The following is a 144,179-nucleotide window of genomic DNA, read 5'->3' on the forward strand; positions in this document are numbered from 1 at the left end:
TGAGTTCATAATTATTTTAGAATGTAATAATCAATTTTATTTAACAAATATCCAAACACACCACATATTATAATGCAATTAAAAGTCATATGTTCTGATGATAAATATTAGTGCGAAAAATATAGAATTGAATATAAATGTGCGCGCTCGTGTAAGACTGTTTGTAATTAAATAGATAAAACGATATGGTTGGTGGCTCATGAAGCACGAGGATGAGCAAAACAGATCCATCGTTATGTGTTAAGTTGACATTTGACAATCTCACAACGTCACCCACCAGCTTTGCTTTTGATAGATACAGGGTTAACGTACTTTAAAATTTTTTGGAAAAAGCACTAAACACTTTATATTAATCAGTAAAATAATTTTATTTTTAAATCATTATTTTTAAAAATAAAAAATTTCTTTTATTAAATAATCATTAACTTTGCCTTTTTTTTAAATGCTACGTACAACAAACAATTAACACTTTAATTAAATTTTTTGGTACTAACTTGTCTTTAATTTTTTTTAAGAGTGCTTGGCATTTTAAATTTTTTTTTAAAGCAATGGATACCTTATTGAATTTAAAATATTAAATATTTTAATATTTAATAATTTAAATATTATTATTTATAAATATTTATAAAAAAATTATAAATTATTTTTTTAAATATTAACAACTAAAACTTTTTTTTTAATTTAAAGGTAACTTGTAATATTTTATGTATCAATTATATTTTAAATATTAATGGAGTTCTTTAAATTTTGTCCTTTCATCTTTTCATCATTCTTTTATTAAATAATTTTTTTTTGTAGCATATTAATGGAATAGGCGATATCTTTCAAATAAATATTTTTATTGGCATATTATTGATTCTGATTAATCATATTTCTAATTTTACTCCTAACACTGCAGCGTACAAAAGAATATTAAATTTGGGTGATGCAATATTTTGAAAGAATATTGTTAGTTGATAAAAACATTATAAAGAATGATCTAAAAATTTAAAAAACTCAACCAATGTTAAAAATATAGGTAAGTTTCGATCCGCAAAAAAAAATATAATGATCTAAGTATTGTCTCAAAGAGAGACTCAGAGATTGATATATTAAAAATAACAAGTCATCCATAAATTTATGAAAAACACTAGTTTGAGCTATTAATATTTAAAAAATAATTTATAAATTTTGGATTAATATTTATAAATAATAATATTTAAATTATTAAATATAAATATTAATATTTAACAATATTTGTTAAATTTTATTTTAATAAAACTTTAGGGTATTTAGAGCTCGTAGAAAAAGATTTTAAGGTAGCTAGTGTTTTTAAAAAAAGTTCAGAGATAAATTAGTATAAAATAATGTGGTTAGAATCTTACCTGTTGCTACATGTGGGCTCCACGCACATGCTATGTAACAAAAAATGGCAAAATTAATGGCTAACTAACGGAAATAGTTTTTTACTCATTAAAAAAATAGTTCAAAAAAAAATTATTTCACTTATCAGTATAAGATACTTAGAGCTCTTCCAAAAAAAAAAGTTCATGAGTAAAAATATATCTTAACCCATGAATGTACTATGCTGCTGTTCATTCTATAAAAAGTATCCGTTCAAACTTAATTTAATTTATAATTATTAAAAAATACTTTTCCTGGTTCTATACATACATATAAGTGTTCAAATATGAACTCTTAATTATTTGTTTAAATAATAAGAAACTCTGTTATTTCTATCAAGCCATTAATTTTAGTTAATGAAAATTGTGATTATATATACTTTATCATTTCGGATTAAAAAAACCATGTTCAAATCTGAATATAATTAGAAACAACAGGTACTTTAATTTATGCATGTTTTTTTGAAACTTTTACTAAAAAGAATAGTATTGTTGATTTATACACTCTTTTTTTCAAAGAAAAAAAAGAAAACATAGAGAATATTAGTTCATTAATGAGTAAAAATAACAAGATCGCTTTGTACCAAAAAGTGGGGAAAAAGATAGCAAGATTGCTTTGTACCAAAAAGTGGGGAAAAAAGATAGCAAAGGTTGCTTTCATGATTAAACTTTCTTATTTCAGGCTCACAAAAAAAAAAAAAAAAAGGTTCTTATTTCAGTGCTTTCGCAATATGAAAGAACAAGTGCTTTTTGCATAAAACTGTAAAAGCAATTTCAGCCTTTACTTTTTTTTGCCCCTTATAATATATATATATTTTTTTAGATGTACTCTAAAAAAAATTATCTTCGTAGACTTTGGCGCTACTTGCTAGTTGCTAGCCCGTCCTTGTATGGTTGACCTTGGGACACAATGATGCAGAATATATATTTCTAGGTATACCTAATACTTCTAATAACTTTGAATTATCTACACCAATTTCCACTGATTACATGTTTATTAAAAATTAATCGTGAAAGGTGCATTAAAAATAAATAAGTGGCTCAATTTTTTTTAAATAAAAGTAGCTTATAATTTTATCAGCACCTTTTTTTTTTTTGTCAGCACTAGCCAAATTGAAAAATCGCTCATGAACTCTGAAGAAGATGGTATCTAAAATCGGATCAACCTATTGAACTGACCAGTAAATTATTAAACTCATTTTTTCACATGTTGAATGAAATGTTTCGTTCATATAATCAATGACCAATTAATCATCTACAGTTTTGTATATGTGTAATATATATCCTTCATTCCAAGCTAGAACCAATTACGACATAGTCCTTCCTTCATCTTCTTTCGCCATTCAGTTTCAGAAAACCTTTTCAGCCATGAGTAACCTCAACTTCCAGATATTACTCTGTCCTGTTCTTCGTCAAGCTGTGTTCTTTCATTCTGAATGTTCATCACCAATGCCCAGATAAGAAGTCTGTCACCAAAAAAAAAAAAAAAGGAGTTATAACAAGAGGAAGAAGAATCAGAATCATTATCCTTGATCAGCATGGCGGCGGAAGTATTGATGGCAGAGAATGTTGTGAGGTCAATGAGTGAAGGAAGAAAGAGGACATCTTCGAGTCTGTTTGATCTGATGGGAGAACAGAGGATGTGTTTCAGAGAAGCAGGAAGGAAGAGGATGATGATGAGGAAGAACTCAAGTGGGCTTCAATAGAGAGACTTCCAACATATAGATGAGAATGAGAAAAGGGATTCTGAAGCAAGTTCTTGACAATGGAAGAATTAACTATGAAGAGGTTGACATCACCAAGCTTGGCATGCAGGAGAAGAAGATTCTGTTGGGAGAGCATACTGAAAACTGTTGAAGAAGACAATGACAATTCCTCCACAGGCTGAGGGACAGAATTGATAGGTGACTTTTCTCAGTTTATCTCTTCGTTTTTCTGCAGGATTTGACTACCAAGTTTCACCTCAACTTCCAGATATTACTCTGTTCTGTTCTTCGTCAAGCTGTGTTCTTTCATTCTGAATGTTCATCACCAATGCCCAGATAAGAAGTCTGTCACCAAAAAAAAAAAAAAAAAGAGTTATAACAAGAGGAAGAAGAATCAGAATCATTATCCTTGATCAGCATGGCGGCGGAAGTATTGATGGCAGAGAATGTTTTGAGGTCAATGAGTGAAGGAGAAGAGAGGACATCTTCGAGTCTGTTTGATCTGATGGGGGGAGAACAGAGGGATGTGTTTCAGAGAAGCAGGAAGGAAGAGGATGATGATGAGGAAGAACTCAAGTGGGCTTCAATAGAGAGACTTCCAACATATGATAGGATGAGAAAGGATTCTGAAGCAAGTTCTTGACAATGGAAGAATTAACTATGAAGAGGTTGACATCACCAAGCTTGGCATGCAGGAGAAGAAGATTCTGTTGGAGAGGCATACTGAAAACTGTTGAAGAAGACAATGACAAATTCCTCCACAGGCTGAGGGACAGAATTGATAGGTGACTTTTCTCAGTTTATCTCTTCGGTTTTCTGCAGGATTTGACTACCAAGTTTCACGTTTTGTTTTGTTTTGTTGTCCAGGGTTTCAATAGAGATTCCCAAGATCGAAGTCAGATTTGAGAATCTTCAGTAGAAGGAGATGCATATCTTGGTACAAGAGCGCTGCCAACACTGCTGAATTCTACTATGAATGCAGTAGAGGGTATTTCCACTTGAAAGGAACTTATCTTAACAATCCAAATTCTAAGATACTGAAAACCAAACCGATCATTGAATTGGTTTAAGGCATAGTTCAATGCTTAATGGTCAAAATTATTATTCAAACTATGGTTAGACCGGTTATCAAAAAGGATTTCATTGAATCGGTTTAGTTCAGCAGTTTTATCATTTCAACTGGTCATGGGTTGACTCAGTTTTCATACTTTGTCAAATTCAAATGGGCATTTTTTCCTATTGCTATCTTAGTTTGGAACTTCGTCATTTTTTTTTCTGTTTCCCTGATCATGGACGATAGGGGTTTTTGGGAGCAATGAAGATTTTTCCATCTAAGAAACGGGTTGTGAAGATCCTAAGAGATGTTAGTGGAATTGTAAAACCATCAAGGTACATTGATTGGCAACTTCATCATTCATGGGTTTTGATTTAGTAAACAATGAATTATATTATTAGCTGTCTGTTTCTCTCTCTAGAATGACTTTACTTCTGGGGCCTCCAGGATCAGGGAAGACCACATTACTGCAAGCACTTGCTGCAAAGCTGGAACAAGAGATAGGGTATGACATTGACACTTGTTTGTGTTGACATAAAACATTTACCACTGTTTTAGCCACCGCGTCTGTAAAGTGAAAGTCAAATAATGAAAGTACGCATCGTGATTTCAAATACGTTTACCATGTCTTTGTTTTTGTTTTTGTTTTTGTTTTTTTGGTGAAAACGTTTATCATGTCTTTATGTCATATTCAAAGTCTCCTTTATAAAGTTACATTACAAAGCAGCACGCGCAGCCTTCAAAAGTAAATTGTACATAACACATGTCTTACTCATTGGACAAGTGTTTCCTTACTACAAAGCACTAATACTTAAATTGCTTAACGTATTTGCATCAATATATTGTACCCAATATTGATATACCCAATACTTTTTTCGTTACGTATACGTAAAGTATTAGAATATTAGTTTTAATTAAAATTACATTTTTTTGATATGCATATGGCACTTTTAGGTTGAGAGTCAATACTTCACAGAATTTGTAAAAAAAAAAAATTTTGCTAATGATTGTGATATTAATCTTTTTATTTTTCCTAATTAAAATTAGATTAGATTTGATGAATAGGATAGCTTTGATGGTGGTGGAATTTTGGAAAATGCGAACTTGTCTCTCCATAGACCAGATATAAAAGCTATGATTTTTGCAAAGGATGATTGAGGGGGCGGAAGTAGTACTATACCTGTTAACAGGTATTAGGTAGTTGAAAATTAGATATAAATAGAGTAAAAGTACAGTTGATGATTATATTTTGCTTGGCATTACTATTAAATGACTATATAGTATGTTAATTTAGATATTTGCTGAATTAAAATTATATTTTTGGTGTGTTTTATGAATATATATACACACATTCATGTATTTTCTAAAATAAAAGTATCGACATAACGGATATGTAAGGTGCCATGTGAATGTTGTTACAACTATTTACTCTCCCATTCTTCTCCTCTTATGCTCATCAAAATCATGATTATGATTGTCATTCTGATTCTGATACCCCTACCCTTTGGAATATGAGCCAAGCCAGTAAGATTACAGTTTAAATCAGTTCTAACATTTAACTCTACATGATACAATTTATCAACAGGTATCTGGAGAGTCACTTATTGTGTGGTCATGAGTTGTCAGAATTTGTTCCAGAAAGAACATGTGCTTACATTAGCCAACATGATCTTCATCATGGAGAGATGACAGTGAGAGAGACCTTGGACTTCTCAGGACGTTGCTTGGGGGTCGGAACAAGGTATGATCTTCTGTCGGAATTGTCAAGGAGAGAAAGAGAAGCAGGAATCAAGCCAGACCCTGAGATAGATGCTTTCATGAAAGCCACAGCAATGGCAGGTCAAGAAACAAGTCTTATCACGGATTACATTCTCAAGGTTTGAAGTGTGTGTGTGGTTGTGTGTAAATTCTATTCAATTATAGCTGTTTTAGTCAGTAGACCAATTTCCTTTGCTTAAAACTATATAATTCAATGTGGTAGATTCTTGGATTGGAAATATGTGCTGATATTTTGGTGGAGATGAGATGAGAAGGGGCATATCAGGTGGACAAAAGAAGCGTTTAACTACTGGTATGTATTTGATGTAATATTAGTTATATATTTCCTATCACAACCTTCAATTGTCATGCTAACACAAGAATCTTAAATAGCTAGATATCTCATAACTTGATATCTTGTACCATGAATTTACTTTCGACATTTTTTATCAGAATCAAGAAAGCCTTAAAACTCTTTGACTCTATCAAAAATTTAATAAGTTTTCAACTTTGTCCTTGTGAAATATACATACTTTAATAACATGATTTTTTTCACCAGCATTTTATAGAAGGTAAAGGGAAAATTATGATAAAAATTCAATGACATACCTTATAAATAGGATCATAAAAATTATTATTTCTCTCTGCCTTATAAATAGGATAGGAGAGAGGATATTGATAAATGTCATATAAAAGCGCACCAAATGGCTGTTAAAGTGTGTTGCCTTTGTGTTTATCTGGCTACATATTATTGTTTTCCTACACTAATGTAGGTGAGATGCTAGTTGGACCAGCCAAAGCACTTTTCATGGATGAAATTTCAACCGGTTTGGATAGTTCCACCACCTTCCAAATTGTCAAGTTCATGAGGCAGCTAGTCCATATCATGGATGTTACAATGATAGTTTCTCTTCTGCAACCTGCACCAGAACCTTTGAACTTTTTGATGATATAATATTACTTTCAGAAGGCCAAATAGTATATCAAGGCCCACGTGAGAATATTCTTGATTTCTTTGAGAATGTTGGCTTCAAATGCCCAGAAGAAAAGGAGCTGCAGATTTCGTACAAGAAGTCACTTCAAGAAAAGATCAGCAACAATACTGGTTTAGGAGGGACATACCTTATCAGTATATTAGTGTGCCTGACTTTGCAAATCTCTTCAAAAGCTATTCATTGGTCAAAGGCTTTATGATGAGCTTGGAACTCCTTTGATCGTAACAAAACCCATCCTGCTGCATTAGTGAAGGACAAGTATGGAATCTCTCAAGGGAACTCTTCAAGGCATGCTTTTCAGGGAATGGCTATTGATGAAGAGAAACTCTTTTATATACATATCAAGACTTCTCAGATAATAATATGTCTCTGATAACTATGACAGTGTTCTAAGAACAGAAATGAAGCATGGACATCTTGAGGATGGAGGCAAATATTTGGGTGCCCTGTTCTTCAGTCTCATCAATGTGATGTTTCAATGGAATGGCAGAACTTGCAATGACTATTATGAGACTTCCAATTTTCTTCAGCAGAGAGACTTCATGTTTTATCCAGCATGGGCCTTTGCATTGCCTATTTGGGTCCTAGGATCCTCTCTCTCTTGATGGAGTCAGGATTATGGATCATTCTTACCTATTATACCATAGGGTTTGCTCCTGCAGCTAGCGGTAGTTATGAGACTAAAATTATGTGTCTTTTCTTAGACAAGTCATTTCTTCAAAATCACAATTTATTTCTTAGACGAAGATTCTTTAGTTTTATTGATTTATAAAGTTTGTTATTCTTGTAATCAATAAAAAAAAACATTTGCTACAGGTTTTTCTTTCAATTATTGGCATTCTTCAGTGTGCATCAATGGCTCTCTCTCTGTTTCGCTTCATTGCAGCCGTTGGAAGAACAAGGTTGTAGCAAATACTCTTGGTACCTTCACATTACTAATTGTTTTTGTACTGGGTGGATTCATCGTTTTCTAGAGGTAATATGCTCTTCATTTTTTTCTGTTAGTATCTCAAAAAATCTAAGAAGACTAAAAAAATAAAAACAATCATAATTCAAACATGTTTGGTCACATATGGTCAAGTATCATAACAAGCTGTCAGGTGAAAACTCATGAATATTTTATAATCCTCTCTAACATTATGATCCAAGAATGAGATCTTCAATGTTTTAAGTGTCATTTGATGCTTTTTATGAAACTCAGTTTTCTTTTATTTTTCTTCTCTTTTTTCAGATGACCTTGAACCATGGATGATATGGGGATATTATGTTCACACCTATGATGTATGGACAAAATGCCATAGCCATCAATGAGTTTCTAGATAAAAGATGGAGCACTGTAAGATGTTAACTAAAGGAGACAAATCTTGTTCTGGCTTATGACATTCCGTTAAGCATTGTTTGGTACATAGAAAAGTTTTTTTTTTCAGAAAAAAAATGAGAAATATACTTAGAAAGAAACAGGATAGGTGCGTTTCTCATTTTCCTTTCTAGAAAAAACTTTTTCTACCTCCAAAAATTGCATCGTATAGTTTTAGTGCCAAATACTAATTCATGCTTCTTCTTCTTGTTTTTTTTTTTTCTCACAGCCCAATAATGATACAAGAATTTCTGAGCCTACAGTTGGGAAAGCTCTCCTCAAGTCAAGAGGCTTGTTCACGGAAGAGTCCTGGTATTGGATATCTGTTGGTGCCCTCTTAAGCTTTTCTCTACTTTTCAACGTATTGTTCATTTGGCTTTGACATATCTAAATCGTAAGTTTCCATACTACTTCCTCCTATCTTTCATGCAAATCATCTTATAGAAAAGTTTTATGGTTCAAAATATAATTATTTTAGTGTTAAAGGACAAATTTATCTTGGGGATTTTTCACCAGGTGCAATTGATATACTAAACTTTCGATTGGGCAATGTTCCTTTGGAAATTAAAAAAATGGTGTGCTTAACATTTGTTTTAAAATTAAATTTCAGCTTTGGGAAATTCTAAATCTTATTATTGTGGAAGAAGAAGATAACAATGCAAGCATGATTTCGTCATCCTCTATGGAAACAAAAAAGGGCAACAAAAAACTGCTAAATTTGAAGGTATAGAATTCACTTTGTGCTCTCGTATATATTTTAGGACAAATACATTAATTCGTTCTCTCCTTCAATGGATCAATGCCAACTTCATAAGCATATATGTCTACTTTATCCATTCACATTTAATACAATGATATGCTTCTTGAACCTTTGTGTTATATTGTCTTATAAATGGCTCAATTTAGCTGCAAGTAATAAAGTTATTACTCTTATCACAGGCAAGAAATCTGGCAGCAGGAAACACCTTGATAGTAATGCAAGAACCAAGAAGGGAATGGTGTTGCCCTTCCAACCCTTGTCTCTTGCTTTTAGTCATGTCAATTACTACATCAACATGCCCCTGTATATCTCAATGCCCTCTTTCCTTGTTTAATTTATATTGTATCTTCTTCATCATATTACTCAAATAAATGCAATTTGATATTGTCAATGTTAACTCATGGTGGTTAGGTTTCTCCTATGCTAAAGCAAACATTTCAAATGATAGCTCAAGTTTATAAGTTTTTTTTTATATGAAAGCTCCCCAAATTGAAGAGACAGAGTGATGATTTTTATCAGGAAATGAAGAAGCAAGGAATTGAATGAGAGTAGCTCCAACTATTAAGAGACACAAGTGGTGCTTTTAGGCCTGGAGTTCTAACAGCATTAGTTGTTGTACGTGGTGCTGGAAAAACAACCTTAATGGATGTGCTTGCTGGTAGAAAAACTGGTGGTTATATTGAAGGAAGCATCACCTATCTGGTTACCCAAAGAACCAAGCCACTTTTGCTAGGATTAGTGGTTACTGTGAACAAAATGACTTCATTCTCCAAATGTTACAGTCTATGAATCTCTTGCATTTTTTGCTTGGCTACGCCTTGGTAAAGAAGTTGACAAAGAAACAAGAAAGGTATTTCTCCTTTGGCCATTGGATGTGTAATTCAATTTTTGGTTGTTAGAACTTGCCATTTGTAATACTTGTTTAGTTTAGGTGGTTATGGTAAACAAGTTTCTTATTCTGTCTATGAAAGTAAAAAGAATAAGAATCATACATACATCATTCAAATGGCTTAAAGCCATATGGAAGTAATATGACAAGCAAACGACTTTCAAAATTAGATAATTCAGTGTAGGTTGACCACTTGACTTGAAAAAATCAAAATTATTATATCTTTATTCCCATTACTGATTGTTTCATTTCTATGTTATAGACGTTTATGGAGGAAGTTATGGAACTTGTGGAATTACAAACCAATAAGGAATTTTCTAGTAGGCCTTCCAGGAATAGATGGCTTATCAACTGAGCAGAGGAAGAGACTAACCATAGCTGTAGAATTGGTTGCCAATCCTTCCATATCTTCATGGAGAACCAACATCAGGTCTTGATGCTCGAGCTGCAGCAATTGTTATGCGTACGGTTAGAAATACGGTTGATACTGGAAGAACTGTCGTCTGCACAATTCATCAGCCTAGTATTGACATATTTGAAGCTTTGATGAGGTACAATATCAATATCCATAGCAAAATTTGTCAGATGACACTGTTTTTTCTATGATTGCTTTGAAAATAATATTTCTTACCGTCTTAAAATCATATTTCCTTTAGCTACTTTTAATGAAGAGAGGAGGTCAGATCATATATGGTGGTTCCTCTTGGTCAACATTCTCAGAACCTTATACAGTACTTTGAAGTGAGTCGCACTCCTTAATTAATCTGCTCGTAAAAAATTCTCAAATCTGTAAAAAGTTGTTAGCAATCTTACATATGTGCAACATTTTTCAGGCCATTCCAGGAGTTCCTACGATTAGAGATGGGTATAATCCTGCCACGTGGATGTTGGAGATAAGCGCGCCAACAGTTGAGTTCAACTTAGTGTAGACTTTGCTGAATATACACAAAATCAGAATTATATCAGTAAGGGACACTAAGTGCCCTTATTTTGAAAAAAGAATTTAAATTCTCATAACTATTTTACAGCATAATGAAGAAATCAAGAGCTAAGCACACCAGTGGCTGGAACTAAGGACCTTTTCCCAACCAACTATCACAATCCTCACACTCAATGCAAGCTTGCTTCTGGAAACAGTACTGGTCCTACTGGAGAAATCCACAGTACAATGTTGTCAGGTTCTTCATGACAATAATTGTAGGTGTCATGTTTGGACTTATATTTTGGAACAAAGGAGACAAAACGTAAGTCCACAAGTTATGTTTCAGTCTTCCACAAACTTTTTAATACATTGTCGGATCATCCAAAGAGAATCATTTTATTTTGTCATAATGATAAAGAGTATTGGAACAAATGGGAATCTTGTCGACATTAATTGATATCATCTAATGAGTTTGCAAGTTGCAAGATTAAGAAATAAAAATGAAGCCTGATTGGATGCATGTCTAAGTCATCATGCTTTTTATTTGCAGGCATAAGCAACAGGATCTGTTAATCTCTTGGAGCTATGTATTCAGCTGTTATCTTCCTGGAGCCACAACACCAACTCAGTACAGCCAGTTTAGCATAGAGAGAACAGTCTTCTATCGTGAAAGAGCAGCCGGAATGTATTCAGAGTTGCCTTATGCAATAGCTCAGGTAAAAGAAGCCGATCTAACCTAAAGCTAGTCCAGGTAGTACGGATGTGATGAGTTTGGGTAGAGTTTCATGGTTCAGACCCTCCTGATGTAACAAAAAGAAAACTGATCTTGAGGATGACAATTAGGTCCGAGAAGATTGATTAAAACAGTTAGGTCCCTAACAAGTTTTTCCAAAAAAAAAAAAAGTTGCAAGTATGGATTTTGACAATTACAAACAGAAATTTCAGTTGCAAGCTAAAAATTACATTTAAAACTTCAGTGTCTGTATGCAACTGGATTTCTGATTTGGAATTATTTCAATCAACATTTACGATTCATATTTCAAAAAATTTTGTTAGGACCTAAATGTTATTAAATCCATTTTTGGGCCTATTGTTATTCTCCCCGATCTTTTAGATTTAACCCAAAACTTAAGAAGCAAACTTTGACAAGCTAATGGCAAAGAAAATTCACACAACTGCTCTATTGTTTGTTTCCCTGCAGGTAGCAATAGAGATATTATGTTGCCATCCAAACGTTGGCCTATTCTGCTATCCTCTACTGATGATTGGATTCCAACCTCAAGCAGACAAGTTCTTCTGGTTCTACTATTTTATTTTCACGTGCTTTGTCTACTTCACCTGTATGGCATGATGACTGTAGCTCTCACACCAAACCACCAATTGCTGCAATTGTTATGTCATTCTTCATTAGTTTCTGGAACCTCTTCTCTGGATTTCTCATCCCAAGAACAGTAAGTCCATCAAAACTAAAAGCTACTTCGTATTACACTGCAAAAGTTCATCTAGATTCTGAAATTACTTTGTCTCAAGCAAAATATTGTTGCTCAAGCTCATCCATTATACAAAAATAGTTTGAGTACTAGGTTAGATTCACCACAAGCTTCTATATCCTTTTATCATTTTCAAGAAAATTAATCATTCGTCCTATAGCTTGACTCAGTTAAATCAATCCTTATATTTTATCTATTAACATTGGTCCTTCCTTTTAAAAAATAAAATTATAATAATAAAGTTATTATTAAAGCTTAAGAATAATGTTTTCATTAGCTAAATTATAAAGATTGAGTTACATCGAGTTTAAAGTTTAGAGACTAAGTTGCAATCTAGTTAAAAGTAAAGGACTAAATGATTAATTTCTCTTTTTGATAACTACTTTCCAATGCGGATTTCTCACCATACTCTATTGAACTGAAACTTTGGTTGATTGAACTTGTGCAGCAAATACCAATATGGTGGAGGTGGTATTACTGGGCATCCCCAGTGGCTTGGACTATATATGGGTTGGTGACTTCTCAAGTGGGAGACAGAGATTCTTTAGTAGAGATACCTGGAGGGAAACCCATATCAGTTAAAGCATACCTTGAGGAGCAAATGGGGTTTCAATATGACTTCCTTGGACAAGTTGCTTGGTTCATATTGCTTTTGTTGTTATCTTCCTCTTAGTGTTTGCCTATGCATCAGGTTCCTCAATTTCCAGAAAGATAAAGCATCATGTCATATAAAGCATGAATATAGTTGAGTTTGACTCTGTATATAGTTTTTTGAAATCAATTGTGAGATTTTGATTTGCAAGAGTTGTAGTAGCTACCTGTATGAACAAAGTCAGAGAGTTTTCTTTCTTGCCAAACGATTGAGGATGAGATTCATATTTTCTATGATTATAAAATGTATTTATGAGTAATTAGTTTCAACGATAAACTAAAAATGTCAAATAGGTTTTTACTTGACAGTGTGAATATCCATCTATTTCTATGAACAATTTGACTTACTTTTTAAACCAAAAATTAACCCCACGTACAGGGTAAGATTTATGTTATTTAATTTTATCTAATCACGTCATAATTTTGAATTTATCATCAATAAGAATTCAATACTAATCATGTTTTGAAAATAATATGGGGTCATAGAGAAGGAAAAGAAAATTGATATAATGCAGTGAAGATGGGATTATACAGCACTGTACAACCACAATAGTGTAAAGACATTATCTTTTTTTTTTTTTTTGTTTTTTTTTTATGCATAAGATTTTGCATAAACTTCTAAGTGTTTGGATCGGCCACGTAAATTATAAGCTTGAAGGCCTCCATTCTTATTGATGGTATGATTGGAATTGGGCCGACCCATCTATTTTATGCCATAGCCCCATGCTTTTTCAGCCATAGGCCACTTCTCACGATATTGGTTTCTTCGTCAAAGCGATTTTCTTTTAAACAGATTAATCCAAAAAAAAAAAACCACAACAGAGGGAGAATATTGACCTTTATCGTATGGTCCATTCTAATTTTTTTTATATTTTCTTAAATTGGAAGTAAAGTGGAGTTAATACTGTGAAAAAAGATTAACTTTCTGAAAAATTAAAACTTTCGGGTTATTATTTGAATCTCGCACTGTCACAAACACACAAAATATGATTTGATCTTGTAAATCAAAGCAAGAAGAAACCTTGAAATTTATTACATTTTTAGATAGAAGGTTTAAATTCCTTGATTTTAAATGTTTAAGTTAAACAGATTCTAAAATTTTTAATTATTTATGAACATAAAGTTATTATCAAATTTTATTTTTCTAAAAATTTATACTCCCTCTATTAAAAAATATAAAAAATTTTAATTGAATTTCGCCCCTAATAAAATAGTTAATTGTCTTTAAAATAATTTTTTTTATATTTATCCTTATTTAATAGGATATTTATTTTAAAATGAATATAAAGTGATTAATTTATCATGGATACTTTTGAAAAAAATTACATTAATTACAACTTAAAATATTAAAAATATTTTACATTTTTTAACATCCAACCTTTTAAAAAAATGCTTTACATTTTTGGATGGAAGTAATAAACTTTAAGAAGTTATAATTTTAAGCAACTTAGCAGTAACATCTTGAAGTATTATAGTTATAAAAACCAGTAACAACGTTAATATTTAAAAATAATTGTGAATTTTTTTATTTTTTTTCAAGATTTAGAATTTTTCCCATGTAGTGAAAAGGTGGACTAATGAGAATATAAATGTTTATGCCATGTGCTGGTTTTGTCACTTCACGTTTAATTTCAAGATTGAGCATTAATTCCTAAATATGGGTATGTTGGTTTCCTAATGGTTTCCTAATCACCATCAAAGAGAGTTCTTTACGTTTGTTTTTCTTGTTAAAAAAAGGTAATTCTTTTATTTGTGGTAATTGAATCTATATAATAAAATTTATAAATTATATAGAAAACAACACTGTTTACAAGTCATTGCATCTCATCTTAAATTCTATGTCAAGCATGGGACCTAAAATTTAGTAGCTCACTTTCAAGTTTCAAACTACAAGTAAACACAAAGCCCACATTTTATTATTTTTTTTATTTAAAAAGCATGAGACACACAAAGTAGCTGACCAATTTTAATATAAGAACCGTACACACACACACACACACACACACACACACACGATTTGGGTCGGAATATATTCATATCGGTAATCATCATTCAAGTGCTTTTTGGAAAGTAAGTTACAAAAATAAAATTTATCGTACACGTAAAGCAAACTCTAATCTAACACGTTAAGAGATGATAATGTTTAAAAAATTGGACAACTTTCTTGTCTATAAATAGGATTACATGCGTTCCTATTTTAGTCAATTGATGCAATCTTTGGCAAAAATATGGTCAATTGTTGTAATGTGTTAAAATTTTTCTTTCACGACACCCATTACATTTTTTTTATTATGTAGTCAAGTTTAAGTGAATTAAATCTCATGAGTTCATTAAAGGAAAAGCATGGCTCCAAACTTATAAAAAAAAAACACTTACAAAGATATTTATATATTATTATTAATAAAATATTCACATTGATAACAAGATTTAATACCACAATTTTATAAATTATGATTCAAATATTTTATTAATAATAACTTGACATTTTAATCGCGTGATACTATATGCAGGATTTTTGGATTGTAATAGCACTCTATCAACAACTATAACTCTCTAAATTTATTATTTGCCAATAAATCATCTGTCTTTGTCAGGAATGAGAGTGATCGTCCGAAAATAAGAGAAAGTACCAATATTATGTATTAACTCAACTTTAAAGTTTAAGTTCATATGTCACTTCCTTTCATTATGTATTAATTATTAAACAATATGATGTGTGGCTTATTACATTGGCTTAGCTCCCCCCTTTTTTTTTTTGAATAATAGCAAAGCAATCAGAGAACTTCGAAGACATTGTCATATTCAGATTAAAATGTCCTCATCATGTTGCGGCTTAGCTCCTATAATTGGACAGTGTCACTTGTTTATGTAATTCAAATGAGGCCTGGCTAAACAACAAATGGAACTACAGCCACCACAAGCACCGATGAGAGCCTCGAGAGTGAAGTAAATCCAATTCATTCATTTTCACACATGGACAGTGATGAAATATAATAAAATGTATGAAGGTAAATTAGTCCAGAAATTTGGCTCCTTTCCACACACGAAAAAAAAAGGGGGGGGGGGCTCAGTTTGAGCGACACCAAAATAAGGGAAGGTTTCCAACAAAATTTGTTAACCAAATGAAGAAAAGGAGGCATTTTCCCTCCCTTCCAATACTCCCAATCAAACACATCTTAAAAAGACACGCGTGTATGTAACTGAAAACAGAAAAATGTAAATTTTATTTAGTTTTATAACTTTAATATACTTTTTATAGGTCATAGAATTAAAATAAAAATTTATCATTTCTAAAATACAAATTAATTCTGCCTTATTTCCAAGTCTTGATAGTCATCAAGTTATATGCTTATACTCCTCCTATCCCTATATATAAGATATTTCTAGAGTTAGAAGCAGACCACCCATTTAAGTATTTCCTCTATTAAAAAATATAAAACATTTTTTGAGAGGTTTAATGTTAAAAAATATGAAGTATTTTTGGTCTTTTAAGGTGTAATTATTGCCTTTTTTTTTCAAAAGTGCTTTTATTGAATAAATCACTTTACATTTATTTTAGGATAAAATACCAAGAGCGTATGTCACCTACACTCCAAAATAGCTAAGTTAACACTAATATAGTATTAGTGGTAATCTAGGTCATTTTTCACTAAGGAAGCTAAGGTTAACTAAGGCTAAACTAGTGGACTAAACTAATTAAAAGTTGATTGATTTTAGTTAATTAAACTAAATGGATAGGTTTAATTAAAAACTTAATTAACTAGTGAAATGAAAATAGGAGTATTTTAACCCTTTCTAAAATAGAGTTTTAAAAGTTGTGGGATGTTAGATTCCATATCCACTCTTTTTAACTGGGCTTAAGTTAATTTTCACTCTCTTGATCAAATTAAACCCCTTACATAATTTTATATGAGTGTGATTTCCTAACTAACTAAATTAATTAAATCCTTGCACAATTTTGTACAAGTTCCTAATCAATTTTTTAGTTAAGTGCAAAGTGATCAAAATTTTCCTTAGATTTCCTTTATGTGCAGCTTGATATATGGTAAGTCCAATACATACTTTTACACACAAGACATTTTATTAAACACTAATCAAATATATTTATGCATAGCCAATGTAAGACACATTTAACACACATAAAACATATATTTATATGAATTACAATGTATTAGAAAAAATTTTCAACAACTATATAAAGGAGAATCAAGTGAAAAAAATACTAAACCAACAAGTTAAATATCAATTTTGGTCAATAAAAATAAGATATAATAATACTCCTAATTTTAAGAACAAGATTACACCAACTTAGGTTTAATAAAAATGGTGGAGTCGGATTAGGATTTTGATAGTTGGATCATGAGATATAGAAGAGAGAAGATGAGATGGAGATGAAGAACATGAAGAACAATGGAGAGAGAATGGAGAATGGTGGAGGTTGAAAAAACGACAGTCAATAGAAGAATGATTATTAAAAATGAAATTAGAATAGTTTAATTCAAGTTTAGGATGAATGAACACAACTCTAATGTTAAGAAAATGGGTGAAAAATGAGTTAAGTAACTTTATTATTTATCATGGTAAAATGGATAAAAATTCAAATGAAAATGGCTTGAAAATTGAATTAAATGAAGCTAAAGATAATGAAAAATTGAGAGAGAGTGAGTGGATTCAAAGTGTGGTATAATATGTGCAAAACCATCAAGACATGTACTTTCACTTCAAAACTCAAGTGTTTTATCTTTTGACTCATCTATTATTCCAATTCAATGATCCTCATGTGTTAAATCCAAGGTGGGTAACCCTATATAAATAAATGTGACACAGAAGATCAAAGTTCAAAGCATATGAATGATAATTATATTTTTAATTAAAATTAATTTTTAAATATGTGACATAATGCAATTAAATAATAAAACTTAATTATGACATTATAAAAGAGCTTTTGGGGCACGCCAAATAGCCTAAAAATTGTAAGCCTATATATGCACAAAAATAACCTAGTCTAAACGCAAGAAAATAAGTTAATCAAAAACTTTGACTCTCCAAAATTATCAACTTGTAAAATTAATTACTCTTAATCTAAAAGGAGTTTGAGAAATCTAATTAAACCATTATTTTTCTAGACTAAAAATGTATTTTGACTAATTTTTCTCAAATATTTTCTCAAAATTTTAATTTTATGATTAAAATACCCTTAATGCACAAAATCCTATACTTGGGTAATTTCTCACAATTAATGTAATAAGTATGTAATTTGGATAAATATAACATAATTTTTAGTCAATAACAATAAAAAAAAGTGTATATGTGAGCTATCAAATGCCCTATTAAATAGGGATAAATATAGAAATATAGAGTTAATTTAAAAATAAGTAACTACATTATTACGAGTAAAATTTAATTAAAAATACTTTATATTTTTAAATGAAGAGGGTATGTTTTTATAAAAGTTTGAACTTGAAAAATGATTTTTTTAAAAAAATTAAGCATTGAAGCCTGCCCTTATATGCCCTGAAAAACAAGTTCGAACAACCTATTTAAGCCCTTCTTTACCCCTTAAAAATAATTTTTTTAATTTTAAATTAAATTTAAATTTTAAAATATACGTCTATACTTTAAAATTAAAATTTTTATTATTTAGTTTTAATTTTTAAGCATTATAATTTGTGTTTTAAAAAAGAATATGAAATATAAATTGAAGATTTTAATTTAAAAAATAAAAAAAATAAAAAAATGATCTTTTGTAGAAATAAGGATCAGACTTTAGAAATAATATTTTTAAATAATTAAATAATTTTATCATTATATTAAAAAATGGAGCCATTGTTAATTACATGTTTTACCCACCACCATAATGATATTAAACGTGACATTCTTATGGGCAAGACCAAAAATTATTACAAAATTATATAATTTTAACTAAATAATAAATTTTTATTAGTATACTAGATTTGGTTAAAAATATCTTGTTATTGAATAACAAATGAGCTAATATTTACATTAATTGCTTAAGGGTTAAAAGTTAATTTTATTCCTAAACTATACATCTATAAGCATACAAAATTTTAAATTTATTTTTAATATAATATTCTATTTTAACTTTTGAAGATAATGCAACGTCATTTATATCATTAACAAAAGTAAATTTTAAAAGTTAATCAATTAGGAAATTACAAAAAATAACTTTAAAAATTACATAGAAAGATAAAAATTTAAAAAATGACTTAAAATTATAAAAAATGATATAAAAATTTTTCTTAATTATTTTTTAAATTTTGAAGTTTTTTTAAATTTTTTATGTAATTAACAGTTAAAATTAGCATTTATTAATAATATAAATAATATTATACTATTTTTTAAAATTAAAAAAATTATATAAAGTAAGTTGAAGATCCAGAGAGACGTACATCTTCATTGACGTGTGTTGGTGGATACGCTATGTGTGTTCTTTGAATTCGACGTATGCTCCACTTAACATTGTTTTCCTCTCCTCCAATAAAAATGTATCCCCCTTGATCGAATATAACGACTCGAATAGTAAGTCAAAGCATCTGCAAATTGTAGTACAGTATGAAGTCTAGCTTCATCACTAGAAAAGACGAGAGATCGGACATTACCCTATGATCATCGATAATAGATACTTCTCTCATATCACTTTCAATATATTTTATTATAATAAAAAAATTTTAAATTTTATTAATTTTATTTTAAAATTTTATTTATTTTTATTTTTATTTTTAATAAATATTTTTAAATTTTATTATTAGTATTTTTATTCAACAAAAATATAAAAATAAACATTAAAAATTAACAAATATTTTATAAATAGAATTAAATTTTTTCTTTTCTCTTTACTGTATAAATAGGATTAGAAGAGTATTTACAAAGAAAAAAATGCTGAAATTCTACCACAGGTTTTGTGACAAATTTTAAAAATTCTCGAAAATTACTCCTTCTACTTGTATACAAGTGATCTTTATAATGAATTAATGGTCCTTTTTTTATAAATCATTTTGTATAAAAGAAATGGATTATTAATAATTTTCTTCTAATTTTATGCTTTCTTATATCCGGCAAGGTAATTAGAAATGAACTGTATATAACTATAGGATCGAAGGGCATATTCTGCAACCCCTTTATTTAGAATGAAATAATCCACCACAAAAATACTCCCCTCAGTTTTATTTATGTTGTTAGTTTAAATCGTTAATATTTAAAAAATAATTTATAAATTTTAAATAAATATTTATAAATAATAATATTTAAATTATTAAATATTAAAATATTATTAATTATTTATTAAATTTTATTTTTTATAAAATTTTAGAATATCTAACGCTTTTAAAAAGAGTTGAAAGAAAACTAACACAAAAAAATATAGTTAAAGTCACATCCATCGCTATGAGTGGGCACCACATACTTCCCACATTAATGAAAGGGTTTTTTTGTTTTTTGAAAAAATAATTTAAAAAGAAAATTACTCTACATTAATGGTTAATATTTAATAATTAAAATTAATAGTGTTAGGTTAAAGTTAACAGTTTAATTATTTTTACATTCATCCATGTAACGTTATGAGTATTTTTTTTTATTTTAAAATATTAAATGTTTATCACTAATTATTTTATGAATATTTTTATCTCTTTATTTTTATTTTATTTGGATGGTGATAGAGCGGATTTAAAGCAACATGAGGCAGTAAATGATGGGTAAGACGTTGGTGGAGTTCGGTGAGAAGTAGGTAGTTAGGGGAGGATTGAAATCAAGTCTGTTGAATAGAACCATCAACAACTAAATGGAGGAATCCAAATTTAATAATTGATGAGTCTGGCCGCAGCACAAACAGTTGTGGTGCCTTCAATGCTCTCTCATGTATTATTTAATGCATCTCTACTTCTGATCTGACACTACCACTTCCACACCACACCTATGCCACCTTCTGCTCTCTCTCTCTCCAATCAATTATACACTGAAAAACCACATCTTGGGGGTTTACCCATTCCCAGCTCCTCTTCTTTTTCGGAAAAATGGAGTATAAATTTCATATAAAAAATTACTAGATCTCAACAACTTAGCTGTATTTTTATAAATTCACAAGATTTATTTATAAAGTAACCTCTTATTCTCCGTGATTTTTCCTTGGGAGTATGAAATGAGAAAATGATGATTAGAGATATCATAAGAACATTAATGATAATTATAGATATTTATATATTAAAATTTTAATAATAAATTATAATCTTTATTTATAATAAATTATTTTTCTTTGATTAGTTTACGATTCACAACCGACTCTAAAAAATTTACAGTTGACGTTTACAAATAATCCAAATGTATTTAATAGATTTTACTAGTGATTTATTTATATATTGACAGAAAAAATTATAAATGATTAGCTTGTGATGTAAAACTAACTCTTATAAATTTTTAATTGATATTACAAATAATTTTAAATATATTTGCTTAATTTTTAAGTAGTTTATCTATATATTGACAGCAAAAATTCAGATTTATCACTAATTCTTTTAAATTTTTAACTGACATTCTAAATAATTTTAATTATATTTAATAGGTTTTTTAACTAACTATTTGCATTTTTTTAATTATTGAAATTTTAATAATTCATAATCTTTAATTGCCATTAATATTCATGCAAGTCCCTGGTTGTCATTTTCTCTAAATGATAGATAAGCATTTGTCTTCTAGAACGAAGATTAATATCCTTTTAAAGATCGGGAAAGGAAATCCTTGAGTTCTCACAATTAAATTTGTTCAACGCACAAGGTCAAGAGTCAAAGTTTCAACTCTTTGCTGGGGATGGGATTGCCCATCACTCTTTTATCAGTCCGAGTTGGTATTTTTTATTTTATTTAAATTGGAATTAGCCAAAAAAATATTGAATTCATAACATATAACTTATAAAATATTAATTAAAGTAATAATATTTAGAAAATTGCAAACTCTAGAATTTTAATGGTATATAATACATTTAAGATTCAAATGTAATTCTCGTATTGTAAATGAAATTCATGTTTATAATTATAAGAATTGATATTTGCAATTCAATTAAGAAATTTATTAAAAATCTAACTATCATTAATTTAATTTGTCGGGACCTAGTTGTCATTATCCTTACAAATTCCAACTCCTGATCTTTCTTTTAAACTTTTAGGACAATATTAGAACAAAGACTAATCTCCTTTAGAAATAACGAAATTAAAGAGTAATTAAATTCCTCCAAAGTAAATTTGCTCGACATACAAGGTCTAGATTCTAGAATCAAATTCAACTCATGTTTATGTTTGTATTTGGAGTAGTAAATTACAAACAAATGAAAGTCCTTATATTATACTCCATTTGTCTCAAATTATAAAATATTTTTAGACAAAATCTTACATATCAATAAACCTCATTAAATATACTTAACAATCTTATCTTTTTAAAATAAAATATAAAATTTTTAAAATATCAATCATTTAATATATTCAAAAGAAAAGTGATAAAATTAATTATAGGAAGAGAACGAGTAATATTAGAATTGATGCATTTAATAAAACTTTAATTTATTTAAAGTGTTTTATATTTTAAAAAGAAAAAACTTATTTAAAAGTGTTCTATGATTTGAGATGGAAAGAATAGCTCACGGTAGCCTAAATTGGTTCTCGTCTATATTTATAATAGAGAAACTTGCTATTTATGGAATCATCAAAAAATAACTGCAAAAAAAAAAAAAAACAAACAAACAAAGAAAGTTGCAACTCCACCTAATATGCAATATGTAAGCACCCGTTTGAATTTTAGATGAATATAATAGATTATAAAAATAATTAATTAAGTAGTAAATTTTAATTATAATTGATTATATTATAACGTAATCTATTTAAATATTATTTTTTTAAAATTAATTTTAACATAACTGAAGATGTTTGGATAATTTAATCAGAATTAATTTTAATTATATAAATTATAATATAATTTAATTCTTAAATACCAAACATTAATTTTTTGAGAATATAAAGTTTAAATTTTATTAAGAAAAGAAAGAAAGGGAAGAGAGTTTGGTTTTTTTTATTAAATTATGTGTCTTTTCTTGTAATTTTTTCTTGGCACTTTCTTTATAATTTTTCCCAAGATTTTGGCAAGTGTTTTTGCAAACGTTCGGATTTTCAGCTTCGTGAAAAAAATCAATTTTTTTTGAAAAGTTTTCATTTGGATAATTTCATACAAAATTGATTTTTTTACAGAAAAAATCGATTAATATGCAATTCAAACACACGCTAAGAAATGTCACTTAATTTTAGTCGTATTGCTACCAAGAAAAGAAAAGGATAGAGTTGTGTAGCTTGCAAGAAATAAAACTAAACGCAAAAAAAATTAAAAAAATTATAACAATTTAATTAGAAGTCTAAAATTTAAGTTTTAGAAATACAGTAAGTAATATTGGTGATAATGGTAGCTCGGAACCAGCTTAATGTAAATTAATATAGATTTTATTAAAGTTGCTTTAACGTGACATGAAACAGACATAGAATCGTGAGTGCTTAGGGGAGGGGGAAAAAAAGGTTAAAGAGAGAGATGAAAGAGGTAGGGTTGTACAAAAGTCTTTCAGTTTTGTCTGGTTCAATTCAATTTAAGATGGTCTCAATTTTGTTCGGTCTATATAGTCACTGGTCTTTCAGGATCAAAAAGACTAAAAGGACCAAACTATTTTTTCGGGTTGGACTAGACAAGAGACCGGACATCCGAATCACTTGATCCAGTCCAGTCTTATTAATTTTTTTATTATAATTATAATTAATTTATTTTTGACAAATGTTTGAAGTGTAATTGATGCTAAGAAGATTATTGTATGAAGATTTGTTAAGTTTGTTTCTAAATTATTGTTGTAATATAGTGTTGTTGAATTTTGTTGAGTACTGTTTTTGTTAAAGTTATAAATTTAAATAATTTAGATTATAACAAAAGTTTTTTTTTTCTTATTGTTGAAAATTATTATGAATTTATTATTATTATAAGTGTTTTTACTATCTTAATTGAGTTTATTATGTTAGAATGGATTATTGGCTCTCATAGAATAAAAGAGAGAAAAAAAGCTAAGTGAGTACTGGATTGACAGGACTAGTCTCCCAATCCCATGGACCAAGTCTGATCTTGTTAATCTTTGAATTATCATTAAATAAGACTGAATTATGGGTTGTCTAATTCAATTTTTTTTATAAAAGAGACTGAATTTTAAATTAGGATGAAATTCAGTACGTCCTATCTTTTATACAGTCCTAGAAATAGGTCAGCATCGGAATGGAAAGAAAGAGAAACGTCGTGTAGGGGGTGTATCCATCAGCAACAGAGGGCTTCGTATAGAATTGAGCGTAATGAAGGCGACACGTTGGTGGGTTACAACTACAATTAATCAAATTGGACCCTTTTTCCCTTCATTGCTTGCCGCCTTGCCCCCACTGGTTCACAAATGACGCTTGGTTTACGCAGGCTTGATTGAGTGTCTAATTTCTTATCGTCATTTCCAAAATATAGTTGCCATTGCTGATTGGTCCGTGAAGAAAACAAGATGAGATTTTTTTTTGTCAGGAACCCCAAAAATGGACAAAAGAAAAGGGGAGAGTTGCACTTCCAGAACCAACAAAATTGCAGATGAAGCCTAACAGAACCTAAAATTATTTTGAGAATCCAAAGACTTTATTTACAATTATATTTTTAAGTAAAATGACCCATTTTTCTCTCCCAAAATCAACCAATGTTCATGTTCAACTTTGATCTCTTCTTCTTCTGCACTCTTCCTTTTCTCCCTTTGGCTGAAATCTTTGGAGCTTTTGGAGTGTGGAGTATTCACAATATTCTTAAGCTTTCACTATATCCAGGGACATATCTACATTAGAGATAGAGGGGGCAATTGACCCCACTAGAAAAATAAAAATTTTGTCTCAATTTTAGCTAAAACTACACTTGCCCTCCCTCTAAAATTATTTTGCCCCCCATAAAAAATTAATTGTTCCACACTCTCTTTAAAGTTATCAAGCATTCATATTTAAAAACATTATTTACTCACATTTATTATAAAAATAAATTTATGTTGCAAATGACATTAATGTATATTTTAAAATTATCATACATTTTATTTATATATTATTTTTATTAATATTTATAATTATATTTTCTTCAAAATAATTAATATTTATATTTACTATAAATTTTGCTCCCTCTCATAAATTTTTCTGAATCCATCATTGACTATATCCATGGAATTGTAGGAGGTAAGTTTGGAAAATTTGATTGTAAGGAATCTTCTAGCCGTCAAAGGAGCACATATTTGGAAGGATTAGAGTTCAGATGATTATATTCAACAAGCTCCTTTAGAATAAGCGTCTTTTACATATTCTAGAGATTCTCTTTTTGGGTTTAGATTAAAGAAACCAAAATTAAAAAAGTGCAAATGGATTGAAAAAAATCCTATATCATGTTAAATACATTGATTCATGCTATAATATAAAATTTGCAATCTATAAGTAGTGAATTTTTTTTGGATCTGAATATGCCCATGAGCCCAAATAGACTTTGTGATGTGAAAAATGTAATGTAGTATTGTCAAAACATGAAGATTGTCTTGTTAATACAAGTGTTCAATTATATATATATATGTAATAGTGAGATTGTTTTCTAGACTCTGTAGTTGTGATTTGATTGCTGATATAACCTAACTTGGTTGTTGATATAATTTAACTTGATAAATGATATAATCTGACTTGTTTGTTAAACTCTAAATTGATAATAGATTATTTGTTGTGAAATCATGATAGTTTATTTGTTCATATTGAAACTTCACATGTAAATTGAGAAATTCATAACATGTCTATTATCGTGAAAATGCTCTATCAAAAACATCGGATTGTATTGTGAAAACATAAACGGTGTTTTGTCTATATTGAATGTTTAGTTGTGAAAAATAAAAATTGAGTTTTTGTATTTGGACATTTACTTGTAAATATTTAAACTTGGACTTATTAATATGCAAACTTTTTGTTGTTAGCATGTGAACTTGTAGTTGGTAATATATGAGCAGTTATTTTATGCAATTTAATAGTTATCTATATTGATTGCATTGCTAATTTGTGCAGGAGTATAAAATGATTTTAGAGAAACAACCAAAAAGGATCTATCTTTTTATAAGATGGCGTGAGTTTAAAAAAGAATTCTTTGAAAAGAATAAAAGAGTATACAAAAAATTAATAGACTTAAATGATGCATTGGCTAAAATTCGAAACAAAATGAGTAAAGAGGAGAGGGAGCCTTATAGCAACTGTCAAAGGAAAACAAAAACGGTAGGATGACTTGACTAATGAAAGCATCAGAATATAAATACAGTTAGGATTACTCCAAGATTATATTTGTGCTATTTTAAGTTTCTTTTTTTTAAATTATATAATTTTTTTTTTGTAAATGGATGCAAGAAAAATACTATAATAATATTTGAAGAATATTTGCTGTGGTGTGATAGTTAAATTATTTTCAATGAAATGTACAAATTACCTAAGCTGATTTTTCAACAAAACGTTTGTAAATAATATTATAAGATTCATATATTAACAACATAAGGTCTATTCATGTGGCACACTTGAATATTTGTACAAGTTAATTGTAAAATTTATACAACTTAAATTTCATAAATAACAATATGTTTTCATTGGATTAACAAGAATAGGTACATTAGGTTTGGATAATCTCACATCTGGAATTACATAAATTCCACAAGGCCTTTGGGCCCTCAAAACAATATCAAATTTTATTAGGACTTATCTGCAATTTTGTTTCTTTGGGGGGCTGTGAGTGCAATTCTCCCAAAGAAAACACTTGCTTAAACTCCGACAGTGAATCTGCCTATGGAACTCAAGATGTGCACCAAAAGTTTGCTTGTTATCGCCGTTGCATTATCCCACCAACTCTGTGCTGCAGATGAATGGGATATTTCAAGGTAAAATTTTTAATCAACAATATAAAAAAATAAAAAAAAATCTGGTCAAATTTAACCATCAAACGTTGGTTTAGTTAGCAGTGGGGCCCAATTGTATCATTTTTTAAAATTCTGTGGAGACAATGTTCTATAAAAAAAAAATTAAGATAGCAAGTGTCCTTCACAAAAAAATTCTGAGATATTTTTACTCGGTAACCCTATTTTTTTTTTTACTTTGAACAAAATTTCATTAACTATATTTGTTAAAATATTATCCTTCCCTTCTTACTATATCTTCTCCAAGTATTTAATGTTTTATAAAAAAGAACATATTAAGTGAAATGTGTAACATCCCAATTTAAATTTTAATAATTAATTTAGGTTAATAAAAATTTTGAAAAATATTTAGAGGTAAGCAAATTAGTAGGAGATGATTATTAAATCTAACTTAGGATATAATCATAAATTAAAATTAAAAAAATTAAAAAAATTAAAAAATATTATTAAATTATTATTATTATTATAAAAAAAGAGAAAAGGTAAAAAAAAACAAACAAAATGAGAAGAACAAGAAAACTTTCGGCCGTGCGCGTGTAATCATTATATTTATATAATAATAATAATAATAAATAGAAAGAAGAGAGAGGAAAGAGGAAAATAATAAAAAAATTTATGGGACCCACATTCATTTTTTAAAAAACCACCGTTCTCTTCTCAATTTTCCTTCATTTCTCTTCTCTTTCGTGTGCGATTAGAGAGAGCGTCTGTGAGTCAGGTCGCCGGTGCGAAAGATCTAAATTTTTAAGGTAAGAGTTTTTGATAGGATATTTAGGGTGTGATTTCAAGCTTTTCAAGACTAAATATGTGTTCTAAAATTTTTTCTTAGTCATCCTTTCTCTTTAGTTTCTGATTTTGTGGTGGTAGAAAATTTAAGATCTGGAAAAGGGATGAATTTATGTTGAATAAATATGGTTTATGAGGTTGTTAGTAGTATAATAAATGTCCTAGAGTATAAATTTATTGATGATCTTTGAATTTGTGGCTTATGGATCAAATTCTAGACTAGATTTAAAATACATGTTGATTTATTGAGGTTTAGATGATTATTTGGGATGAGAAATGAATTATTATGGCTATAGGATTATGATTCTAAGTTAAAGACTTAATTTTTAATTTTTGGGTATTTTAGGCGCGAATTTATAAAATAAAAAAAAATTTTGATAATAGAAATTAGTCTAAAATTTGATTTTTAGATTATTAATGTTTATTGATGAGTAAAAGAGGAGTTAAAAATTTTACTTAATAGTATTAACTCTAGATTTGTATTAAGATTGAGATTAGGAATTATGTTATATTTTTAATTATATTATTAGAATTATTTTATTAGTTTCAAAAATTAAAACTAAACTAATATTTATAAATAATATATTATTTGTAAATTGTATTATTGGTGAAGATTGTAGTGGGAGAGAAATTGTAAGGAATAATTTATTGAAAAAGCCACAAGGTAAACATGCTTTTAATTTGTGATTAGTGTTATTTCATGTTAATTGGGTGATTATTGAGAAAATTATGAATTTTGTAATATTGTATAATTGTGCAATATTATTATGAATTTGTTTGATTACTGTAGGAGGTGTTGGGAGACTTGCTATTGTTGTTGTATTTATGTGCCACGTGGTACGCCCCTATTGGAGCTCAATAGGTGGCTTGTAAGGGCTCGGGCTAATTTACCTTTGGCCGGGTAATTTAGCATCGAGTGAGGGCTACAGCTCGAGGTTAATGGAGGGATATAAGGATGGTTGTTTGTATGTATTGTAATATTTCTTATAATTGTTGGAATTATATTATTTTCAATTTTCACTTAATAAGCACACACTTAACTGTTTGTATACACTATCATAAATTGGCTTTGGTTACTAGGACTTTTGAGTCTCATTATGTGGTTAAAAATTTTCAGGAGAAAAGCCACGAGTGACACGTGGAGGAGTCCCAGAGGCTTCTGTCTCTTTTGGGTATTTGATTTATGATTTAAAATGTGTTATATTGCCAATATTAGGGCTTTTTATTTATTGTCAATTACATGAATATATAAATGTAATCATGCCTTTCAAACTATTTCTATTTTTGGTACAATTTGGATGACTGTAATTTTAATATTTCGTTTATTTTGGATTGGTTAAAATGGCATGATTATAAAGACAAATAACTGGCTTGTGTTGAAAATTAACTAAATTGCTTATTTTACTTGTTGGGAGTATAAGGATGGACAAATGTGGTTTAGTTTTTTTGTTGGGAGTATAAGGATGGACAAATGTGATTTAGCCTAATGGCATGTGGGAGGTAAAAATTTATCTGAAATGTTATATTGTGTGAGTTGAAGCCAATTATAAAATATTTTATATTGAAATTATTGATATAAAAATGTGTTGGGTGGCTGTAACCCAACTATGGTTAAGTTAAATTATTTAAAAAAAAAAAATTTGGTGTGTTACAAAATGTCTTTTTGAAAATATAAGATTTTAAAGTGTGTTTAATAAACTTTTGCATGGTTTTGGATTTAAATTTGGTGGGTGACTTAAGTACACTTACTCAATAATTGTTTCATATGGCATGACCCCATAATAATAACAGTTTGATTGAATTAAATAGCTGTCAAAGATTTTTCCATATAATACTTAAAAAGTATTAATTTTAAATTTTTGCAAAGTATAATACAAATAAGGAGTTTTTTGATTCTAGTGATTGTTTTAAGTTTTTGAAAAAAAATAATATCTTAATAATATTTAAGTATTGATGAAATTCAAAAGCTATAATTAAAACAATTATTGAATAAGTATACTTAAGATTCCTGCCAAATCCAAATCTGATTGGTATACATAATTTTGTTGAAGGTATCTTATATATTGGGAATGATATTTTAGTAATTGAATTGCACTTTTATTTTAAATTTTATTAAAGTCCATTGGGACTTAAATGAGATCTCACTAATTCAAGGGACTTGACAGAAATAAATTACTCCCTCTATTCCAAATTATAAAATAATTTTAAATAAAATTTTACATACTAATAAACTTTATTAAATACACTTAACAACCTTATCTTTTTAAAACAAAAATATAAAATTTTAAAAATATTTATAATTTAATATATTGAAAAGAGAAGAGACGAATTATAAGAAAAATGATAATATTAAAATTGATGCATTTAGTAAATTTTAATTTATCCAAAGTATCTTATATTTTGAAACGGAGAAACTCCTTTAAAAGTGTCTTATAATTTGAGATAGAAAGAGTATCTTATAAGAGTCTAAAGTTACAATGTCATTCTTTTTTAATGAAGATTTGAGTTTAGATTTCAGTTAAATCATTCACTTGGATATGCAAAAAATTATGAATTTAGATTTTGGTTAAAATCTAAATTCATTTCAAATTATATTTCCTTTGTAGTTTCAAATTCTCTCTACACCTAGTCATTTAAAATTTTAATCACTTTAAATATCTTGTTTTCTTTTTATTTTTATTATTGATATCTTTATAACTCTCATATTTTTTCTCATATCTTGTCAATTAAAAAATAAATAAACTCATTATTTCTAATCTTTATTTTCATTTCAAATTCTCTCTACACCTAGTTATTTAAAATTTTAATCACTTTAAATATCTTGTTCTCTATTTATTTTTATTATTGATACTTTTATGACTCTTATATTTTTTCTCATGTCTTGTTGATTAAAAAATAAATAAATTCATCATTTCTAATCTTTTATTTTCGTTTCAAATCTCAATTTGCCTCTCCTTTTCGTTTAAAAATATTAAACTACTCAAATAAATAATTTTAAATACATGAATTTAAAATTTGAAATGCAAAATTCAAATCTAAATCCATCAATCAAAATGCTACTTTAAAAAAAAAAAAAGGATTGTAATGTCATTGTAGAGTTAAAGTAGTAGTTAAGAAACCAATTTAAATTAGTATGAGTAGTAAGAGACCTAATCACTCAAACAAATAGTTGAGAATTTAAATTTTAATTCTTATTTATATGGCAATTTAATTGAAAAAAAGTCTCCCATTTGTCCTCATTATCCTATAGGATAAAATCTCTATTAGTGGCCCCTTTGGTTGCAACTCTTTGAATTAAATTGTACATACTTCGAGAGATGGTAAGAAATCAAAAGAAGTTTGGTTAAAATTATTAAAACAATTCAAAATTAACACATTCTTTTCTCTTCCTTTACACGATTGGTTATTTTGGAATGTCGAGAATGATGTAGAAAATGCTCAAGCAAGGAAGACTTCTTGGCAAAGACTCTTTGGCCATGTGTGTTGGAATATCTGAAAAGAAAGATGCAAAAATGTCTATTTTAAAGAAGACAATCATAACAGAGACATTGCTTTCACCAGTATCTAGGATATTATCAATGATCAATACCTTTAATCCAAAATCAAATTTCTCACTCAAAAAGATGATAGAACTAAAGCTAAATGGCTCCCCCTTAAGGAAGGATGGGTTAGGTTAGACAGAGATGGCTCCATTAACTCTCTTGGTGCAGCTTCTTGTGGCAATCTCATATAGAACAAACAAGACAACTAGATTAAAGGTTTCTCTAAATATCTTGGATATTATCCAAGTACAGTTACTAAACTTATGGGTATCTTGAAAGGACTTAATATCTGTTGGGTTGAAAAATTTAACAAAGTCAATGTATATTCTAACTCAATTGAAGCTTTCTCGTTAATTTGCAATAAGTTCTCTATTAATCATCCTATTTCTATTACTGTCAATGAAATTAAAGATCTCATCATGTGAGACTGAACCATCACCTTTAATCACGTTTTTAGAGAAGCGAACACATGTGTTGATTAGTTGACTCATCAAGTCTCGATCGATAATTTTAATGTATTTATTTTTGAAACTGTACCTCTTAATTGTAGAAATTTTTTTTACGTTGACATGACTTAGCATGTCAGTTAGCGTGGTCTTTTCGTGGCCTCCCATCCAAAAAAAAAAAAGAATTTCTGTTAACAGTGTCTACTTTTTGTACTTAAAAAAGTCATTAAGATGTAAGATACTAAAATAGAATAAATGAATAGTTTTGATAAAATATTATTGCATTTTATTAGAAGTGAAGTTATTTAATAGTTTTTTTTCATCCACGAGTGTAACTCTAAATTGACTTTTTTTTTTGCCAAACTAAATTGATTATTATTTGAAAATGAATGGAGTGATGTGGTATACTCTCTCCTTTTAAAAATGTAAAGTATTTTTAACCAAATTTCACTCTCAAATAAAGTAATTATTTACTTTTAAATTAATCTTATCTTTTCATATTTACTCATATTAAATACTCTACAATAAATATAAAGTAATTATCAATAAGAAAACTTTTAAAAAAAGATAATGATTATATCTCAAAAGACTAAAAATATTTTATATTTTTAAATATTCAATTCTTCAAAAAATGTTTTATATTTTTAAACAGAAGGGATACCTTTCAATTAAAAAAATACACAAGTCATATTTCAAAAATAAAAAGTACTCATTCCCTTTAATAGTTTAAAATAATTTTAAGTGAATTACATTTTTATTGAGATAATTAATTATCTTTAACATTATACACTCCTTCTATATTTATTTTTATTTAATAAGGTGTCTTCCTTAAAAATTCTTATTAATTGTACCCTTTAATTAAAAGTATTTTTTTAAAAATATCATTCATCTTGAAAGATCTAAAATAACTTATAGTTTTAATATCTTATGTAAAAAAATGTCTATATTTTTCAATGGAAGGATTATCTTGTTTCAAAATTACTCCAAAGGCGATGCTCAGGCGCTGCTCGGTGTATTGATTTGATGATTTTTTTTTTTATTATTCTACCTTCAATTAAGAAAAACGATGTAACGTTATGTTACGATTTAATGCAATAAATATGGCGGTATTGAAAATAAATATAATGTTTTACTAATTTATGACACACACATATATTCAGTGTTTATCTATTTGTGTTCCACTTAACTCTTTGTCATTTTAATTTTTGACCATATCACCATGGCATAAAAATATAATTTAGTTAGAGAAATTCCTGCCTGGTGCACCATGTTATCAATATTTTTATCTTATAAAATTACACAAATTCAATCAAATGAAATCTTATCTTTCATTAATTTTAATGACTTTATTTTTATAATAGGATGTTTATTTAATTTCTTGTCTTTCTCTCTTTACCATGATTAATGGTAGAATAAATTTATATTTAATATTATCTAAATGTTTTATTTTTATTAGAAGGAACAAGAATGATATGATATATCATATTCATACAAGAATTCCTCATTTTAGTTAAATACTTTATAGCTGAAAAAATAGATTAAATCCAATCCACTAACCCACTAAAAAGTGAGCCGCTGAATTGGAATTTCAAACTCATTTATTTTATAGATGGACCAATTTAACCTGCCTCACTGGTCACTAGAAAACAAGTTCAACCTCCATGTGCAAGTGAAACTTTTGTTATTTTGCATGGATTTGATATGTCACATTGATCTATTCAATAAAATTACACTAACTCAATAAAAAATAAAAAATTATATGCCTTTATTTTTAATAATTTTATTTGTTAATAAATTATTTATTTATTTTTTTGCTTTTTTCTCTTTATTATTGTCGATGGAAAAATTAATTTATATTTATAACTATCTTAATGACATATTTTTATCAGATAAGTATGGGTGATGTGGTATGTCCGGCTCCATGCAAAAATTTCTCACATAGACAAAGACATCTTTCTTGAATTCAATGTTCTGAATTCTGATAATTAAAAAACGTTTTTAAGAACCTTATGGGACAGTCATTTTTCTATTTGTGTTTATTTTTAATTTAAATTTATTTCACTTTTCACAACATAATTTTTTTGACCAACCTTCGTACAACACAATTGGTGTCTACGAAAATGACATTCAAGACTCCCGCAGGAGAATTCCACAAGATCAGTTAAAACTTAAATTGACATCATATCTGAAAAATTAATTTTAATGTAATTTATAACCCATCTTGAAATTTCTACACGTGCTACGTTGCCATTAAGTAAGATATGTTCGTTCATCAGTTTTATTTATTTTTTACAATCAAGAATATCAGGTCTTTTGTATCAGTTTTCTAATCGGTACGCAAATTTGTGAAATAAGATAGAGAAAATATAACTTTTAATTTATATATTTTACTCATATTTTGTTTTTTATTATTATATTTTTTTAATATTTTAGATCCTATACTTTTATTTTTTATTATGTTAAATTCTTTCAAGCAGTGGCGGAGCCAAGACCTGAAATCAGGAGGTGCAGAATAATTTAATAAAAAATTAATATTTTTTTAAAAATAAGTATATAATAGGAGTAAAATTACAGTAACATAAATTGATTAATTATCATTTTTCTTTTTAAAAATTATAATGACCAAGTTGATATGATCTTTTATATAAATATGCTCTTTATATTTTATATAAATCATTAAACTATTTTATATCTAATAAGTTTTTGAGCCCAAAAACTTTTATTTAGTCTAAAAGGGGTAAAGAATTAAGAATAAGGGGTATAAAGTTGTAAAATTTTTATACTATATTTATAATATTTCCTAAAGTGAGGGGGTGCATTTGCTCCCCTCACTGACATGCGGCTCCGCCACTACTTTCAAGATCCACATGCTTTATTTATAGAGAAATTAAAAATAATAAAAAATAAAAATATAGAGATTTAAAAAAATTCTGAACTTCTTTTTTGTTAATTAAATTGCACTATAAGGTTTTTTTCTATCAACATTAAATACCAACTAATTTGAAAGCAACTATTATGACTTGACAAAGACTTTAGGCTCGTTATCAAATTAATACTACTAAGGAAAGCATTTCAAAACGAAATTGTTTTCTGATATTAATAAATGATTCGGGCTCAAGTCCAATCACAGAGTAACAATTGAATTACTTGTTCTATCTTTTTCGCTAGATTTTTCTGGAGAATCAAGACCTTAAGGTTTAAATAAACATTTGTAAAAATATTATTTGTTGCTTAAGAGTATACAGTCCTGATGGTGACATTCAAGCCGGTACGAGTCCTTGCAATCTGTGAGATATTCCCTTAGTTTTTTCACAAAATGATTTCTTTTGCAAGGTTTTGATTATTTTTATCTATAAAATGCTTTGTAAAATCTCAAAAATTTTCACCAGGGTTGGAATTACCCAAAGAGTTTAGTCATTTATAATGCAGTGAGCCAAAATTTGAATCATTGTTATGAGAGTTGCTCGTATTAAGTGCATGATCATTCTTCAAATACGATTATCTTTAATAAAAAGATGCATGTATATTGTCAAAAAAAACTGAAAAGTAATTAATATTTCATCTGATTTCAATTATAAGCAAAAACTATCCAATTTTCATAATTTAAATTGCATCCAGTCCATATTTTTTTAAATAAAATTAATGTATAATGGATGTTTCTAGTTTTGCCTCTTATTTATAACTAGAAGAGATGATTAATTATATTTATCGCAATAAATGACTGTCATTATTAACAAAGACATTTGAGGAAAAAAATCAATTTTAAATGTAATTGATAATACTTTCTTTGTTCCTATTTATTTGTCCAATAAAGTACAGATTAATGAGCATAAAAAATCTATGCAGAGTGTGAGATTTATTTTTGGATAAATATAATTTTGGTTCATATATTTTACTTGTATTTTGCTTTTAATTTTTATTTTTTTATATTTTAGATCCCTATATTTTATTTTTTATTATTTTTAATCCCTTTATAAGCAAAACATAGGAACCTTAAAATGACTTAAAATAATAAAAAATAAAAGTATAGAAATTTAAAATATTAAAAAAATATAGAGATAAAAAATAAAATGCGAGTAAAATTCATGGATTAAAAATTATATTTATCCTTTATTTTTTTTTGTTTTTCACCTGCAGAAGTTATTATTGAAAAAAGTCATCATTGTACCTGGAAATTTGAAACAAAGACAAGTATTTATCAACAAAGTAAGAAAACAGGTAAATAGACACAAAGAAAAAACAGCTTTTGTTAAATGAATTTATTTGTTTATAATTGAGATTGGGAAAATGATTTTTTTTTAAAGAAGAAAGTTACTAAAAATGAATAAGAAAAATATAATTTTAGATCCACACTTTGTTTGCATCTTATTGTATGTTCTTGCATTTTTTTTTTTATGTTTTAGATTCTTACATTTTTATTTTTCAGTGTTCTCAGTTCCTAAATATTCAAAGTGTAGGGACTTCAGAGGAACCTAAAATACCAAAACAGTAAAAGTGTAGGGATCTAAAATACTGAAAAAAAGTATAAAGATCTATATTAAAATATAAGTAAAGTGCAGGGATCTAAATTATATTTTTGTAAATGAATATTCTAGGAAGAATTTCAATTAAGAATTATGGATGAAACTTAATCATTAGTGGGCTAAAAAAAAATATGAAACTTCAGTTTAGTCCAGAAGGATTGAAAATGAAATAATTTCAATGATGAAAATACTAAAGTACCTTTCACTTATTATATAGAATCATTAATTTTTAATTTTCTTACTTCATTTATTAATTTATTAGTATGAGTTGTGAATTACATAAATTTGACATATCAATAATCATATAAAACTTGACATCAGTTATTTAATCATAAATAATAAAATTAATTATTAAATTACTAACTTTACTTGTTAATTTATTGACATCAACTATAAATATTGTAATTTAAAATTAATGTTAATAAATTAATAATAAAGTTAAAAAATTAACAATTAATGTTGCTTCTTGTTTGATAAATAAATATAATTTAAAATTTATATTAATAAATTAAAAATTAATAATTTTATATAACGAGTGAATGATACTTTAATATATTTTTTTTTACCATTGAATGTTTTTTTATTTTAGTCCTCCAGCATTCAACTGCAATTTTAATTTTTTTTTAAACCCATACATAATTAAGTCCCATTCATGATCTGAAACTCTCCCGGTATTTTAATTAATTATGAGAGAGAGAAAAGGAGAAAGATTTAATGAAAGATATGATGAGAAGTAATCTGTGACTAATTAATGTGTTAATAGGGGCAGCCACTTAGGCTCAACCGTTTACAATTAAGAGGGTGGACACCTGCTCTGTCATTAAACTGACACCTGCTCATCCTTTCCAACCACATCAATTTATGTTTTTCTCAAACTCACGACAATTTTAATATATATAAAAAATCAACATACTTCCAAAAAGTGGGTCATTAATTATTAATTGTTTTTTTTAATTGGACCTTTTTAGAATATTCGATGGATGGAGAGTAAAAGATTAGAGAATGTGATTTTAAAGATGATGTATAATCCCTTCATTTTCAAGTATTGTCAAGTTTAACCAACTTACATAATTTAAGAAATTTGTCTAATTCTAATAATTATGTTTAACAAATTGAAACGTTTGAATTAAAATACAGTTGTAATTAATTTTTACTTTTTTTCTTTAATTTAATGATATTATTCATTTATGATGAGAAATTCGGGAACAATGTAATGCATATTTCTTAAAATTTGCAATTTTATTCATAAAAAAATAATAAAACATATAATAGTTTAGACAAAGTATTTAATAAGAGTAAACTGAATAAAAGTTTCATTTTCTTTTTAAACACATCAGTAATTCAACTATCTCTATTTAGTTTTAATAAAGTAGTTAGAAATTACTCATAAATGAAACCGAAAAAAATATTTATTAATTTAATGCTGGGCAAGAAAATATTTGATAGTTAATCGATCCTAAGCCTACGCCTATCATACCCAGCTCAGGCTGGATTTTCATAATTAGGCCGAATTGGTATAAATTTAGATCCCCACCACATATCCATCAAGGACGCAAGTATACATATTAGGAAGGAGTGAATTTGTTATTAAAAAAAAAATTAGCATGGTTATTTTAAATTTCACGTTACTCTTAATAACCATTGCAGCGGATTAATTGGTTTTTGGCATGGATTACTGGAAAGTAATTATTAAGCCAAAAATGGTGTGTTTTCTTGCGTTTGGATTGGTAGAATGAGCAATGCATGCATCATTTTGTTGACTTGTTTTGAGCTCAAATGGATAGAGATCATGGTTAGTCAGATCAGATCACGGTTGATACAGATCATCATTGTGAAATCACATCAACACAAACCACGACCCTTTCCTTTCAATTTCAGTTCACCATAACGTGTGTTTGGCTACCGGTTAGTCTGGTTAGCATTTAATATCCAACTTAATTTTAATATTTTACTCCACCTATCTCAAATTATAAAATATATTTAAAATTTTTTTATTTAAAATATAAAAGATTTTAAATAAATTAATATTTTATTAAATGTTTTTAATTTTAATATTACTTTTTTTTATAATTAATTTTTATTCTTTTCAAACGTATTAAATGATCGATATTTTTAAAAATTTATATTTTATTTTTAAAAATAAAATTATTAAATAATTTTAATAAAAATTTATTGATATATAAAATTTAATTTAAAAATATTTATAATTTAAAAATAAAAAAAGTACTGTTTATAGGCAGAGTCGGACCTAAAGGGGCAAGCAGGCCCGATGAATTACACAGCTTTTGGTAGAAGCTTCATTTTCTCTTTGCAAAATAGTTTAAACTCAATTTTAGCCCTCCCATTTCTTGTTTATTTTCAATTTGGCCCCCCAATCATGAAAGTCTAGATCCGTCCTTGTTATATAGGACATAAAAAGATGGAGTATTTTTTAATTTTATTTATAAAACACCTCAATAATTTTTAAATTTATCTTTATCCTTTTATCCATGTTAAATACTAAATATTTTATTTTAATATATATATATATATATTTAATAAAAATAAAATTATAAACTTATTAAATTTTAAAATAGGGTTAATGAGATTTAAATTTTTTTATACTAATAAAATATGATAAAAATGATGTATAAATAAAAAATAAAGAGGGGTACATTCTCATTTGGGCGGCTTAAAAGTTAAAACTGACTTTTGTAAAATTAAATATTAACCGAGGACCAAGTATTACAATGGAAACAAAACTTTTTTTTTTTTTTAAAGAAAAACTGGGTTTTAGGAACAAAATTATGTTTTGGAAACTGGTAGCTAAATACACATAGATACGTTAGATAAGCCTTTTATTTAATGGGACAAGACTTGACTCAGCGTCTCTCGCTGTCCTTATCTTATTCATCTCCATATTTCTGTTATTTATGTAATAAGGATCATTTAGTAAAACCTTTTAATATACTTTTTCGAGAAAAATATAACTATGTGTTCATATAGTTTTTCGTATTTTGATACAGGTCTGTATTGTTTTTTTCAGCGCTTCAAATTTCTCTAATTTATTTCGTCTATAACATCAATTATTATATGTTTTTAATATGCCTGTGAGGATACTAAGATACTATAACGGTATCAAATATGTTGAACTATGATTAATGTTATTAATATGTGTTGAGGTGGAATTATAATTTAACATATTAACAACGTTGCCCACCCTATTTTATTTCATGTCTCAATTTATGAAATCATAATTTTACTTGAGCACAAAGATTGACTTCATTAATCATATGTTAATATATTTAATATTGTTAATGGTACTTCATCATTCTTTTGAGCATTAAAATATAGTAGGATAATGTTTCAAATGGGATAAACTAGAGAATCTTAAGGCAATGAAATAATGGACTTATATTAAAACATGTTAAAAATATAGAGATTTGTTTAGTTTATTTTTTATAAATAAAGTGTATGTGAGTTGGGTCTTGTGAACTCATTAAAACTACATTATATCCCAACAGTATTTATAAATTATTTATTAATGAATAAATTATTTATTAATAATGTTTTCATTAATGATAAATTGAATCTATAACCTCGTAAATAATGAACCAAGTCATTATTAAATAGACCGTATTTTAATCTACTGGTCATGATTTCACCCGGCATGCTCATGTCCATTGACCCATGAATCTCTCTCTTTTTTGGCAATGCGGGCCTTTAATTTGTTTCAAAATTGAGACAGTACTAGTACTGATATTAGCCGTCCCAGAGTCGGTTAATTTATTATACTCGGTTCAAACCGGATAAATCTTAAACCTCTATCTTGCCTTTCCTTTCAATATTGACAAGCATAACGATATCTTCTGGGAAACACCCCTGGCAAGTACTTTCATGTTTTCTTCTGTCCTCTCTCTCTCTCTCTCTCTCTCTCTCTCATAACCTCACATTTTCTCACCATTTTCCCAGGTCCACAATACACCTTCTTTGTTCAAATCTGAAAGGTAGTAAGCATTTTCTTTCTTGGTTGCTTAGAAAATCCTTGTTTGGTAGATATTAGAATCAACTGTATGTATATGTGTGATCTGTCTGATGTTCCTTAGCTTCTCGCAATTCAGACACTGTGTTTTTGTTTGGTATGTCAGATTACATAAACTTCTTTCTTAAGCTATGTAACAACCTTTGATCGTCTTCTTGCTTCTTCTGAGATTCGGTAATCTGAAACTGCATGAAGGATTATAATTTTTTTTCCTTAATTTAGAACCAAACCCGTCAGTATCTTTTGGTTTGTTCCGTCAAATTCTGAAACCACCCTTGTTCATTATATAAGGATTTTCATTGCCTTCCTAATTTTGCTCGTCAGAAAATTGCATTCCTCACATAAGGATTTTCATTCCCTTCTTACTTTCTCAGAATATGATGATGAAATCTCAGAAACTTCCATTGCTCTCGTAAGAACTTTCATTTCTTTCTTTTGGTTGCTCTTCGGAATCTGATGAAATCTCAGAAGCTTGAATTTCTGACACAAGAACTTTCATTTCCTTCTCTTAGTTGCTCATCAGAATCTGATGAAATCCCAGAAACTTCCATATATAGCTGACATAAAAGAACTTCCATTTCCTTCTCTTAGTTGCTCATCAGAATCTGATGAAATCTTAGAAACTTCTATAGCTGACATAAAAGAACTTTCATTTCCTTCTCTTAGTTGCTCATCAGAATCTGATGAAATCTCAGAAACTTCGATTTTGCTGACATGAGGATTTTTCATTAGTTTGACAGAAGGTGCAGATATGGAGGAAGAAAAGGAAGGAGACAACAATGGAGGGAGAGTGAACAGCAGCTTGAGGATGAGCATAGGATCAGTGAGCAGCAGCAGAAGGAGCTGGGTATCTGCAAGCATGAGGGACACGTGGAGTGGACATGGAGGAGTGTTTGAGAGGAGCTTGAGAAGAGAAGATGAAGACGAACAAGAACTGAAATGGGCTGCCATTGAAAGGCTTCCAACATTTGAGAGGATAAAAACAGGCATGATGAAGAAGATGAAGCAGCAGCTTCAGGTTCTGGATTTTGGGACTGTTGATTATGAACAGGTTGATGTCACCAAGCTTGGGATTCAAGAAAGGAGGAACCTCCTGGACTGTATTCTGAAGAATCTTGAAGAAGATAATCTCAAGTTCTTGCAAAGAATCAGAAACAGGATTGATAAGTAAGTTTAATTACCTCTCCATTACAAGTTATTCAAAATTGGATTGATTATTAAATCAATTAAAATACTAGTTCAATGTTTGATAGTTAAAAATATGATTAAACTGAACATAAAGAAAACATTTTATTAAACTAGTTAAAACATTGGTTTAATAATTTACTAATTTAATTGGCTAGGTTGACTCGAGAGTTTGATTCTTGTATAAGAATAATTGGCAAAAAATATTAAATGAATAAGAGTTTTCTATTAAGTCAGGGGTCTTATGATTTTGAATATGTTTCAATTAAAAAATATGAAGCCAAGAGGAAATGAAATTTCAAATTTTGATGTTATTATTATTTAAAGGTTAAAGGTACATTTTGTACTTAAAATATTTTTTAAATAGTACCCAACATCTTAAGTTATTGGTTAGAGCAATTTTATTATTAAAGTTTTTGAAATTATTGGCTAGCACTAGCAACTAGTACCCTAAATCTAGTATTTTTTGAGTTTAACAGTAAGGGCAAAAATATTTTATTTTAATTACTTTAAAGATAAAATTGTTTCAATCAATAATTTAAAGTGTATGGTATTTCTCAAATAATACTAAGGAAAAAAATGTATATTTACCCTATAATCTGTTTTTTCATATCAAGTCAATATAGTATATTTTACAACATAGTTTTTTTTGGCCACATATTTTAGAATATAGTTAGGTTGGAAATAATAGTAAAACTATAAGGTTCAAAATTAAATTAAAAACATCAAAAGTAAACTCTAGTTCATCTTCCTTTCTGTTTTCCCCCCAAGAAAATTTAACATTGGAGAAAGCTTAAGCACATCTGGATCATAATTTTCCTTCTTGTTTTTTTTTGACTATATTTTAAAATTTTACATAGAATTAATAGAGCATGGTGTTAACATGGATGGACACTCCCTCTTCTTTAAAATCATTTTCACTTTTGAGTTTTTGTCATTTTTCAAAGTTTTTGTTTCTTGGGAATTTTTAATGAAATATGATTTTTTAATGCTCATTTATACAAATCATGAAATTATTAAATAGTTTAATAAATGCCCTCATATTAAATAACCTTATATCTAATGCTCCAACAAATTATTTAGAGATTTGATGCCTATAAGCAAAGTCTTAAATTTGAATTTTCTAAATAAAAAATGATGTTAGGAGTGCACTAATAATTTGATAAAAAATATAAATATAAAAGTATTATTGATTTGATAAAAAATTATAAATACAAAAATATAGGTATCTTGATTTACTTTAATTTTAATTTGGTTTTACTTGAACTGATTTTTTTTTGGGAACCATTGAACTGATTTTTTTTTTACTTGCAAACAACTTTAAATTTTGGTGTTGTTGAATAGGGTTGGAATAGAGATCCCAAAGATTGAAGTTCGATTTGAGCATTTGTTTGTAGAAGGAGATGCATATATTGGAACCAGAGCACTTCCCACACTAATCAATTCTACCCTCAATGCAATGGAGGTATTGTATTTTTTTAATTAATTTAATTAATTGCTCCCTCTGGTCCTTAATTAAGACGAATTTTGAATTTTTTTTGGTTTTTTTTTATGATCAAAGGCAAAGCAAAATACAAGACTGTAAAAATAAAATAAAAAAAGCAACAAGAACTTTTTTTGCCTTTAATATAAGGTTAAAGTTAGAGTAATTAATGCTTTTTCTAATTTTACTCATTATTTATTTATTATCATTTGAATTTTAGAAAAAAAATTTATTATTATGATTGATTTTGAATAATGATGAAATTGAAAGTTATATTTTTTACGATTTTAAAATTATAAGATTTGGATCACATGCTTGTAGCAATTATAGGCATTGGTTGCCTATACTCACGTGACAAAATCTATTCTGTCCATTTAATCAAGGGTTTGAAAAATATTGTTACAATTGAAATTAGGAAACAATAAATTCAAATCTCTTAAATAGCATCACATAATGGATGTCTACCCTATTTTTAGCCTATTGTTGGTATAAATCTTCTTCCTCCACTTCCTATGTCATTGAGTAACCTATGAAGGAAAAAAAAACAATAATCTCATAAAAAATATAATAATATTAATTCATTCATAAATAATATATGATATGTACTCATCTATCATAATAGGAAACATCGATGCAAAATATGATAATATCGATTGTATGAAAATAATAATATAAGCATGCATTGTTTAATAAAGTTATGAATTTTAAATAGAAATGAGGTGGACATTTATTATGTAATAATATTTAAGAGATTTGGATGAATTAGAATTTAGCATTTCTTGATTTTGATTGGAATGAGATTTTTCAAACCCTTACTTTAATGAATAGTATGGATTTCATCACATGAGTATGGGCACCTAATACCTGTAATTACTATAGGCATGGGATTCAAATTCAAAATTATAACTAACATTTTTTAATAAGCATGGTCTTTTGTTTTCGTCAATAAGCGTGGGGTTGACTTCCTTTTACATTAATGATAGAATTGAGTATCTATTTCATCTAGGGGACCAAAATTCACTGGCCACACATTTTTATACTTTTTTATTTGTATTTTTGGCCGTAAATTTGTATACTTCCTCCATTTCAAATTATAAAATACTTTGATAAAATTTTACATTCTAATAATACACTTTATAATCTTACTTTTTTAAGACAAAAATATAAACTTTCTAAAATACTCTTTATCTAATATTTCATTAATAAAAAAATATTGAAGAGAGAGAATATATGGAAAGAGTAATATTAAATAAGTATCATTAATAAAATTTTACTTTTATTAAAGTATTTTATATTTTAAAATGTTAAATATTCTATAAAATTATTTTATAATTTGAGGTGGGGGTGTATTTTGTTTATTTATTTCTTTATTTTTTTTTATAGGTCTTTCCTTCAACTACTTTTCTTTTCTTTTAATTTCCTCCTACCACTTCAAGGTCTTAACTCTTAACTGCGGATAGCAGTTATAAAAAAATTAAATGAGGTTTATATTCTTATTAATTTTTTTTCTAGAAAGATGTAGTTTTTGTGCTGGACAAGAGCATTAAATTTTTGTCGTCTACACACAAACAAAGACAGAAAAAGACAGACATGTGCATTAATACAAGATCAAATCCATAAAATCATGCCCCCCTCTGTAATTTATTTTTGTTTATTTATAACAATTTAGTTGTTGAAAATATTTGTGAATTTTGAATATTTTTTTATTGAGGGGATTATGTACTTTAATGACTCAGTTATCAATTTTATTTTGTTTAAGTTCAAATTTAGGCAGTTTAATTTTAGTTTCTTAATCTCAAGATGAAAAATGTTGCTTTTGGAAACTTACCATTAAAAGTTTATCTTTATTATATATGTTTTTACTTCTCATGAAATAAAAAAAGGAAAATTTTTAAAATTTATATTATTTAAATTTAATCTGAAGGATCTATATTTAAATTAAGGTAGAGTGAAAATCAAGCACTTCGAGTTTTTTACTTGTCCCTAAAAAAACGAATGAAAATCAAAGAATTCGAGTTCATGTGCTTTGTGCTGCAAAAGCGGAAAAAGATCATGTGCACTGGGTTTTGTGTACCTAATTAGTTTACCAAATCGCCCATTCAGGTAGTTCCTCAACTGCTTCTTCCACAAAAAAATAAAAAAATAAAAAATAAAAATAAAACAAATAAATTAGTAATTGAGGGCGGGATTAATTTCAACTTTTAAAAGTTATTTTTATTTTTTTAAAAAATATAAAAATATTTAAATAAGTTTTTTGGATTTAACTATTTTTAAAATTATTTTCACTCTTTGTTGTTAAAATATACAAATAGAAATATATTAAAATTTTTGTCTTCTTTGTTTTGTTTTTAAAATGTATTATATTTGATTATTGAAAACTAATGTCAACCATAACAATTTACTATCACAGGGCACTACCATTAATATCAATCAATTTTATAATTCTAAAATTATTTTTAAATTAAATAATCAAATATACTTTTTTTAAGAAAATTAGAAATTAGTTTACACAATAGTTTTTTTTAAATTAAAAATGGGAACAAAATCAAAACCTTAGACTTAGTTTTTCAAACAATATTTTTTTTTAATTTTTCATTGCAAATTTCTGTAAAAATAGCTCCTTATTTTTTTTTTCCGCCAGAAAAATAGCTCCTTAACTTAGACAGGTGAAATATCATAAAACTGGAATCCACATGACTCTTTAGTCTGAATTAGTGACCTATATCAACTCACACAAGTATATTTTTATGCGTCATTTTTGCTATCTCATTATCTTATTTCACTTTCATTTATTCGTGCTATGATCAAGTCATTGTTATTCTGTGTGCTACAAACAACTATTTTGATTGAGAAATCGTATTGATGGGTTTTAGTTTTATAAGATGAAACTGAGATGACGTCCTGTTAGAACTAAGTAATTCACTAATGCAAAAAAAAAAAAAAAAAAGATACTGCAATAAACTTAATTCTAATATGCTTAATTTTAATATTGATGGATTTTCTCTTTCTGGGGTAAACAGAATATTCTGGGATCAATTAAGCTTTTCCCATCAAAGAAAAGGGTTGTCAACATACTTCAAGATGTCAGTGGAATCCTCAAACCTTCAAGGTAGCTTATAGGGACATCTTCTTTATTGCATCACCCTCTAAATTCTTCATATTAATTAATAATTCACTTTATACAACTTCTAGCTATTTATTTTGGGATAAGAGAATTTTTTTTATCTACATTTGCTGTAGCACATTAGTGATAACAAATTTCGATTATGAAGTTTTACAAGTTACAGAATGGGATCTCACGGTGAATAATATATCTAACTCCGTTCTTGTGTATCACACTATTCAGAATGACTTTACTTTTGGGGCCTCCAGGATCTGGAAAAACTACACTGCTTCAGGCTCTTGCTGACAAATCAGACGAGGACTTAAGGGTTAGTCATGCTCTTGATCAATTTCAATTACTTTGTATTTCTTGAATCATGCATTTGAGAGGAATTGAATCTTCTAATTGTTCAAAAAATTTGTAGAAAGGTAGCAGAACTTTACAATGATAGTGTGTATCAATGTGAGATACTTCTAGTAACAGCAGGATAAGCGATTTAGAAAGAACTTCTTAGGCATACTTGAATGCTTTTACATGTCTTTTTGTGATTGACTTGATAATTTTAACGCTACATTGATCAAAATCAATCAACAGGTATCAGGAAGAATCACTTACTGTGGTCGTGAATTATCAGAGTTTGTCCCTCAAAGAACATGTTCTTATATAAGCCAACACGATCTTCATCATGGAGAGATGACAGTCAGAGAGACTTTGGACTTTTCTGGGCGTTGTTTGGGAGTTGGAACAAGGTATGAATTGTTGATGGAATTGTTGAAAAGAGAAAAGCAAACCAGAATCAAACCAGACCCTGAGATAGATGCGTTCATGAAAGCCACTGCAATGTCTGGCCAAGAAACAACTCTTGTTACTGATTACATTCTAAAGGTTTAGTGCCTCTTTTTCTACTATTTTCTTTCATTCAGTCACTATATAGTTTGAGTTCCTAGATTGTCTAACATATCAATAAAATGAAGGCAGATTCTTGGATTGGAAACATGTGCTGATACTTTGGTGGGAGATGAGATGAGAAGGGGCATATCCGGTGGAGAAAGGAAGCGATTAACTACCGGTATAAGCGATTAACTATGGATTCTTAGATATGTAAGACTGAAAAATCAAACAATTTTGCAAGTAATCTTCAAAGAATTTGAAGAATGAAGAACAAAAACAAAACCTAAAACTTCATGCCAGTCTTTCTATAATCATTATTGGCTCTAGTTTTATCCTTTTATTTTCCAAAAAGTTTTGGCAATGTTCTTCCCATGCATGATTTTGGTGAGAATCTTTAAACAAAATATTCTAGACATGTAAGATGACAAATCACATAATTTTGCTAGTGTGAGATAGGTCAATGTAACATATCAACATCATTTCGAACTGACTAGAAACATTTGCAAGGAAAGTTTAGGTAAAATAAGGTTCATAATTAATGTATTGAATATTACTTTGCATTATAGAACTACCTATTTTGCTAGCTTTCATTCAAACGGTTAGATTAAAATGCTGATACAGGTGAGATGCTAGTTGGGCCTGCAAAAGCTTTCTTCATGGATGAAATTTCAACTGGTTTGGATAGTTCCACAACCTTTCAAATTGTGAGGTTCTTGAGACAGATGGTCCATATCATGGATGTTACAATGATAATCTCTCTTTTGCAACCTGCACCAGAAACCTATGACCTTTTTGATGACATAATCTTACTCGCAGAAGGCCAGATAGTATATCAAGGCCCACGTGAAAACATTCTTAATTTCTTTGAGAGTGTGGGTTTCAAATGCCCAGAAAGAAAAGGAATTGCAGACTTCTTGCAGGAAGTTACTTCCAAGAAGGACCAAGAACAATACTGGTTCAGAAGGGACAAACCTTACCAATATGTTAGTGTGCCTGATTTTGTAGATCACTTCAACAAGTACTACATTGGTCAGAAACTCTATGGAGAGCTTCAGATTCCTTATGACCAAAGAAAAGCTCATCCAGCAGCATTGGTGACAGAGAATTATGGTGCTTCAAGATGGGAGCTTTTCAAGGCATGCTTTGCTAGAGAGTGTCTCTTGATGAAACGAAACTCATTCATATATATATTTAAGACAACTCAGATAATAATTATGTCTTTGATTGCCTTGACAGTATTTCTTAGAACAGAAATGAAGTATGGCAAACTTGAAAATGGGACAAAATTCTTTGGTGCTTTGTTTTTCAGTCTTGTCAATGTCATGTTCAATGGAATGGCAGAGCTTGCACTCACCATTTTAAGGCTTCCTGTTTTCTTCAAGCAGAGAGATTTCTTATTTTACCCTGCATGGGCTTTTGCACTGCCCATTTGGGTCCTCAGAATCCCTCTCTCTTTGATGGAATCAGGATTATGGATCATCCTTACTTATTATTCCATTGGATTTGCCCCTTCTGCTAGTAGGTATGTATCCACTGAGATGAAAAAAATTCATGGCTTTCATTTAACATCTTGAAATTTTGAGTCAGACTAGTTCATGAAAGGTATTACAATCTTCATGACTAAGTTGTCAAGAGATCCATCCATCCATGCCACCTGGTCCTTGACACAAATGACTTCTTTAATCACATATAATTGAGTGAGATCATAATCTTCTGTAATTTTTTTAGTGTGATTGAACTGCAAACTACACTGGATGATGAATCTAGAACAAATACATTTCAGGTTTTTTCGTCAGTTTTTGGCATTCTTTTGTGTACATCAAATGGGTTTATCTCTTTTCCGCTTCATTGCTGCACTTGGAAGAACACAAATCGTAGCAAACACACTTGGAACCTTCACACTGCTACTTGTTTTTGTCCTTGGTGGTTTCATCGTTTCTAAAGGTAAGTGCCAGTTTGTATTTTGTTCACTTCTGCTTCACTGGTCAAAAAATAATGACAGAAAATAAGTTCATGTGCTTTCCACTTCATAACTTAAGCTTTCATGTGAAACGGCTATTCATCTGATATCAGAATTTCTCTAATCAAGTGATAAAGAAGTTCAGTACTTAAATTCATTGGTCTTTACTAAATAACTTAAACTTTCAAGTGGAATGATTCTTGACTTGGTGTGTGAAACTTGGATTTTTACCTTTATAGATGATATCAAACCATGGATGATATGGGGCTACTATGCTTCTCCTATGATGTATGGACAAAACGCCATAGTCATCAATGAATTCCTTGACAAAAGATGGAGTTCTGTAAGACACTTTAAATGTGAAAAAAAGTATTTTTCTGGCCTTGTAAACTTGCTTCACTGATAGTTCGTCGCTGCATGTTTGTGTTTTCCGACAGCCTAATATTGACCCAAGAATCCCTGAACCCATTGTTGGAAAGGCTCTTCTGAAGGCTAGAGGGATGTTCACAGAAGAATATTGGTACTGGATCTCTGTTGGTGCTCTTCTAGGCTTTTCTCTACTTTTCAACATTTGTTTCATTGCTGCATTAACATTCTTGAGTCGTAAGTAACCATGTTAATCTTCCCCCTCTCACATTAACATATGACTTCATTTTCAAGACTGGCTTAAAATATCAATTTGCAGCATTTGGAGATTCTAAATCTATAATTGTTGAGGAGGACGTCACAAGAACAAGCACGGCAAGATCATCCATTGAGATACAAGAAATGAAAACCACAGAAGATAGATCAGCTTCAACTAAAAACTTGTTTCAAGGTAATGAGTCTTACCTTTGGTTTATTGGTTGTCCTACAAATATATTGCCAGAAAGATTTATACTGTAATTTTATGCTTGTTTCATCCTGAAATTCTTCTGGGGATATCTTATCTGTGAAAACTGAATCAATTGCAATTTACATCAAACCTCATGCGGTTATAAGATATTCCCTCTTCAATTACCAACTAATGGTAATTACACAGGCATTAGTATGGTTGCAAGTAACGTCCAAGACAATTCAAATCCTATAACAGCAGGGAGTGCAACAACTAAGAGGGGAATGATCTTGCCTTTTCGGCCCCTATCACTTGCTTTTGATCACGTGAATTACTACGTTGATATGCCAACCGTAAATTTCTACACTCTTGTCTTATTTATATCTTCTCAAATTATTATTCACTTTAGATATAATAGAGGTTCACTTGATAAAAATTGCTCACCACTTTGGCTTTCTTGTTTAGCTTTTTAGCTATATGTACTTCAAAAGAGGACTTGTATCTCATATTGGGCATGACAATTCCCTTTAAATTACTAGAAGACATTTCAAATTTTATCCATATTTATGTGCTTGCTAGTTTACTAATTGGTCTATATATCTAGGTTAACTAATTTCCCTTTTTTAAACGTTAACCAAAGCTTTAGATTAAGTATAACACAGGCAGTTTTATCACTCACACACATTCATATAAAAATTATTGACTGAGTTAACATGAAAAGAGTCAAGAAGAGTTTTCCATTGCCATATTTAGGTTTTATATAACAATTAATTTGAAATTTTAGAAGCATATGTGATATTAATGATCCGAGATCTTTAAGACCTGATATGTGTTTCTATGATAGGAAATGAAGAAGCAAGGAATTCAAGAAAGTAGACTTCAAATTCTAAGCAATGTTAGTGGTGCTTTTAGACCAGGAGTTTTAACTGCACTAGTTGGTGTCAGTGGTGCCGGCAAAACTACTTTGATGGATGTTCTGGCAGGAAGAAAAACTGGTGGTTATATTGAAGGAAGCATCAGTGTTTCTGGTTTTCCAAAGAACCAAGCAACTTTTGCTCGGATTTGTGGCTATTGTGAACAAAATGATATCCATTCTCCACATGTCACAGTCTATGAATCTCTTATATTTTCTGCTTGGCTGCGTCTTGGTAAGGAGGTGAAGAGAGAAGCACAAAGGGTATTACTTTATTCTTCTTAGAGACTATAACAGCATAATTCATGGATTTCTATTTAACAGTGAAAGATATACTTTATTCTTATTAGAAACAACATGCAAGGTTCAACTAATACGTCATGTTTTATCATTGAAAGCACATACTTTTCTAGGTTGAGATCATAGTGACTGTTAAGAAATTGAAATTTACTTTCTTGAAAATTTAACCATCAACTCCTGTTGAGATCATACTTTTATAGGTTCAATTAGTGGTCATGTTTTAGCTAACCTTCACCTCTTGCAATTGTTACCAATAGAACTATTCTTAGACATTCTCCTTTTTGTATTAAAGATGTTTGTTGAGGAAGTTATGGAGCTGGTTGAGCTACGTCCAGTGAAAGACTTTCTAGTAGGACTTCCAGGAATAGATGGTTTATCAACAGAGCAAAGAAAGAGACTCACCATTGCTGTGGAGTTGGTTGCCAATCCTTCTATAATCTTCATGGATGAGCCAACATCTGGCCTTGACGCTCGAGCCGCAGCAATTGTTATGCGTACAATTAGAAATACAGTAGATACGGGGAGAACTGTTGTTTGCACAATTCATCAACCAAGCATTGACGTATTTGAAGCTTTCGATGAGGTACATGACTTTATAAAAAGACTTAGGTGTAGATGTAGTTCTGTTTTGTTTGCGATCTATTTCTTCCAAAAAAAAAAGAAGAAGAAGAAGAAGAAAAAAGCTGTTATTGAGACTAATATTGAACATCTAAGGAAATTCACTCAGGCATTGTCTCATGACTTGTCAATATTTGGAACATGTATCATATATTTTAAAGATTGTTGTGAAGGAACCATTCTTACTCCATCTCATCTTGGTTTTAGTTGCTTTTGATGAAGAGAGGAGGACAAGTCATATTTAGCGGTCCCCTTGGTCGAAATTCACAGAACTTAATTCAGTACTTTGAAGTGAGTATAACATTTTGACAATGCATATATTTTTTAGATAAGTAATTTCTCTATAATCATGCAACATCCGTGTGTTTGTTTTAATTAAAAGCCCTTTGAGAAACCCTTGTGAATAAGTCCCCAATGTGCAGGCCATTCCATCGGTTCCTAAGATCAAGGAAGGAATTAATCCTGCTACATGGATGTTGGACATCACTTCCACAGCAGCTGAGTCTCAGCTAGGTGTGGACTTTGCAGAACTGTACACCAAGTCAGAATTATATCAGTAAGTCGTAGCCTGTGTTTCCTTTTTTTTTTTTACACTGGAAATGAGGCATATTTTTAATTTTTTTTAATTTTAACTTGTTTCTAGGAGGAATCAGAAGCTTATTAAAGAGCTAAGCACACCAGCACCAGGAACAAAGGACCTATACTTCCCAACTAGATACTCTCAGCCATTTATTACTCAATGCAAAGCTTGCTTTTGGAAACAACACTGGTCTTATTGGAGGAATCCACAATATAATGCCATCAGGTTGTTCTTGACAATAATTGTTGGTGTCATTTTTGGGCTCATTTTCTGGAACAAAGGCGATGAAACGTAAGTCAACGAGTTTTTCTTGATAGTAATGTACTTGTGCAATATCTATTAATTCTTGATTGCTTGATCAGTGAGACTCTAATACCATGTCAACATTCTACAAGTTTTGTTTATGATTTGGTAATCATTTCGACTAAAAAATCGTCTATGAGAACTCTCTCTTACACTTTCTGAATGACACTTCAACAATCTCTTTTGTTAAATCCTCAAAGAGAATTAACTTCGGACTCTTGGGTAAAGAACTATCAAAACTTGAGGACTAATATTTTTGTCTGTAGACAAAAGGAACAAGAAGTGTTCAATCTTATGGGTGCTATATTTTCTGCTATTTTCTTCCTTGGAGCCACAAACACTTCTGCTGTCCAACCTGTTGTTGCAATAGAAAGAACTGTTTTCTACCGTGAAAGGCAGCTGGAATGTACTCAGCTATCCCGTATGCATTTGCTCAGGTGAAATTCAACTGATCCTCTTACTTCAAAGAAGGAAAAATCATTTGTTAATTAAGTAAGACCATTTTCTTGTCGTGCGAAGTTGATCTCAGCAATTCTTGTCTCCTTCAGATTCTTTATATCACTTTGCTTCTTTGAAGTTTGATCTTGTTTCAACTCCATAAAGCATTCACTCCTTGAAATATTTGTATAATGTCATCATTTTAATACCTTTTTAATGGATGATCCCAGATTCTGAAAAGTTTGATACAATGTGGAAACACTTCATTGCAGGTAGCAGTAGAGATGGTTTATGTAGCAATCCAAACTCTTGTTTATAGCCTTATCCTTTTCTCAATGATTGGGTTCCCCTGGCAAGTTGACAAGTTCATCTGGTTCTACTACTTTGTCTTCATGTCCTTTGTCTACTTCACACTATATGGAATGATGACCGTAGCTCTAACACCAAACCATCAAATTGCTGCAATTGTTATGTCATTCTTTCTCACTTTCTGGAATCTCTTCACTGGTTTCATTATCCCAAGAAAGGTATTTTCTTCCCTTCTTTACTTGCATGTAGTTCACACACTAAGTCACCTACTGACATATCCATGCAGCTGAATGATCTTTGTGAACCATTCATTTTAAGTATCATAGTGCTTAGTTCAACTTTTTCTTCTTCTCTTGCCATAATATTTTGATCATATATACACCTTCAAGTAGAAATAGCTCAATCCACGGCTAAAAACATAATGTTAACATAAATGATACTCCCTCCAGTCCAAATTGAAAGACATTTTTCCTAGCTAAACTTGGTTCAAAATGTAGAAAACTTAGCACTTTTCAAAATTATTTTTTCAAATTTACCCTTGTAGTAATTAATGTGGGCATGAGAAATATAATCTGACTAAATACTTCTTCTCACTCTTATAATAAAAGGGTTAAGGAAATAAGAGAAAGACATGTCATTTTTTCATGGAAGTAAGGAAAGAACTGCTTTTATTGATATGGAAAATATGGTAGGAAGTGTCTTACAATTTGGACTGAAGGGAGTTTAAGTTTGTTTGATGAAGAACTTGTATTAGCACCCAATTGGATCACATTAGTTGGGACTAAACGTGAGTTTTACCAAAAAGAAAAGAAAAGAAAAGAAAAGAAACAGATACTACTATTAGCAATTGGATGGAATAGTCTGAGTAACTGAGTGTAATAATGATTAATGAACATGTGATCACATCAAGCATAAATTTCAATGAGGTCTTTAAAATTTTGCAGCAAATTCCAATATGGTGGAGGTGGTATTATTGGGCAAGCCCTACAGCTTGGACTGTATATGGCCTTGTTACTTCCCAAATAGGAGACAAAACCAGTAACGTGGAAGTTCCTGGATCAGCACCAATATCAGTAAAAGACTATCTTAAGAAACAGATGGGCTTTGAATATGGTTTCCTTGGAACTGTTGCTGTTGCTCACATTGCTTTTGCTGTTTTGTTTCTCTTTGTATTTGCATATGGCATCAAGTTCCTTAATTTCCAAAGAAGATAAAGGAGATTTAAGGACATGACAAATGAACGGAAAGGAAAACTTTTTAATCAATATCTGTATACTAATTACTGTCAGAAGAAATATTATATGCCCAAAGGGGCCCCCGCAACGACGACCAAAAAAATTATCAGAAATTTATCCGCAATTATATATATGTTATATTGTTATTCAATCTCCAAGTTGACCTATGATGTTTAATTATATATTGCCTTCAATCTATTTGAGAAATGGTTAAGAGATCATTTTTAAAGTTCTATGCATTTTTTTATTTAACAGAGATTTCAAGAAAGTATAGTTTAAAATTCTTAAAATTATAGTTGTTTTTTTAATTTGTTAGATGTGTATTTGTCATGACTCAAACTAGTTCCGGAAAACATGAACTATCCATCAGATCAGCAGAGTCTTGGTTGCCTCCTTCGTTCTATTCAGCATTCACAGTTCTTTTTCTTTATATAACCTGACGACCCATAGTTTGTGCTTGGGGTGGGATTTGAAGTTTCCATCCTAGTCGGCTTGGCATGAAAAAGTCCCCCCCCCCCCCAACCGTCTCATAATTTCAATCTATAGTATAGAATTAAGTTTAAGAGGTAATAAAACTTTTAATTTCTTAAATTTATTTCAGTTATTGATTGATCTCTTAAGTTTTTTTTTTTTTCCAGCATTGATCTCTTAAGTTTACTTTTGAGCTGAGAAAATTGGTTATGCCCACATAAGTGAAAGGCTAGATTTGTATTTTAAATCCATCAATGCTTAATCGGGCTTAAATAGGTCAGGCCATAATGGCTAAAAAAATAAACGGGCTAGTTCTTTAGTCAAGGCTTAGCCCGTTTAAGTATGTTTATATTTTTTATATAAAAATTATTAATATTTTTTTTGACCAACTAAAAAAATTATTAATATTGAATAAATGAGGAGGGAGATGATTCAAACATGAACAAAAAGAGGAAAAATATTTAAGAGTAAAAAGAAAATCCTAGCCTAAATAAAAAAGAAAATCTCAATATTTTTGCCAATGAAAAATTAACTCATAGTAAAATACAATCAAATATTATTGATTTTAAAAATGATAATGAACGATAATGCTTTTAATATTTTAGTGTTATTGTTTTATTAATATCTCTAGAAGACTTGTTTAGTTTATTTAGTTTTATTTGGTTTGATTTTGGAAATTTGAACAATGACTTTGTATTTTGGGGGGGTTAATATTTAATTATTTTTTTTCTAATTTATTTTATTTTTAGATAATTATTATAAAAAATTAAAATTTAAAAGGACTTAAAATCCCTAGTGCCAACCCTGAGCACGTGAGCTTTGGGGTTAGACTCTGCAAATCAAGGCCTCAAAGTAGAAATGGGCTACTTTTCAATTATGCAAGTTTTCCTAATTCTACTTTTTATTGATTTAGTTTTTAATATTTTTTTAAATTATCATGTTAGTCTTTTAAATTTTAAAAAATAAATTGACTCTTAAATTAATCTAATGCATAAAGTATGTTAATAATTTGGCATGTATAACACCCTCAAATTTTTTTCTCAAACAATTATCACAAACATGGTAGAAAAATGTTTATCATAATAAACAAAAATTAACTAATTCCTTTTTACTTTCTCACCGTCAAACTCCCTACAAATTCAAAGCAAAGCCACAACTATAAATATACTATTTGGTCAAACTCAATAAGCAAGTTATGACACATGGTCTAAATTATCATGCCCTTTTCAAAACATTCAACATTTTCAAATATCATCAATATCTCAATAAAATAAAATATATTTCTTAACAATGCATAGTTTACAATCATCCCAAAACATACGATATGTAAAAATTATTTAGAGAGACATGATCGCAAACATGAGGTTCATACGCTTAATAAATAACAAAACTTCTAACATTGACAATAATGCATTATTAAAAATCATAAATTCAAACCCAAAGAGAGGAAGTGCTTCCACACTACTAAATCAAGGGCTTCTTCACGTACTACACACTTGGTTCTTCTTTTAGAAAATGTTAACTAGAGGGAATAAGATCAAAAGTCCTAATAACTAATGTTAATTCATAATAATGTATGTTAATATTTATTTGTGAGCTTGTTAAGTGGGGAACAATAAAACATTTACCATCCAATCCAATTATAAATAGATATTATATTGCATGACAACATTCATCTTTATCTCCCTCCATTGTCCTCGAACCATAGTCTTCACTTGATGCTAAATAATGCATCCAAAAGTAAACAAGCTCAAACCCTTATAGTCACCTATTGGGCATCTAATGAGGCATATTACGTGACATAACATACAATAATAATAACAAGTCTCCTAAAACTTCCTATAATAGTCATACATGAATAATCATTTAACCAATCAATACAATATCATATATTTTATAACAATTTATCCCACTTGGCAAAAACATTTCAAACATCACATTTATATTTCTAAAACATACTCATTGTATTTCAATAAATATGTTTCTCAAATAATCACACAAATAAAAGCAAGCAAGCACTAAACACAAATTAAAGTATGATTATCCTGTGGTTTTAATAATAAATTATCCTTCATAATTTTCCTTCCTCTACAATCTTCACCAAAACAATCTGCAATAATTTTCCACATAACATAACATTAGTTTCAAGCTTTCAAACTAATAAACAACTCTAATAATGAAGTTAGAGAATATAGTTTACATCTCCAATCTCATTGTTTAAACTAATTATAAAGTTAGTATGACTAACTAAAATTCTAACTCCCCAACTAACACAATCATATCATTGACAAGCTACAATCAACCTCCAAACCATTGTTAACACCATAATTTTCCCATTTTGTTCTTTAAATTTGCACCCTAAATATCCACAAATTATTAATTTGGTTTCAAGCCTATAATTAGCATTCTAAAGCCTTATAAACATGTTTCTAATCCAAAATAAATTCCCAATCATCACAAAGAATCCTCAATTTTTTTTCTAAGCTTTAAGTTTCTTTAAAAATTTCAAAACACTATCACTGATAAATTTCTCCATCCCAGTTGCACCTATAATTCAATAACTTCATTTCACTTGTTATAGCTATTAACAACAATAATGGCCTCAAGTCATCCTATCAAAATTGCAACATTTACAATTCTTACAAAAATTGCTGATATTCACATTGAATCATTAAACTCAAAACTAATCCATTTAGTCATTAATATAACCTCCATTCAACCAAAATAAATAATTAAATTCAAATAAACCACTACGGTATTCATACATCACAATTTTCTCAATTAAAATATAACTTTAATTCCTCAAATAAACTATTTGGGCAAATCTAAACCATATAAACTATTACTCTAACATCATTAACTTCATTAAAAACTAAATAATCAATTGAAATATCAAATTCAAAATCTATCAAACTCCAAGTTTTTTACTATCAAAAAATTTAAAATTAAAAAAATATATGATTAAAAAAATATTAGAGTATTTATATAATTTTAAAAGGTCTCGTATAAAATATCATGTCATGGAACCTTGAACTAAACTCCCACAGTCCCTGCGCACACTGACCATGTTTTCCCCACTCTGATAGACGATGCCAGAAGCAGAAGGAATCTAAGAAGGGAGAAGGATTGAAATTTAAGCGTACGTCGCCTATCATTCCTTCCTTCCCTCTAATACTCCCTCAACTCACCTTCCATTTTAGTTTTTAATTTTAATTTTAATTTTAATTTTAATTTTAATTTTATCTTATTCTCTTTCTCTATCTCTCTCATTTCTATCCTCATTTTTTTTTTCACATTCATTGTATTCTTATTTTCTTTTTATCCACTTATTTCCAAAAATCCTATACCATGATATTATAAATTTTGAAATCATCTTTCATAATTTTCTGTAATTTTTCAAGACTCTCATAAAATTTCAGGACTAAAATTTTAATTTTTATATTTTTCTTGACTATAATTTCAATAATATTTATACAATTAGAAGCACTCAAGTATAAAAGTAATTTACATAGTTTAATCCAATCCCCCTTAACATTTCTTCCTCTCTCTCTTTTCTTTTCAAAAATTATGCATTAGAATTAAGACCTAAAAATTTAGCTCATAATTATATGATAATTTCTAGTTAATATAGAATAATTCCGTCATAATGCTACTTAACTCTTAAAAATAAAAATTGAAATGTTACGCATGCATATGTAAATAAATAAAATAAATTAGTCCTCAACTTAATTTAATTTTGGGTTAAGGTACTAATTTATCCCTCAACTTTTTTCTATATTCTATCCACCCTTAAGTTAAGAGTGGCATAGTGTTACGTTTCAGTATTAAAAAGTGAATAACCATTAGTTGGCTAGAAAAATTATAAAAAAGGACTAATAAATTACAAAAAGGACCTTATAAAAAATTAATAATAGTTAAGTTTTCTAAATTATAAATAAATTTTAATAGATTAATGTTATTTCTTATCCATACAAAAGATCAAAATATTATTTTAACCAATCATTTTAACCTGTTACTAGGTAATTATTAAGTCACCCTTCTTAGAAACAACATGGATAAGTAATTAAAAACATTAAATAATTACATCACCAATAAACTAAGAGCTAAATTAGGGCATTAATAAATATACACACACATATATATAAGTCGTTGCGCATATTATTTTTTTAATGTGATACCTTTTAAATTTAAATTTAAATTTAATGACTTTTAGGAACTACTTTTAATTTTAATTTTAATTTTAATTACAATAGTGTGCTAAATTATAAAAAAATATTTAACTTTCTTAAAGTACAGCCAGTCTTTTTAATCTATCGAATTTAAAATGATCCCTATACCCTATACTTATAATACTCACAAGCTTTTATAACACCTTCAATTCAATAAGATAATGTTCTTGTATACTGCCGAAGTGATGTTCTTGGAAAGATCATCTTTCAAGTACATTGTACTGTGATGAAAATCAACAATCTTTATTTCTTTCTCTTGCTTTTTTCTCTGTATTTACTGATTCCCCCATAAATCAACGTTCTTTCTTCTTCTTTGTTTTTGGCCTTTTCTCTCTGCATACTGATACCCTCATGTTCTTTTGACCATTTCCATGTTCTCACAAAGCCTTGTTTGTATATATGTAGAGTCACAAATCTTCTATTATAAGTCTTGTTATTTGTTGTGAGACCTGCATTACTAATTACTTACCCACATAAGGATTTTCCTTCATGCTTGCTTATAGGAATCAGATATAAACCAACAATATCAGTATAGTTTGATAGGTTCTGTGAGATTCTGAAACTTCCATTAATATATTCTCCTAGTTTGATGAAGACAGGGATGAAGAAGAAGAGTGATAACTATGAAGAGATTAATGTCACCAGGCTTGGCCTGCAGGAAAAGAAGCTTCTCTTGGACACTGTTCTGAAGAATGCTGAGCAAGATCATGACAAGTTTTTGCGTAGCCTAAGGGACAGGATTGATAAGTAAGTCATCTCTTCATCTCTTTACTACTCATTTTGTCGGCAGAATTTTCGCGCACCGTTTGGTAGATAAAAAAGTACTTTTTAGAAAGGAAACGAGAGATGCACTTGTCCCATTTTTTTCTACATACATTTCCCTTTTCCTTTTCAAAATAACACTTTTCTGTATATCAAACATGCACTTAGGGTTGCAGTTTCTATGATTATAAAAAACTTTTATAAATGCTGCTAATAAATTATTAACAAGATTGAGAATTTAAGTTTTGAAGGTATTTGACATTGAGAAAATGATGACATTTAGTTGAGGGCAAAACTGGAAAGAAGGAAAAAATTTTAAGACGTCAACTAAACAGTTCTCTTGGTATCTGTGATTGGGTAAATTATGTCTTACGGTTAGGGATGGAGATAGTTTTTTTTTTTTTTTTTTTTTTTTTTTTTTTTTTTTTATGGAACACAATATACCATAAGGTAACATTTAAATTCACTTCTTGAAGAATATGCTCTACAAACCTCTACCGGTATTCTCCTTTTCAATTAGACTTGACAATCATTAATAAAGCAGAAAACAATAACAAATCTTACCTCATTAGGTGGGTCCGATAAATAAAGAAGAGAAGGTAATAAAAAAAATTTAATTTTCTGCTGTTGAATTAATTTTTTTCTGAAATGTTAATAGGGTGGGAATAGAAATTCCAAAGGTTGAAGTTTGATTTGAGCATTTGAATGTAGAAGGAGATGCATATATTGGAAACAGGGCGCTCCCAACACTCCTGAATTCTACCATGAATGCAGTTGAGGTATTTTATTTTTTATGCTTTTTTGAGTTATTTTTTATGCATTAATACTGAATCGTAGTTCATCAATATCTGTGGATTTACATAATATTTTTTGCCTATTTTTTTCATATTGACTAAATTTAGAGCTATTATTTAAGCATAAAACATAGGTAGTTAGTTTATATATTTAAGGTGCTTGCTTTTAATCAAATCAAGATTTGCAAATTTTTTTATATATTATTTATTCTATAATAATTTTTTTATTCATATTATCATCACCTTAAATTCCATTTTTTTGCCTTCAAATATACTGTTAAAGTTGTCTCTTTTTCTTCTTCTTGTCCGTGATAAACCAGGGAGTTCTTGGATCAATTAAGCTTTTCCCATCTAAGAAAAGGATTGTCAACATACTCCAACATGTCAGTGGAACCTTAAGCCTTCAAGGTGCTTATTAAGATGTCATTTCCATTGTGTCACTCTCAAAATTCTTCATATCAGTTCAATTTATGCAACTTTCAGCCACGTTTTTATTTGGAGAAGAGAATTCTAGGGAAAAACTATATAATAAATATTCCCCTAGAAAAAGAAAAAATAATAAATTTAATGAATTAATAATGTATTATTTTTGGTATTTTGCTGACCTTCACCTTCTATTACACTTTCTAGAATGACTTTAATTTTGGGGCCTCCAGGATCGGGAAAAACTACACTGCTTCAGGCACATGCAGCTAAATTGGACAAGGATTTAAGGGTTGATCATGCTCTTTCTTAATCTCAATTAGTTCTTTTTGGTTTGAATGATGAATTCGAGATTCCAATTGGGACTGATTTTAGAAGTTGAATTTTTTACTGTTCAGACTTTGTAAAACATAGCGGAAATTTACTAAGAATTTTGGGGGAATGACATCAAAGAACTAAAAGATTTGAAAACCCGAAATATGGACCAAAGGTCTTCTAGTGAATTGGTTTAAAAATTTGCTACTCAAAACAAAATTTGTAAGTGAGATTTGCTAATTTGTAAAAAAAAAAAAATTGTCAAATATATCATCACTTGAAAATCGTTTTGCTTTTCAAATTAATGAATCTTACTTGCAAAGTTTTGTTTTGAGGGTTGCAGATACAAGTATGTGAGTAGCAAATCACTGAAAATGGTGATATATTTGACAAGTTTTTCCTTTACAAATTAGTGAATTTTTGTTGCAATTTTTTGTTTTGATGGCTGTGAATCATGGAATGAGAGTAGCAAATATTTAGACTAATTCAATAAAGGATCTCTTATCCTTATTTTGGATTTCCAAATCTTTTGATTCTTGTTTATGTTTAATGAATTACTTCAATTTTTTGGTCCTTTGATGTCATTCCCCCATGAATTTTAAACTCTACCAGATTGTGTTTAAGAATGTGCATTGGTGCATATGATTGGTCATCCAATACTTTTAACAATGCATCATATCATGCCATTCAACTCTAAAAAGAAAAACCAAAATCACATATTGTGGCTTTTACAAAACTGGTTAATTGTCAAATTTGGGTTTCATTGACTTAAATACCTGTATGTCTAGTTTAAACTCTGGATTGTTCATGATGATCAATTATCAGGTATCAGGAAAATCACTTATTGTGGTCATGAACTTTCAGAGTTTGTGCCTCAAAGAGTATGTGCTTATATTAGTCAGCATGATCTTCAGTATGGAGGAATGACAGTTAGAGAAACTCTGGACTTTTCGGGACGTTGTTTAGGAGTTGGAACAAGGTATGATCTGCTGCTGCAATTGTTAGAACGAGAAAAGCAAGCTGGAATCAAACCTGAACCTGAGATAGATGCTTTCATGAAAGCCACTGCCATAGCTGGCCAAGAAACAAGCCTTGTTCCAGATTATATTCTCAAGGTTTACTGCTTTTATTTATTTCTATTCTTTTTAGCCAGTAGTCTAAATACCTTGCTTCTCTAACATATAAAGAAAATGGACTCAGATCCTAGGGTTGGAAAATTGTGCTGATACCTTGGTGGGAGATCAGATGAGAAGGGGCATATCTGGCGGAGAAAAGAAGAACCTAACAACTGGTATGAGAAAAAGTTAATCTAATATATTTTTGATTCCTTAATTTTGCATTAAATTTCCTTTGGTCCCTTGAGTTTCATTTTTATTTCAAAATGTCATTAGTATTCTTCTTAGTGATGATTTTATGAGTATCTTCTTTTTGGGATAATATAATTTTTAATACCTAAACTTTCTATTCTCTACTTTAACTCAATATAATTCAATTTTTATGGTTTATTGAGTTAAGGAATTATAGAAATTATGTTGTACTGAGTCAAAAAAACTATAAGAATTGAATTGTTTTGAGTTAAAAAATTATAGGTACTGAGTTTGTTCAAATTTAATGATTAGAAAACGAATCTATAATTTAAAAAGAATTCAAGGACCAAAAGTTATAGTTTTCTTTTTTATTTTTGATGAAATAGTCTAGATGCATAGCATGGCGCCATGACCCATCAAATAATTTCACTACTGGTGTCCTCACTGAGTTAGGTCTAGTAAAAACATTGGCAGCACTTGAAGTTATGAAAGACAAAATTGGAACAATAAAAATCTGAGTGGCAAAAGCTTCATGTCAATTTTTCCATAATCATTATTTGTTCTGGTTTTATCATTTATCTTTTGAAGTTCTATCAATTTTTTGGTAATACATGATTTTGGCAATGGCATATCCTACACGGAACATATAATTTAGGTTTAGGTGAAAGACAACATTTTCAATAGGTTAAAAACATTTAAAAGGCACATTTTGCAGACTTCCATTTAAAGAGTAAGTTCTAACCTACAGGTGAGATTCTGGTAGGGCCTGCAAAAGCTTTCTTCATGGATGAAATCTCGACTGGCGTGGACAGTTCTACAACCTTCCAAATTGTCAAGTTCATGAGACAAATGGTCCATGTCATGGATTTTACAATGATAATGTCTCTTCTGCAACCTGCACCAGAAGTTTTTGACCTTTTTGATGACATAATATTACTTTCAGAAGGTCAGATAGTCTATCAAGGTCCACGAGAGAATGTTCTTGAATTTTTTGAGAGTTTGGGATTCAAATGCCCTGAAAGAAAGGGAATTGCGGACTTTTTACAAGAAGTTACTTCTAGAAAGGACCAAGAGCAATATTGGTTTAGAAGGGACAAACCTTACCAATATGTTAGTGTGCCTGAATTTGTAGATCACTCCAACAAGTACTTATTGGTCAGAAACTTTGTGGAGAGCTTCAAATTCCTTATGATCGAATTAAAACTCATCCAAATGCATTGGTGATAGAAAAGTACGGGATTTCAAGATGCGAACTGTTCAAGGCATGCTTTGCTAGAGCATGGCTATTGATGAAGCGAAATTCATTCATATATATATTTAGGGCTGTTCAGTTTATAATCATGTCTTTGATAGCCTCAACAGTGTTTCTCAGAACAGAAATGAAGTATGGCCAACTCGAAGACGGGACAAAATTCTTTGGTGCTCTGTTCTTCAGTCTTATCAATGTCATGTTCAATGGAATGACAGAGCTTTCACTCAACGTTTTCAGGCTTCCTGTTTTTTTTTTAAGCAAAGAGATTTCTTGTTTTACCCTTCATGGTCTTTTGCAATGCCCATATGGGTCCTTGGAATCCCTCTTTCTATGTTGGAGTCAGCATTATGGGTCATCCTTACTTATTACCCCATCGGATTTGCTCCTGCGGCCAGTAGGTACGGATGAATCTTTTATGACCAAGTTATCAAGTGATCTAGATCTTTGAAGTTCAAAATTATGTGAAGTTTATAAGATGAACGCAAAGTGTTAATATAAATTTTGTCTAGCATATATAGAAAAGGTAAGCATATAGTGCCATTACTTTGTTAAACTTCACCAACACTCTACTTAAGAAAATCCATGTTTAGCTGTCAAGAGATCCATCCATGCCAACTAATCCTTGAGCTTGACACCAATAAAAACTTCAACCACATAGATTTGAGTGGAAGCATACTTTTTTCCCCTTTTTTGTTTTTGATTTGCAGACCGCAATTGATGAGGGCTAAGTTGTCAAGAGCCATTAATGCAAACTGGTCCTTCAACTTCAATCACATAAAATTGAGTTGAAACATATTCTTTAATTATTTTGTATTATTGAATTTCAAACTGCAATTGTTGATATGAATCTAAAAAATTGGACGCAGGTTGTTTCATCAGTTCTTGGCATTCTTTTGTGTGAATCAAATGGGTTTATCCCTTTTCCGCTTCATTGCTGCAATTTCCAGAACACAGATTGTGGCAAATGCTCTTAGTACCTTTACAATCCTGCTTGTTTTTGTCCTTGGTGGATTCATTGTTGCCAAAGGTAAGCAGCATAATATTGTGCCTTTGCTACTTCTGCTTCACTGGTCAAAGGGAACTCATGATAGAAAATAGGTATTACTATTTGTTGTTATCTAGAAATGAGCTTTAACTTTTTAACTTTCTGAGGGAAGTAGTAATTGACCTGATATAAAAGCCTCTTTCAAATATCCAATTACAATACGTGTAAAACATCAATGAGAGTAGAAAGTAGTGACTTTCAACTTTCAAGTGAAATAATTCTTGAAATTCATGAGATGGCATCATCTGGAATAATTTGTGAAGCTTTTTTGTTGCCTTAACAGATGACATCAAAACATGGATGATATGGGGCTATTATATGTTTCCCATGATGTATGGGCAAAATGCCGTTGCCATCAATGAGTTCCTTGACAAAAGATGGAGCACTGTAAGACATTTAAAATATGAAGACAAATGTTTTTGCCTGGCAAAATCGCATGAATTGTAGTTTATTTCTGCACATGTTGTTAACAGCTTAATATCGACCCTAGAATACCTGAGCCTACAGTTGGGAAGGCTATTCTTAAGGCCAGTGGGATGTTCACTGAAGAATACTGGTACTGGATCTGTATTGGTGCTTTGCTAGGTTTTTCTCTGATTTTCAACATTTGTTTCATTGCTGCGTTGACATTTTTGAGCCGTAAGTACCCCATAGTAATATTTGTTTCTGTAACAATAACAAATGATAGATTTCAAAAGTTCCTTCAAAATTTAATTTGCAGCATTTGGAGATTCTAAATCTATTATTGCAGAGGAGAATGACAAAATGTCAGGTGTGACAGAATCATTCTCCACCAAGAAACAGGAATTGAAAACTAGACAATATACCTCAGATTCAACTAATAATTCATTTGACGGTAGTGACTCTTACCTTTGGCTCATTGGCTGTCTTGCAAATAAACTGTTAAAAGGAATTATATGGTAGTTTTTCATATTTTGCATCAAAACGCTGCTTCAAAGTTCCTTTTTTTCTTTTTGGTTGAAATATGATATATTTTCAATTTAACTAAACTCATCGTGGTTATAACATGTCCCCTCTTTAATTACCAAATAATGGTAATTATACAGGCACTGGAATGGTTGCAGGTAACAAGCAAGACTTTTTAAATCAGAAAACAGAAGAGAGTGCAAGACTTAAGAAGGGAATGGTCTTGCCTTTTTGGCCCCTCACACTTACTTTTGATCACGTGAATTACTATATTGATAAGCCAAATGTAAATTACCATACTCTCTTCTCTCAGTTGAATAATCTTCTCCAATTGTTATTTTATGGCATCACAAATTCATGCAGTAATATTTGGTTTTTGCCCATTTGGTTTGCTTTCTATGAAGAAAAGAAACTTAAAAAAATGCATTCACGTCTCACATTAGACATTATACAGTACAGCCCCTCAGATTACCGATAAATACTTCAAAACTCCTCGTGTTGCCATGTTTTTGGTGTGCCCATGTACATATCAGTGCCCATGCTTCTCGGTCTACTAGCAATTTCATGTAGGTTGGTTACTTGATTTACCTTTTCACTGTCCAAATTTGTCAATTGTCATTGAAATTCAATTAGATCATAGATAGTACAAATGGGAAAATAATGCAGAAAGTTTAATTTAAGCACTGATGAATCTAAGCACCGAAAATTAACTAGCTGTTTTATGCAATCAATATATGAGGAGTTTTCTATTACCATATGTAAACATATTATTTAACAGTGTTTCCATCACAGGAAATAAAGAAGCAAGGAACTGAAGCAAGTAGGCTTCAACTCCTAAGAGATGTCAGTGGAGCTTTCAGGCCAGGAGTTTTAACTGCACTAGTTGGTGTAAGTGGTGCTGGCAAAACCACTTTGATGGATGTTCTTGCAGGAAGAAAAACCAGTGGTTATATTGAAGGAAACATTAATCTTTCTGGTTTCCCAAAGAACCAAGCAACTTTTGCTCGGATTTGTGGTTATTGTGAGCAAAATGATATTCATTCTCCAAACGTCACAGCCTATGAATCTCTTATTTTTTCCGCTTGGCTGCGTCATGGTAAGGAGATTAAAAGAGAAAAGCAGAAGGTATTGCTTTTCCCCCCTAATTAGAGACTCCAATGAAACTAGTTATGGGCATCCACTTGACAGTTTTAACTTTTGAGTTTAAATGATTTTTCACATGGTATTTGATCTTCTGAAAGTGTTCTAGAATTCAATCTTTTCTACCTCTCAATATCTCGAATAAAATCAAGTTTTAGCAAAAGACCCGGTAGGCTTGTAATAAGTTGGCTTTTTAGAGATTGTGACAGAACTAAAACTTCGACTTCAGAGTTGATGAGCTTTTTGACAATTCAAATCAATGGCCATATTAAATTCCATACCACAAGAACATTTTGTGCACATATTGAACGTTGTATTTTCATAGTCCCATCGAGATGTTCTTAAGTATTAATTTCCAGAATGAAAGGGCTAGAAATACATAACTACTTATCACTGAGTGGATTCGTCTTGTAGTTATCAAAGTAAGCATGCAAGGTCTTGTGTATTACTGCGGAGGAATTGTGCATGTAGAATGATAGTGCATTTGGTTCAGTCAAATGTTATGGTTCAATAACAAATCATTCTATTTATTTGATAACTTGGTGAAACATAACTGAGAATTTTCATCATCACTTATGTCACATCAAGCAGAACTTGTAAAAATTCCAAATTCATGTGTTTTTGGGAAGTTCTGTCACTAAAGATAAGTTTTTCTTTCCAGAGAATCTTTTTTGGTTTTTAATGCATGGATGAAGGATAAATAATTAGTCAAATCTTTATATGTTTTGGGAAAAAAGGGTGTAGTGATGTTAGACTTTAGCTTCTAGCAGCCATTTCTGAAAGTTTATATGGCCTAAAGGCACGTAGAAGTAATATGACAGGTTAAACTACTATGGCATGTTAAATCAGTGACTACAAAAAAAAAGAAAAAAACTGCAATTTTTTTTTCGTGCAAATTAGACCATTAATTCCTGCATTGTGCATTATTAATGATCATATTGTAGCTGCTCAGCAACACTGTTGCAATTGCTACCAACAGAACTATTCTTAGATAGTCTTCTCTCTGTATTTCAGATGTTTGTTACAGAAGTCATGGAGCTGGTTGAGCTACATTCAGTGAAGGACTTCCGAGTAGGACTTCCAGGAATAAATGGTTTATCAATTGAGCAAAGAAAGAGACTCACCATTGCTGTGGAGTTGGTTGCCAATCCTTCTATAATCTTCATGGATGAGCCAACATCTGGCCTTGACGCTAGATCTGCAGCCATTGCTATGCGTACCGTTAGAAATACTGTGGATACAGGGCGAACTCTTGTCTGCACCATTCATCAACCAAGCATTGACATATTTGATTCTTTCAATAGGTATATGACCCAAGAAAAAACTTGGTTTTAGTTCTTGTGTGTTTGCTATCAAGCTCTTTGATAAATTATGACATGTGGAAGGAACTAGTGTCAAACCTTCAAGGAACTTTTCCCAGAGTTTTGTCCTATGACTTCCCAAGATTTGGGTTGCAAAGCATATATTTTAACTACTGTTACAAAATCACCACTTTTACCTGCTTCATCTACTTTTGCCTGCAGCTGCTTTTGATGAAGGAAGGAGGCCGAGTCATGTATAGTGGTCCCCTTGGTAAAAAATCTCAGAAGTTAAGAGCGTACTTTGAAGTGAGTATGTCTTCTTAGCGCCATCTAAATTCACAAATTAGTATTTTGTCATTAATGCATACATTTGTTTGGATCATGTTGCGCTCTGCAAGTGCACGGATTATAACAAGTAATATAATGAGAGTAAAGTATCATCCCCATAGATATTTGTTTAAAAACAATGACCAAATAAAAGACTAAGTGAATTTAATTAAGTTGAGTCAAAAATAATTAGGTGAAGTTAATTTTACAAATTAAATTAACACTAAAAAATAAAGAAAAGAGATTGATTCACAAACTTCAAGTATAAAATGGAACCTAGAATTATTTATTCCCTTTATATCTCATAATACGAAAATTACCTCCTCTCATAAATGCTTTTAATGAAAATAAGTGTTAACTTAAAATTGTAAAAATACTTGAACAAGCTCTCTCAAATCATAAACAAGTGTTTAGCTAAATTAACTGTCCAATCTCTTGTTACAATTAATAAAACTTAATTTTAGACGCCAATTCTAATATGGCTATGTAAGGCTAGCAAATATATTTCTATCTTACTAGCAAAACCATTCATTCAATATGCAAATATCAAGTTCTTGCACTATTTTACCCAAGTTCTACACTTAACCTAAACCTCTCAAGCATCAATCAAGTGAATTCAATTTTTAAATGGTGGTCAATTACTTAGAAGTAAAAAAATTGTAACATAAACACACATATATCATTAATTATAAAAAGAGAGGAAAAATTAGTATTAATTCATACAAGGGTTTCAAATAATTCTAAAATAAAGAATTCAGCTACTCATAAGCTTCAACAAATCACAAATACATAAAATATTTGGACACATTTCAGATTATAAGAGAGAAAAGGGAAAAGGAATAGAAAAAAAATGAACCCCAAATGTCTTTAAAGCTTCAATCTCTTGATCCCAACTCTTTCAATGCCTAACCCCTAGCACAATTGAGCTCCAAATGTGTCTAAAAGTGAGAAGAATGTGTTTTGGGTCGAGCTCACAACATATATACATCCTACCCAAGCATTTTCAAATAAATAAAACAGAACGTTTTGCTGATATTAGCAAAAGTTGTAAACGAAAATCACGATTTTGGCAAATTTGCACTGTTTTCGCTACTAACAAAATTTAGCTTTTATGCTCTTGATTTCTTCATTCAAAAGCTTTCCAAAAATATCAATAAAAGTCCAAAAATACATTTAATCAAACATTAAATCAAAATAGTACAAATTAAGCTCAAAAATATTAAATTAAAGTCAAGTGTGCAAACCTAAAATAAGATACACATTTTCCTAATTTAAGCAACCAAAATATATACAATTAAAATAAAATATATCAAAATTTAAAAAAAAAATGTAATGAAATGACATGAAATTATAAAAATTAATACACCGCAATTATAGATGATAATTTGGTTGGTATTTACTGAATTTATCATGCCATATAGTGATAAGACTCTGAGAATTACTTGAGTTTAGGGTACAAAAGAAGGAATTTTAATCAAAAAGAATTGAGAAACCCTTATGATTAAGGGTCTAACTTGCACCGTTTTGCAGGCCATTCCATCAGTTCCTAAGATCAAAGACGGATATAATCCTGCTATGTGGATGTTGGAGATCACTTCTCCGGCAGTTGAGCCTCAACTAGGTGTAGACTTCGCAGAACTTTACACCAAGTCAGAATTATATCAGTACGTAATAGCCACTGCGTCCCTCCTAACATCAGAAATTAGGTAAAATTTCCTTCTTTGCTTGTTTCCCAGGAGGAATCGGAAACTTATCAAAGAGCTAAGCACACCAGCAGTAGGAGCAAAGGACCTTTACTTCTCAACTAAATACTCCCAGCCATTCATTACTCAAAGTAAAGCTTGCTTCTGGAAACAACACTTGTCCTATTGGAGGAATCCACCTTACAATGCCATCCGGTTGTTCTTAACATTAATAGTCGGTGTTATGTTTGGGCTTATTTTTTGGAAAAAAGGTGATAAAATGTATGTAAACTAGTTCTCCTTGTTGCTAGTATCTTTTTCAATACCTATTAACTCTTGATTGCTGACTCTATTTGTATAGCTTTCCAATAATTATTTCTTAAATCCTCAATGATAATTGATTTCATGCTTATGAATCAGAAACAATTAAAAACTTGGGGTCAAATATTGTGTCTGCAGACAAAAGGAACAAGATCTGTTCAATCTCATGGGTGCTATGTATTCTGCCATTTTCTTCCTTGGAGCCTATAACACTTCCTCTGTCCAACCTGTTGTTGCTATAGAAAAAACAGCTTTCTACCGTGAAAGAGCAGCCGGAATGTACGCAGCTATCCCTTATGTATTTGCTCAGGTAAATTTAGCTGATCCTTTTATTTCGAAGAGGGCAAAATCAGTTGTGAATTGACTAAAACCCCATTTTGGTCCTATATGACTTCAATAGCAAATCCCTCAGAATGTATCACGTCACTATTCAAAAGGTTTTATTTCAATTCCATAAAACATTTTCCTCTCGTTGATCATAATATCATTAAACTAACTCTGGAAGGATATAATTGAAACAAGATCTGGCTTTCAAGTTTCGAGCGCTAAGGTGATTTTATACATGGGATCTTACTCTTTGATTATCCAGATCACTGATGAAATTTATGCAATATGCAAAAACTTCCCTGTAGGTAGCAGTTGAGATGGTTTATGTAGCAATCCAAACGCTTTTGTATGGCCTTATACTTTTCTCCATGATGGGGTTCAGCAGGCAAGCTGACAAGTTCTTGTTCTTCTACTACTTTCTCTTCATGTGCTCTGTCTACTTCACTCTTTATGGGATGATGACTGTAGCTCTCACACCCAACCCTCAAATTGCCGCAATCATTATGTCCTTCTTTCTCTCCTTCTGGAACCTCTTCACTGGTTTCATTATCCCAAGGAAGGTATGCATAGCAAAGAAACGATCAAATATATTTACAGCCAAGAATTTACACGAGGAAAAAACTATTTTTATTAGTTTTATTGCAACGATCAAATATATTAGTTTTATTAGTTCACATGTAAATGATTCACCAAATAGCATATCTTTGCAATTGAACAATCTCTAGATTATTCTATTCAATTTCACTATCATAGTGCTTACCATTCAATTTTTATTCCTCCCATTATCATAATATTTTTATTACACATTCCTTTTAAAAACAAATAGTTCTGTCCACAAATCATAAATAGATTTATCAACTTTTACGATATTTGTTTGTTAAAATCATGATAAGGTGGACTTTCATTCAAGGGTGGAGAGAGGGGGGACCTACCCCCCTAATTTTTAATTTTTTCTTAGTAAAATATAAAGGTTATATATTTTTTGCTTCCATAAATTGACATATTATAAAAGTTGTGAAACACTAGATGAAAATTTCATTTCAATTTTATATGTAATATTTTACTTATGCATAGAGCAATTATTTCAGTAACTTGAAAATATGATTGTCATAGGATCTATTTATTTTTAACAAGATAATGTTATACATGCTTTTAAAGTATTGATGCCATTTTATGTTTAATGAAAGAAATTATGAGAATTATTATTAACAAACTTTGTTAAGCATTGCAAGATATATAGAATATTATGTGCTTAATATCTATCATAAAATCACTTGTCTAAAAGTTAAGAGGTTGGTGAAGATGTTCTTCTAAAAAAAATTACTTTTTAAAATAATCAAGCTATTGAAATTTATGATATGAATGATTTTTAGTCTAATATAATTCAATCTCATTGACATAAGGATTTTATGACAATTGAGCATTATTAATGTGTTGATATATTTATTTACTATGATTATCAATTAAAAGAATTAAATAATAAATTCAATAAGCAAGTAATAGAGCTTATTACATTGAACAAAACTTTAAACTCTAATAATATATTTAAATCATTTAATGCTCATAGGGATGATAAATTTTTTACCAATTTAATGATAATTTATATTGAGAAGGAAATTGCTAAAACATTTATCATAGACATAATAACTATATATATTGTTATATATGTGTAATGATATAAATATATATGTTGATATATTTATATTTTGTTGGTGATTTATATATATATATATATTATATATTTAACTTTTCTTTAATTATCATATATATATTTTCATCTCGGCTCCCCTTAGGCTTTGCCATTGCTTTCATGTAAGATGAATCAAGTGCTTCCATTGCCCAATCAATGCAAAAATTCTTAAGTAGGCTGAATTTACCCATTCTCTCTAATTTGTTGACCAAAGCACAAGATTGTGTCATAATTGTTAGATAGAGTGAGTCAAAGTTTTCACATTCAGTGCCCAACTATGCCTTAAACAGAATTTTCTCTAATGGGAGGACATCTGTGCGCAATAAAAAACATGCACTTTTTTGTTGCAAATAGATCACCTTTTACTTTATTACCTTCTTCACTGTGAAGCATAAGTGACCGCTTGTGCTTGTTTGCAGCTAATTCCTATATGGTGGAGGTGATATTACTGGTTAAGCCCTGCAGCTTGGACTACATATGGCCTTGTGACTTCCCAAATAGGTAACAAAAATAATGTGGTAGAGATTCCTGGATCAACACCAATACCAGTAAAAGACTACCTTGAGAAGCACATGGGCTATGAATATGGTTTCCTTGGAGCAGCTGTTGTTGCTCATATTGCTTTTGCTGTTCTATTTGTCTTTGTATTTGCATATGGCATCAAGTTCCTTAATTTCCAGACAAGGTAGGGACTGCTAATGGATAGGAGAAATGGACATGAAATTCAGTGCTTTTTGAGAGCTTTGTTTTAAGGTGCAAGAAGCAATTAATATGGATATGAATTTCTGAGTTATCCTTGACTAAATGAAATTATTGCTGCGAGAGATTTGTTTGAATTTTCATGTCTGTTTTGGATACATTTCTGAGTGGCTTTCCACTGTATGCAGTCTCTTGCAAGTTGGGACCATGGATAGTTGTGCCACTGCCATTCCATTTTTGTTTTGGATGGTTATGGCACTTTTCTTTTAGAGCAGAACAATGTATGTAATGTTTAAAATCAGTTATATATATTTGAAGTTTTAATGTTTGTTGTGAATTGAGATCATTCACATTACTAATCTCTTATCCTTATTAAAATTTTCCATAATATGCCAACTGTGCATGAAACCACATTTATTTTCCAGTTAGCTCCAATTCAATTTTTAATATCTAAACAAGTGAATAAATTTGATTAAATCAACAATTTATCTGAAATTGAGAACCACAAATAATCGTTAATGAGAGTAATATGGTTTTACATGCCAATTACTTCTCAAGTGAAGGGGAGATTATTATATTTCATTATAGAAATACATGGTTTTAGAGAATGTGAGTAGATCATAGAATTTTTATTTTTTTATATATTTCTTTTTGTTATTTAAGCAAAATATTATTCTTATAACTTATTTATACTGCCAATTTTATTAATGTTGTTGATTGTTCAACAATATCATTACAATTTTGCTATTAAGTTTACAATACCTCTATTAATGGCAAGTGATATTGCAAGTTACTGCTAGAAAATAGAATATAATTTGCTATAATTTTACAACCGAGGAAATAAAATCCAATTGCTTATAAAAGGAGGCGTATATTAGGAAAACTAATATATAACTTTCTTCATAAATAAGTCATCCAATTTTCTTAACATATGTGAATTTATTTACTAGCTCTTATATTTAGAATCAGAGAAGGGGAAAAAAAAGTAGTTGGGCACATAACATTTCCAAAAACTTCCTTTTAAGACAGACGCGTCAACAGTCAAAAAATACACTGATTCTTGTTAATTGCTACACTGCCATAATGTAAACTACTGTTAAGCCTTCAATTTGATTTTCGTACTTCACTGCATTTCATCTATTTTAACATGGTCACTCTCAAATACATTCCCCAGACTCGAGCAAAGAGCCAATGGCATTTTGCACTATGTTAGCTTTAAGTTCAATTTTCAAGCCATAGCATACGTTGCCACCTGCACAGGCATGCCATTTTAGAGAAGCCTTTAGTGCCTGATTCTGTTGGAACATAGGTAATTCCTAAATACATCACTTAAAAAGACGAAGTACTATTGATTCATGAAATTCCAATTTCCTGATCTATGCACAAAATAACTGATAAAAGCACAGGGCAAATCAAATCTGCAATTAGTACACCAAATCTACTTTCTTACTTCCAGGGAAAATGAAATTCCCACGAGCTTTGAGCTGACCTGCAACTACCGCCTCTCATTGGCTTTGACAGGATCCTTCTCTAGCAGCTCAATCTCCTTTCTGCTCTTTATGATACATCGTTTCTTAGAATTGAAATCTAATTTGTCCAAGTCCTCAGCAATCCCCATATAACCATAAAGAATACCCTCCATTTTGTCGCCCTGTATTTCCTGTTCATCAAGAACACTGCACTTGCCAGTTTTAGATCTTATTCTCCCATATTCCACTCTTCCACGTTTGCAATCAGAAAGATATTTATTAAGCCTCTCTGCATCTCCCAGTCCAACAAAAGTGCCCAAGAACTTCACCAAAATAACACTTTGGTCCGCAGGCTTCCCTAAGCATACTTTGATTCTTCCCCTTACAAAGCCTTTGCCTGCAATTCTCAATGAATAAAGGATAAGCTATACATGCCTTTTTTTGCAAGATTACAGATCTTTAATAGAGATTCAACTGAGAACTAGGTAATAGCCAAAGATCTTCAAGATTAACTGAATCTTGCACGTAACATACGATGATAATGGAAGAGATGAATTCCATTTACACAAACCATGCGAAGTGTGGGGGAAAAAACAGAAAATTGATTTTTCAAACCATCAAATAAAAAATTCTGAAGGCAAGCTCTCACCTCTAATGAAAGCCTCAACTGTTTCCATGCTTACCACCTTCCACTTTTGTGGATTGTCATCAGACATTGATACATTATGGATGACAACAACAGGAGGCCAGAGAATTAAATCTTCCTTCTGTGCCAGGGCTTCAGCATTAGGCAAGACCTGGGGAACCCACGTTACTGTATCTTGAGGAACAACAGTATCCCATCCCAACAGAACACAAATTGCTCTATGAAGACCCAAGTGAGCTATTCTTAATCCAGCCTTATGGGACATAAAGGCATGAGTTACAAGGCGTTGAGTGTCCAAGAACTCCTTCGAGGAACTGGAATTAAAAAAAAATTAATAATAAAATAAAAACAAGTTACGACTTATTAAGCATTAATAATTGCATGCAGTGTCACTCCAACAGAAAAGCTCAGAAGCATAACCATTAATTTGACTTCAACAAGATAAAAGCCTGATAGCATTTTACAACAACTACAGCTAGAATTTAAAAAACAAGACCAAAAAAAAAAGAAAAAAGCAAGCAAAACACAGTAATTGATTAATAGCAAGTTCAGCGATTCCCTATGAAGTAAAACACAGTAATTGTTTAATAGAAACAAAGACTATGGTAAAATAAACTTCAGAAGTATAGCTATTTTGCTATTGTATTTCTTTCCAGATAAACAAAATAAGAACTTGATTTTTCTCAGATATCCTTCCTGTGTTCTCTTCCTTCCAAAATAGAATCAGTCCAGATCTTTGAAGTTATCTAAGGCTAAGCAACTAGTGGAACACCCCCCCCCCAAAATATTATTTGTTTCACAATATGTTAAATGCCAGCTGAGAAAAATTCTATCCCAACTCCAAAAATATGGAATAAAGATATATTTCGTTTTTGAAATCATTTAAAAAAAAAAAAACACCACTTCTACATTAGCTTTAACGCATGATGGTCCCAAAAAAAAAAAATAGCTTTAACATATGCCATCAATATAGCAGTTTATTTATAATTTTTTTAATTCCAGTGGTAGGGTTGGCACTGATGCCAATAAACACATCTAAGCTTCTAACTCAATAAAAACAATTGCGCAGAAGAAACACATTTTACTTCAGAGTTATAACAAAATATATAACCTAGGCTCTGAACCTTTATCAAAAACTTAAAGCATATACACTTGACTGAACCTGTAAGTTCAATGCCACATTGATCCTGATTTGACATGCAACCAAAAGTGTCCATTAACAAAAAGAATCACAGAGAAAGAAAGCAGACCTTCTGCCCCATATAGTGCAGTATAATCTAGCCTAAAAGCTTGATGGAAACCTGATCCTTGTACACATTCCATGAACACATACAGAAATTTACTATCATCCTTACAGCCAAAATAAACAAGCTCATGGCAGAATCCAAGAGAGAGACAAAACCGAAAAGGGAACACTAAGAAAATCTAGGGAAATATCTCGATAACATTTAAGGACCTTACTTTTCCCTTTACACAAGCAAGGCGTGTGCTTTGACCTCACAGCAGTTTCCCCAGAAAAGGCCACTTCTGTTATTGTAGCAATAAGGGAAGACCAAGTCTTGAGGTGGTGTGCAGCCTCTGCAGTTTATATGGCATATTTGGTTGGAAAGGGGTGCAGACATATTTAATGAAACTTTGGTGTCAGTTGAGGTGGTGGTGGATTTGGATTGTGTTTATGCTCCCCTTTGGTGTTCTTTGATTGGTTTCTTTTCAAGGGATGTCCTTATCAAATATGTCAAGCAATTAGAGGACGACGTTAATTTCATGATTCTTTTATTTTAATCTTATCCTTTTTTTATCTAAGAGGATACCATATTGTCTGTATATTTTCCCTTCTTCCGAAAAAAAATTCATCTGCATGTGTAAAAGGAATTTTTCCTCACCTCCTTCTTTTCCTTCCTCAATGTCATACTGCTATAGTCATCTAAGGGCCAACATTACTATTTGGTATGTCATTTTTCAGAGCAATACAACTAGATATCAATTCTAACAACAGCTCCATGTCAAGTTCTTAATTTAAAACCTATACACTTCCACCATTATTCATAAGCATCGAAATCACTTCCACTAGCTTCACAACTCATGTCCATCCACATGTCTTTTTACCATATATTTTATCCTAAAGACAAAGGATAAAATTGATGCGACAAATCCATCAGGAACTCCACCGTAAAAAAGCAGAAGAATCACATTGCATCATGTTATACTTCAGAGTCATGAAAATATATCATCTAAGGCCCAAAGCACTAAGCATAAGAAATTATAGCATGCATACTTGACTGCACCTGTAAGTTAAATATCACAGAACGCTTGATTCAATACGTGAACAGATGTGCTCCATTTATAAAAAGAGCAGCATGGAAAAGAAAACAGACCTTCTACCACATACGATGCAGAACAAACTACCAGCTTTTCCTTGCCTTTGTACCTTCTCTGAACTGATGAGTTCACACTCAACCTCTTAGAGTACATTAGGAAAGCTTCTTGTACCTTTTGATTAAACTCCTCAGAGCCTTCCATTGGCTCAGATTCTGTTGCACTTACCAAATCTTCAGGTAACTCATCATTATTTGTATGCACATTCTCACAATAACCCTGATATTTTTTCCAAACTTTAGGTTGTTTTTGAAATGCATTTCTTTTAAAAGAAGGCTGGAGCTTATTCCAGCTTGAAGAATTATATCTTGTATGACTCTTTACATTTTGATTGGAATACTTGCGAAATCGAAATGTATGTTGTTGTGCATATCCCACAGAATCTTGAGATGATAACCAGTCATCAGATGGAAAATCTTCTACCATGGCCAATTCATTGTATTCTCTTTTGTCCTTTCTGTAGAACCTATGGTCAAGTCCAACATTATCAGATGAATACATCACATTCATTTCTTCATCGTCTATCCACTCTTCATCCTCATAAGGATCTTGAAATTCTTCAAGTGCATCCCACTTGTATGATTTTATTGTTCTTGAATCACGCAGATATATGTCATCATCTGCATTGTATTTTCTTTTCAACTGTCTATCAGAATGATCATGAATGCCAAGACCCTGTTTCATATCATGCACTCTGGCAGCATGTCCATGGGTTTCTGAATCATGTTTAGTCAAAGGATTATTTTGAAATCTTTCTTGCTGAAGGCCTGGACCTCTATTTCTTTGAGACTCATATTCCAATCTTAATATTGATGGTCGCTTCAGATTTCAAAATGATTATACAGAATTCAAACAATCCTCACTCTGCTTTGATGCAATTGATGTTCTGGCTATATCAGGGTAGTCAACATACTTTGGTTTCTGCAATGTAGAGTGGTCATTTATAGAACCTCTCCTGTGATTACCATAATATTCTTCACCCTGACCATTTCTATCTAGAACAGGGTTCATAATAAAGGGTGCAGGCAACTCTTTATTATTATATTCCATTTGAGCTTTCTCATAGTCTAACCGTCCATGTGGAGCTATCCTTCTATGCAAATCGTCATACTGATATCCACATTCACCCTGCGCATCTGCTGAATTTGGAATTAAGATATTCTTCTTGTTCAGTCCTAATGGGGCTGAAGGCACATCGTTGCTGACCAATATTCCTCTGCCCAGCGCTGCATCTCTAGCAGTATCCATAAGCGGCCTTTGTCCATATCCACTATATCCTACAGGCTCTGGAAGTTTTCCACTGTTCCTTGGCAGTTCAAAATATGCAGGTAAATGGTTGCCATTATGATGAGAACATAATACATCACTCCTTGGCATTCCCAGAGAGGAGCTTCCATGATCCCTCAACTGAGAAGTACTCGCATGATCCTTCATATAAGGTGGTGATATTGTTGGGTGTGATACTTCTGTTGCATGTAAAATAGGCTTTTCTACGCGTTTTAAGATTCAGCAACAGGCAGCTTATCTGTAGATAGAGGGTCTCGATGCTGTAGTTGTTCATGCTCAAATCTCCGCAGGTCTACGCCCCTTGAAAAAAAGTGTCCATCAGTTTCTTTATATTGAGATGTTAGGCCTGTATCAGGAACTAGCACATAAGGTCCTCGAGCTTCACTTTCATGTACCATCAACTTATGGTCCAGCATGCCTGGTCCATGACCTAATCTGCTTTCAGTTAAATCCTTCTCTCTATTAACCATAGAGTTAACATGGTTATGTCCATATACATGCTTTGTATCCAAATTTTCACCATCAACATAGTATTCTGTGGTTCTGGCCAGTTCATATCTTGGCCTCATCCCCGGAGATGGGGAACAACTTCTACGCCTAACCCCATCATCATAAAGTGACCTTTTTCTCGCTTGTTCTATAGGAGGCGATCTGGAGTTGACCCGACTGCTCCTTCGGTCTCCCAAATGCCAACCATGATCTCTCCTCTCAAAACCATCGCCCCTTTTGTTTGCACCCGCACCCCTTGGCAGCCCATCTATCTTATGAGGACTCAAGTTTCTCTCAGGTACGACCTCCCGACCCAATCCATCACGGCGAGTTCTTCGATATGAGTGAGAACCCAGTTCAAGTCGGTGCTGAGCACGCGATGTTGGAGATACTGTAATATGATCTTGACGCCGTCTAGATTGCATTTCGAGTTCACTAAACAAAGATAAACCTAAAACCCTAAATTTTTAACCTTTTCCCCCAATTGCAATTGACCTAGATATTACAAAAGCCCCACCAAGCGAACTGATCCAAAATTCCAAACACCGCAACAAAATTACAAGGTCAAACCCAATCCCAGAACCCTAACCCTAGCAAGTTCTTGAAGGATCCGTTAGCAAACACAAATCAATGAAAATTCGAGGGCAGTGATGCAAGGTAAAAGAAAAAAGTGTGAGCTATCGACAATATTTCTCAAACCTTTTTGGAAGAAATAGTGAGGCTCCCCATGTAGATAGAGGAGTAAGGGTGAATGACTCGCAGTGTTAAATCAAGCGAGGAAACAGTGTTCGCGGAATCAAGAGAATAGTAAAGAGAGATTTGGAAGAGGAAGAGAAAGTGACGCCACTGATGAATGATCTTTGCTGGAGCGCACAGAAAAGCGGCGTGGGATTCACTGTTTCTTCTTCAGATCATTCGGACTTTTGGTTTGTGTACGAAAAAGTGGGTTTCGCTGGCCAGAAAAGAAAGAAAAGAAGATAAAGAAAAAGAAAAAGCAACTTTTTTTCAGTTTTTAAAATAATTAAAATTAAAATTAAAATATAGCTTTACCTACACATTAGATAATAAATGTTGACTATTAATATACCATAAAAGAATATAATTTAATTATCTAATAAACATTTATTATTATTTAATATCAGAGTAAAAAAACATTACGTGTTAATTATTTTAAGATCAAAAATATTATCAAATAATTTGAAATATATGAGTTTTTTGAATAATATTTTAAAAATAAAAATACACATTTACCACCCCCCTTAAAAAAAAAAAGTGAGCTTCCAATAAATTGCTTCACGTAGAAGAAAGCACCACCGTTGCTATGCTGTCTGTCCTTATCTACACATGTGCAACGCAAACAAGAAATTGTAGCTTGACTGCTTGCATATTTTAGGGAAATAATCTTTTTTTAATCCTTATACTTTGCACCAGTTTCTAATTTGGTCTTTCAGCTTTAAAAATTTGTAAATCAATCCCTGGGACAAAGCATTGGTGGCAAATAGATGATTATCTAATGGAAACGAGAGTAGGAAGATGATAACAGTGTAACCTTTGAATCTACTTTCCCATTACTATCATTATAGTATAGTCATATACCCCATTAAAATGAAAGAATATGTGAAATTATTCGTTTTTTAACATAGAACATAATTAAGAAGGAGAAAGAAGGTTGAGAAGACTGCAAAAATGAGAGTAACACAATGATCAAATGTAATAAAATATTTTTTAATGTCTATCTGATATCGTCATGTAAAAAATTTAAAAATTGATTCAAAATTTAAAAATTTTATTGAATTATATATACTTTCTAAAATTAGTTGCTATCTTTGTTCATATTACTTATAAAGTCTGAAATATCTATGCACTTTTTCTAACCTTAATCTCTTATCTACTATTTTCTTTTTCGAGATTCCATATATGCACAAATAAAGAGCCCTTTATTCTACTATTCTTCCATTTTTTCTAAGTTCTACTATCACAAGATGATGATATTAATGTAGATTCAAGGACTGCCTCACCTTCTTTGCCACCTCATACAAGCATCTATTTTCAACCTATTTACTGTGAATCTTTGTGATGACACTGTTTAAGCCACATGGAGAAGAAGGGATGTCTTTGTAAACAACATAAAATAAAGGATTTAGATTTGTCACATTAAATAAGTTTAGGGAGTGATTCACAAAAATGTAAAGTATAAGGACTAAAGAAAAAAATTGCCACAAAGTATGGGAATTACAACATTAACTTTTCCCATATTTTTAAAAGAAAAACATACTTTTTATCCTTATATTTTGCTCATGTTTTGCTATTGATCCCTATATTTTTTTTCCTATGTTTTAGGTCTCTAAAATTTCATTTTTCAATATTTTAGGTTCTAAATGAACAAAGTGTAGGGATGTTAGATAAATATAAAACACTGAAAAATAAAAGTGTAAAGACCCAAAACACCAAAAAAGTACAAAAACTTATAACAAACACAAGGAAAGGCAGGGAACCAAAAGGTATGTTTTTTTTATTTTAAATATCAAATTGACACTTAGTTCAAGGAGTTTTAATTTTCCTTAACTAAGGTTGTAAAATCTTTTAAATACAAAAAAATTATTTGTGTAATAGTTTTACACATGTATAATTTGATCTATCTTGATTTAAAATTAGTCAAGATCCTATATAAGTTTTAAAAATTAGTTTGATATTAAAAAAGTGTATAGATAATTTATTTTTATTGATACTTTAAAACTTCATTTTTTTTCCAGAACTTGTACCTACACAAATTCTTCACTTATAATATTTAAATCTAAAAGGTAGGGACTGAGGGAGTTGTTTTTTTTTCAAATGAAGGATAGAATGGTAATTTAACAAGAAAAGCTAATGTTGAAAAAGTTTTTTGCGATTGAAGTATAATTATCTTTTTCATTGGGACATCTATTCAGTGCATTATTCTATTTCAGTCCCCAGTTTGGATGTCATGATGTCATCCTCCCCAGTTTGTAAAGTTTGCATTTTATTACATAAAGTAAAAGAAGCTATGTGAATAAATATTAGGAATGATTTAATAGAGAAACGATTAAGCAATTAACAGAATATTAGAAGTTTAAACTTTCAAGATTGATAAAAGAAATGAATGATTTCATATCTCATACTCTCTCCATTTTTTAATGTAGGAGTATTTTAACCAACACAATTTTAAAAAATTAGTTAATCAAAATAATTATGTCTCAAATTGAAATATTTGAACTAAAATGTCCTTGTAATTAATGTTTATTTTGTCCTCTAATTTAATGATACTATCCATTTATGAAAGACAACTTGAAAAAAATATAACTAGTATTTATTGAAATTTATAGTTTTGCTTGTAAGAAAAAATAAAGAATATAAAATAGTTTCCCTTATATTTAAAAATGGGTAATACATACTTTATTAACTTTAACGTTTGTGACTTGAGATTTTGTATGGAGTAACGGAAATTTAGTCATTTCACACATGAAGGTCCTTTGAACAAACTAAGTTTGAAAAAATAAAAAATCAAATAAATAAAATAATAATGAAGAAATTAATAGGAATATATTACTTCGAAAGTAGATATAGAAAAGCATGAAAGTGATATCACCAAACTTTACAAGGGAAAAAAAGTTTTACAGAAGCTTCTCTATGATATGATGAAATTCCTCTGTTGTGTAGAATGATATTGATAATGGTAAAGTAATAGACTTTACACAATCAATACATGCATGCCCTAAAAATCCGCTTGAACTCAAGTTGTTGAAGTATGATGATAATGAATGAATGCTATTAAATAGGTTATGTCACTTCTAAGGTGGACAAGGCACAAAGGTGAAAAGTTAGTCACAATTGTTACCTAAATTAACATATCCTTTTGCTTCAAGAAACAACAATATTTAGTCCCATGTAGCAACTTTATTCTGTCCATTATTTAACTTACTTAGGATTAAAGAGTAGAAGTCACTCTTAAGAAAAGCAAAGGTACTATGTCATGAGGTACATTTATCCAATGGCATGCCTTATATATAAAAACCTCACCTTTTTCTGCAAATGCAGTCTCAGATTAGTTTCAAATTCTCATCTGAAACCTTCACACACAGATTAGTGAGATCCTCTTGGATGCATTCAAAACTTCTATTAAGAAGAAACCAATGGGAATTTCTTTGCTTCTTTCAAAAGTCAAGGGAAAGCTAGTTTTGAAGTGAACGCAAAACAATTGCCAAGCTGAGACATAAAAATCAAAAGAAAGAGTTCTGGCTACCTAGTTTTGCAGACAGAGAAAGAGAGAATTTATAGGATGAAGAACATTGGAATGGTATCGGAAGCAGTGGGAGGCTATCAACAGAAGATTTAGAGGATGAGCAGATATCAAAGCTGGCCATTTCTACATTTCAAGCTAAAGAAGAAGAGATAGAGAGGAAGAAGATGGAGGTTAGAGAGAAAGTTGAACGTCAACTTGGTCGTGCTGAAGAAGAGACAAAACGTTTGGCTCATATTTGGGAAGTAAGTTTCATTCTAACTTCACAAAAACTTGCATGCTATTTGATTGTTAAATAAATTTGTTATATGATATAAGTATTTATTAATATCATAGTATTGAAATTTGGGTTAACCTAGCCAATTGAATTATTAAACTATTGAATCAATACATTGATCAATTCAATTAAAATTTTATTCATGATCGATCTGACCACAATTTCACTATATTTTTCACTATTGATCATTGAATGGTGTTTTAACTAATTCAATGATCATCCATTTTCTAGTACCTTGATCAACATAAAAGCGAATTGTGCTTGTTGTTTGCTAATGTCATTCAATCTTGAAGGAGCTTGAAGTGTTGGAAGATCCCTTGAGAAAGGAAGTAGCAATGGTACGTAAGAAAATTGATATAGCTAACAAAGACTTAAAGCCACTAGGACAGAGCTGCCAGAAAAAGGTACAAAAAATTATGAGCAAAAATTTTTATTTTATTTTTTCTTTTCGTTAAGTATTTGTTGTCGAAAATGAAAAGCAGTCAAAGTGGAATCTGAATTCTGGAATTGAATGATAGGAGAAAGAGTATAGAGAAGCCTTAGAAGCTTTCAATGAAAAGAATAAAGAGAAAGCTCATCTGATTACATCATTAATGGAGGTACACATTTAGGAGACTGGAACTCTATATCTTAATTTTAATTCTTGTTTTGACTTTGTCCGCTATTTTTTTTCCTAGCTGCTGACTGAGAGTGAAAGAATAAGGATGAAGAAGTTGGAGGAGCTGAGCAGGACCATGGAATCCATGAATTGAAACAAAACAATACTGTGGCTAATTTTTTTTCATATATTTGTCATTGCGCTTGCATTTATATTGTTCAAGAACTTTTATTTTCCTTTGATGTTAATAAAAGAGACGTTAGGTATTGCCAGAATCTTTTTCATACGCATCATAACTACATGTCAATGGGCAAAACCTTAATTAAATGTGGAACTGATCCTTTGATATGTAAATTTACATCCTTGATACAAATGACCATATATTTGGCCAGGTTTTAACAACATAAGTTGAGGTCTTAACAAAAGCCAATGTTCAGATTACACGTAAACTATACCAAAACTTACAGCGATTCTTGAATGGCTGTCTGAGAACCATCTTTCAAATTTAAATAAAATCAGACCAATATTAATCAGACAAGTCAAGTTCAAAGAGGCAGCTGCTTGTAACCTGCTAAGAGTTGTGGAACATCATCCATGCGTAACTGCAATGTGATAAAAAAGGAAATGAGAAAATCCAGTTTTCCACATTTGGAAAAGAAAAAGATGCCACAGGGAAAAACAAAATATCAAGTAAAAGAAGAAATGGGCGTAACCTGAGAAGCATCTTTGATATGATAAAATTGATATATCTTATGCCCATCTAGCCCAGGTTGTAGATCTGATCCGCTGCTTTCTCTATTTAGTTACAACCATAGGCAACATAAGGAAAAGGCATCAAGTTAAAAAGAAAAGCAAAATATCCATAAACTGGATCAGTAGAAATAGTAATCGGTGAAGTATACTATTCCAAACTTTATTGCATAAGACAGACTTAAATGTTTATGGACATCAAACTAATTTACTGATATAAAATATGTTCACTTGATATAGAAGTCCGAGTAAGCCATGCAGTTCCTTTTATTTATAAAAAATAAATAAATTGAAATGACAATATTAAAATCCTAGAATAAAAGATGAGCAGAAGAATGCTGTTAAACTCATTCCAATTTCTTATATGAGAGTGATGAGTTGCTAAGGAGTTTAATTAGTAATGATCAAGGGGATGATAATAAAATTAGGAACACAATAACAACAAGCCTTATCTTACTAAGTAGAGTAGGCTACATGGATTGAATGATGTTATTGTGATTTATCATTAATCAAGTTTTTAAGAATATTGTTAACCAAAAGGTCACGTTCAATAACTTTCATAAGCGTTCTCTATAATCTTCTTCTACCTCTCTTTACAAGACTTAAAGCTATCCATTCCACTATCCCACTCCTGCCTCCCATGACCTTCTTTGTACACGGCCAAACTATCTCAAACAATTTTTTACTATCTTCCCCACAATATGCAATTTAAATAAAACAAAAAAAGTTCCCACAACTTAGGAAACATTTGACCCCTAAAAAACTCTGACAATGACGTTTATTATCCTTTTTCATTGTCATACAAGGTCTCCTTCTTTTAGGTCAGATATACAAGAAGCATCTTCCCAAATCCAATGCCTTGCTGGAGGTGGAGGCATAGATGTCTCTTTCTCGATAAAATTAACTCGGTTTACCATATTACAGCTTCAAATTATGTGAGCCTATGACATCATGTACTACAAGCTCCTAAAATTAGAAGCAGTATATATCTTGGCTATAGCTGCCAACCAACAGAGTTTGTTTTCAACACAGCTAACAACTTCACCCAAATGGCATGGAAGCTAAGCCATCTATCAAGTCAACTATCAATTGATACAGGTAGATATATTACAGGATGACATAGCTTCTTTTATTCTATTGACAGCTACTACAGCCTTCTACTTAGATATCTAAGTTTCACTGTCTAAAAAGATCAGCTGAGTGAACAAAAATGTCCTGTAATCAATAATCCAAGAATTTCAGTAAATACTACAAAGCAACCTTCATGAAGCGTACAAAGTTGCAAAGTCAAACTAAGTAGGATGGTGAGATCAAAGTAAACAAACCTTCATGAAGCGTACAAGGTTGCAAAGTCAAACTAAGTAGGATGGTGAAATCAAAGTAAAAAATAAAACTGAAACATACATTCAAAGAATCAAGAACTGAGCTTGTTGACGAAATAAAGTTCTTCAAGCTTTGCATTTTGAAAAAAATATTGCAACTTGTACGATACATGTCAGCAGTAAGGGGGAAAGGCAAAGGGTACAAGGCTGTAATTCTTACAGATGGTGTCGGTAAATTAGACGTTGATAATCCCGAAGCAAAGGTCCAAGCTCCAAAAGTCTAACCAAATTTGGTTCAGACTTCTTCCAGTGGTCACGAAGTGCTTCAACTGCCTTTTTTTTTTTGGTCCCGGGGGGGGGGGGGGGAAGAAATACAATCTCAATCAGAATGAGTGAGACAACACAGCATGTGTGTGAAAAATGTATGTTACCTGTAAATTGCCAGAAACTTGTTCTCCAGCTAACGTTGATGCCAATTCAAGCAGTTCTCTATCTTCCAGCTCATCCACAATAGGAAGCCTAGAACGGGACATTGAAACTGATATGTCCAATCGTTTTTGCAACTCTGAGACAAAAGATTTCTCTTTTTGACTCTGCTGACAAAAGTAACAGTAGTAAACTAGTAAAGCCAGAAAGACAAACCCATGACAACAAAAGGTGAAAAGGGGATACATAACGGCATGGGTCCAAACTTGGCCTAAGCATGCATGAAATTTCCGGTTTCCAAAACTATTACCAAGAATTTTCGCCACTTTAATGCACCAGATTTATTCATACTGATCTCTCTCAAATTGTATAACTTAGATTATAAGAAGATATTAGGTCCATACACCGAATGAGTCTTTTGAGTTCACTCATTAAGTGATCTTTTATAGGAAAAATATTACTTCCAAAAAGGTTTAATCATACATAAGATAGTTAATCTTTTAAAAACATTCAAAGGTTATAAAATAATAAAGCCATGATGTTGTATAATATATAAAAAAAATCTTTATAAATCATATTTTCAAGTTATCAAACTTACAACATTGAAATAACCACCAAAAATAAAATATAAATAAATATTTAACCTTAATTAAGTATATAAAAACATGACACTGTTGGAAGAATTGATAGCAATTAGGGAAAAAATATTCAAATATCACAAGGATGTTGAACTTTCAACGGTCAAGTGAGATAGGACTATTCTCTATACTGAGGAAAAGAATAATAGATGCCTCTAATTTTCAATGTTGAGAGTGTTGGAAACAATTCTCCACTTGATTAGAAAAAGAAGATTATGCAGGATTCTTGCAGTCCAGTGAGTGTGATGTGACAGAAATAAGATCACTCGTGATGTAGGGGTGGTGGGGAGACTGAAAAATATCAGTTGGTCAATGGGGAAGTGTGTTGTAGACCGAAAGAGGATGGATAGTTGAACTTGGTACTTTGTGGTTATGTGGATTAGCCCATTTGGGGGACACATTCTGTCAGTCAAAAAGAACTGGCTGAAATCCGCAGAGGGCCCAAACTGTAAAGAATTATGTCACTATGGAACCTTTTTCTTTATGGCATAGAGTGATAAGAGTAAATATTGCGTTCATTAGCAAGTAGCAAATTCAAATATGGTGTTATCATAACAGTTTGGAACCTATAAATATAATTCCCCTTGTGGATTCACAAAAGAAGCTCCAATGAGCCAATGAGTCTAAATAGTTTTCTTTCTTTCTTTCTTTGTTTTTTTTTTTTTTTGAGGATTCCTTGTCCTCTCTTCTCTTCAATAAATTATTTTCTCTACATAAACTAAGTGTGAAGTTTCATTTTCAAACAGCATAACGAGGAGAGCTAGAGATGGGTGGTAAGAAAACAAGTTTGACAGGTACCTTGAATGAGGATTGAAAATCATCATTTGCCGATGCAGAATCCTTACTTTCAGGAACATTGTTGAGAGGAGATGCAGTTAATCTCTTAGTAATTGGATCCTCTGAGGAACAAGAAAAAAAGTGAGAGTTTAGGAAGTGGAATTCATGTTTAAATTAATTATTTACTAGTGGAGAATAGGAAGAGAACAACATCACTGTGCATGAAATCAGATCATTACAGCTAAGAAAAATTTCAGACTTCAAATTGAATCAAGAATTACTTATTTTTAATATAAAAAAAACCTGGAGTAAAATGGCTTTTTTTAATGAAAGAGCAAAATAGCATTTTAACTATAAAAAGTTATTATTGACCAAGAAAAACCTATAAATATAGATAAATTTGAAGCCAGGAATTACAATATTCACCTTGTGGAACCAACCACCATATATCACCATATGTTGATTTTCCATCAAAACCACCAAACAGCATATACCGTGAACCAATCAATATCATAGAATGATACGCTCGAGCAGGTGGCGGTTCACTGCCTGTAGGTAAGCGCTTCCACTGTGCTGAAACTGGATGCAACAGATAAACAAAATAAATTAGCATAAATATAATGAGTTTACAATTCCTTAAAAATGATTGTTGAACATGAGACTGTTAATATTATTAACACTTATACACCTCATACCGGGGTAAAAGCAACTCCTAAGGAATTGTTTTGGGAAGACTTGGAGAGATTGATTCAACGCATACTACAAAGTGAAAAGATCTTTATTGAAAAAGATTTTAATAATCATGTCAGGAGGGAGGCAGGTCATTATGTGAAGGTGTATGGTGGTTTTGGTTTCGGGGAGCTAAATAATGAAAGACAATCTATTCTTGATTTTTCTTTAGCATATAATTTCAAGATTGCCAACACTTGTTGCAAGAAGAGGGATGAATATCTCGTCATTTACAAAAGTGGAGCCTCAAAATCACAAATTGATTTCCTTTTGGTAAAGAACATGGATAGAAGACTCTGTAAAAATTATAAGGTAATTCCTAGAGATGTCATAATGACATAACATAAGGTCCTTGTCCTTGATGTGCATGTTACCAATAAAAATCAAAAGCTTTGACACGTGGTATCTTCGAGGATTAGGTGGTGGCAATTAAAAGGTGAAAAGCGGGAAAATTTCAAGTGAAATGTTTTAGCCGAAGGACTTTGGGAGTCTTAAGACAATGCTAGCATCTTGTGGAAGGATATGGCTAAGAAGGTAAGGAATGTTACTAAAGAATTTTTGGAAGAATCAAAAGGTTTTAGTCCAAGGGATAAGAAGTCTTGGGGGTGAAATGATAGTGTATAAGAAAAAGTCAAATATAAGAAAGAGTATTTTAGAGCCATCCACTTGTGCAAAAACGACGAAAATAAGGAAAGGTATTGTATGAATAAGAAGGAAACTAAGAAAGCTATGAGTGAAGCTTGTTTTAAAGCATTTGAAGAGTTTTACAATAGTTTTAGGACAAAGAATGGAGAACGAAAAATTTCTAAGATTGCTATGAGTAGAGAGAATATCAAGAGACCTAGAATAGGTAAGGTGCATAAAGGATGAAGAAGGAAGAGTTTTGGTCACAGAAGATGATATTAAAGATAAATGAGAAACCTACTTTTTCAAACATTTCAATGATGGAAGGGATTCATCTAGTAACTTGGAGGATTTAATAACTCGTAAAGGAAAACAAAATTTGTCATTTTATCAAAGGATACGCGATAATAACGTAAAGGAAGCTCTTAAAAAAATGACAAATGGTGAAGCCAATGATTTGATTGTATCCTTGTTGAAGTGTGGAAATGTCTAAGAAAAGAAGGGGTGCAATGGCTAACTAAATTATTTAATGAAATCTTACAGTTCAAGAAAATGCTTGAAGATTAAAGGACAAGTACCTTAGTTCTTATTTGCAAAAATAAAAGAGATATTCAAAATCATGCTAATTACAAAAGGATTAAACTTATAGTTATACAATGAAATTGTGGGAAAGGGTGATTGAACATAGGTTGAGATTAGAAACTGGTACTTTTGAAAATCAGTTGGACTTCATACCAAGTACGGCAACTACAAAAGCGATTTATCTATTAAGAGATTAATGGAAAAATATAGATGCAAAGGTAAAAATTTACACATGATTTTCATTGATTTGGAAAAAGTTTATGACCGTATACCGAGAGAACTACTTTGGAAAGCCTTGAAAAAGAAGAGAGTCCGGGTTGCCCATATTAAAGCTGTATAAGATGTGTATAAGAGGGCAACAACTAGTATAAAAACATCTGGCAATAAAACAAAGGACTTCCCTATAAGGATTGGACTACATTAGGAATCATGTTCGAGCCTTTATTTGTTTGACCTGATCCTGGATGTTTTGACTGAGCATATTCAATAGGTAATCTCCAAATGCATGTTTTTTGTGGATGATATAGTTCTTATAGTGAAGACAAGAAAAGAGATTAACCATAAATTTGAGTTATGGAGAAGGGCATTGAAGTCAAAAAGTCTCTGCCTGAGTACAAATAAAACAGAATATTTGTATAGTAAATTTGATAAGAGATTAGTCAATAGTAATTTGGAAATGAAATTGAGAGATCAGATTATACCTTAAGTGAAAAGGTTCAAATATTTAGAAGTACAATCATGTCACACATTATAAGTAAATCAGCTTTAAGTTGAACAAAGTTACTTAGGCAGAATTATTTTAATAGTTCTTAATTCATTAATTATGATCAATGCATCCTCTTCCTTTTCATTTTTTGTTTTATAACAAAAGATGTTTTATTGAAGAACGTGATGGAATTACAAATATGGGGGAATATAAGGTATCCTCCAAATAACAAACAATGAGAGGATAAAAAGGGGAGAAAAACAAACAGACTCAATAATGGCGCGAAGCTCTCAATCTCTTTGCACAATCAAAACAGAAACTCCATTTCATTTTTTTAAAAAAAAAATACAAACTCCCTCAATAAATAACCATATGCAGATTACAGAGAACCAACAAGTGGCAAGAACGACAGTGAGTTCTCACCTCTGTCCAAAATAATGCAATCGTTATAATAGATATCATATCGACTCAACCACCCACCAGTACCATGCCCTCCAAACATCAATAGCTGCAAACCGCCTCCCAAAATAAAATACATAAGATTTTAAATCAAACTGTTAATGGTATTAAATCTTCAGCACAAACAACAATTGGGGGAGAGGGATAAAACACCAAAATATCAGAGATAATTTTAAGGCAGCAGCAGCTATGCAATCAATGCAAGGGAGCAGTTTTTTTAAAAATTTACAACAACAACAACAACAACAACAAGCCTTTATCCCACTAGGTGGGGTCGGCTACATGGATTGCAAGACGCCATTGTGCTCTATCATTTATTAAGCTTTTAGAAATATTATTAATTAAGAGATCACGTTCAACAACTTCCAAGAGTGTTCTCTTAGGCCTTCCTCTACCTCTCTTAATCGGACTCAAAGTTATATGTTCCACTCTTCTCACTGGTGCCTCCCTTGGTCTTCTTTGTACATGCCCAAACCATCTCAACCGATTTTCTACCATTTTTTCCTCAATAGGTGCCACCCTCACTTTTTCGCGTATGTGCTCATTTCGAATTTTATCTTTACGTGTATGTCCGCACATCCATCGTAACATTCTCATCTCTGCTACTCCAACTTTATGCTCTTGCTGTCCCGTTAGAGCCCAGCATTCACTACTATATAACATTGCCGGTCTGATAGCAGTACGATAAAACTTTCCTTTAAGTTTATTAGGCACCTTACGGTCACAAATAACTCCTTTAGCTTTTCTCCAATTAAACCACCCAGCTTGAATTCTATGTGAAATATCTCCACTGATTTCGCCATCATTTTGAATAATGGCTCCCAAATATCTAAACTTTTCCACTTGAGGTATAATTTGATCTCCCAATTTCACTTCCAAATTATTTTCGAATAGTCCTTTACCAAATTTACAATATAAATATTCCGTCTTACTTCTACTCAGACGAAAACCTTTCGACTCCAATGTCCTCCTCCATAACTCAAGTTTGCAATTAACCTCTTCTCTTGTCTCTGCTATAAGAACTATATCATCCGCGAAGAGCATACATTTCGGGATTTCCTCTTGAATATGTTCCGTCAAAACATTTAAAATCAAGTTAAACAAATAAGGACTCAGAGATGATCCCTGATGTAGTCCAATCTTTATAGGAAAATCCTTTGTTTGACCACTAGGCGTTCTTATACTAGTTTTTACCCCCTCATACATATCTTGTATGGCTTTAATATAAGCAATCCGTACTCCCTTTTTTTCCAACGCTTTCCAAAGCACTTCTCTTGGTATACGGTCATAAGCTTTTTCCAAATCAATAAAAACCATGTGTAGATCTTTATCTTTACAACGATACTTTTCCATTAATCCCCTTAGTAGATAAATCGCCTCTGTAGTTGATCTACCTGGCATAAAACCAAATTGATTCTCAGAAATACTTGTCTCCAATCTCAACCTGTGCTCAATTACTTTCTCCCACAATTTCATTGTGTGGCTCATGAGTTTAATCCCTCTATAGTTAGTACAATTCTGAATATCTCCTTTATTTTTATAAATAGGAATTAATGTACTTCTCCTCCACTCATCAGGCATTTTCTTGGACCGTAAAATCACATTAAATAACTTAGTTAACCATCTCACCCCTTCTTCACCTAAACATTTCCACGCTTCAATAGATATACAATCAGGTCCGTTGGCTCTACCATTTGCCATTTTCTTAAGAGCTTCCTTTACCTCCTTATCACGTATTTTTCGATAGAATGACAAATTTTGTTCTCCTTCACCAGTTACTAAATCCTCCAAGTTACTAGATGAATCCTCTCCATCATTGAAAAGTTTAGAAAAATAAGTCTCCCATCTATTTTTAATTTCATCATCTGTAACTAAAATTCTTCCCTCTTCATCCTTAATACACCTTACCTGTTCTAGATCTCTTGATTTTCTTTCCCTACTCTTGGCAATCTTATAAATATTTTGCTCTCCTTCCTTCGTCTCAAGGTTCTTATAAAATTCTTCAAAAGCTTTAGAACGAGCTTCACCCACAGCTCTCTTAGTTTCCTTCTTAGCCATACGGTACCTCTCCCAATTTTCCTCATTGTTACACAAATGTATGGCTTTAAAACAGTTCTTCTTATACTTGATTTTGTCCTGTACACTATTATTCCACCACCAAGACTCCTTATCTCTCGGACCAGAACCTTTCGATTCTCCCAAAACTACTTTTGCAACCTCCCGTATCTTTTTAGCCATATCCTCCCATATAATGTTAGCACTTCCCTGAGAATCCCAAATTCCTTTATCCAAAAGATTTCGCTTGAAAATATCTTGCTTCTCACCTTTTAATTGCCACCACCTAATCCTTGGTGTTACTACTTGTCGACGTTTTTGGATTTTACTCATAATACACACATCAAGGACTAGGACCCTATGTTGTGTCGTTACAGCATCTCCGGGTATCACCTTACAATTTTTACAAAGTTTTCTATCTGTGTTCCTAACCAAAAGAAAATCAATCTGCGACCTTGAGGCTCCACTTTTGTAAGTGATGAGATGCTCATCTCTCTTCTTGAAACAAGTGTTGGCAATCTTAAAATCATACGCCAATGAGAAATCAAGAAGAGTTTGTCCTTTATTGTTTAGCTCTCCAAAACCAAAACCACCATGCACCCTCGCATACTGACCAGCTTCCCTCCCGACATGCCCATTAAAGTCTCCTCCAATAAAAATCTTTTCACTCTGTGGTATGTGTCGAATCAACCCCTCTAGATCCTCCCAAAATAATTCCTTAAGACTGGCTTCTGTCCCGACTTGCGGCGCATAAGCGCTAACAATATTAACAGTCTCACGTCCAATTATCATTTTTAAAGAAATAATTCTATCTCCAATTCTGCTAACTGCTACAACGTTCTTCTTCCACTCCTTATCTATAATGATGCCTACTCCATTGCGTGCACTTACTTTTCCTGTATACCAAAGTTTGAAACCTTGAATATCCTTAGCTTCTTCTCCACGCCATTTTGTTTCTTGCAAGCAAATGATATTGATTTTCCTTTGAATCATAACCCCTACAACCTCTACAGATTTACAATTTAATGTCCCAACATTCCAAGTACCAAATCTAATTTTGCTCTTATGGACTAACTTCTTTAGCCGCGTGCGTCCAGAATGACGCGGTAGCCCTTGCTCATTTAACACTACATCCGGGCGCCGATGCAGCGGCTCTAACTCACTTATCACTGTACTCGAGCCATGCAGCGCGTTACTTACGGGCAACGACCTAGCATTAACATTATAACGTCTATTGTCCATGTTCATGATAGATTCAACAAATTTTTACATTGGCTGTTGATGGCCTAACACAACCCTCCTCCTTTACCCGGGCTTGGGACCGGCTATAAACATAGGCGGAGTTTTTTTTTTTTCATTAAGATTAAATATTGATGTTCAAAATTCCAGTGAATAAATATAAATTACATTCTAATAAAATAAATTCAGTAAGATGCATCATTGGGTAAACTTAAGAACTGGACAAGGGTAAAATAATTCAAAAGGAAAAAAAAAGAAAAAGAAATAAAACTAAGACACATACACAGAAAAGAGAGATTAAACCCAAGAGTAAGAGCATATGGCAATCAACACCCCAGCACCACAAAAAGGCAACCCTATGCCTCAGGCATTAAACATCGTCCCACAGTTCTTGAATCACTTAACAATCCCTGACCCCAACCAACTTGCTTTTTGTTCAATGGAGTTACTGCACTAGCAAAGCTCCTTTGCAATAATGAAAATCATTTTCATTGTTCCACTTCATGCAAGAGTTGGAACAGCATAAAATTCCACATGTACAAGTAAAAGCAATTCAAAGACTAATCAAAACTGAAATAGAGGGATCTGGAGATTGTGTTTACATTGTATCTTCCAGGTGTAACTGTATGACCACAACGGGGAGAAGGAGCTTGACCTGGAAGCTTTAATTGAGTCCACCCAGGTGCTTCAATCTCTTCCTTCCACAACACATACAAACAATCAGTATGACTCTAATTGATTAAAACAGCCGCCAGAGCAAAATATCATGAACAGAATCATAATCATTCTTCAATGGACTTTTGAGGTATAAATGCAAAAAAGAAAAAAAAGAAAAAGTTTGTTTTTGAGGCAATATGGCAGAAAACCTTGCTGTTCTGTCACAATGTAGTCAAATCAAATTTAAGTGGTCAGAATATTAAAGACTGCGCAAAAGTATCCACTCTCTCCAATCTACCTCCCTCCCCCTCCCAAAACTATCCATAGGTTATGTCCAATTCACTTGTCGAGAAAAGAAGAAAGCAGCTAATATCATGCATTGATGTAACTTGAAAAGCCGTATATGCATCTAAAGAAATAGAAGACAGCAGAGGCAAAAGTTATCTCACAACTTGCAACCAGTAACTAAATAAACAGCTGCATGCATAACACACACAAAAATGGGGGAAAAGGTGAAGGTGGCATACAAACCTTCTTCAAAGAGGCCCTTCAAAGCCCATAAATCACCCATAATCGGTCCACCTCCACCTATTATGGTTGATAAAAACCACTAAGATCAGGCAATAACATCTTGAATTGAAGATATCCCATATGAAGTAAAGATACAACAGCAACAACTAAATATATTGGACTTATTTCAAATCAAATGACCCCTAATGCTAGGACTCTTATTTGGCAGTTGTCAAGTTAAGGGGTGAACTGTAAGATGTCCGTTAAGAGAAAAACCCAGGTGGAGAGTCTTTGACTGCAATAAACTTACCAGCTCAAAGCTGGAATCTCTTTGCTTCACTAATGAAATTGCTTTTGAAAGTTAACTTCAAATTTCTTTCTCTTCAATTGTACATCTTAGAAAGTATGTCTATTTAATTTGTTTTTGGTTATTTTATTTGTTTTAATTAAGGCTTCTCTGTTTTAGTTTGTTTGGATAATGCCTTTAGGCATTTGGGATTGCCTTAGGTATTCCGTATTAATTATGAAAAAAATTGATGCCTTTCATGAGAAATCTGTCTTTTCCTCTTATTTCTTGTATATGTACTCGATGCTATTCAATAAAACACGTTCAGAAGAAAGTTAAACCCTAAATTTCCATGGTAACTAACAAAGTAGTACAAGTGATGCAATTAATACGAATTGGCAGTCATTTAAGTATAGGGCATGCTATTTCGATATTGAAGATTGCTAACCAGCAAAATGAATTTAGAAAGAGTAAGCAGAAGCAACATCTGAGTAATGTGGAACAAAATAGGGAAATAATGACGTGATAAAGTACTCTGGAGTCCAGAGAAATAAGGCAGACTGATGGCTAAGTAAAGATTAAGTGACAAGAAGAACTTGGGTAAAAAAAAAAAAAAAAATCATTCATTGAACTCAGTTCCTATATGAAAAGAACCTACGCCACTTCACCTCTGCCACCATAAACAAGCAATCGTTTTTCAACCATTGTGGCGGTATGTCCACATCTAGGGGGTGGCAACGTTCCAGTAACTGAGAGCTCTGTCCATTCAAGTGATACTAGTATAGAAATAAGATCATGTTATTATATATTTTTTATCATATGGTAGACAAAATAAAAATTCAAGCGAGAAATTTAATAAGTTTCAGGAAAATACTTGTGTCCAAGACATACACATCTGACAACCATTTTTTCCCATCCCATCCACCATACCTGTTTCACATTGAATCAACCCTCAACCATTATATTGATTAAACCTACATAGGAATGGATAAAGTCAACTCAAACAAGACAAGTCTCACATGACAATTTTTCTGTTTCCAACCGATGAAGCTGCAGCAAAATCTCGTGGTGAAGGTAAGTCACCAAAACTAGTTAGTTCAGACCATTGCCATATGTCTGGAATAGCGTTATTTTTTCAAGCACCAATTGGCACCCAAGGAAAAAGAAAACAGGGAAGTGTTAAAGCTTCATAAGTCACAATCTCAGAACACCATAAGTAATCAGAAAACAAATGTTGAAACATTATACAAAAATTCCATACCAGTATCCAAGACCCAAAAGTCCCCCAACCTGTGAATTGAGTGGTTATGAGAAGCCAATTTTATGGAAATGTAAAGCAAACAAACAACAGGATGCAGATACACCAGACAAACATATGGACTGCACAAACCTTTTACCCCCAGACCGTCCACCAAAGATGAACATGTGACAATCAATAGAAACTGCTACATGGAATGCCCGAGGACTAGGGCCCACTTGACCATCCGACACACTTCCCGTGCACTCTGGTTGAAACCATTGCTTGGCCTCTGAATAATTAAATAAATAACATTGTCAAGTTTATTTCAATGCTCTGCTTCATTTTTTCTTATAGGTGCATGCTTCTTGGGAGTAGTTCATCAGCAGAAGTAAGAGGGTGGCACTGACACACTAGTGTGATATTATTCTTCCCACAAAACAGCTGTAAAAAATCGTAAATTTGGTGTGGAAAAAAACCATAAATTAAAAAAAAAAAAAAACTGACAGCTTATCTGTTAAATCATTATAATGTTTGCCTTCAATCAGAACATGCTCCAATGATGACATGGCCAACAGTTGCCAAACAACATGTTTTATATTTAGTAATAAGACGATACTAGCAGGTACCAGATATGGCAGAGGTCATAAAATTTTCCATTATTATTCAGCCAATGTGAATCATCAGTTATCTGATGGATGAACATTGGTTTGTAGTAGCACCGAGGAATCTAAAGGAAAGCCCAAAAAATGTCTTTATGCCAATTACGTGGAACCCAGGTCAGATATTAAAAATTTCGGCGGTGGAGAACATAGAATTTTTGAAAGATCAAACTTTTCAGCCAAATTACTTACCGAAGTACTTTATGCTGCAAATTCAGCATGCTCAATAATTTTGGAATCAATTGATTCAAAAGGGAAACCCCCAAAAGAGTAAATGCCTCATGCAATGTTCAAACCCTTTGAATCGATGCAAAGTTCGCATATGCTTAGCGAAATAGACAAAGAAAGGAAGGAAAAATAAACAGAATGCAAGAGGGTATAAAACAGAATACCAGCATCATAGACAACAATGTCGCTCAGAAACTTCTTATCCACTAGGCCGCCGAAGACGACGAACTTTGATTTGCCGATATTGACGGCGGAATGACCACTGAGAATGATGATAATTGAGTTCAAGTAAGACTAAAAAAATTAAAAAGAAGGGGGGGTGGGGAGACTGACAAACACACACACACACATACACAGAGAAACATAGAAGCCAAAAGCATTCTCGCCTGCGAGGCTGGGGAGGATTTCCGGCAAAATCAGAAGAAGTAGCTCGGACCCAGATGTGCATCTTCCCACGTAGCTCGATTCTCTCCCTCCTCATCAAACCGTCCAGGAGCAGGAAGTTCAAGTAATATTTGCGCTGCCGTCGTTTTTTTTTTTTGTTTTAAATTACAGCTAAGTAATTTATTATTAAAACCCCTTATAAAATTTATAAAATATTGTCAACTTTTAAATTGTGCATATTTATAATTTAACAATATACATTTACAATTTATTGCTATAAGTTATCATTTTTTAAGTTATAAATACACAAAATATAAATAATAATTTATAATAATAATTAAATAAATGAGATAAATTTAAGAGTTGGGAGTATTTTAAAAATTTTATAGAATCTTTTAATAATAAATCTTCTTTTTGTATAATTTTCCTCCTAGTTTTTCACTTTCTTGCTTGTTTGAACGAAGGAAGAGTTTGGAAAAAAAATAGAATGAAAAATAAAAGATAAATAATTTTTTTATCAAAAAGAAAAGTTTTATTTCTTCCGTTAAAAAATATAAGATATTTTAAATTAAATTTTACCTCAATAAAGTAGTTACCTACTTTCAAACTAACTCTATCTTTTCATATTTATTCCTATTAAATACCTTACAATAAATATAAAATTATTCATTAATAGGAACACTTTTAAAAATAAGACAATAATTACACCTCAAAATATTAAAAATGCCTTATATTTTTTTATCATCCAACTTCTTAAAAAATGCTTTACATTTTTCAATAGAGGGAGTATTTTTTTTATTTTCTCTCTTCCCTTTTTTTAAAATTTTATAAGAATAAATGGATAAATTATCCTTAAACTTTAAATCTAATAGTACTATAGACCATAAACTTATTTATTATACAAATTATTTCTCCATCTTTTAAAAAGGGTACAATTTGGCTCTTATTATTAATAAAAGTTAACTTTAACAAATGACAAAAAATGATCTAAAAAATTATGAAAGATGATAAAAAAAATTGATCCTTTAGTATAATTTTTTGAATCATTGTCTGTAATTTGTGAGTCTTTTATTGTAATTTTTTAATCTTTTTTATAATTTTTGAGGTTCTTTTTTATTATTTTTAGTCAATTAACTGTTAAATTTAACTTTTGTTAGGCAGGACCAGGTTACACCCTTTTCAAAAATTAAAGAACTACTTTACACAATAAATAAGTTTAAAGTTTATGGTGTTATTTGACAAAAAATTTAGAGATAATTTACTTATTTATTCTTGTTATAATATGTTGTTATTGTTGTTATTGTTGTCGTCGTCGTCGTCGTCAAATCTCATCCAAGAATGAAGATTGACAAAAGGGAAAAGTGCTTGGGCCACGAGACTTGGGAGATGGTATTGCACATATTTATGGATTCAACAAGATTCAAGTTGGAGACATATGGGCCTATATTCCCACTAATGTGATCCCCTTTACTAATGGACAAATCTATTGGGAAATAGCTCTTTCACCCCTGAATGAGACCCACTATTAACTTGTAGAGTTGTAAGTATTTCATAGGCTTGAAAAAATATCAACAGTTTAACAAAATCTAATTCCAAGTTGGGTATTAAATGTACTCATAAATTATGTATAACTCTAAAAATTGAATGATTTAAACTAGATGTGAGAATATAGGCCAATATAAACAATTTATATTAGGAGAAAAATGAATTAAGTTGGATTTAACTCATTTTTGTATGGATTGAAATTTTCCCAACCTAGCCCAAACTATGAGGGGTAGTGAGTTAAATAAGTCAAGATGCCAACCCATTTACCTTTTTTTCCCTCCCTTTTTTCAAAAAAAAAATTAAAAATTTTCATACATAAATAATACATGTCAATATTACATATAACCTAAAATTCACATTATAACAAAATTATCTATATTAATAAGACATTATCATAATAATTATCAAAATACACCATAATAAAGATATAATTATACATCATAATTTATGTTCTACCAATCACAATTTCAAAATAAACATAAGCCATGTCATGCCTATTAAAATTCACAACTTAGAAGTGAAAGTGAGTGAAAAGTCAAAGTTTAGGCCACTTTAGAGGTAGAGAGAGAAAGAACAAGAATAATCAAACATAAGAGGAAGGAAGAGATTAGGTGGCACTTAAGAATCTGGGTTGGGTTTTTTTTTATTTTTTAATTTTTTGTTTCCTTTGTTTTTGATTAAGTGGTGCTAGAAATTTGGACTTGTTTTCTTTACTCTTATATTTCTATTTTTTCTTTAAAAAATATGAATTAAACGAGCTAATCCTAACTCACTTATTTTAGGCCTTGAATGGTCTAAGGTTTTAAAAACTTGTTTTTTATTTAGATCAAGTTTTTTTACAACACAAATTAAAATATAAAAGTTATTCAAGTCAACTCATATGACTCGACCCATATTGCTAGCTCTAATTTGAACCTTGTTATATTAGTTTTTCTAATATGAAACTAGAACTTCATTCTCGAAAAAAATAAGACAATCACAACAAAAGAAAAAAAGAAATAATAATGAGGTTATCAATCATTCATCATTCACGCCCTCCATATAAAAATGTGATGGATGATTAAAGAAATAAAAAAATCATTTTACCAAAGAGAAAAGGCAAATAAAAAATCAACGCATAAGCCACGGCTTTTCCTTGTTAAATTATTAGCAATATAATTACCCTCCCTGTGTAAAATCAAACCTAACATCTCAATTTCTATGAATAAGTTTAGAGGTTTCTTCAATCACATCTTGGTCCCTCATGAGAAGGCGTTTAGAACTTTCACATAATCATTGCAAACTTCAACTACTCATAATTAAGGGAGGTTAAATGGACATTAAATTAAATGTAATTGAGGTCACAATAATCTAAGTTGTCAAGATACAAAGAAAGAGAGAAAAGAAAGGAAATGAAACTTCATTTTTTATTTTTTATTGAATGGTAAAGTGTAGTACAAAATTTATATACAAATGTGAAGAGTAAACAGTGTACATGTGGTTAGCTTGTAACCATCTAACTAATACAATAACAATGTAACAAAATATATAATAATCCTTCTCTAGCAGCTACTTGTAAACTCCAGGTGGGTTAACATCCAACACTTTAAGTTTAGCCTTCAGTGTATTGAATCTAGCATGAGAGAGAGTTTTCGTATACACATGCAATTCGATCAGCTAAAAGCACATAATCTACTTTGATCTTCTTTTAGAGTATTTTATCACGAACAAAGAATAAATTAATCCAATTCTATATGCTTAGTCAGATGATGAAGAATAGGGTTATAAGCTAACTGCATAGTACTTATATTATCATAATAAACTGATGGACTTTGAAGAGCTATAGGTACTTTGAGTCTAGTGAGTAAACTTTAAAACTAAGCAAGTTTTACAATGACATTTGTCAAGCTTCTATATTCAGCCTTACTACTGGACCGAGCAACTATTTATTATTTCTTTGCACACTAAGATATTAGGTTACCTTCAAGGAAGACACAAGAACTAAAAGGTGAATGACAATCATCTAGGTCACTTCCCTTTTTCTGCATCACAAAACACATGGATATCAAGAGCTCTTAATTGAGAGAAATATAAGCCACGTGAGATTGTCTACTTAAGATATCGTAAAATCCCCTTAACAACACACCAATGAGGCATCAAGGGATGTTGCATACACTTACACACTTTGTTCACACGAAATGAGAGATCAAATCGAGTAATGGTAACATATTGTAATGCTCCAACAACTGACTGATAAAGTTAAGGAAGAGTACTTACTAAGTTTTGTAAAAAAAACTATAAGTGTAACAACACCTTTCTCATTCAATATTCTAGCTTTGGCAAGAATATCCTTGACATACTTTTATTAGGATCTTAATATAACACTAGAATCATGATTTTTTACTTTAATACCTAGAAAGTAGTTTAGAGATCCAAAATCTTTTAAGGAAAACTTAAAATTCAACCAACATTTCAAGTTAGAAATGTAAGAACCAAAATTGCCAATGATGAGAATGTCATTTACATATATTAGCACATATGTTAAAATTGCAACAATATGTCTAATGAATAAAGAAGGATCACAACAATCATAAATAACCAAACTTGTGCAATGTAAAGGCAAGTTTATGAAAACAAACCCTTGGAGCTTGTTCAAGGTCATAAAGATTCTTATACAGTTTGTAAATAAGTAAAGTATTAGTAGATTCAAAACTAGAAGGTTGATGAATGTAAACTTCTCTTATAAGATTTCATTCAAGAAGGCTTATTAATATCTACTTGAGAAATGGACCAAGATTGGGATAAAGCAAGAGTAAGTACTGTTCATATAATAGCAGTCTTAGTCACAAGGGAAAAAGTTTCTATGTAATCAAAACTATAGGTTTGATGAAAACATTTGGCAATAAAGCAAGCTTTGTATTTATTTAAGGAACCATATAGATTGTCCTTTCACTAAAGTACCCATTTTCATTCTATCACAAGATGACTCAAAGGAGGAAGAATAAGGGATTGAGTTTTATTTTTAATGAGGGTTTGATATTGATCAAGCATAGCTTGTTTTCATCTAGGGTCTTGTAATACAAGGTAAGGATCTATAGGAGGGTCATCAAGGGATGTATAAGTAGTATAGGTTTTTGACTTAAAAATTCTATTTTTGGATTTAGTAAACATAGGAAGGATGTTTGTAGGAGGTAAAGAAAAGGTAGAAAGAGAAGAAAAAGTGGAAGAAATGGTAGCAAAAGGATGAACAGATGGTAAGGAAGAAGATGAAGCAAGAGTTAAAAAATGTGGAATTGGAATGAAAGATGGCAATGGAAAAGAGTTATGAAAAATAGACTGAACAAGAGAAAAAGGCTAATGCTTAGATGAAATAAAAGAAAAAGAAGAAATAAAAGGGACTTGACCAAATGGAGAAGGAAAAAGAGAAGGAAAAGGATAAGAAGAAGTGACATGCCAAAAAGAAAAAAGAAAGAAAGTTTCATAAAACTAGGCATCTTTTGAAATATATATTTAACTATTAGGAGCAAGACATTTGCAACCACGATGAGACACACAATAATCAAGAAAAGTGCATTTCTCAAATATAAAAGAAATTTTATGAGAATTGTAGGGAAAAAGGATACGAAAGCAAGCACACCCAAAAACACAAAGGAAAGAGTCATCTGAAGAACACTGAAAAAGTTTAGTATATGATATAGCATTAGATATAGCAGAGGAGGGAAGTAAATTAGTGATATAAGCTATAATAAGGAAGAACAAAAACTAGTATCTATAAGATAATAATGGCATCTTTCAACAATACCCAATTAATAATGTGCATAAGGACAAGAATACTTATGCACTATGCCATGTTGTGCAAGAAAAGAGTCAAAACATTTGAACTCATCACCACCATTAGTTTGTAAGCTTTTATTTTAGTTTTTAACTTATTTTCAACTCAGGTTTAAAATGTCAAAAAAGTAAAGAAGGCATCAATTTTTGTTTAAGAGGATAAATCCAAAATATCTTAAAAAATGGTCAACAAAAGCAACATAATACAATGAACCATATATAGAAAGATAGTGAATAGGGCCTAACAAGTCAATAAAAATAAGTTATAAAGGAGAATGAAAAATAAAAATAAATGGTGGTGAAATCATCTTATAAGCCTTACCTATACAATAAGTAGAACAAAAACCAGTAGGCATCTTATTGAATTTGTTATCAACAGATACAAGATTATAGTCTTTCAATAATTTTGGAATCAAAGTATCAAGAAAATCCACAAGATGTTAATGCCATAGATCTAAAAGTAATGACAGTGGATGTGTTGCAAAAAGTGTAGTATTATGAGGAGTATTTGGAGAAAAATGTTGCAGAATCATCAAATGAATAGAAGGCTAAGATGATTGAATAACGAGTTGAGATGAAGGCAGAGTGAACATATACAAGCCATTTGGTTTACGGCTACCCATGAAAAGGAGATAGGAATTGTTTTATGATTTAATACAATAAGAACTAGGACTATTTGAATATAATGACCTCTTTTAACATAGGAAAAAGGAAGAAAAAGTGAAGGTTTGCCCCCTGTGCCACATGTCGTAGCGTGTGGTCAATCCACCACTACGCACAGGGGCATATTTGAATATAACAACCTCTTCGTGCCATATGTCACAGGGCACAATCAAAAATTTTGATAAATTAATTCACGTTTTGTGCGAGAAAATAGAGAAAAGGAGAAGTAAGACACGAAGAACATGGTTGAGCTCTACTAGGGTACGAATATTGGAACCTTTAAGGATAGATTGAAAATTTCCAACACCTAAGGTAAATAATCTAAGCCCTCTTGTTCCTTTCTCTTCCTTATTTATGAAGATTTATGATAGGATTTAAGTTGGAAAGTTTATTTTTGATCCATAAGAGTATGGGTCCATTTTCATTGATTAAAATAGATATGATGGAAGTTATTTAAGGTATTGGAACACCACATTAATGGTTGTGAAAGTGGTTAGTTCATGGAAGTAATAAATATTCAAAAATTGACAAAAATGAGGTAGTTAGGAGAGGTTTATTAATGATAATGTGCATTAATAGAACTTAGTAGACCTATTAGGTATGAATGGATAGTGATTTAAAGATTGATAGAATAGAGTGTGTGGATATTTATGTTGGTAAATCCTCAAAAATGAAGTAATGATGGTATTAACTGCTTATGAAGGTAGTGTAGTTTATTTGGCACTATTCAAGCTTGGGAGAAGCTTTAGAAGTGTTTTGTGTAAGGGGCAAACCTTTAACCTCTTAAAAGTTTGAGGTAATTAAAAAAAAATCTAGCTCTATATAGTTGAACATTAATTGGTTATTTATTAAAAATAAGTTATTTGAGATATAATTTATACTTTAAACCCTTGATGCGAATTGAGCATGCTGTTGATGTGAATGTGAAAATACTATGTGTGCTCATTATATATATGTGATAATTTGCATAGCATGATCATTGGCAGGAGTCTACATGGTATTAGCAATGATCGTTGGAATTGTGAACTTGACCTAGCACCGACCATCGGAATCAGGAGGTAGCCCATGTTCCATGATTGATTGGGACTGTCTCACTTGTTCTACGAGAAATTTGAACCCAACTAGTCTCCACCAATTCATGAAAAGGCTAAGTTAGGGGTACGACACCATATAGTTATTAGTACTAGAGGAAACCGGATTACATGATCAAGTGAGTTAACCCTAACCCAGTAGCTCCTCACAAGTAGAAGGCTGGGTTAGTCTTTAAAGGACGTAATCATATGATAGCCACCAGTTTTGTGTTGGAGGTAACAAGAGGGTATAATGTTGGCACTTAATCATGCATATAAATCTGACCATATGATTGTTAGTATTATGGTCCGGTATGTGTTAGGGGTGCATGGTAGTTATTATTGTGACCCCGTGTTGTGCTTTATAAAACAACATGATTGTGTGTGTTTTGAGTGCAATCACATGGTTGTCAATTTTGTGAATTGTGGCCAAGTTCCTCATACGTATTATATAGTGTGTTTGCCTATTTGCATCTATTTACAATTGATAAGCAACTGTATAGATTAGGTAAAACTTGGTTATTAAATAGTTGTACTCACCCCTCAATTCTCAATATTTCAGGGCCTAGCTCATTGGATTAGAGTTGGGAAAAAGCACTCTGAGGCATAGGATTGTAGTGAAATCCCATTTTCGTGCCTTTTTACTTTACTTGTGTATTAATGTTGTGCAATTGCTAACTAGGATCACATATTATTATTTTTTATACTATTTGCATTATTATTATAGTATATAACCTGTGTATTTTGTGCCTTATGTAATGTCCTCCTTGACATTACCAGGACAACACTTTTACACGCTATTGTAATAACCAAGATTAGATAAAATTCCAAGCAAAGGTTATCACAACCTAATGGTTTTAAAAAATAATTAGTTAAAATAATAGGGATCCTAAGAACCTTTTTAAAATATTGTTTGAATTCAAACTATAGTTCAAGATTAATTAAGAATAAATATGAAAGCATGGAAATCAAACCACTTCAAATCAGGCTAAAACAAGCCATTTTTCAAATACCTAACCCATTCGTCATAGTGAAAGCCACACCCGCCACTGCGGATGGCACAAAGGGATGTATTCCTCAAAGGCCACTTGCGACGCGGCGCGCACCTACTGTCATGATAACAGATTGCTATCATGACAGCTCTCTGAACTTTTGGAGCACGCCATTTTGCCATCTGACGTCCTATTTGAGCAGTTTAAGGTCCACACAAGCTCTTCAAGCCCTCTAACTAATGACACTAATCTCATAATTAAATAATCATTCATTTAAAAGATGAACACTCAAATTCAAAATGGTTTGTTTTCACCTCAAAACACACATAAAGGTGTCTAACTCATAATGCTAAATGCCATTAGCCCTAGAGATACTTTGACCACCTCAAATGCACCACACACAACATGACAATTCATTCATATTATACAAATAAGCAATTACACTCAAAATGACCACCAAACCCCTACTTAACAATAGCATAAAGGGGTGGATTAAATTTAATACACATATTAGCTTGGTCATTGTGGCACATAAATCACTTCAATTATATCACTTGTAATTATAACTTGGCCAAGCACATACAACATCAACCTTGGACCAAGATATGCATACTTATCATAAATTCATACAAGTAATATCCTAAAATAATGTCATGTTCCTAAGTTGGCATTATATATTGACAATATTCATTACAATACCCAAAAAGAGAAAAGGGAAGAGCTATATGACTATGATCTTCACTCTTCAGACGTTCCTTCCTTCCCATTGCCCCTATCGAAGTCCTTACCTATAAAATATAGTTACAGGGTGAGATAAACATCTTTAACAGAATAATTCACTACTATTAATTAACATGCACAACCATTAAGGAGTAAAGCTATTAAAACACCAAAATATACTTTTGCATATCATAACATACTCTTTTTCATCAACGCAAATCATTTATCACTAGCATGATCATTCTACCATCTGAGCCTTCATATCACTACAACTGAAACCATAGGCTCTTGAACTAAGTATACATCCATAATAGTCTGAGCTCACCTTTGATGGTGGGATCACTCAGCTAAAGACATCCTATCCTACTTTCAGAATATGGTCTCCCCCTATCGCACACGAATTGGGGTGTTGTTACTCTAACACCTCATCACTGATATTAAGGAGTATCACTCTCTAATGTCATATCCTGCATAGATACTAAGGAGAAAATCTCCAACACCGTGCCTCACTAGATACTAAGGAGATACATTCCATATGAACTTTCACTACTCCTTCTTACGAGTGAACTCCCACCCTTTAATATGATCATGCCCACCCTTAACATATATATCTCACATACATTTTAAATTTTTCAACTTGTTCATATATAACTTTCATCATTCTCATCATTTGCAAATAGATTTTTCATGCACAAAACTACATTTCACAATATGAAAGGTTATCAAATCTCAAGTAATAGATTTAACATATATACTCACAAATAGTTAAGTAATATAATTAAATAGTGTAAATTATTATGTTACCTTATCCCTTTGTCACACAAAAGGGTTACCATGGTTCAACATTAGCTCCACACATTCTTTATGCATGAGGTAGCTTAAGCAACACTCAATTTACACAATCAAATGGCAATCATCAATTATCACTCCATATAACCCTAAATTCACAAGGTTCTAAGTACTTAAAATACTGAAATTCTTTTTTTAACAATATCAACTATTCCCAAACACTCTAACCATCCTATTTAACATCCCAATACACTAAAATCACTAATCAATACCCCACATTGTCTTAAAATCTTTAAATTATACCTAAGGTTCGTCCAAACCCTCAATAAAAATTCTCAATCACCATAAAACTCATAAATTTATGATTAGAGGTTAATTTAACTCCCTAAGACCTTAAATAAATTGATGGGTTCGGTCTAAGCCTAAGGAAACCAAAATCAAAGCCCCCATTACCCCATCATTCTAGATTTTTGCATAAAAGAAAGAGAAGAGAGAATATAAAACTTACCCAATGGTGATTCAAGCTCCAAATGCTCCCAACGTGGCCGAGGGATCATGCTCTAGTAGAACACAAGCTCTTCTTCGTTGCTCTCTTGTTATCCTTCTTTCTTCCTTCTCTTTTCAGTCTGTTTTTCACATTTGATAAATGCAGATTTTACAAGTAAACTCCCTTCCGTACCATAGCCCACTCAAACATCGACCTAGCCTTCTCCTAAGGCTATCTAAGAATTCAAAAACTATATTAATCTCCTATAAACCTTATTAATCAATAATTTATTTAAATTGAATAATTTACCCTTGGAAACACTAATAATTACTAGTTGGAAAACTTAGGATGTTACATCCTGCGTTAGTGAGTTTTGGTTGTAAACCTATGGGTAGGGCCAAAATACTTATGCAAGTATAAACATTAAATTTTGAAAGATTTGAAATGAAAATGATGATTTTGTGCAACAATTTTCTTCCCCCTTGTGTTTTATAAAAATCAGGGTTGAGTGGTGAATTTATGATATATGTGTTTTTTGATTATGTGTGGTACATTGCACGAGTCCACTAGAGTCCATTATGTGTGGTCGGATGATCGGTGTAAGCTTTTGGCATGTGAGGTTGAGTTGTGAGATTTTTTGTGAAAAGTAGTAATATGGGTTTTGGTGTCCAACTTTTTATAGAAAAAGAATTTGAGTATAAAACTAGCGCCTTTAGCTAGAGCTAGGAGAAAGCTCCATGTAGACACTAAAATTACTTCAATCAAATGTCAGACAGAGATTTGGGATGAGACGAAAGTTTTCTCCTTATGCTGTCAAATGATAGCAACTGATACTGTCATTTTCATGCAATGTGTCGTAGCGCATGGCATAAAGAAGGGTGAGTCATGGCACATATGTCACAAGCCACAGCGCACGTATCATTTTTTGTACAAAATCTAGTTTTAAACTTTAAAACTCATGGTTTTGGATTCCTTTTGATTTCCAACCTTTCGCACTGTTTTCAAACTCTGATTTGAACATAATAAGTATTGATAAAGATTTCAAATGTTGAATTTGAGATTTCATTATAAATGATTTGAGTAAATTTCTCTTTTATGAAACCTCATGGCTTTGGTAATCCTTTGAGGGTTAATTCCTTGATTATGGAGTTAAACATGGTTAAGTAAGAGAGACCTTACACAACGCTAGCAACAAAATCCTCATCTGACTCAAACTACTTAGGAGAATAAGATGATTTAATATAGTTTTAAAATTGTAGTTATAGATAGCATATTCAACCTACTGTTGCTAGACGATGTAGTTTTTCTCGTCAAGTTTCACAATAAGATGATGTGAGAATGTAATAGTGTAACCATTTGTAACATCCCAAAAATTTAATTTAGGATTTATAAATCAATTGAGGTTAAATTAGTAAATTAGCTAATTAATTAAGATAATTACATTTTTGGATCACTAATGAACTTAATGGTATGTTAAATAGCCTTAAAATTGGGCTAGAATAAGTATTAGGCCAACTGGGCTTAATAGAGGACCTAAAATTCATAATGGACTCATTGTGCCATCTATTGTAGCGCATACATGGTGCACCGTGACAAACAGGCTTTTCTACATTTACGAAGTCGCAAGTAACATTCAAAAAATAGAAGTGGGTGTTAGAGAAATGGAAGAGGAGTCGGAGGGAGAGCTTTTGGCTGTTAGAGCTTGGATTCACTAAATGTAAGTTAGATAAACTTCCTATACCTCTCTACAATAATTTTCAATAAGTTTAAGTGTGGGATATGATGATTTTAGCCTCTTAAGAGTTTAGTTCAAATCTATTGACTTTACTAGGGTCTTTGGGAGTTAATTTAAGTTTCTACATCTATGGTTAGTGGTTTTATGATGTTTGAGAGTTGCTCTCTAGAATTGGATGAACCTTATACTTAAACTTGATGATTTGGAGTAATATGGACCATAAATTAGTGTTGTCTAACATTATGGAAACTAAATGGAGCTAATGGACGATTGTTAGAGCTTTGGTTATACCAACGATAAAAGGTAGAGGTTGTGGCTAGCTAATTATAGTTAGATAGTATGTAAGTCAAAGTTAAAAATTGATGATTATTATTTAATTATGTAGATTATTATTGCTCAGATACTCTTTGAGCTAGTGGAAACTAGAGGAGTGTATTAAATTCCATAGGTAAATCCTTTTAGTGATAAAAGGATTGAGGTAGTTGGATGATCTAATCATTCTACTCGTTTGTTTAGATTGTTTATAGATTTTATGAACTTTAATATGTTGTTTTGATACACACACACACACACATCTATAATAAAAAGCATGTTTATGATTTAGAAAAGTGAAGTGAAAACCATTTTGGAATGGATTATATATGCATATATATTCTTACAAAAATGGTTTTTTAAAGAAATTGTATGAGTTGATTACTGAATTGTAAATTGTATGAAAAGCCTTGTATGATGGTACAAAATCAAGAATATACACAATGACTTACATTGTATTGTTTGACATGATCATATTATGAGAGGGTGGGAGTTTATCCTAAAGCAATTTTTTAAATTCATATGGTAATCATTGACACCACAAGAGGCCCCAGTGATCAATTTATATTCTATATCTATTTAAAAGTCCTATTCCTACCTACAAGCTAGTAGGTAGGCATACGATGTCCTGAGTATTTATAAAGGGAATTTGTAGTCTAAAAGTGGGCATAAGTGCTTTTGGCCAGGCATCTTCCCACAGTTAGCGAACTTGGACAAATCTAGTCACATATTCTTGGTTCTATTGTATTGTTAACCTATAGATTTAGTTTGAGAAACTCCAAAGGGTATAAGGATTGTGTGTGATGATCATATATAATTAATTGTAATTGAGCATATATGTATAATTGTGATCAATTATGTGGTTTTCTATCTCATTTATATGCTTATTAACTCTCTGGCTTACTCATAGATAGATTATATTATTTAGTTACTGAGATATTGTTCTCACTCTCATGATTACAATTTTACGGGTGAAGGTTTCTTTAAAGGAAAAAAGGGTAGATCAGCCTAATGTCCTTTTATTTTGTTAATGTGTAATCTTGAATACATATGCCTTTATTGCCAACATAGGACAATTACTTTTTTGGTTGCACTTGCACGAAGTAGATTATGCTATTTTGTTTTATTTTGGCTTAAAATGAAGTATGTATGTTAAAATTGTTGAAAAGGTCAAAATATTGGTGTAAATGCATGATGGGTGTTATTTGACATGCTTGTGATGAGAAATGGCTAAAAGGATTATTATGTGGAGATTTGTATTGTTATGCCCCTTTATATTAAATTATTGTGTTTTGTACGGCTAAAATAACACCCTTATAAATAAGTTAAAACATAACTTAATCAATAACTTGTCATTTAATTAAATATACAATCCCAGAAACTTCCAAACTAACATAGGCTATGGGTATTAACACCCAATTATTTCCATGATAAGCCCAACAAATCAAATCCTTTTAAAAAATTGTTGATATAAAAAGGGACTCAACCCAATTTCACAAACATATCAAAGGATACAAACTATTGTTTGACTCTAAATTATCAATATATTAATAATACAAAATTTTAAATTCATCTAAGTAATGACAAAATTATAAAATAAATGACATATGCTAAACTAAAGCATAATTTGAGGCTACAGGCTCAACTCTCTAACGCCTTCACTTGACTTATCGAAATCCTTACTTAAAAAATTGTAAAAGGTAATAAATGATAACTAATGTCTAAATAACAAATAAATATTCTAACTTATAACAGCAAACCAATAAAAACTCATTTCTCAACCTATATATATATAGATACTTTTACAATTTCATTTTTGCAAACCAATTTCACAGCAATAGGAATGTATTTTTCACTACAAATAAGAAAGTTTACTCATTTAAGACAATTAAATAAGTAATGCAAACCCTAATACATCCTTATAACCCGCCTTATCCACCTTATATTGCTAGTTGAAGCTTAGACTGAGAATACACTCAACAAAAAATGTGTTGCCTTAAAATCTAGATTTCCCTCCTTAAAAGAAAGTACCGAATATCCTATAATCTCAAACCAAGGAAAGGGGCCTTGATAAAGAGCCATCTACTGTGCACAAAGTGTAAGCGTATCACGTGGCATTAATCAAATAATAATCTTCCATCACATCCACTGTAAATCATATGATCCACCCTTATACTCCCTACAAATGTATCGTATTCACAAGATCTCAAAACACACAAGCATACTAGAAAAAAGCAACATATATTGCTTATACAATTTTAAATATTCACAAGAATGCTTGAAAGAACTCAAGTAATCATATATAACCATTTGTCATCAACTTTTAATCCAAAATACTAACATGCTTGAAAAGAATCAAAGTAATGCACACACACACAAACACACATTTCACGAAAATACACAAGCATGCTAACAAAGTTTAAACATATATACCAATTTAGATCCAAGCAACCAAACAAGCTCTTAGCAAGCACAATCATTCCTAGTACAATTCATACATAGATATATTATTATAAAATCCAATAGCTTCTAAGTATATAAAATAATATAAGCCATTTGTTACCTCTTTTCCAAGCTAAAACTACACGTGAAGAATGTGTTCAACATTGCCGACTCAAATTTTACTTTACAAAATTAAAGATAATAAATATAATTTATTAATGAGTCTCAATAATTTATTTTATTTATAAAAATCAACTTTACGCATGTTTGAGCAATGTGAAATGGTAAAGCTTCATATGCATGCCTGTGATAGTTGTTTACATTACCTGTGCATGTTTGAGTAATATGATTGTGTATGGTGATATATTGTGCATGATGGCATGATCATAATTTAGACAAGAAGATGCCTTAGGTGGAGTAAATTATTTTCCATATGGAATTGGTAACCATCACCATGGGTGGCCCTAATGTTTAATTTCACGAGTTAAGTCTTCCTGAATCTTACCCAGGAATGGGTGTAAGTGTAAGTGCCTAAACTTGTATTGCCTTAATATCACCCTACATTAGGTGTGGGGTAGGGCATTACGACACCCCAATGGATTATAGAATTAGGAGAATCCATGGTCTGATACTGAGTAAGACATCTTTGGCTAGGTGTCTCCTCATAATTGGTGAGCTTAGACTAATCCATTCACACAGACTCAATTTTATTGAATTGTCTACTCATGAATTTGGTCAGTAGTATATGGAAGAAATAAGAAGATATTAATCATGCATTTATAACATCATATGACATGTTATTTTACTATTTATACTTATTTTTGTTTGGTGCATGCCTTTATGGATCTAACTTGCATGTGCGTGATTTAGAGCTTCTCTTAGTTATTGAGTAATTGTACTTATCCCTGTTTACCATTTTTTAAGCACTAGCTTCAGCAAGGAAAAATGAAAAGGGAAAGGTTTATAAGGCTTAAAAATTCATGTTTCCTACTAAATAGTATTAGATAGGAAGGCGTAGTAGAAGATTAAAATTTTAAAGTCCCTATCCTAATATAGACCGAACGAACTCGTTTAAGTCAAGGTAGATAAAAGAGTTACCTTTTTAATTCTTTGAAGTTGGCGCACATTTAGATCTCAGGAGCTGACAATGTAGATCTACTCCCTCTATCGATATCTACACAAACAGCTCTCTAACTCAAACAACATACTAGTGCCCTCAGCATCCATTCTTCTTTAAACGTTAATTTTCTTTTCTATAGGGTGTTTCGTGGCTCTTAGAGTGTTTTTGCCATCAAAAATTTTCTAACTCTTCCTCTCTCTACCTTCATAAGGACATCCCTATCTATATATAGATAAGGGTTTTTGTCTTTTACTTAAAAGCTCACGAAAATTTAATTAAATTTATCTCATAAATTTAATTCATAATATCATATCTAATTCGAGTTTATCTTATAAATTCAAATTATAAAACTGACATGATATTCTATCATATTAGATTAAATTTAATCTATCATATAACTAACATAATATAATATAATATATATCACATATACATATTTTATTATATTATATGTGTGTGTGTGTGTGTGTATACATATATATTTTGAAAAAATATATATATATATAGTATATTATCTATATTTAATTTTATATCTCATATACATATATCATATATATATAAATATATATATATATATATCTGATATATATATATATATATACATATATGGATATATATATATATATACATTTCGAAAATATATATACATACATATATATAAAATTATATTTTAAATTTTATATTTCATATAAATATATATATATATATTTATCTAATAAATATTCAAATATATATATATATATGTAAAATTCATTTATTCTATATTATATTCATTGAATCTAGACATATTTTATATTCAACAAACTTAGACATTATAGCTCAAGTTGGGCCGTTCTTGTGTGTGACCCTGTAGGCCCATATGAAATTGGTAGTGGGCTAATTATACTATTAGCCCACAAGTTATAAGTGGCGTTTAGTAAGACATTGCAACTACCCAATTCACATGAGGATCGATCAAATGTAACCTATCATGCAACCATATCACATCCTTTTTATCACGTGATATTTCAGTCAAGTATGAGACATGGAATTGTCATTCTTTTTTACCTGATTATTACTTTTTCGATCTCTCAGTAGACTGACAGTAGCAATGAAAAAACCCTTTCCATTGTAGTATGGCCATACATTTTCTTAATCTTACTCATCAAGGGGCCCAATAATATCGCTCACTTAATGTGAGGGATAAATTCCATCTTGACCACTTATATTTCTCTGCATGAATATTACTAAACTCAATCATAGCCTTTATGATCACCTGGTCAAAGGTGACTTTTGACTAGGTCAAAGTTCAGTGGTCATCATGTAGAAATCCATGATAATCTTAGGTCAAAGGGCTTAGTGATATAGTTACATATGGGATAAACTTATGACTTGTACTATACATCTTTCTCATAGCGAGTCGGTCCAGCACCTTGTACTCTTTCAAGTGCATATAACTTTAATTTGTATCTCTATAATTAATCAAAGTCATGCCAGTCTTGTTTCATCTATGATCCCTCAAAGATAACCAACCAGGGACATTTAGGACAATCACTATAATTTGTCCAGGTATACAGTTATCATATTAAACATGCAATTGTTATAATAATAAAAGAGAAATTTATTAAATAACAATGTGCATAGTACAATGATTGGTCCTAGGCCACAATTTCCAACAGATAGCCCCTTACTTTTGTTATTTTATTATGTGTAATTAAAAATGATGATGCATTGCTAACTAAGATATTCATTTTGGGTTAGTTGTATCGTTACATGTTATTTGTGATATTCATTTTATATTTAGTGCCCTAGTCTATTATTATGCATTGAAAATGCTATACAGGGCCTAAATAATGGTGCAAGTAGATTTAAAGTTGACTAATATTACTTTTAGTGACTTTAAAGTAATTAAATTATGAATTTATATCATTTTGACCTCCCCATGGTTTTTGCTGAAATTAAGGTTGAAGATTGAAAATGCTATGCATGTGGTAAAGTTGTGTTTAGGTGAATTGTGAAGGTAATCCTAAATCCAAGAAACTTGATCTACGTAGGTGGTTAGGATTTTGGCACTTGGTATAGATTTTGGACGCCTTGGAATGGTTTAAGTGTAAAAAAGAGTGAGTTTGGTTTTGAGTGTTTAACTTTTTTGTGTGATATCATTTTAAAATAAAATTAGTACCATTAGCTAGTTTTCAAAATAAGCTTTTTATGAACATTTATATCATCTCAATCAAACATCAAATGAAGGCCTAGGGCAAATTAAGAGTTTGCCTCAATTCTATGTGTTGATAGCATTGATGTTATCATTTTTGTGTAGTTCACCATGATAGATGGTGCCTTCATTGTAGCATGACACAGAGAGGCTTACCATGGCAGATTGTTGTGTTGGCCGAGGTGAATGTCCTTGAACTTGTTGGTTGTGGCGGACAAGCCTGTTTTAGGGAAGTTATTTTTTAATAGTATTATTTTCAATGCTTATGTTTATAAAGTGGATTCCATGCTTTCATGTACTTTTATACTCAAATTTATATCATAATTAGTCTTGAAATGTTTTAAAAACTTGTCCTTTTTAGGGATGCAAACTCTTTTAGTTTACTAGTATCCAATATTTTATTAGCTTTAATCATTTCTACCCTAGTAGAGTTTATTCTACCAGGGTAAGGGGATTCATTCTCATTAAGTTTTTCATTATATATTTATTTCTTTTGACTATAATTAACCGCCTTTTCTTTTCTATTATAGTTAACTTTTCTTAATTATGGTTAAATTCCTTTGTACTATGGTAAGGGTTTTATGGTGTTTAATCCCTAATTACCATGGCAATGTGTTTTGTTATGGTTGATCGGGTGCAGTAAATCAAGCATTTTACACAAAACCCTTGATCCAATCTCACAACATCATGAAATCTTCAAAAAAATAGGTATAGAAAGCTTAAACAACTTCCATTAATCCCATTTGAACTAATAGGTTCAGATTCATAGTCTGAACTTTGAAAATCATCTTCCTCATAGAGAATCAAAAGTTAAACATGCATAAAAGGAGAAAGGAAAGATGATTACCTTTGAATCTTGAAGCTTAAATTCCCCTAGAATTGCTATAAAAAGCTTGCCCTAGCAAATCAAAATCTCTTTCTCATTGCTCCCTCACTAATGTTCCTATTTTCCCCTTTTCTAGTTTAAGCTTGAGCGCAAACTCATTACTTAAAATTTCAAACAATTCACCATGATGCATGGAGTGTCCGCAGTAGTAGATGGCACATAATGGGCCATTATAAATTTGTCCCGCAATTTAGGCCCAAGTGGCCCAATACACCTTTGAACTTGATCCAAAGGCTATTCCTATAACCAATAGGCCTGTTAGCCATCTCTAACTGTCTTCAAACTAATTAACACTAAATTTTACTTGATTAACCTTAATTAATTAGTTTGATCTAGAAGTTAAAATCTCAAGTGTTACAAATAGTATAGAGTTTATATTCAAATATGAACAGTAAAGAGTGTACATGTGGTTAGCTTGTAACCGTTTACTAATCAATAACAGTATAACAAAATATATAATAATTATTCAATAACATTAGTTACTACTTAGGTTCTAGTATCACCATCAATACTAATCATAATTTAATCTTCGTTTCAAAGTAATTCATTCAAATTAAGCGAATATGTAAAATTAATTAATATTCAACTGGTGTATAATATTTGTTGGTAAATATGAGGTCTCCTTTACTAAACCATAGTTAACTCTAATGTGAAGAAAATCAGGAACTAAACCCTCAAAGGATTACCAAATTTTCAAAATTACATAAGTGAGAACAATTCTCAAATCAATACATTGGGATCCTAAAAGTTCAGCATTAATAATCTCTAACAAACACTTGTTATACTCAAATTAGAGTTTTAAAATAATACAGAAACTTAGAAATTGTTTGGGATCAAAATAATGAGTTTCAAAACTCAAAATTGTATTTGTGCAAAAAAATGTGTCATGCGCCGTGACTAAAGACATATGCACTATGGCTCACTAGCCTCTGTGCCATGTACCACAGCGCATTGCATGAATTTGACAGCAACAGCTGTTATCGTTTCACAGCAATGTAAGCAAACTTTAAACGCGTCCCATATCTTCATCCGATATCTGATTGAGGTGGTTTCAATGTCTACACAGAGCTTTCTTCTATCTCTAGCTAATGGCACAGGTTTCACACTCAAATTTATTTCCTACAAAAAGTGGGACACCAAAACCTATTTTACCACTTTTTTACATAAAACATACAACATTGATGTCCCAACTCAACCATAAGTGCCAAAAGCCTACACTAACTCTCCGATCACACTTAATAGACTCTAGCAAACCTATGCAATGCACCATACACAATAAAAACATATAATTCTAAAATCACTACTCAACCTCAAATTTCACAAAACACAAAGGGGAGAAAATTCATGCACAAATCCATCATTTTCATTTCAAATCATTCAAATTACATATGTTTCTACTTGCACAAGTATTTTGACCCTATCCATGAGTTTACAACCAAAACTCATTAACCCAGGGCACAAAATACATAAATTGTATGCTATAATAATGCAAGTAGTACAAAATATCATATGAAACATAGTTGGCAATTGTATCAACATTTATATACATAAAATAACAAAGAGAGGCATACAAAAGGATTACTTTTACAAATCCTAAGCCTCTATGTGTTTTTTCCAACTCAAATACGATGAGCTAGGCTTTAGAAATATTGAGAATTGAAAGGTGAGTACGATCACTCAGTAACCAAGTGTCACCTAATCTATATAGTTTCATATCAATTGTAACAGATGTAATTTAGGCAAGAACACATAAACACAATACATATGGTGAGCTTGGCCACAGTTCACAATACTAACAACTGTGATCAGGCCCAAGGCATATATATATATATATATATCCACATAATGTCAATGCATATTATGAGGTCGCAATAATACTAACCATACGCCCTTAACACATACCAGACCATAATACTAACAACCATGTGGCTGGATTCATATGCATGATCAAATGTCAATTGTATACCCTCCTTTTACCTTTGACATTAAACCAGTGGCTATCACGTGGCTATATCCTTCACAGAATAACCTAACCTTTCACTTGTAAGGAGCTACTAAGCTAGGGTTAACTCACTTACTTATGTAATCCAATTTCCTTCAATATTAACAACCATGGGGTGTTGTATCCCTAATCTAACCTCCTCATGAACTAGTGGAAACTATTTAGATTTGAGTCCTTCATTGAACAAGTAAGACAATCTCAAAACAATTATGGGACATGGGTTACCTCTCGATTCTAATAGTCGGTGCCAAGGCAAGTTTTTAATTCCAACGTCACCGCCAATACTACATGGATTTAACCATCTACTTCTCTCCTTAAGCGAATTCCCACCAATGATCATGCGATGCATGTATATCACATATTCATGCAATTCAATCATCAACCACATAACGAGGATTTACATATCCATAATTACATACTCACTCACTCCACATGCCAAATACCATATGATCATTAATCAAAATCCAAATACCACATTTCAATTTCACAATTGACAAACCATTAATCAAAATCATTGCTCATTAAATGCAAACTTATATAAAGTTCTCCATTTCTTTAAAATTATTTCTCACCATTCATCAATTCATCACAATTTTAAACATGCTAAATTTGCATCAAAATTTAAAAATATGAATCACATCTCAGTTCATCCATTTCAATAAATAAACAACTAATATTTAACTATATAAATTAGGTTTTCCCTGGTTACCTCAAACTTTTAAAAGGTCAAAGGTTTATCCCTCACAACAAATACTTCTAAAGCTTCTCACAAGTTTGAATGGTACCAATACAAATCACACTACAATCATAATCAAGAACATCATCATAATCCCACTCTTAAGGATTTATTAACATTAATTCCATATTTTCTATTCAACCAATCTTATAAGTTCACTACCCATTCATACCCAATGGGTTCATTATGTTCCATTAATACACATTATCATTAATAAATCCTCAAACCACCATTAATGGTCTACTTACACTCCCAACAATCATATTTATTATAATTTTCACATATTAATGGCTCCACTCAATTAACCATATATAAAATCATTAATGTAGGATTTATCTACCATAAACAACTCTTAATATATCCATTTTAATCAATGGGTTCAGATGCATGGCTCCTATAGATCGAAATCAACTTCCCAACTCAAACCTTAACTTAAATCTTTATAAATATGGGAGAGAAAGGAAGAGAGATGCATACAATACTTGCCTTGGGTGTTTGAGAGTTTTAAAATATCACTAATATGATCCAACAACGTGCCCTAGTAGAGCCTTAATCATGCCTTTGTGTTTTCTCCTCCCTCTTCTTTGTTCTTTGCATGCAGACACGAACTAATTTAACTAGATTTTTGACCATGTGCCACAGTGCACACAGTCTTTCGCTGCGGTGCATGACATAGAGAGATCCATTGCATTTAAATCTGCCTCTGTGCTCTACGACAGATTGGCACAGAGGCTTATCCTTACTTTTTCTTCCTCTTTTCTTGCCTGAGTGGCCCACCATTAATCTAAACCCACATTTTTTGCTGAAATCACAATTAATTATACCAATTAGGTCCCTCTAACCACACACCTCATCAACTTACTAATCAAATTTATTAAGTTAACTAATCACATTTAATTTTCTCGAATGTTACAATACCAACCTTGTAAAGTTATCTATAAGCTTAAACCAATCGTATGTAGAGTTGGTAAACGGGTGCCCGATTACCCTAATTTTATCCTAAAATTGAAGCTCGGCCCTTATTCAAAGAGCTCAGGGTCGGGCCCATAAGCTCAGATAAAAATAAAATAAAATAAAATTCAATATTAAAATTTATTTAGAATATTTTAAAATTTAACATACACCAAACCAAAGTCTCACATAATCTAAAAAATGAACAAAAAATTTAAAAGTCCAAATAAGATGAAGGCAAACATCATCATCAATCCTAATCAAGATCTCCCTCATTATCATCCACAAATAAAATGTTAGAACCCTCAAATGTAGGTCCATTTGTGGAAGATGGAGGCGGAGGCTCAATATCAATTATTTCTGCAGCTTCTTCATCATCACCTACAATAATTATTAATTAAATTGTGTTATTATCAAATATCTATCTATACATATATCACAAAATAAAATATAAAAATTATCATAAAATGGCACAAAACAATTCAACTAATTGCGTGTATAAATTAATGTTTGCACATTATTTAGAAAGAGGCGAAAATGATACTTTGTGAGAACATGGGAGCCAATGCTAAATGCTATAAATTTTCTTAGTCTGTGCTTCATACGGTGCATTTTAAGTTAGCTAAGGGGAAAAAAAAGTAAAACGGGCTTCACGGGCCGCCCGAGCCTGAGCCTGTTTTTCTAGGGCTTAAAAGGGCCGGGTTTTGAAGCCAGGTTACCCTAAAAAATATCAAATTTTTAAGTCCGAACCCTTATTAAAACGAGCTTAAACGAACGGCCCGTCAAGCCCAACCCTTATTTTCGACTCTAATCGTATGCATAAATATATGTATACATGTGAATAAAGATTCTCTACAGTGCATGGATATATTTGTTGATAGGGTTAAAGTGCATTCCCCCTATATTTTCCTTTAAGGAGTGTTGAGCACCCTATATACATAAGTGGAACATTTTTTTTAAATTATTTTTTAGAGGAGCAAAAATTCCTTTATTGTTAACGAATCACTAACGAAGGGGGATTTTTGCTCAACTGAAAAATGATTTCAAGAGAAGAATGCACCATTTATTAGTACAATGTATCCAATGCTTCTCAAAAGAAAGTAAGTGGGCAAAAACATAATTTAACTTATTTGTTGATTGTTGTTGAAAATGTTTTGTTATGGTGGCCTTCTTTGACCACAAAACGAAAAATCAAAATTATGTGGCATTCCCACTTGCACGGTAGCCTAGTCGTGGTTTTTGGCGTCATCATCTTCCACTTTATAGTGGACAATCTCTTTTCGTACTCCACAATTCTAATTTATAAGATATTTTTTTATAAAATTATGCATATCAATAAAATTTTTTAAATATGGTTTACAATCTTAATTTTTTTATAAATCTCTAAAAACACCTTTCATTAATAAGAGGGGGAAAGGAAATTTATTTGAGAAGTGAAATAATGAGGGATAATATTAGAGTAATTATCATTAATGAAACTTTATTTATTTTCAAAATGTTTTATATTTTAAGATACTAAAGTATCTCCAAAAATATATTATAAAATCAGATCAAGGGAGTATCTATGTGTCTTTAAGCTAAGTAGGAAACTTTTTTCACAGAAAAACATAATATAAAATGTACAAGAAGCAACATTTCGTGCAAGTCATGAAGATACAATGAAATACTGCCAACTTATTCATATTCCCAAGGGAAAAAAGAAATTTCTCATTTTATTACTCTTATTAAATGTATGATTCTCTTTAAAAGTATTTTTTCTCATAGATGTAACATCTTAATTTATTCATGGAAAATTGTGAAAGAATAAAAGTAAAATAAAATAATTATTATTTTTTTTGTCAAATGACTTATAAAAATAACTATCATTTTTTTGATTGAGTACAGATGTAACTTGTATACAAGACTAGAGAGAAAAAGTGATATTAACATTCACATTTCACTCACCTAGGAGGTGATTGACTGATTGTTTGTGATGTTACACATTTTATTATGATGAATAAACTATGAAAAATCATTGTCTTGATTTTTTTTTTTCAATTCAAACTAGTGAATTTTAAATATCCTCTAAGACTATATTTCTGAACAACCAAATTGAAATTTATGAACCAAAATTATAGTATGGTTTCAATTTCTTTTTGGTGTAAAAGAAGAATCAATTCAAATTTTTGGATGTAAGAAGTATTGCAATCACCAATTGGATTATAATTAAAATTCCTAGATCACATGTTACACGAAACACTACCATTAAAATACGTACAAGAGCGCTAGTAATAAAACCTTCCCTTACAAAGATACTTTTAAAGCACGCTTCTATACTTTTAAACCTCCCCTTAAAGCACGCTAGTAATAAAACTATATATATTTTGAAAAGGAAAAACATATTTGCAGATTTTTATATAGTTTTACTCAATTTTAAATTAAGTCCTTACTGTTTATTTTATTTTAATTAAGCCCTTATAGTTTAATCAATTAAAATTTTTAATCCTTAAAAGATAAAATCCTTACATTTCTCCTTTAAAAAATAAAACTAAGAACTTTTATATTTTGATTAAATGATTATATGACTTTAGAATTAATTTTATAATTTTTATAACTCAAAATTTATATAATTAGGTTGTCTTCTAAATATTTTTTTTACATGTAGAATTTTCATAAAAATTATAATAAAAATATAAACTCAAATTTTCTTTTTTCAATTTTAGCTAAAAGTATTGAATTAAATTTTCTGCAAGCTCCAAGAGTATTTTTATTTTGTAAAATTTAGTAATTCATTTTAAGGGTCATTATATATAATAGATAAAACTATAAGGGCTTGATTAAAATAAAATAAACTATAGGGACTTAATTTAAAATTGAGTGAAATTGTAAGGACATGCATATATATTTTCCCTTCTGAAAACTCATGCCTCTCTCTCTCTATATATATATACTTCTTTGGTCTTATTTATATGACAAAGAGAGGAATAAAAATTAATCTCATTTATAAGAAAATTTATTAAGGATAAAGGTTGAAACTTGTTAAATTTTAAGACAAAATTAATAAAATTTAAAATTTTTTATTTCTAGTAAAATATGTTAAAAATAATTTATAAATAGAATCAATAAAGAGGACACACATATACACAAGAGTGCCTCCATTCAGAGACCATTTTGAAAACGCTCCCAGAAGTTTTTTTTTTTTTTAATGTAGAAGTCGCGCTCGGGATAGCAATTTAGGATGAGTATAGAGAATCCAAATCCCTTGGGCGATAATATGAGGGGATGTCAATCATGCAAATAATGATTGATTTGAAGAGAGTGTGTGAAATGAAAATTAATGATGATTGCCAGAACATGCTCGCATGGCTTCCTCAACCTTCCACCACCATGTGTCCCCTCTTGAAAATTAATATTCCTATATATATATATATATATATAGCTACGTGTCTAATTTACTAATAAGGATATATAACCACACATTATATTTTGAAAATAAATGGCTTATTGAGACTTGATCTTCAGTCAGTGAGCGTCATCGTTATAAATTAATAATTCTAACTTGCCATTCTCTGTTGATCGAAAATGAACCTGATTTATCAGTTTAAAAACATACATAGATATTGACAAGAAATAATTTTCCATGCATGATTGAATATTTGAATCCATTAAGAATATTTTAACTTTCTTTTTAAATAATTAGTGGCATCTTCTTTGTTATCCATCAGAAATTATAAGATTCCTCCATTCATGTGCTGCGATGTAGTTGAGGTGTTTCAAACGACAAATCCACGGTGCATAATCTTATTTTCATTTTTGTGTATGCCACACGAGAATATATATTATCTGAAACTCATTTTTTATGATATTTAAAAAATAATAATTTTGAAATATTTAGGTTGGACTTTCTCCTCCAATCAAGCAACTACCACTTAGTCTGATAATTGATTAAATAAAAAAGAATATAACTTTTCAAACCAACCTGAAACTTGTGAATCCGTAAAATCGATTGATCACATTTGATAAAAGCAAAACTCCATCTTTTTTAACGCAGATATATAAACATAACTAGTAAATTTTGTAAGATTAGTTTTAAATTTCAAAATTATGAATCCTAATAGGGAAGCTCTGTCAATGGAATTATTTATAAAAATAGAAACTTTCTCTTATATAAACTACTTATGCTTTTGATATTACATCACTATATTATTGTGGATATTAATTTTAGTAAACGGCAAACTTAAAATGTGTGTGCGTGCGCGCGCGCGCGCGCGTGTGTGTGTGTGTTTTGTGCAAATTTAAAGACACAAATTATCACTTGTTAAGTTATGAAGCTAACTTTATTTCTCCACAACTAAGGAGGCAGTATATGGTATAAACAATGGCATCCATTATTTTCCCAAAGAAGGTATATCCGTTATCCATTAATATTAAAATAATATATATATATATATATATATGGACTATGGTTGTTTAATTTTTGTTTAAATGTCATTATTGTTGTTAATTAATTTTGTAAATGGGATGGCGAATGTAATCAAAGTATGTGAGATTGGGCACTAGTGTTGTGATGCCCGTGCTGGTGAAAGTAACATGCTGGTTATCATTCCGCTATTGACATGTGGTTCTTGTTAATGATTATGATTAGGAACAAAGAATTTAATTAGTAATATGCTTAGTTAATTCAACCTCCACCTGGCCCTGATTGATATCCACACAACTGTTGGTGTAAATATATAAGCTATTTGTGCATATGCCCTCTCTGGTCTCTGCCGCAAGTATTTCTCTGGGATAATCTTTCATGAGAACTTCTATGAGATCTTGTAGCCGTAAGAAATTCTTGGGGGTTTATTGCATGAGAAAGCTTTCTCACGGTTTTAGCTGTGAGAAGCCTTTTTTTCCTTCAAATGACTCAATGACGGGTCATTTTGCGTGAAAAATCTCATGAGAAGCTGCTTTCCCACGGAATTTAGAGAGTTTTCTCATAGATTTGGTCTGTGAGAAATTTAGGAACTGTTTAAAATTATTTTTGTTTTATTATTCTGAAAATTAGTGTTTTGTAAAACATATTCTAAAAATAAAAAAAATAATAAAAATAAGTATTTTTTTTTTTTTCTTGTTTTTCAGAATAATAATCCTAAAATATCTGAAAGTTGTTTTTATTTTTTTGTTCTCTAAAATAATATTTTATTTTTTATTTTTTTTTGAAAATACATTATCAAACATATTTTTTTATTCTTTTATTTTGGAGAATAAAAAACTATTTTTAAAATAAGTTGTCAAACAAGCCCTTACTGTTTTCTTGTAGCATGTACTTCACTGGAACCAAAGAATGACAACTATCTTATTAACTATGTTTCAAAATAAAATCCTTTTTAATTTTATTCCTGTGGGAAATAGGAAAAGAGATATATGCAATATTCGATAAGCCATAAAATTAAATTTACAATAAAAATAAAATTGAAAGATGGTAATAAATAATTCTTTATGTGCCTTGTATATATTGAGAACAAAATAATTCTTCTAAAAATTGTCTTATAATATAGGCGCTATTGGAGTATTATATGAGTCAATTGGAAGAGGTCTCAGTTCAAAGTTAATGCTGGCATGTTTGTGTACGCATAATGGGCGTTTGTTTCCTTTCCCAATTTGAACTTAACACTGACTAAACGTGATTATTGTTTTAGTTATGCAGTAATCACGTTTTCTATTGTAACAACTTTAACTGCGTTATTAACAACTTCAAGGTTTTAGCAACTACTCTTTCTATTATTTTGGTAAGAGTCAGAAATGTAATTTTGCAAAAAGAAAAAAAAAAGAAAAAGCTTCGATGTCAAATAAGTCCATAAAAATTTTAGAATAATTTTCTCATTTATAATACTCTTTTATCGTTTGCCTATTTCAATAATGAATTTTTTTTTTTCATTCTCCCGATTAAATAAACCCACAATTAGAGGTAATGGACAAAACCCATATGTGATCACTTGCAAACAATTTAATTAGAAGGCAGCTAACTAGAATTATATATTTTTAAAGACAGAGCTAGTAATGGATTTTTTTTTTTTTTTGTGTTGACCACCAAAAGTAATAGAGTCTCAGTCAATATGAAATAATAGCATATATTTACTTTCAAAGAGAGACCAAGCTGCAGGAGATGCCACCTGTGAATGTGGCGGCCGTGGATGTGGCTGTGGCGCACTAGTGTTCAAAGCTCAAATAAAAAAAAATTAAATTGATCATTTTTAATAAAAAAATTTAAAAATCTCTTGAAATATGTAAATGAGAATAAGGTCCCATGAAATGTAATAATTTTCTTAAGTCCTTTTGGATCTTCATGACATTAATATCACCTGTAAAATAACTATAACATCCCTATTTTAAAATAAAAGGATTTTTATTTTAAGTTATAACTACTTTAATTTAAGTAATAATTTTTTCTTTTAACAATAACTAAAATGAGATAGCAAATAACAAGTTGCACTCTGTAAATTTGTTAATCACTAACATTTAAGTATTGTAAATATTATAACTTTTCTTCTTATAGAGACTAAAATGAGATAAGTAATTACTTCATCCATTCAAAAATGTAAGGTATTTTTAACTAAATTTCACCCTAATAAAGTAGTTAATGTCTTCAAACTAGCACCATCCTTTTATATTTACCTCTATTTAATAAGTTGTTTCACTTTAAAATAAATATAAAATGGTTTATTTATTAGGGGCACTTTTGAAAAAAAAAGGCAATGATTTATCTTGAAACACTAAAAATACTTATATTTTTTAACATTCAATATTCAAAAAATATCTTACAATCTTTTAGTTTATACATTTTGCACGTGATTTGCTATTAATATCTACACTTTTATTTTTAGTGTTCTAAGTTTTTATAGTTTTCTTTTTGTACTTTAGGTCCCACACTTTTAGAGGGGTGCTGACGTGGCATTAATAGTGTGCAATAACACCATTAATATTTGATGACGTGTCAGTTAGTGGCTTATGAGTATTTTTTATGGAAAAATAAAAAAGAAAAGATGATGTTTTTTTTAATAATTATCATATATATATATATAAGTAGGGTTTACGACTACAAAAAAATGTCACATGTTTTATTTTTATGTTTGCTACAATTTTGTGCTTTAGGGTGCCTTTCTTATGATTTTGAAAGCTAAGTTGGGATGATTTATTATTTTTAATGTATATAAAATATATTATTCAAGTTTGAACTTAGGACAATTTTTTTTCACTTTCTGATTATTAAAAAAATACTACATCGGTTCTATTTACAGGACTCTAAAAGAATTTTTTGTTAAAATATAAGACACTTTATAAATTAAACTATTTTTTGTCAATTTGCTTAACGTGTATGCATTTAATGCAATTGTATCATTTTTAAAGTTAAGTATAAAAGTGAAAGTACATATCATTTTTTATGATATTAGAAAAAAACTAACTTTTTTAAGACAGGTGAAACAATTGAAAGTGTCTTATAATAAAGACAAGAGAGAGTACACATCCAGTTTTTCTTTCTTTTTTTTCTATAAAGAAATAACATCAGCCACTTACTAACACTTCACCATATAATTAACGATGAGTTTATCCTCATCAGCATAATTAACACTATTAATGCCCGTTAGCACCCCTTAAAAGTTTAAAAACTTAAAGTGTAGAAGAGAAAATTGTAAAGACTTAGAATATTGAAAATAAAATGCAAAGACATATAACAAATTGTGTGTAAAGTGTAAGAAACTAAAAATTATATTTTTTAATTAAATAAATATAATAACAAGTTTTACTTTGCCCATTTTCTTCGTATTTAAAATTGGAAGCATTGTGGTTGTTTAATAAAAAAATTTAATGTTAGAAAGATCTCAAAAGATTTTAAAAAAATTATTATATTTTTCACATGATCTCACGTAATTTGTATATTTTAAAATTTTTTTTCATTTTCCCTTTAATCAATTAACCACTTTATTTCAAATTTAATATAGAAAAGTTGATGAATGAAAGTAACTCCCTCTTATGTAGAAAAAGCCAGATCAAAAAGTCAACACCGATTGTACAACTTTCTTCATTGATTCAAAGCCTGATTTAAAAGTGGCATCGTATGAAAACATAGGAAAAAAAAAACAAAACAAAAACAAAAGCACTTTCTATACTAATGATATAAATAATAGTGTAAAATAGAAAGCATCACTTTCCCACTTGTTAGTTACATGCCAATTTCATCCCACTCTTGATAAAACTTATCTACATGTTATCCACTATCCGGTAGCATGCGCAACAGGTGAATATAATTTGACTATAATGCTTTCTTTAACTAAATTTCTAACTCAATATAATTAAAGTGATTTCAACCCTAACAAATTTTAAACATTGACATTTTAAATAAAAAACATTTTAGTTAAAATAATATTTTAAAACTATGAAAAAATCATAATCTTAAAATGTAATTTCATAATTCTATAATCATGATTGATTATTTATGTGGAATTCAGAAGTTCTTATTTATGATTTTCTCCTCTAATTATTGTATCATGTGAATACCCCAACATGGGCGGTGTTTTATTTAAATGGAAAAAACCTGTTTTTTTTTTTTTTTTTCCAGGGAAGAGCTTTGCCACGTGTAATTAGCGTTCTAAGACCCTACCGTCCACTCTTCCTATTGTACCAACATGTACCACCGCACCAATCGATCTTGGACAAATATAATTATATCGTACTCAGGAAAATAATATTAAACCTCAGGTCAGGGCTAATAATTAGTTTTTTGGTCAAAAATGATAAATAATTGGTCATACTAAAATAAAATTAAATGACCAAAAACTCCCATCTGCCAATCCAGTGATTCAGTGCGGTGCACACGGCTTTTACGCGATATATACTCAAAGCAATGATTTTGTATTTTTTTTTTTTGCAAATTATTATTGTATATATAATATATAATCGAACCTCATGCTCTCTAAGGAATTGGCTTCTGTCCTTCGAAAAAAGCTTCCTCTGCCTCCTTTTTAAAATAGAAGCTTAATCTTAATTTAGATTTTTTAAATTTACATCTGAACAATTTAAATTTAATAATTTTTATTTTGTTATTTATATTTTTAAAATAAAATATAAAATTTATAATTTAGATTTAAAGATGATCTAATTTGAATATAAAAAATTTAATTGACTTTTCAAATATATCTTGAACAGTGTAAATATATTCTGAACAAAATAATAAATTTATTAAAAAAATTTAATATTAATTTTAGATCATCTATATTAAATTTAAACTGTCAGATTAGTAAATATTTTATTAATTTTTTTACAATTTTTATATATTTTTTATTCTAAAAATATAAATAAAAATAGAATTATTAAATTTAAACCAGCTAGATTTTTCTCTACCTCAAAGGAGAGGCAAAGGAGGCTTCTCTCCGCGAGAGAAGCCCACTCCACTCTCTAATATCTCCTTAATTTTACATTTGAAAAAATCTATATCTATCTATCTATCTATATTTCTATATTGTAAAGCATAATGTTAAAGCAATGTAGATTTACAGTGCTTTGAACACTGCTTTTCTTTTCTTTTTTTTTTACCCTAAACTTTTTAAAAAAATTTAATTAATGAATGATTTTGTTAAAAAAATTATGGATATTGGACCCATAGTAAAAAAGTGAGTGCAAGATCTATTATTAAAAAAAATGTGAGTGTGAGATCTATATTTTATATATTTACGTTAAAAATTTAAATTATTAATTTACGCCTATAATCTATTTGTCAATCCTCAAGCTTTCTAATTTGAGGAACTTAAAACAATTTTTGGCCAAAACAAAACATTTAAACAATTAAGTATGACAATAATTAAAAATATTTTATGAAAATTATAAAAATTTAAATAAATATAAACATCAATTATTGACTAATCTATCTTCTATTTCATTAATTTTTTCACATATGTGTTTGAAATATTATTTTAACAAATTTACTCTCTTTGTTAAAAAATATAAAGTATTTTTTAAGGTATTAAATGTTCAAAAATATAAAATATTTTTAGTGTTTTAAGGTGTAATCATTAATTTTTTTTAAATGTGACTCTAATGAATAAATTACTTTTATATTTATTTAGAGTAAAAATCTTATTAAATAATGTTAAATATGAAAAACATGGTTTCAATTTAAAAATAAATAACTACTTTATTGAGATAAGATTTAGTTAAAATACTTTAAATTTTGAAAGGGATTAGTATGCATTTATCTTAAAAATATTAATAAATTAGTTTGTACAAGTACTAAATTTAAAACATGAATAAAAATTTAAAAAAATATAGGAAAAATGATAAATAAGTACTTTGTAAGAATATAATATTAAAATCAGGATTTTTCAACACTGACATTTCCAAATTTTAGTATTCCTTTTAGCAAATTTCAATACAAAAATTTTTTAATTTGACATCAATATTCTTAGAAAGTCCTTTCTTATCATTCTCCCAAGAATATATCAAGAATGATATTTTAGTCCAATATATGTAACTTAACCGTTAACTAATGGTTGGATGAATGAAAATAAAAACTTAAAAGTAAAAGGCAGTTTGTATTTTGTAACTTTTAATTATTAATTTTAAGAGAGATTTGTATAGATTTTAAAAATAAAAAAATATTTTTAATTAAAAGAAAAATAGAGAAAAAAGCAATATGTTTTATTTTAAGGATACTAAATAATTTTAATATTTATTTATTTTTATTTTTTAAAACTAAAATGCAGATGGCACCGGTATAAATCTAGTTACAATGAACCTATGAAAAATACTTAGGTAGACTGAGTGTATCACATCATTGTGATTTATCCAATAAAAATATGATATTTAGATAACATTAAATAAATTGATTGATATTAATGATAGTAGAGAGGGAAAAGACAAAAAACTAAATGTGCATTTTATTATAAAAATAAAATCAATAAAAAAAATATCAAACAAATTTTATTTAAATTATTTAAAATATTTTTATTGAATAGATTACAAATAATGTAATGCATCCAGTCTATTTAAACATTTCTCATACACCTATGTTATATGCAATGATTAAGCATAATACATACACACATGCTTGCAACTTACAAGTGTGCGTGCGTTTGTGCGTGATGTCAAAATATGAATTGTTTTGAATGACTGTTAATAAGAAAACAAAAAAAGAAGAAGAAGAGTGGATTAAAACTTTTGAAAAATATTAATTGCCATTGTTTTTTAATTATATTAAATATATGTACATATATGTTCTTGAAATGTTTTATTCCTAATTTCTCTGAAAAAGTAACTTACTAAATAAAACCTAGATAAGTTTTAAATTAATTTCTTATTTTTTGTAATTTAGTCATGTTCAACATCATCGAATATCTTAATTTATATTAATAAATAAGTAATTTGTCTTCAATGTTAAAATAATATATTTTTAAAAAAAAATCAATTTCCTGGAGATAAAAAATGCTGTTAGACAAATTAAAAAAAAAACCTGAACTTGAATATAAGTTTGATTAATTAAATCAAGAATTATATGATTAAAAAAATGTGATGAGAATTGCAATGCTAAACTTTGTTAGTGAAATTCAAAATTCCTTGAAGCTATAACGTAAAATAGAAGGATTAATTATATTGCAAATAATAGTATCCATTTTCAGTATATCCATTAACATTAAAATGTTATCATTGCTTTTTAATTTTTTAATAAAAATGTACTATATTAGTTCTATATTAATGTTGTTGTTTATAATATTAAAAGTGACTTATTTTATGAAGAAATAATTAATAATCCTGAGATTGTTAATTAGAGGTACAACAACCCCAAGTCCAGTATATCGTCCTGCGCGTTCAGGCTGATAACATGCCCGTCCTTCATACATGCCCGAATTCATTATCACTTGGCTATGACATGTGGCACTTGTCAGCAGTCACGATTCAAAGAAAAGATTAATTAATACCATGCATAGTATGTAGTTACTCCAGCCTCTACGAGCCAACCGTTATCCCCACAACTACATTGGGAGAGGAGACTCTTCTTTCTTTCTTTTTTTTTTTTTATTTGTCTCCACTTCTTCCATTCTATCTTTTATATTATTTTATTAAATAATTTTTTAAAAATAAAATTAATGAATTATTAAATAATTTTTTAAAGATAAAATTAATGAAAGGTGGAGATGGAAAAAGTGAAGAGAAAATGAGAGAAAAGAAAAGGAGAGTCCCTCTTCCCTGACTATATTAGTGTAATGAATATAGGCTATGGAGTATGGTATTATCAAAGGTTATTGATCGTGTAAACCTTAAACCATTATACGAATAATAACTTAATTCAAAAATTTTGAAATATGCAAAAATAATAATTTTTAAATTTTGAGTATCTAAAATCTCGCCATTACTTTAAAGTCATGGGGACTCCATTTGTACACTGATGTGACACACTCATATTGATAATTAAAAAATAATGGTTATTTTTTCAATTTAATGGTGAGGTTTATATGTTCAAAATTGAAATTAATAGGATTTTTTTTTTCATATTTCAAGAGTTCAAGGTTTAGGATGCCAACCCTATTATTAATACACAATTCAAAGAAATAATTAGATTATGATAATTTGTAGTATATGAATTATAATATATACTCCTTTTTTATAGAATAAATATATATTCTTTAATTTCAATATACTCCGTAGTAAAAATAATCAAGAAAAAAATTTTAAAATTCTCAAACTTATAAAAATAATAATTTTCTAACTTTAGTTTTATTATAAACCATACATATTATAATAACATACTCTCTCTCTCTCTCTCTCTCTCTCCAACATTTAATAAAATTAAAAGCAAAAATTATAATCATGATTGGAAAAATCATTTCTATCCGTCTCATTAACATGATAGAAGGGAGTAATCTCTTCTGTCCTTATATAAAAAATTTCTAAAAAAAAGTGATAGTCCTAATATTAACACTTGGGGGTGTATTAATTACATTTTCTAATATTATTCTATTTAAATTCATTAATTATGAGAGGGAATATAATGTAAATTAAATTTTTTTATTTAAATATAAGTGAAATTAGAAGGTATTCTTTAATTTCTAGACAAGGCTAGTTAATGATTTAATCATCTTTTCCTTCATTTCAATAAGCTAGTTAGAGGTGCCATATATATTTACATTAAACTTATACTAAAATTGGTTTAAACACGCGGTGGCAATTCCAAAATATATGATTAAATTAAATAAGATATAATTATTATAACTATGAGGGTGGACTGCTCCAGTATAACGCACCTTCTCTGCTTTAATTTGCTTTAAATGCCTCTCCACACCCACATGAATACTCACTACAACTATAATAGTTTAAGCTAAGATGAAGGAGATGATGATCAGCAACATCAAGTTACAACGTTTTTGGTTTAGTCTGTGTCAATACGTGTCTTTTCTGGCCAAAACATTCTTCTTCTTGGTACATGTCTATATCGCCATATCCTCTTAGGGACACCATTATGGATTCAAAAGGCTATTTCATGTCTCTTTCCTTTCTGGGTTTCTGTCTTCTGAAACTAATCGAACCCAGAATTACAACCATTCTTCTTCAAGAACAAATATAGTGGCCTGGACTTGTTGTTCACCTCTGTGTCTGCCTCCACCGTGTCAAGCATGTCCACTGTTGAAATGGAGGTTTTCTCTAACCCTCAGCTCATCGTCATGATTGAAAAAATTTTCACCTCCATGATAGGTCTCTTCTTCCTTATTATAAAAACCAAAAAAGTATAGTCTTGTATAAACACTTGTTATTATTACATTTTTTAATATTATTCTATTAAATTCATTAATTATGAGAGGGAATATAATGTAAATTTAAATTTTTTTATTTAAATATAAGTGAAATTAGAAGTGTATTCTTTAATTTTCTAGACAAGGCTAGTTAATGATTTAATCATCTTTCCTCATTTCAATAAGCTAGTTAGAGGTGCCATATATATTTACATTAACTTATACTAAAATTGGTTAAACACGCGGTGGCAATTCTAAATATATGATTAATTAAATAAGATATAATTATTATAACTATGAGGGTGGACTGCTCCAAGTATACACGCACCTTCTCTGCTTTAATTTGCTTTAATGCCTCTCCACACCCACATGAATACTCACTACAACTATAATAGTTTAAGCTAAGATGAAGGAATGATGATCAGCAACATCAAGTTACAACGTTTTTGGTTTAGTCTGTGTCAATACGTGTCTTTTCTGGCCAAAACATTCTTCTTCTTAGTTACATGTCTATATCGCCATATCCTTCTTAGGGTACACCCATTATGGATTCAAATAGGCTATTTCATGTCTCTTTCCTTTCTGGGTTTCTGTCTTCTGAAACTAATCGAACCCAGAAATTACAACCATTCTTCTTCAAGAACAAATATTAGTGGCCTGGACTTGTTGTTCACCTCTGTGTCTGCCTCCACCGTGTCAAGCATGTCCACTGTTGAAATGGAGGTTTTCTCTAACCCTCAGCTCATCGTCATGATCATGTTAATGTTACTGGGAGGTGAATTGTTCACCTCCATGATCGGTCTCTTCTTCATCAGATTGAAGCTCAAAACCCACCAAGACAAAGTAGCTACGTCTTCTGTTAGTATCCCCACAGTTACTTCCATTCTTGATCCATTTGAGTTGGAGATGGTGGAAGCAGCAGCAACATCTGATCATAATAATAATAATCCACATAACATGAAGGAACAACCTGAAAGTGACGAGTCATCATCTGTAGCAGGCCATGGAGGATATTTAGGTTACAACTCAATCAAATACCTAGGTTTTGTCGTCTTGGGTTATCAAGTAGTTGTCCAAGTCGTGGGCATAACAATGGTGTCTGTTTACCTGTCCACCGTTTCTAGCGCTAAACAAGTTTTGAAGAACAAGGGATTGGAGCTGTTCACGTTCTCTGTCTTCACGGTGGTTTCTACATTCGCAAGCTGTGGATTCGTTCCAACGAACGAAAACATGATTGTTTTTGCCAAGAATTCTGGTCTGTTGATGATGCTGATTCCTCAGGTGCTACTGGGGAACACGTTGTATCCTTGTTGCTTGAGATTCTCGATCTGGGTTTTGGGGAAATTTGTGAAGAAAGAGGAAAGCGAGTACCTTGGGAAGAACTCGCACGAGGTTGGGTACAAACACTTGCTTACGAGGGAGCATTCGAGGTTTCTGTTAGTTACAGTTATGGGGTTTATCGTTGTGCAGTTCATAGTGTTCTGTTCGTTGGATTGGAGTTCGGTAGCACTGGAGGGACTGAGCGGGTACGAGAAAGTGATTGGGATAATGTTCCAAAGCGTGAATTCCAGACATACAGGCGAGACAATTGTGGATCTCTCCGTCATATCCCCTGCCATCTTGGTGCTGTTCGTGGTCATGATGTTAGTATCTCTCCCCCCCTCCTTCTCTCTATCTACATGTTTGCTACGCCTAAATAATGATCTTTAAATATAATAGTCAATCATTAAGTTTGCTGAATTCTTGGGGCATAGAAAGAGAAATCACTACCAACAAGCGCTTGGTTCAACCAGAAAGAAAAGTATACTCGTTTAACAAGAGGTTTTGAATGTTTTAAGTCCTGAAAATGCAACAGGATTTAGTGATAGAGCTAGCTTCCACCCAAAAAAGTTTCAACCCTTCTCAATCCAAATTAGTTGGAGAGCTTTGGCTTCGGACACCGGATAGTTTACCACAAAGAAAGGGGAAATCACTCATGATTGTAGGCAGGTGGATGAAACAAGAAAATTAAAACCTGCCCTTGTGAGGGTGGGGCAGGAGAGAACCATCTCCCTTCATGATTCTGGTTCTTTATTCAATTAGTGTTATAAAAAAGGTAGACATACATGAAATGGGTGGGTTGTCTCTCATGTTAGGTGAGTCTATCAATATAATTTATGAGTTCAGTATTTTCTTTTTTTGGTGACACTGTATGCCATTTAGGTGGTGTTGCATGTGGACCATATCATGTTGTTAATTAGTATCTCTTTCTTCATATATCTCTTTATATGTACACACTCGATCTTAAATCTAACAGTCAATATATTGTTAAGTTCGATAAATATTTTTGTTGAAGCAAAGAAAGAGGGAGGCAGAAATTGTGATGCGCGCCCTCAAGATTCCCATTATTTTTAAAACGACACCATGAAGAAAGATATGTGTTTTAGGTGAACGCACATATCCCATATATTATTAATCGCAGATTCGATTTCTTTCGGGTCGTATCCTGAGAGAGGTGTACGATATGTCTCATCACCGTACATGTATGATCTTCTTCCAGGCTTGTCTCTTCCCCTTTATATCATCATGCCATTACAGTAAAGATAGAATTAAATGGACTCATTATTAATGAGTGTGAATCTCAAATCTTTTGCCACTCTCCTTTTTTGCGTCAACAATCTAATGATTCTTTTTGCTAGACAACAATTTAATGATTGATTTGAACCAAGCAATAGTTATTCTAACTAGCTTTTTTGGTAATAAAAAATTTATTCTAATAAGTAGTAATTAAAATTCAACGGTTAATTAGTTTACAAGTGCTGAAACATTTAATTTTTTTTAAAGAGTCTTGGAAGTGAGAAGATTAAAAAGGGAGGCATAAACTAAACCATCATTCAATATAATGATATATATATATATATATATAATCTATTATATACAAAAAAACAACATCATGATAAATTATAAATAATGCAATTTACCTTAAACTCTATGTATATATAAAAAATATTTCTTTAGGTAGATATAATAAACTAAAAATAATTTGAAGGAACTAAATCTATGACTATAAGTTAGTGAATTATATATTTTGTATTGGGATCAGTAGAATCAACCCCATTCGGAACTGTCAACGAAATCCCCAAAGCCAGGTTGTATTCGATGTACGTAGCATTATATTGTAGATCCTTCCCAGATTCAACATTGAGAAAACTACACAGTACATTATTGTCCTTTTTATATACTATATTTCTCGTGATTGCTTATATAATATAAATTCTTGTCTTTCAAAGCTGTAACTGACTTGAATTTTTCCTAGGATGCCATCATGTTCTGAATATATAATTCAGCTTTCAATCATGCAAAATGGATTAGCGCTTCATAGGAATAATATTTTATTTACATGATTAGGGTGTCTAGACACACAAACACAGAGTTTATTTTGAGGTAATCTTTCATAGGTTTGCTTAATTGCGATTACGTGTAGATGTAGGTTGTGTGCCTAAACAACTGAGTACTTAGAGTTTTTTACCGCTATGAGGCTAAAAAAAATGTAAGAAAAAAAAATATAATTTTAAATTTTTGTACTTTACTTAAGTTTTATTACAGGTCTCTGCATTTTTTTCTTGATATTCAAGGTCTCTATATTTTTATTTTTTAGTGCTATAGATCCTTATGACACCACTAATAAAGGAACCTAAAATAATAAAAAATAAAAATATAAGGATTTAGAATATAAAAAAAAGTGTAAAGATATATAACAAAACTCGATTAAAGCGTAGGGATTCAAAATTATATTTTTCTAAAATGTAATAAAGAGAAGGTAAAAGTATTGTATGTTGTTGGTTTTCCGAATTCATTGGTTATATATTTCATGAAATCAATTTGTTATTTGTTATTACAGGGAGGTTAGAATTCATCCCACCCTTATTTACGTCGCTGTGTTTGATAGAATAAAGATATAGATTCAATTTCCTATGTTATAATATTTATATATGCTCTCCTCTTTCTTTATTCTTTTGATGATCATATTATATGTCATGTTTAGTCAATTTATAATTGCAAAGAATTTAGATTTGTTTTATCTAGCACAACCAAACACGTCTTCGTATCATGACTCATTAATTAATAAAACGATTTGCTATAAATTTTATAACAACAAATAACTTATCTCACTGGATAGGTTTAATTGTATGAATTGCACAATATCATTATATTTTTCAACAATCAAATATTTGAATATAATATATTAATATTAACTAAAAGATCTTTTTAATAATTTTATTGAGGTTGTATTTGGATGGAATGATTTATTGAGTTAGAAATTTGAATTTAAAATCTCATATAGTTTGAAATTTTACATTTAAAATTTATAAATTCTAATTTCTTTGTTTAAATGATATAAGAAATTTTAAATTATAATATTAAAATCTTTTATTTGGATCTTAATTAAAATTTTAAAATTTAAATACTATATTTAAATTTAAAAGTAACTCAAACAATGTTGATGGTTTGATCTTAGTCAAACTCAATGGTAAAATTTGAATTTAAATCTATACACTTTTTATTATCCAAACAATATATTTGACTTAAATTCAAATCTCTATGCATCTAGACATATATAGCATGAGTGTTTTTTTATTTGTTTCTTTACTATTTTTCACGTGACCCAATTTTATGTTCCACCCAACTTATTAGTACCTTCAATTGCCTCCTTTGTTATATATATATATACATGTCTAAACTAGATGACTGTCTACTATTTTTTCCTTAATATAGAGGCCACAACAATTTTTTCTTGCATATGAACATTACGAATCTTATCTTTTCTTTTTCGATGCTCACATATACATCCATCTCAGCACTATCATGTATCTTCCAATTTGCTATAAATTTTATATTAGACGAAAAAAAAAATATCAACTACTTAGCTTGATGAACTAATTGTAAAATTAATATATATAATTTTATTTGATAGGTATCTTCCTCCATACACGTCATTTTTACCCGTGAAGAAGGAGGGGAAGGATGGAGAGGGCAATAGCGACCAGAGGAGAAGAAAGAGAAGAGGAATATTAGTAGAGAACATGATAATGTCACAACTCTCCTATCTAGTCATCTTCATCTTCATCATCTGCATCACTGAGAGCAAGGGTCTCACTCAAGATCCTCTCAACTTCAACGTCCTCAACATAGTGATTGAAGTCATCAGGTAATTAATCAACAATCTCTTCACTTTAAGACATTCAAATTCATCAATATATAACACTAATGCAGTATATTGTGTTCAGATGCAATTGGGGGATTTAGATTTGGGAAACTTAAGCACCATCTAATTAAAAATATTAATTAGATATAAGGATAATAGAATTACGGAATAATTTCAGGAAAAATACTATGGTTCTTTATCGGGATTAAAATTTTTCAATACTCATATCTTCCACATTTTCGATAATCTTTTTTAGCATTTTTAATAGTGGGTTTTACTTTTTAAGTAGTCACCTTAGATGTTTTTAATACTCTTGTTTCTTGGTTTCAATACTGAAAAGAATTAAAAATAAGTGTTTTTCACTACTGAAAACATAGAAGATGAGTATTGAAGCTATTTAAAATGATTACTGACAAATTGAAAAACCGAGCACCGAAAAATGCTAAAGATGTGAAAATGTGAAAGTTGAAAATATAGAATATGAGTATTGAAAGAATTAGCTCAATTCCAGTTAAGGATTATGATTGTTTTTTGAAATTTTAAAATCTCAGGATTCTTAACTGTAAATAATGCTTTTAGAGAGTTCTTGAATGCCATTCTCCTTTTAGATTTGGATATTTGTAATCCTTTGTTAATTATTTGAAATGTTGGCTACACTAGCCCTGTATTTTTGTCTTTCATTTTCATTTTTCATCTCTCCATTTTTTTTGTCTTTGAATTATAAATTTAAGATTCAAATCTGAATCTACCAATTCAAACATTGTATAGTGTAATTGAGATTGCGATGCATGTGGATTGAATTGAATGTGCAGTGCATATGGGAATGTGGGGTTTTCCACGGGGTACAGTTGCAAGAGAAGGATAAAGTTGGATGAGTATTGCAAGGACAGGTCAACTGGTTTCGCAGGGAGGTGGAGCCCAGAAGGGAAGAGCATTCTCATGTTGGTTATGCTTTTTGGAAGGCTTAAGAAGTTCAACATGGATGGAGGCCAAGCTTGGATCCTCCTTTGATCACTTATGGATGAGAATGGATCATCTCAAGTTAGAGAAATATTTACATGAATTTTATGAAATTTGTCTTTTTATCAAAGACATAAAAATTTTATGTTTTATTTATAATTGACATCTTTCATATTAGGAAGAGAAACAAGGGGTGGAAGCTTTAAAATTAACAAATGTGAAAGATAAATACTGAAAAGAGTTCACTATAAGAAAAGAAAATATTCACTCTAGTTTTATTTATAATTTACTTTTCAATAATTAAGAAAAACTTTAACATTTATTAAAAATTTAATAAATTTTTAATTTATCTTTATTAAATATTCATATGTTAACAAATATTTAGTGAGGATAAAAGGAAATTAAAAGCCTGTAATAAAAATTTAATAACTGATAATTAAAATTAAAAAATTTCTCTCTCTCAATCTTATACATAGAATTGGAGGATTAACATCGTAACTATGTTTTTTGTTTTTAGTATATACCTCAAACTCATACCAGCTAATGAGATATCATGGGCTAAATATAATGGTGATGACAATTCTAAAAATATGTAATTAAACAATATAACATTAACTATAAGACTCAAGAACCTTAATTACTCTGTTTTGCTTTGCCACAAAATCCCAAGAAAAAACTCACTGCAACTCATAGCTTAAGACGCGAAGGAGATGATCAGCAAAAACAAGTTACAACTTTGTATTGGTTTAATTCATGTCAATATATGTGTCTTGTCTTTTCTTACCAAATCATTGTCCTCAGTCACATGTTTGGATCGCCATATCCTTCTGAGCATAAACCCATTGTGGATTGAAGTAGTCCAGCTAGAGTATATTTTAAAGGGCGAACGAATTGATAATATTTGCTCTTTTTTTTTGGGTGTTGGCCAAGGAAATAATAGATCTTTAATCAATAAAACAAGAATAGACTTATTTCTTCATTCTAACCTCAAGTATAAATTTTATTAAACAAATAAATAGGCATTAATTGGCTATCGACCATAGACAATATACACCAGTCCATTCAAGAATTTCTCGTGAGCTGCGATTTTTACGGCTATGAGCGAGACATATTCTTACTTTGAGTCAAAGTTTCACGTCCACCTGTCTAAAGTTAAATACAATTTTTAATTATTAATTAACCACTAATTAATTTAAATTATTATCCTTGACATTTAATAAAGAAAAAAAGTTAACTATAATAAAAGAAAGTATTCACTCTAGTTTTATTTATAATTCATTTTGAATAAAAAAAACTTTAAAATTCATTAGCTCTCCCTAAAGATTTAATAAATTTTCAACTACACATATTTCTATTAAATATACATACTTTAATTAATTATGTACACTCTCTCCCTAACATTTAATGAGGGTAAAAGGAAAAACTTGTAATAAAAATTCAATGACATGTCTGATAATTAAAATTAAAAAAAAAAATCTTCTCACTCCCTCCCTCGCTTTCTTTGTTTTATAAATAGAAATGGAGGGATTATATCATAATCATGCTTTTTATTGTTTTAGTATTTACCTCAGACTCATGCCAGAATGATATATCATAGGCTAAATGGTGATGAAAATTTTAAAAATATATAATTAAATAATATTCTTTCCATTAAAAAATGTAAGATACTTTTAACTGAATCACATTTCAGTAAAGTAGTTAGTTATTTTCAAACTAATATCATTTTTTATATTTACTCATATTTAATAGGGTATTTTACTTTAAAATAAATGTAAAGTAATTTAGTTATTAGAAGTACTTTTTAAAAAAAGTATATTAATTATATCTCAAAATAGTAAAAATGTCTTATATTTTTTTACATCTAAATCTTTAAAAAATGTCATACATTATATTTTTAAATGGAGTGGTATAAAATTAACTGTAAGACTAAAGAACCTTAATTACTCTGTTTTGCTTTAAAATGCCGCCACACATGCCCAAGAAAAACTCACTTCAACTCATAGCTGAAGACGAAGGAGATGATCAGCAAAACCAAAGTCACAACGTTGTTGCTTTAGATCATGTCAATATGACGACGAAGGAGATGATCAGCAAAACCAAAGTCACAACGTTGTTGCTTTAGATCATGTCAATATGTGTCTTGTCTTACCAAATCATTGTCCTGTTTGGATCGCCATATCCTTCTGAGCCTAAACCCATTACGGATTCGAATGGGCTATTTCACGTCCCTCTCGTTTCTGGGTTTCTGTCTTCTGAAACTAATCGAACCCAGAACCATAATTTCTTCAAGCTAATGACCGTTGAATATTGCCATTTTTGTAGTAGTGAAGGCCAAGTAACTTGGACAATTTGTTCACCTCATTGTCTGCCTCCACAGTGTCAAGCATGTCCACTGTTGAAATGGAAGTTTTCTCTAACCCTCAACTTATCGTCATGACCATATTAATGTTACTAGGAGGTGAAGTGTTCACCTCCATGATTGGTCTCTTCTTCATCAGATTGAAGCTCAAAACCCACCAAAACACTGTGACTTTTGATCTTCTTGACCCATTTGAGTTGGAGATGGAGCAAAAAAGATCAGAACCCGATATTAATGATGAGTCATCTGCACTAGGTAGTAGTGTAAAATACCTTGGTTTTGTCGTCTTAGGTTATCAAGTAATTGTCCAAGTCATAGGTATAACAATGGTGTCTGTTTACCTCCCCACTGTTTCGAGT

At 30.6% G+C, this 144,179-nt stretch overlaps 4 protein-coding genes, 1 non-coding gene and 4 pseudogenes across 10 annotated transcripts; 6 read left to right on the plus strand and 3 right to left on the minus strand.

Annotated features, from left to right (window-relative positions):
• The first annotated feature begins 3,348 nt into the window (after positions 1-3,348).
• On the plus strand, positions 3,349-13,062 carry LOC129319733 (pleiotropic drug resistance protein 2-like; annotated as a pseudogene).
• Positions 13,063-15,733: 2,671 nt separating this feature from the next.
• LOC129296956 (small nucleolar RNA R160) lies at positions 15,734-15,795 on the minus strand. The gene has a single exon (XR_008590065.1). It is a non-coding gene; the product is annotated as a small nucleolar RNA R160 (small nucleolar RNA).
• Positions 15,796-40,667: 24,872 nt separating this feature from the next.
• Positions 40,668-54,588, plus strand: LOC129312962 (pleiotropic drug resistance protein 2-like; annotated as a pseudogene).
• A 5,150-nt stretch (positions 54,589-59,738) lies between these two features.
• Positions 59,739-73,786, plus strand: LOC129319768 (pleiotropic drug resistance protein 2-like; annotated as a pseudogene).
• Positions 73,787-74,778: 992 nt separating this feature from the next.
• Positions 74,779-80,656, minus strand: LOC129314663 (uncharacterized). 3 transcript variants are annotated; one of them, XM_054958169.1, is made up of 3 exons: positions 80,416-80,656; positions 75,568-75,878; positions 74,779-75,315 (listed from the first exon to the last, which is right to left on the minus strand). In XM_054958169.1, exons 2-3 carry the CDS (start codon positions 75,827-75,829, stop codon positions 74,945-74,947), a joined length of 633 nt encoding a protein of 210 aa, XP_054814144.1. In that variant the 5' UTR covers positions 75,830-75,878; positions 80,416-80,656; the 3' UTR covers positions 74,779-74,944. The 3 variants fall into 3 exon arrangements, with proteins under 3 accessions (XP_054814144.1, XP_054814135.1, XP_054814151.1); XM_054958160.1 differs by lacking the exon at positions 80,416-80,656 and adding an exon at positions 77,940-78,753; XM_054958176.1 differs by lacking the exon at positions 80,416-80,656 and adding an exon at positions 77,026-77,907.
• Positions 80,657-83,769: 3,113 nt separating this feature from the next.
• Positions 83,770-85,126, plus strand: LOC129314679 (uncharacterized). The gene is made up of 4 exons (XM_054958188.1): positions 83,770-84,219; positions 84,545-84,655; positions 84,770-84,850; positions 84,929-85,126. Exons 1-4 carry the CDS (start codon positions 84,142-84,144, stop codon positions 85,001-85,003), a joined length of 345 nt encoding a protein of 114 aa, XP_054814163.1. The 5' UTR covers positions 83,770-84,141; the 3' UTR covers positions 85,004-85,126.
• A 45-nt stretch (positions 85,127-85,171) lies between these two features.
• Positions 85,172-99,250, minus strand: LOC129314643 (protein GLUTELIN PRECURSOR ACCUMULATION 3). 4 transcript variants are annotated; one of them, XM_054958147.1, is made up of 16 exons: positions 99,123-99,250; positions 98,901-98,998; positions 98,000-98,138; positions 97,871-97,899; positions 97,629-97,725; positions 97,484-97,539; positions 97,278-97,385; positions 96,345-96,401; positions 95,759-95,850; positions 91,827-91,911; positions 89,189-89,341; positions 88,784-88,884; positions 87,353-87,517; positions 87,142-87,254; positions 85,563-85,644; positions 85,172-85,451 (listed from the first exon to the last, which is right to left on the minus strand). In XM_054958147.1, the coding sequence occupies exons 1-16, from the start codon at positions 99,215-99,217 to the stop codon at positions 85,395-85,397; spliced, it is 1,527 nt and encodes a 508-aa protein (XP_054814122.1). In that variant the 5' UTR covers positions 99,218-99,250; the 3' UTR covers positions 85,172-85,394. The 4 variants fall into 4 exon arrangements, 3 of the variants coding, with proteins under 3 accessions (XP_054814122.1, XP_054814115.1, XP_054814106.1); XM_054958140.1 differs by having other exon boundaries at positions 87,353-87,514; positions 99,090-99,239; XM_054958131.1 differs by having other exon boundaries at positions 99,090-99,239.
• Positions 99,251-135,737: 36,487 nt separating this feature from the next.
• On the plus strand, positions 135,738-141,638 carry LOC129309965 (cation transporter HKT1;3-like). The gene is made up of 4 exons (XM_054951763.1): positions 135,738-136,708; positions 136,787-136,959; positions 140,271-140,504; positions 141,314-141,638. Exons 1-4 carry the CDS (start codon positions 135,884-135,886, stop codon positions 141,510-141,512), a joined length of 1,431 nt encoding a protein of 476 aa, XP_054807738.1. The 5' UTR covers positions 135,738-135,883; the 3' UTR covers positions 141,513-141,638.
• Positions 141,639-143,421: 1,783 nt separating this feature from the next.
• LOC129319942 (cation transporter HKT1;3-like) overlaps positions 143,422-144,179 on the plus strand; it is a 6,253-nt pseudogene continuing 5,495 nt past the window's right edge.

This window comes from Prosopis cineraria, unplaced genomic scaffold (genome assembly GCF_029017545.1).
Source record: "Prosopis cineraria cultivar Desert tree isolate PC_DT_omini unplaced genomic scaffold, ASM2901754v1 PC1, whole genome shotgun sequence".
Taxonomy (NCBI): domain Eukaryota; kingdom Viridiplantae; phylum Streptophyta; class Magnoliopsida; order Fabales; family Fabaceae; genus Prosopis; species Prosopis cineraria.

Excerpts from the sequence above, each read along its gene's own strand:
- LOC129314679 (XM_054958188.1), top strand. The coding sequence starts at position 84,142 with ATGGAGGTTAGAGAGAAAGTTGAACGTCAACTTGGTCGTGCTGAAGAA. Across the intron at positions 84,656-84,769 it reads GACAGAGCTGCCAGAAAAAG|GAGAAAGAGTATAGAGAAGC; the intron begins GTACAAAAAATT and ends ATTGAATGATAG. Across the intron at positions 84,851-84,928 it reads TGATTACATCATTAATGGAG|CTGCTGACTGAGAGTGAAAG; the intron begins GTACACATTTAG and ends TTTTTTTCCTAG.
- LOC129314663 (XM_054958169.1), bottom strand. The coding sequence starts at position 75,829 with ATGTCCCATAAGGCTGGATTAAGAATAGCTCACTTGGGTCTTCATAGA. Across the intron at positions 75,316-75,567 it reads AGTTGAGGCTTTCATTAGAG|GCAAAGGCTTTGTAAGGGGA; the intron begins GTGAGAGCTTGC and ends TGAGAATTGCAG.
- LOC129309965 (XM_054951763.1), top strand. The coding sequence starts at position 135,884 with ATGTCTCTTTCCTTTCTGGGTTTCTGTCTTCTGAAACTAATCGAACCC. Across the intron at positions 136,960-140,270 it reads GTGCTGTTCGTGGTCATGAT|GTATCTTCCTCCATACACGT; the intron begins GTTAGTATCTCT and ends TTTATTTGATAG. Across the intron at positions 140,505-141,313 it reads ATAGTGATTGAAGTCATCAG|TGCATATGGGAATGTGGGGT; the intron begins GTAATTAATCAA and ends TTGAATGTGCAG.
- LOC129314643 (XM_054958131.1), bottom strand. The coding sequence starts at position 99,217 with ATGAGGAGGGAGAGAATCGAGCTACGTGGGAAGATGCACATCTGGGTC. Across the intron at positions 97,386-97,483 it reads TGTGTATGTCTTGGACACAA|TATCACTTGAATGGACAGAG; the intron begins GTATTTTCCTGA and ends TTTCTATACTAG. Across the intron at positions 95,851-96,344 it reads GAAGGGCCTCTTTGAAGAAG|AGATTGAAGCACCTGGGTGG; the intron begins GTTTGTATGCCA and ends TGTGGAAGGAAG.